The sequence below is a fragment of the Anopheles marshallii genome, chromosome 2 (genome assembly GCF_943734725.1).
Source record: "Anopheles marshallii chromosome 2, idAnoMarsDA_429_01, whole genome shotgun sequence".
Classification (NCBI taxonomy): Eukaryota; Metazoa; Arthropoda; class Insecta; order Diptera; family Culicidae; genus Anopheles; species Anopheles marshallii.
This window is the reverse complement of record NC_071326.1, coordinates 86351096-86490480: the sequence shown is the minus strand read 5'-3', so window position 1 is coordinate 86490480 and position 139385 is coordinate 86351096. Positions and strand designations below refer to the sequence as shown.

General features: G+C 45.6%; 20 protein-coding genes across 20 annotated transcripts; 10 read left to right on the top strand and 10 right to left on the bottom strand.

Moving 5' to 3' along the window:
- Positions 1–2326: 2326 nt before the first annotated feature.
- LOC128719733 (uncharacterized) lies at positions 2327–31843 on the bottom strand. Its single transcript, XM_053813363.1, has 6 exons — positions 31774–31843; positions 23444–23579; positions 13374–13516; positions 6608–6929; positions 4483–4597; positions 2327–2518 (listed from the first exon to the last, which is right to left on the bottom strand). The coding sequence occupies exons 1-6, from the start codon at positions 31841–31843 to the stop codon at positions 2327–2329; spliced, it is 978 nt and encodes a 325-aa protein (XP_053669338.1).
- A 49754-nt stretch (positions 31844–81597) lies between these two features.
- LOC128708052 (uncharacterized) lies at positions 81598–82640 on the top strand. Its single transcript, XM_053803009.1, has 2 exons — positions 81598–82393; positions 82456–82640. Exons 1-2 carry the CDS (start codon positions 81598–81600, stop codon positions 82638–82640), a joined length of 981 nt encoding a protein of 326 aa, XP_053658984.1.
- A 75-nt stretch (positions 82641–82715) lies between these two features.
- Positions 82716–84857, bottom strand: LOC128708960 (ATP-dependent DNA helicase Q1-like). Its single transcript, XM_053803942.1, has 3 exons — positions 84209–84857; positions 83443–84142; positions 82716–83373 (listed from the first exon to the last, which is right to left on the bottom strand). Exons 1-3 carry the CDS (start codon positions 84855–84857, stop codon positions 82716–82718), a joined length of 2007 nt encoding a protein of 668 aa, XP_053659917.1.
- An 811-nt stretch (positions 84858–85668) lies between these two features.
- LOC128708041 (zinc finger protein 568-like) lies at positions 85669–86939 on the top strand. The gene is made up of 3 exons (XM_053802998.1): positions 85669–85797; positions 85874–86673; positions 86735–86939. Exons 1-3 carry the CDS (start codon positions 85669–85671, stop codon positions 86937–86939), a joined length of 1134 nt encoding a protein of 377 aa, XP_053658973.1.
- Positions 86940–87132: 193 nt separating this feature from the next.
- On the bottom strand, positions 87133–87685 carry LOC128708365 (UPF0545 protein C22orf39 homolog). Its single transcript, XM_053803339.1, has 2 exons — positions 87605–87685; positions 87133–87528 (listed from the first exon to the last, which is right to left on the bottom strand). Exons 1-2 carry the CDS (start codon positions 87683–87685, stop codon positions 87133–87135), a joined length of 477 nt encoding a protein of 158 aa, XP_053659314.1.
- A 363-nt stretch (positions 87686–88048) lies between these two features.
- LOC128718762 (zinc finger protein 180-like) lies at positions 88049–89306 on the bottom strand. The gene is made up of 4 exons (XM_053812380.1): positions 89187–89306; positions 88849–89121; positions 88283–88797; positions 88049–88214 (listed from the first exon to the last, which is right to left on the bottom strand). Exons 1-4 carry the CDS (start codon positions 89304–89306, stop codon positions 88049–88051), a joined length of 1074 nt encoding a protein of 357 aa, XP_053668355.1.
- A 476-nt stretch (positions 89307–89782) lies between these two features.
- On the top strand, positions 89783–91877 carry LOC128709135 (uncharacterized). The gene is made up of 3 exons (XM_053804121.1): positions 89783–90071; positions 90152–90254; positions 90338–91877. Exons 1-3 carry the CDS (start codon positions 89783–89785, stop codon positions 91875–91877), a joined length of 1932 nt encoding a protein of 643 aa, XP_053660096.1.
- Positions 91878–92459: 582 nt separating this feature from the next.
- Positions 92460–94575, bottom strand: LOC128709136 (mitochondrial uncoupling protein 2-like). The gene is made up of 3 exons (XM_053804122.1): positions 94435–94575; positions 93108–93378; positions 92460–93043 (listed from the first exon to the last, which is right to left on the bottom strand). The coding sequence occupies exons 1-3, from the start codon at positions 94573–94575 to the stop codon at positions 92460–92462; spliced, it is 996 nt and encodes a 331-aa protein (XP_053660097.1).
- Positions 94576–98359: 3784 nt separating this feature from the next.
- On the bottom strand, positions 98360–101284 carry LOC128707418 (116 kDa U5 small nuclear ribonucleoprotein component). Its single transcript, XM_053802371.1, has one exon. The coding sequence runs from the start codon at positions 101282–101284 to the stop codon at positions 98360–98362; it is 2925 nt and encodes a 974-aa protein (XP_053658346.1).
- Positions 101285–101638: 354 nt separating this feature from the next.
- Positions 101639–103800, top strand: LOC128719615 (transcription initiation factor TFIID subunit 5). The gene is made up of 4 exons (XM_053813243.1): positions 101639–101701; positions 101776–102355; positions 102424–102760; positions 102825–103800. Exons 1-4 carry the CDS (start codon positions 101639–101641, stop codon positions 103798–103800), a joined length of 1956 nt encoding a protein of 651 aa, XP_053669218.1.
- Positions 103801–108448: 4648 nt separating this feature from the next.
- On the top strand, positions 108449–114330 carry LOC128710473 (titin homolog). Its single transcript, XM_053805528.1, has 6 exons — positions 108449–111139; positions 111191–111976; positions 112041–112182; positions 112251–112667; positions 112737–113010; positions 113925–114330. The coding sequence occupies exons 1-6, from the start codon at positions 108449–108451 to the stop codon at positions 114328–114330; spliced, it is 4716 nt and encodes a 1571-aa protein (XP_053661503.1).
- A 378-nt stretch (positions 114331–114708) lies between these two features.
- LOC128719124 (facilitated trehalose transporter Tret1-like) lies at positions 114709–116601 on the bottom strand. Its single transcript, XM_053812747.1, has 3 exons — positions 116560–116601; positions 115027–116226; positions 114709–114963 (listed from the first exon to the last, which is right to left on the bottom strand). The coding sequence occupies exons 1-3, from the start codon at positions 116599–116601 to the stop codon at positions 114709–114711; spliced, it is 1497 nt and encodes a 498-aa protein (XP_053668722.1).
- Positions 116602–119798: 3197 nt separating this feature from the next.
- Positions 119799–120924, top strand: LOC128710133 (pancreatic lipase-related protein 2-like). Its single transcript, XM_053805175.1, has 3 exons — positions 119799–119868; positions 119953–120127; positions 120198–120924. Exons 1-3 carry the CDS (start codon positions 119799–119801, stop codon positions 120922–120924), a joined length of 972 nt encoding a protein of 323 aa, XP_053661150.1.
- Positions 120925–121345: 421 nt separating this feature from the next.
- On the top strand, positions 121346–122447 carry LOC128707159 (pancreatic lipase-related protein 2-like). Its single transcript, XM_053802107.1, has 2 exons — positions 121346–121391; positions 121459–122447. The coding sequence occupies exons 1-2, from the start codon at positions 121346–121348 to the stop codon at positions 122445–122447; spliced, it is 1035 nt and encodes a 344-aa protein (XP_053658082.1).
- A 195-nt stretch (positions 122448–122642) lies between these two features.
- LOC128707161 (lipase member H-like) lies at positions 122643–123638 on the bottom strand. The gene has a single exon (XM_053802109.1). It carries the CDS (start codon positions 123636–123638, stop codon positions 122643–122645), a length of 996 nt encoding a protein of 331 aa, XP_053658084.1.
- Positions 123639–124981: 1343 nt separating this feature from the next.
- On the top strand, positions 124982–126240 carry LOC128718761 (phospholipase A1 VesT1.02-like). The gene is made up of 2 exons (XM_053812379.1): positions 124982–125021; positions 125114–126240. The coding sequence occupies exons 1-2, from the start codon at positions 124982–124984 to the stop codon at positions 126238–126240; spliced, it is 1167 nt and encodes a 388-aa protein (XP_053668354.1).
- Positions 126241–126678: 438 nt separating this feature from the next.
- LOC128718760 (lipase member H-like) lies at positions 126679–127695 on the bottom strand. The gene has a single exon (XM_053812378.1). It carries the CDS (start codon positions 127693–127695, stop codon positions 126679–126681), a length of 1017 nt encoding a protein of 338 aa, XP_053668353.1.
- A 436-nt stretch (positions 127696–128131) lies between these two features.
- On the bottom strand, positions 128132–129216 carry LOC128718758 (pancreatic triacylglycerol lipase-like). Its single transcript, XM_053812377.1, has 2 exons — positions 129162–129216; positions 128132–129096 (listed from the first exon to the last, which is right to left on the bottom strand). Exons 1-2 carry the CDS (start codon positions 129214–129216, stop codon positions 128132–128134), a joined length of 1020 nt encoding a protein of 339 aa, XP_053668352.1.
- Positions 129217–130140: 924 nt separating this feature from the next.
- Positions 130141–131230, top strand: LOC128718757 (pancreatic triacylglycerol lipase-like). The gene is made up of 2 exons (XM_053812376.1): positions 130141–130183; positions 130254–131230. The coding sequence occupies exons 1-2, from the start codon at positions 130141–130143 to the stop codon at positions 131228–131230; spliced, it is 1020 nt and encodes a 339-aa protein (XP_053668351.1).
- Positions 131231–131561: 331 nt separating this feature from the next.
- On the top strand, positions 131562–132584 carry LOC128710311 (pancreatic triacylglycerol lipase-like). The gene has a single exon (XM_053805362.1). The coding sequence runs from the start codon at positions 131562–131564 to the stop codon at positions 132582–132584; it is 1023 nt and encodes a 340-aa protein (XP_053661337.1).
- The last annotated feature ends 6801 nt before the right edge of the window (positions 132585–139385 follow it).

Sequence of the window (139385 nt, the reverse complement as noted above, 5' to 3'; positions counted from 1 at the left end):
TCGGGCGCGAGCTAAAATTGGAAATAATCCATGCGTTATGGGTAAAATATTGGGTTTTACCAGTACGGTTTTGTGTGTGCTATTTTTCTTCTGCTTTTCCATTTGCTTTTTTTTAACATCCCATTTGCTATCGCCCTTCACCTTTCCACTAATGCCCACCCCATTTATGGTGAAGTGCCACCACACGGTTGTGCTTTCAGTTGCATCGGCTGTGCAGCTGCACCGGGTATGCAGCATTGCACACGTTCGCTTTCATGTTTGTCATTATTTTAAATTGATTTACGGGGATCGGTCTTGTTGATATAATTACGCCATAATTGGAGAACACACGAACGATCGGACGGTGAACTGGATCGGTGAAGCGTTTACCCATTTTAAAATGCTGATTCAATGCTGACTGCACGCGGTGTAAGGAAGGTACACATAGCAAAAAAAGCTGCAAAATAGAGATAAAACAAAACCCGAGCGAGAAATACTCACATCGTCCGTCAGTTCCATGACTATCGGTTGGTTTTTTTTTTGTTTATTAATTTCTTTCACAACCTCACCGTTTGATGTATTTATGATTTATAGCGTTATTATCACAATCTCGTGCGGTTCGTTGCAGTTCACAGGTGAAAGGTGCGCATTTTGCGCATCTAATCACGTATCGCATTCGATTAAGGGTCGATTGATCGTGTGTAATACGGCGGAACGGAAACGAATGCGTGGAAAATGTATGTGCATTGCATACATTCAGGCTTATTAAACATTCTACCGCGTGGTTAAATAAAACAAGTTTGCCAAGTGGATTCGGCTGTTTCTGGTTTCATAGTGTACAGTTTTCTGATACTTTTATTCACTGTTTTGCGTGTTCTGTGTGTTCTACAATCGTATCGCTTGTTTCATGTTAATCATGTTAGTTTCCGTTTGTTTCCGTGCGACAGTTACAGTTCACTTTCCATCCCTCACTAGGCATTATTATCTCTTTACAAACACTTACCCTTCTATACAAACTCCCATTTGAATTCATTGCTCTCTTTCTCACTTCATTTTTCTTCATCCTATATCGCCACATTGGCTACATTTGCCCTATTCGAACCCTAACATCCCACGTTCAATACTTTATTTATATATATTTTGTTTGTTTTGTCAAGAATAAGTAGTAACAGATTGTTCGCCAGCAGAATAAACGATCGCACGTAACGTACGCTAAGCTTTAGGATAGCGGGGCTGTTTAGTTAAAGGTAAGAGGTGAAAGCGTCCGCAATGCTCTGGCAAAATGGCGATTCGAGTTCTATTTTAAATAGTTGTTTACGTTTTTTAAATTTCCTTTTCCTTTTTTCTGCTACTGAATCAATAGTGTTAGGATGGAGTGGTGGTGCGAAACTGAAAAAAACCATCGGATCGTTACCCAAACTTGGAGCTCGATCGATCAAATGATCATCTCATAGTTTGTTTTTCCCCCGTTTTCACTATTCAATTACTTTGTCAATTTGCTAATGGTTTTGAGCTTTGCCCCTTTAAGAGTTTTGTGCTCTACGCTGTCTGCTCTTGTATCATCTTCAATCGTAACTTTCCTTCGTGTTTTTTTTGAGAAGAAATGTCTTTAATAAAGGCAGTTTTACAAGGAATAATTAATTGATAACAATAGGTTAATAGGTCCTTTCTTTATCAGCTCCACAAGCCCCTTTTTCCCACGACCTGGTTTGTGATTTTCCTCTATTTGCTACTTAACCCATCTGTTTAAACTCAAAACTAAGCAAACACAACAAATGCAATGGTTTACATGGCTGCAAGCGGAGGAAAACGAGGACGCATTTTTTTTTGCTCCTGGTCACGGCACCAGTTGCGTGGCATTTTCCCCCCACTGCAAGAGAATTATATTTTGTTTTCCCGTGGTGTAGTAGAACAAGTTCACACCTATGCCACGCGCTTTCTCACCAGTGCATCCCATAGCACAATGTGGCGCTTTGTGTACTTTTGTGTTCTTGTTTCGTTCTCGTTCCCCCATTCTCGATTGAGTGTTTGCTGATTTACCATTTACCAACTAAAGTTTTCACTGTTTTGAGCGCTGTTACCGTTTTTTGATGCGTGTGCCTTTTAATCTCCTCCGTTTAGCCGCACATTCCACACCATTTACAGCCTTTTCAAGCGTGGCGATTAGCTGCGACCCGCCAGGATGGATGTGCAATCGGTGCATTTACCTGCCCATTATCTCGGGCCGCCGTTGATGTAGATGTTAATGTAGCATCTGGCCTGGACGCAACGGCCTATTTCCTTCTCGTCATCGAGATCGAGGTACCGGGTGCGATCGGGTACCGATCGACGTCGCTGTGGGTGGCGATTAAATAAACGTTCCCAGCCATTCGCCCGGGTACGGTTGTAGCATCCGCGCATTTGCAACCGCAAGCACCGTCACGATGGCGAGTGTGACCATATTTGATGAACTCCACCACACTAAACCGGACCGGGTGGCGCTTGAGCTGAAGTAATCCCGGCATTTGCCACTTTCCGGCGTGTAATCGACGCAGTGCATCTGTTTCCGGGAAGGGGATTTTTGTTAACCGCAGGAATAGCAGGACAGAGCGAGAGAGAGAGAGAGAGAGAGAGAGAGAGAGAGTGAGAGAAGAAACAAAAAAATCAATAGTGTTAGGGGTGATAAAGTGGGTTTTTCAATGGAGAGGAGAGCAATCGGAAGGTTAGAAGCGAGTACAACATGGTGTGTTGCCCAAAAATTTTTTGTCATCCACCCCGCAGAACCATTCCACCATTTTCTCTTCCCGTTTGTGGCCAACTTGTATTTTCCTTCTTTTTTGTATGGGAGGGCAATACATGTGCGAGTGCATCGAAACGGTGCATGTTTATTCTGGTTGCCACCAGTGCGGAAAAACACATTCGACAAAACCGTGGAACAGTTTTCATTGTCACCCAGTAAACGGGGGCAGCATAAATCATGGCCTACTCGTACCCTCCTTTCGGTGGTACACTTTACACTTCACTACCATTGCTGTCACCATGGAAGTAAGGACAGAAAGAGACAAACGTGTGGAAGAGTGATAGAAATAGAGGTTTGTTCTAGTTTTCAAACAGGGTGCTTTACCGATGCAATATGTATGAGCTCAACCGGCAGGGACACTATTTATGTTCCGAGCTGGAAAAACGGACGCCACTAGATAGGGTCCCGAAAACCGAAACCCTGACCCGGGCATTTTAAAGCGGGGTCCCATACCATTACAATGGGAATCCTGGTGCTCTCCCGCGCACACCGGCGATCGAAGGTTAAACGTTTGAATTGAGTGCATTATTTTCACGCACAACTGAGTGTGCAGTGGAACAGGACCCCACAGCATTGGTGCGGGTGGGCCGGGACATGTTTTATTCATCACGATCACCCTTGTTCGGTACCGTGGCGGTGTGATGGGCGTGATGACGAGACGTTGTGTTGACGGGTATTGTGTTGTAAAAAAAAAGTTTGTACAACGTTGTTTCATTCGTTCACAAAAGAGTAGCGGGAAAGCAACGTTCTGGCTAGCTTAAATGATTTGCTTCGGGATCACGGTTGTAATGCGTTTGGAGGTAATTCGGGCTACAAATTGGTTTAATTGGCCCCGTTACGCTGGGTGGCAAGGTATACATGATGAAATTTAGCAACTTGTTTATTGCTTTGTGGGCTGTTAGGTGTAGCCTGTGCCTTCAAATAACACAGTTTCATTTGAGAAGAATGATCGATGTTTTCTATTAAGCTTTTTCCACCCTCATGCGGTTTTTGTGTTAATGTAGTTGATTTCATTTTCAACTGATTAATTAAATAAAGTGTGTTTTCAGGGAAAAAATGGAAACTCATCCCGCTATTTATTAAAGGACAATGACAAGTACATTAAGAGGTTATTGTTGAAATATAATATTAAAAATGGATCTATTGATTCATTTTCCAAGATATATGAAAAATGCATTTAAATTTATTATTTATAATGAATTTCCACCCTCGAATTTCCAATGAAAATACGACCAATTTGCTAACAAATGCCATATCTTTACGCTCCGGACCCAAGTTCAAATGGTTGATGGCTTTGATGGTTGATCAAAGATTTCGAAACATTCATCACGTTGCCTTCCTGACAAAAGACTAAAGCACGCCTGATTGCATTTAACATCGCTACAATGTCTTTGTTAATAGAACAATTACCAGTCCCTAATTAGCTCCCACTTTGTCACATCATTGTCTATCCGATGAGCGTAGCTGAACCGTAAAGCGGACCGAATGGACCAACCGAACGATTGATGTTTGTTCTTCGGAACACAAACACACACACATAGACAAACGTTCACGCAACACCAAATAGAGACATCAATAAACAAAACCCGAACATCCCAAGAAAGGGGACACCTTCCCGGCCACACCATTCAAAGTCAACACCAAAACGCCGGGCCGGTAGTGACGGACTTACGGGTGTCCGCTCCTTACCGTACGACTTCTTCCGCTCGAGCACACACACTTACCCGCATCAGCGTGTTGGACATCTTGTCGAGGAATTTGCGCGTGAAAAGCGCCGTCTCGTCGCCGCAGGCATGCCGCACCGTAAACTCCGAGCACTGCATGTACTTCTGGAAGGCACTGTTGATGGGAGAGGAAGAAGATGGAAGCAACGCTTAGTAGTTGACGACTGGAATGGGAACACGCTGTACGATGGGATTCGAACGACTTAGCGCTCCGTGCCGTCTTAGGCCTTAAGAATGGAAGATAAATACACTCCATGCACATGTACGGGCACTAGTAGACCTTGTGCCGCTAGTGTAGCGTGTAATCGGTGTGAAATTGACGGGAAATGCATTCGATGCAATTGACGGGAAAGTGGCGATACCGTACGGACAGACATCTAGCGCTGAATGTCAGATGCTGCGAGAAGATAGGAAAAGACTATGACGATTCTCTGGCCCTGAGCTGGCAAGATGCTAAGAAGCTCCGCTTCGTGATGATGCCAATGGTTACATTTATGAGCCACCTTGCAGTGACATCAAATGAAGGTTGAATCTTAAACGTGGCTTAAGGCGTGGTAGAGATTCGGGCATGGCTTTAAATGAGGCGATAATTGCAAGCATTAAGCGCCGAGAGGTATGCAATCCGCATGGCAAATTTGTCTTTTATGTTTGAAAAAGGTCGAGTTTTGTGATTGAAATTGACTTCTTGTGTTAATCTCATTCAATTGTTCTGTAACTACTCGTTACTGTACTCATCGCAAAAAAAAGAACATTTAAAACCACACAAACCGATCAAGAACCGTACTATCGATCCGATGGTCATTTTGATGAGTTTCTAATTCCAACTGCCGGTCCAATGTAATGGGCACTAAATTTGACCAAGGGACAATGAAATGAAACAACGTTGGTTAGCCGATCAGTTCCACCGGTACACTTTTTTCGGGCAAGTTCAAATGAATCGCCGTTTACGGGTCATGACACTTAGGCTAAGGTCAACGGCAAGATACACAACAAAAAAATCTAATTTGTGCTCCGTTTTCATTCGTCCGACCATTGGCTGACATCATCTTTTGTTCGCCAAAGAGGGAAGAAACGGTACAATAAAACCCCAAACCGTTTTTGGCCACGATGTTTGTGTGTGTATCAGTTGGGGGAGCGAAATTGAATGGTCATTCGGGCAGGCTGACTTTTGCTGTCTCAGCTCGGACTCAGGATCAATTTCATTCGTCGCAAAAACAAACCACCCCAACCCAAAAGCCACAAGATGGTGTAGCCGATCCGGAAAATAGTGCACCGTCACAGTCACAACCACACCCGGGGCCGGTGCCCCGGTGTGAACTGTCAGCTTCGTGTGAAACAATAAATTTGATTGGCCTCGGACGTATGGGGGAAACCCCACTATCCGGCGCTAATGGTAGTTAGTTACTGTTTATGAAAGGGCAATCGTTCGCTGGCTTTTTATGTGATGCCGCCACCGAACCATCATCCATTGCTGCACGTTGGGATGTAATCGGTGGCAATGAAATTACGCGCTGTACGGTGTAGCTATTGGAATGATTTGTTGTTTGTTCTTGTGCGAAAAGGGAACGAGAGTTTGGGCGACATCTCTTACCGGAAATGCTTTCAGCTTTTGCAAAAAGATTGGTTTGTCCAGTAAATGTCGATTGTTTTTTGAAGCTAGACAATGATTTGAAGGTTTTAAAAAGATTGGATTCCAATGTCAAAGCTAAGATAGAATTGAGTGTCTTGATAAATTGTTAACATTGAAGGACATGATTAACTGATTAAACATCCAGAATTAAAAACATACATTAACATCATTTTGAATTCTGGTGACGTTTCGTGGAAAGTGTCAAAATGGTCAGAGAAACTAGTGCAGGAATTCAATGAAGCGTTCTGTACTGTTCACAGCTTGTTGAAAGAAACTAAGAATTTCATTTGAATTATAGAAATTCTGTTTTTTTAGTATTTCAAATGATAACAATTCGAAAAAGACAATTCTAATATCAAATAGACGATAAACAATTCTTAAAGTTCCCTTTATATGTCCGGTTGAAAAAGAAAGAAACGTACGATGTTTACAACCTGTCTCAACTTTCCCATCCGACATCCGACGGCATTCAAAGTTTATTCCACCAAAACTTACCAGCAAACCGTTTTAAGCCGTTCCTCCTCCGCATCCTCGATCGACTTGGTGCTGTTGGGATGGCTGCGGGCCGGATGCTCGTGCTGCTGTCTGTGATGGTGCTGATGCTGACTCATGTCACCGCTGTGGTATTGCCCGCCGCCGCTGCTCAGTACGGCGGCCGGATGTGTGGCCATTGTCGGATAGGCGGAGGATGCGACCGTCGTCGTGGTGGTGGTGGCGACCGTTTGGCCTATCTTCGCCATGGTGCTCTGGTACCGGGCCGCACACACCTCGTAGTCTTTTTTCACATGCCGCATGCACGGTGCATGTCTAAGAAAGTCTGTTGACGGGGAACGGGTGAAACGCCAGTGTCCAACGAAACCCACAGAAACCGCATCCGACAAAACGCCCCGGTAGACGATTGGGGCAACGAGAAAACGGAGAAAGGAAGCAAACAGATAAGGTTAGTTTTTTTTTTGCAAACCCTTTCCTGGCGTGCACTGTGAATGTCAATTCAATTTGGGCTCTCTTCCTTCGTTCGTTCACCGTTTAGCATCAATGTCGTTCAGGGTTCAGGGCTGTCGTTGACATTCGCCCGAATACGATCACCGATGCTAGTGGTGGAGAGAGCAGGAAGCTAGCTTAGAAAATGGAGACGGCACAAAATAAACGACACGGTTTTATGTCCATGACTAGTGATCAGATGGGAACGTGTAGAAAAGAATGGTATGAAATCATTGCAAGCGCTTGAATGAGGCAGATGACAAAAACGAAACAGCAAAACAACGTCTAAACAATATCCTAAATGAAAGCAGAAACTCTACCGATAGCTCATAATACCTTTGCCTGCGCCATGAAATGATACTGACCGGAAGGGCAACATTGTGATCGGAGAAGATGGAGCTTCTATTCATCCATCGCCCAAACGCCCAAACACCACGACTAAGAGCTCGTAATGTGGTTTCTTTGTAGCCACAATGGTTTTGGTTTGTGGGCAGCGTAGTGGGAGTAAATTACTCAATTATCGATAAGGGGTGGAAAATCTGGCCCGATTCTAGGAAGTGACTTGATTAGCCGTGTTAAACATGATAGGGTTTGGTCTATAATGAAGTTTCACCTACATAGATTAAACTGAGGCATTGTTCTTGGCCTGTAGAAGCTTTACATTCTAAAATAAACACGACTCAATGATAGTTTAAAGAGCACAGGAATAAATCCAAATGACTTTAACACTTTTTACAATAATCCTCAAGAATAATGAGCTGTAATTTTCACAACACGAGAGTAATATAGTTGCGAATATGTTATATCAGCGTTCCATGTTTATGGGTCATGTTATACCACGTCAAATATCACTCCCGCCTTCGTAAGCTCTCTTACACGATAATAAAGTAAACAACGTGCTTGAGATTAATTTCCCCTCTTGAACAAGATTCGTCTGCAGAAGTTGCAGCCCAACCCAACCATTATCGCGCTATGAAGTAAATTCAACCACAACTAACAAGGGCTGAAATTTGCCGAAGCTCTGCTCACTCTCTACGCTCAGAAACCACCAGAAGTATATTCGCTATTAGGTGTTTGGTTTCTACCAAAACGCAAAACCCCAAGCGCAGCAATCGCCACTAATTAGCAGCGAACAAGGCAGTGCTTTTCCACCGCCAGACAAATAATGAATTATCCGCCAGAGGAACATCCTTTTTCTTGCTCCTCTTTAGAGCTTCTTTGGAGCGGCTTATAATTAAATGGGATAATTCGCTTTCTCCCCACCCTCGGACCGGTTATTGGATACTGGAATGTGCACTTATACTTCCGAAATGTTCATGTGTGCGATTTGTCACACATGGCCCCGGAAGGACGCCAAAGTACTGACTTCCGCAATGCGCAATCCGGCCAAAACATTGCGTACACCGCGATGCTGAGATTGTCGATGAGTGTCGTTCCTGTTGGCATTCTCATTAACGAATCAAGCGTTTTTTTCGCTCTCTCTCTTTCTTTTCCTTCTCATCACACACTCCTCAACGGCAGATCATTAGCCGACTTGACCCGGTGAATTGTAAGCCGGAACACGCTGCACGCACGAGGCAAGGTATGGAGGAAGCGAAAAATTAGCTACAACCATCAACAAAACAACAGGCACAATCTCGCACACCGTTTAGCTCAATTTTCAACTTGCAACTTTTGCTCATTCAACTTGACTGCTAATTGACGATTTGCCGCTGATTTTTCCCCGCAAGCGTGAGAAAGTGCGCAACGTTGTGGTGGGAAAACTTTTCCTACCTTTGCCATCATTGACGTGCGCCCAATCACGAACCAAATGAGATGGAAATGGTAAACTTTGCTACGACTTTTGGATAAAACAGAACCAAGCGAACGAAGAAAAAACAACTCCCATCCGAGGTTAAGACACGACGAGGTTTACCGGATATAGTGTGAGAAATCATTAAAATGCGGCCAGCTTTCTTCACAAGTTTGTTTTGAATAGTCGAATGGGGAAACATCGGGAGCAAGTTTATTCCTTTTCGCATCAATGCAAAACATTGGCTGGGAGGCATAATGTTTTAATGGTTAATTCTTTTATTCGCGCAACGTTATGCACCACCTGGAGCGTGATTTGCAGGCATGGTTTGATTTACGTTTAATGTTGCTGTAATGTTCTCGTGGTAGTTGAATCGAGCGAGTTTTTTTTCGATCACGTATTTTAATTTCTCGAGCGAATTTGGTATTTTAAAAATATTTTTTTGGCAGTGCTGTGTTTCGAGATTTTTGTGATCGATTTTCAGGATCATTTAGAGATCGTTTTCCACATGTGTTGCAATTTTGCTTCAAATGATATAATTCCCTTTACAAAGGAGTCGATGTTGTCACGTCTGTCTCATTTTGTACATGGGAATGCATACTTTCAGGCGCTTTTATTAGTTAGTGACCAGTGACTCCCACTACTCAGTGACCGGTCAGAATCGATTAAAATCTCCTTGGGTTGTTACGAAGGGAAGAATTCTGTCCATGTAACCCTTTGTTAGCTTTCGGTGAAAAAGAAATCTATTTTTTATTTAAATTTTGCACAATGCATACATTATGACAGCCAATTTTAAAAGCTTAACCTTCAATATTGTAATACAGCATTTTAAAGCTCTCCACCGAGTGGTACCGAGCAATAGTGAGGAAAGTACATTACCTCCGACATAAGTAAGCTCATATCGCTATTGGTAACATCCCATATCATTAAGCTTATAACCATGATTGAAGCACGGATTAGACAGAACTACATCAGCAGTCCCAAATATGCCCTAATCGCATAATACCAACACGTACGCCGCAGATCAGTACATTACGGAATTTGTGTTTTTGTGGGTCTTTATCTGCTTCTGTGATTCAACCAAGCTAACGAACCGCGACGTGTCTGAGAAACGAATACTAGCTGGCCCCGCAGCGAATACCGGTGAGCACGGTTGCCGTCATTGGACAAAGATGGACGATACCAATACGAGTCAAAACACAATCCATTATAGGACGAATGTCCTGCAGAACGCGGGTGTGAAAAACGTCCAAATCTTTCGTGATGGATGCAGAAGAATACCATCACCGTGTGGCGACCACCACGTCATACGGTTTGCCTACATTTAGGCGCTGTACCGCACAAAAGCGAAACGGAAATAGAATATGTGGCGCACGTACGCTCGTTCGGACAGCACACGTTGATCGCAGCGCATTGATGCACACATACGATCGATGTGCGGTGGAAAGCTGACAGTTTGAAAGATTGGTATCATATTATTGGTTCGATGCATATAAATCCAGTTTAAAGGTGCCGACGTAAATCGGATTGCAGGATTGGTACCGTGTGCTACTTAGCCTGGTAACTTTCCCCGGTGAGTGGGAACGATGGAGTACGAAAAAGCTTTCCCTCGTTTCGCTCTTTTTTCCTTCTTCTTCATATCCTTCTTCTAGTTGCATCCTGCACTGTATGATACCTTCCGACTTTGGACAACATTGGTCATCGTTAGAGATGCATCTCCCGGGCGCCTTCCTTCTCATCCGCACACTCTCACACAAAGCAGCATTCATTTTGAAGTCACCGTCGTTTTGATGCATGAGCGGACGTGTGATATTGGGTACGTGACACTGCTCCAAATGGAGGATATCATCAGTCAGGGGAAAATTGATAAGATTTCCTTCCAACCAAGGTTCGCACGTCGACAGGCGCTTTGTTGTGTTCTGTCCACGAAACTGTCCGGGCACTGATTCCCGTAACCGACCGGTGCATTGCATAGAAGTATCTTTGTACCAACGGCACGTTCACATGGCCGGTAGCGAGCATCCTTTTGAAGGTGCCCCCGAGTGCGCCAACGAAACGGTCTTGCACTTTCAGACGCATGGTTATTGTGCTTTTAGCTATCCATTGTCCTCGGCTTGCTCGGCATAGGTGCCACATCTACGTGAGTGACTGACTGACTGACTGACTGTCTGGACCGCACGATTATAGGCGTCGAAGGAATGCTTTCCATCACCAATACCACTACAAGACACGTCGAACAGGAAGTGACAGCAGGCAATGGGAAAAGCCAAGAAATGGAATAACACTCAGCACGGGAGCTTATTGATAAGGCATAGCATCCGTTTGATGTTACAGCTTATCCAGAGTATTATATTACTCTACCAGTAGTAGGTGAGATAAAATGCATCGAGTTCCTTTGGGTGCCAAGGCATCTTCTGCGTCACGGTGACAAAAAAAGGTTTTCAAAATTGATTTCATTTCTTCGCTACAGTATGCACTTTCTTCTATTTCATGTGCTTTCAAAGTAATGTTGACATGCTAGATTGATAATGATGTATGTGCTAGCCGCAAGAGAATAAAAGACCATGCGCCTCCATGTGACCGTTGGTCGCGTACAAGGAGATCGTTTTTTCCCGTTATAAATAGCATGATCGTTATAAATAGCATGCATTTTTCAAAACTATTTTAGGATTTAAAGTAAAATTTCTTACTTTAAAATAATGTTGCGATTTGTAAACTACAACAAAAGCGGACACTTTCCTTTCTGTCCTTAGTGGCATGTTACTTTTCTTATAGCTCTTATGTTTGTTTGCTGTACCACGGATAAATCCCACCAGGTAATGCGTCTAAAATCGCCTTCCAAACTTTACTGCTAACTAGCGGTGAAACCAAATAACAGGCGTGAAGAAAGCGTAACTCATTTACTGACTGGCGTACACTAGCTTTCCCGCACAGACTGTGGCTAAACGTTAGCTAAACGGTTGAGTTGGGTCGATGATGAACCCCAGCTCATCGAGAACCCGTCCAATGGCCGATGGTAGACGGTGGCTTGCAACGGTGCTTGCTAACACTTTCTAGCCCGGCAATTTGTTGATGGCAAGTAAAACTTTTCTCGTTAAGCCAAACACCGAGCTTTGGCGATTCTCTTGGTGCATTCAATGGACACACACACATACACTCCGATAAAAGAGCAACAGTGCAGCACGGGCCGGAAGCTCCGGGAAGGGAAATAGTTTTGTGGTTTTAGAAGCATTACCGGCAACAAGCCATTGAGAAGGTAATTTTCATCTCGCCCCACAATTACTTCCCATGATTGGTTCGCGATGGTGTTGATGATGGTCACCGCGTGGGCAAGGGTAGTTGCGTTTAAGCCACTTGAATATGAAAACAGCTCAATTACAGCTAATTAAGATACAACAGCTAACCAGCCAAACAAATACAAAAGCAGCAACAAAAAACCCACACGAAATGCTGGGCTGGGGAAAAGATTCTTCCGTCAGCGTACGAGCGCTCACATTCGGGCGCTGTAATCCTGAGGGCTAATTTTATGTCCCGAGAAGAACCCACGGAAGATGGCAGGAAAAAAACGGGGGAAAGCTCGTTTTTTTTTGTTAGTTCTGTTTGCTTCAATGGTTCACGCGAACACGGCAGAGAGATGGTAAATGTGATACGCAGCAGAGCAAAAAGCAGAACGAGCGGTAAAGTTTTACCCGGAGGATAATCAGCGTAATTTCCGCTGGCCAACTGCTAACCGTGGCGAGTGGTGGCTACGACGACCGTTTGATTGTTCAGCACTACGATGAGAGGCTGTTAATGATCACCTTACCATCTCGATAGGCACTGATTGCCGGTGGAATTATCGGTGGATGGGTTATTTTTTTGTCGCAAATGAACTGTATCTCGGGCCACCGACTGGTGGTCACAATAGGTGGCCATTTTTTGCCTAGTGTCATAAGTGCTAAGTGGAATGAATGATTGCGTTTGCCTGGGAGATGATTATAATTTTAACACTTTCGGTCTTGAACATTAAGATTGGATGCTGGTTCATTAAAATAAATTATCTAACGAATCACAATTAACAAAACTATAAAAAGCTCCTACAATAGCGCCTAAAGGTATGCAATATCCATTACAAAACTGTCAGTTCTAAACTCTTTTTTATTCTGCAGCTTGATAAATACTACTTAACAAAACAAGGGGTTCGTTCTACATGTCTGTACGACACTGTTTTAATTACACTCCTCCAACTTGCGCGTCACTGGTACGACAAATTATCTGCCGAGCGTATGGTATCGGAAAACGTGTGATCAAAAAATCCAACAATAGCCTGTAACGATGGCACACCTTCATATCCACGCACGGGTTACGTGCTGACGCAGAGACTAACCGCTAGACAAACTATCGCACAAAACGAAACAAACCCCCCGGAATGGGCATGGGCAGCAAAGAAAGAACGAACGGAACAGAGAGATGAAACACATTGATATAATTATTACAATACGTACGTGCCTTCCTGATATGGGCCTTCCTCGCAGAGCTCGTGTATCACTTCATTAGTGCCGTGGTAGAGTTTGTTGAAGTGGTCCCGCTGATGAATATTCATGCAGCGTCGGGTGTAGCTTCGTATACAGTGCAGTCCTTTGTGAAGATCGCTGCAATGGTACGGAAAAGGGCGAACGAGAGCTATCACCAATGTGTCCAGTACTTATCACTGTGATTTAGATGATTGTATGATGCAGCAGCCGATGATAAAAGGTTTGTATGATCCGGCAGAGTACACTGATTTTAAATAAGTTTATCGATATTGTTTATCATCCATCATTAGTTGATCAAACAAACCAACGTTCTCTTCGCAAGCAGCTCTAGGCGTTTGTTGCTTTTCCTGTTACAAACAATCTCCCTTGTAATAACTTATCATGAAAACAATACCTCTATTTCCTTACCACCATAAACACTTTTACGATCGTCACTGTAAATGGCAATCCTTCGCCCAAACCCCAAACTTGCTTGGTTTGCTAATGCTCTAATGAAGCGCAGAGTTTTTGGCAACATCAGCCACCCTAGAGAGTGGGTCAAAACGAGCGGCTAAACGCTTTTTATTCCACCCGTTTACCGTCAGCATTGACAAAGGATACGGTCGTGCGTGTCCTCATTCGGTGTCCTCTACGTAACGACAAACTAGGTTGGTTCGTTCGTCGTCATGGTTCGCAGCGCTGTCTGTGTGGCGCTGGGTCGACAGCACACGCGGATGTGGATGCTGTAGCGCAGACAGCGAGTCGTCGGCTTGATTGAATTGATTTACTGTATAATGAGCGTCGGCTAGCCATGATGTCGCCATCGAGCCGGGTGCCTGGCGCCAGTGTATGCTTTGGGTTTATTGGGAAGCGGGCCTGGCAGAGCAAAAGAATAACACATTTCCACATCGCTGATGGTAAGTAGCAACTTGGCGGAGATTGTGTAGATGGCAAAAGTTGCTCGTGTTTCTGCCGAGTGGGGCAGCCAAAACAGAGTGAGATTGGAAGTCAAACAACATGAGAGCAGTACGAGCGTAGGTTAAAGGTCCTTCAGAATTTGCCGTGAGTAGGTTGGGGTGGTGGAAATGAAGCTAATCTTTCTGTGGTTTTGTGTCTTACGTAATGGTTATTTTTAACTTTTACTTTCTTGCAGACAATGCATTATTGATTTTCCTTCCTTTGCATATGAATAGTAAGCTGAAATGGAGGGTACAGCGCTTTTGGCAATGTCTTTAAAGTGTTAAACTGTGTTAGTATATAGGACTTTTATAGCAAAATAAGGTAATAAAAGTCGAATAAACTCAACTCAATGGAGTAAATAGCGTTTACTCTTCATTTCATCGCAAGTTAATGTAAAAATGTTTTGCGAATTGCATACTTTTAGGAAACATTTTCACTCGTAAACATTTTTACGCTTATGTTATGCATTATAACTGTCAAACATGTGGTTCAACGATCAAACATCAGTTTGTGTACTTGTTGCCCGCGTTTTGTTTCGGGGTGACGGATATCACAAATCGTTCCCTCTGATAATCCTGGAAGAACCTCTTAAACGTTGAGATATGACTAAGAGTTATCGACCATGATTGGCTTAAGTCTTATATAGAAGATCTTGATCTTCTCAAGGAAGCAACGACCTTGAGCCTGATTGAAACCCGAGTAGAAGTAGAAGAAAATGACAGGAAAATCTATTAGTCTTTATGTAGCATGTGCCGACTTCATCAAGCGCAGTGAACCAAACACGTTAAGCTGTAAGTTGATACAGTATCTTTAAAATATTCCACTAAACGGTCTATTAACAACATAAAAACCAGCTTCAAACTGCACATTTGTGGGTGTGATGCATTTGGAGAGGATGTCGTTCAGCACCAAACCTAATCATCTTTCCCCTTTCAAACATCCATTCAAAAATCCCTCCATAATACGCACCATTCATCTTGATTACGGGGTACGCGTAAAATGGCACGACACGTAGGAATAGAAAAGCGTTGCAAAAAACCAAACACCCCACGCTGGCACCATTCATTAAAACGTTGAGCTGTCGGCAAGGGCTTAAATGTACGCACCACATCAAACCTATCATCGCCAGCTGTAACATTACACATTGTAACATTGCACTTGCGTGTAACGCACCCTCGAGTGGTGTACGTTTGTAAACAATTATTGATTCACACGCAGCTAATTATGTCGCGCACACACACACGCGTACAGGGTTGGCATCCTTAAACCCCACCGTATAAAATTTGTTCCAATTTGAAGCAAATTTTACAGTTCATGATCTGATAACGAGCCATAAAAATGAACATATCATACGGGGTGGCCCGTCACCACCCTTCGTTCGCTGTTCCGGTTCCGGAATGATGTGTTTATACGGTTGTTATTCATTAGGCGGATACGGTGGGGGCCAAACTGGCACACACACACACATATTCTACGCGATAAAACATCACCTCCCACAACTTGGAACGCGTGGAAAGGTGAATAAAATGGCATGCCATAAAAGGGCTGGCGGGACAGCACTCACTGGAAGGAAGGTACTGAAAATGATGGTGTAATTTGTCTCAACATATCTTCTTCTGACATTTCCGGATGATGCTGGCCCGTGTGCGAGCGAGCCGTATGGAGCTGGCGATGGGGGAGAAACACGTCTGTACACATTTCGTACATTTGGCATGGTAATCATTTCGTTGGGCATAACCCCTTTTTCGGCGTATTGGAGGGATGTGGTGACTTTGTGATTACTGGCATCCTTCGTACTTTCGCCTTATCAGCAGGGAAAGGCAGCAAACACGGTAACGAAACGGTACCGGCCTCTGTTTTACGGGCATTTCGTTCACATAATTGCCATCCCACTTCCGGTTCCTGCCGGTTTCGGACGCTGGACAAGCAACTGTGATGGGGATGAGAGGGGCTGAAGGGAGGCTCAAAGGAAATGGGGTAAATTACTCCCTTTAAATTGAGTTAATTTCATTAGGAAAATTTCATAAATTGAATCACCGACCCCCATTCCGTTGTGCCGTTTGCATTCATTTTGATACACAACCACAGTGGCAATGAGTTTGCTGCCACCAGCCACAGTGAGGTTAGATGCTTGTTACGCTGCTTTCGCACACTGTGCTAACGCTTGAAGTAGGCTTAGAAACTTCACTTCACCCGACACGTGCAGCCAGTTGGTTTGCTTGGATTTTTTTGTTTGTTTGAGTTAGAGTTCGAGCAACTTTTCAAAAAAAAAATGCTTCCCCACGTGTGTGTGTGTGTGTGTTTTTAGAGCCCTCTTCGTGTCCGAAGGGAAGGCAACAGACTCGCAAGCCATTGCGCGACTGTCATTATTCATGCCGCACGTCGCACATGTGTGTCCGCAGGGGGAATGTCAACCAAGCTGCGGCCACCGTCATACTTTTCAATGGGCTACTGCCTGTCCCACCCCTTCCCCGGGCATTGTTTCAGGCACCTCCCAGTCTGGAATTCTGGTCGGAGTCGAAATTATGCCATCAACGCCGTGTGTTTCGAAGACAAACGCATCCGTGGAGGATACGCGCTGGAGAACGATGTGGCACGTACACGGAACACTGGGCAGGAGGTGCGTGTTGTTGCTCCGATCCCGGGTACGCTGTTTTCGTCGGGTCGGATTTTTCGGCTAGCACTGACACCGAAAAGACACACTGACCGAATGACTGACGGGATTCGCAAAGCAGCCAGACGTAGTGAGATAATTTAAACAAAAAAACAACGAAAAAGACACACAGATCTATTTCAGAACTGCTTTTCGAAAACAGTGCTCCTGATAAAAGGCACAAACAGTACGATGAAACAAAGCGAATCGGAACTAAAACAGCTCCCACACGCGTACCTTTTTGCCAAGTTAACCCGTGTGTGGTTGTGCACGCTTGTGGATGCCGTCGAATTTAAAACGGTGCAGGAGCAGCTTTTGTCATAAATTTTAATTACGTACCACATGTGCGAATGTACCATCCATTCCTTTGTCGGTATAGTTTGTGCCAACCGTTGCGTATGTGTGTGGCGCGTTCGTAATTTGTTTAAGCCGTTGTTTTATCCTCAACTCAAAGATATTTTCACTGAACATCACATTGAGAACATCCTAATTTGAATTTTCAATATCTTTTTAATCATTTCATTTGATCATCTTGAGGTCACTTTTCAAGTATTTACTACGGAGAATTCAAAAGCAATACTTTGCACGGCGGATTGCATAACACTAGGCGTTGATAATATTTCTAGGCAATATTATGTTATTGTACACAATTTTGTAATTATTATAACATGTTTGCTTTACTATTTTAACACTTATCAAGCATTATTATACCTAGAGTGTTCTTGTGGGCATATCCAACATTTGAATGAAAGAAATAATGCACTAAAGAAATGCAAACATACAAACTTCTTTACGATCAGTCATTGCACTCAGAGGTGCAAAACAGAATTAACATCTAGTCTAGTTCTAACTGTCATTAAAATTAAGCAACACAAAACAACTACAGCCCTCGGTAGCGCTTCTCTGTCTCGTATCTAGGGGAATAAGACACCATACGTGTTGTACGTGAGTTTGATTTGTGGAAGATTTCGTAGGTGGCAAAAAGTTTCCGTTTTCGCAAAACGAGTTAATTAGGGACTTGTGCCGAAAGGATTGTGCAAGAAGTACTAACAAAGTTGCTTTGTTCGTTAGCAAACAAGACGTGGCGGGTAGCGTTTATGAGAAGAGGAATTGTTTACCATACGAATAGCAGGGTGCATCAATTAATTTGGCTCCAAAATAGAAAATACAATGGGCTTACAATACTTATTTCCTAGTATCTTTAACGTCTGTGTAACAAATTCTTGCACTTTCATTCTCGAGATTAACCGAATTCAAAACCGAACAGTTTTCCGATTGAAATGTTACAAATCAATTTAAATTTTACATGTCTTCGTGAGAAATACCCAACGAAAGCTAGATAACATTCGTTCGAAACGCCGTTCCTACCTGCATTCCCCATCCACCGTCTGGGCCGAATCTGTTTCCATTTTCTAGAAAAGAACTAAGCTTCTCGCTCCTCGTCTAGATTGTGCGAAGGAAGCAACTATTCGAGTGTGTAATTGAGTGTTTGTTTGTGGGACCGTGTTCAGTTTCTCGCCCCTGTTTCATCCCTCTCATGGATAGTTATCGAACTTCCCGGCTCGAAACTTCCTTGCAAGTGTGAAGGACCGACGATAGCACGCCTAACCTTCACCCCTTACTCTTGCTCCCTTGCCTAAGAACTTGCGAAAAAGGGTTGTGAAAGATTAATCCTTCGTTTTTCTTTGCAATCCTTTATACTGACCTATGTATGGGCGTCTCTTTCTCTCGCCCACATACTTCATTCATTCACTGCTCGTCCTTCAGCAGTGTGCATTCAAGTCCGGGGCGACGTGTGACATGAATGAATCCGATAAACGGACGATCTCCTACGACGTCTCACACACGGAATTGAGGTTCTGACACATTTGCCTTGCTGACATTGGTCGTACGATGACATCGTTCGACTCCCACCGGACATGGTCAGGGGGGGTAGGGTTGTTCCTACGAACAACTTTACAATATACATACATACTCGTTACCATCCCGAGAAGTAACAGCAGCACTTTGTGCTCCGGGAAGTTCATTCCGAAGAACAGCTTCTAGAGAACGGCTTCCAGCTTTATCTGCAATCCCTTTTCTCCATTTCCGGTCACTTTGTTACGATAACAACTGTATCCTTTCCCAGACGCACACGCACACACACACATGGTACGGTCCATGGTCCGGTGTATTTGCTTAAGTCGATTTGCTTTTCCCCCTATTGCTGCATAATCGTCACTCGAGTGGGGTTGACCGGAACGTCTACGGATTCGGGGCCACGGTGACACGGCACGAACCCAGGTCAGCTTTTAGGTATTTACTAAGTACATCTGTTTGTTGCCACTGTTTGGGGGTGGATTTGAAGCGAGCTTTACGAGCAACTTACTGGCTCACACTTCCAGTGGGACCGCAAAGTCTAGGGACACCGTCACGCCAGCGCTCGTGCTGGCGTTCGTTTGTCGAAGCATACCAGGTTCGGTTGGTGCACTGGACACGTGAGAACATAAACGAGACCAGAATGCGAGTGTCCCCACCGGTCCACCCAGATAAAAACCTCCGCCTTTGATCCGTACCGTTCGATGGAAAGGTGGTTTTGCTGGTTCATTTATATTTCATCTGATTTGATATGTGAACTTTTTGGCAGATGACTAAGCCCCGGCGTGCGTAAAAGTGTGTTCCACTGTCCAGTGGATGGACAGCTGAAGTTGTACCCTGTTGTAGTGCCCAGCTGGGGGCCCCTCGGTGGACAGATGCACGCTACTGTCGTGTCTTTGCACGGCATCCTCAAGCCAGTGCTCTTGGCAAATGGGTTTCGAGCTTGGTTCGTATCCGTGCGTCACCCGACGTACAGCCGGCCTGCGAGGGAAATAAGTTCCTCCACTGAACCGTTCGAGTAATGTTTATTTATGTTGAAATACATGTTTTATTTGTGCCGAGCAAATAGCAATAGTTTCGTTGTAACGACTGCACCGCGCGAGGCACGGTCGAACGTTGTACTTCGGGGCTGAACCTCGATGGTAAAGATTGCACCCGTACCACACGGCGAGTAAATGGGGCAAGGAAATGTTTTTGCTTTCCTTTCCCTTTTACCCGCAACGGCCGGTGGGTTCTCGTGGCAGAACTCACTCGGAAAGGAAATTGCTACGTTTAGCCAAACCTAAAACGATGTCCAGGCGGGATAGAAGTTTCGAGCCATTGCATTGAATTTCCAGCCGCCTGTACCCGGGAAGCACCAACTGTGCTGGTCGTATGGGTTTGAATTATTTGCAATATCCTTCCACCGGGAAGGGTCGAGGAACGGGATATGCATTTTCTTATTGAATTTTTTCGGTACAACCCGGCTTTGGGTACCACGGCGCACGGGGGTTCGATGGCAGATGCAAGATTCTTGAATTCTGCTTCCCACCGTACAGGTTTCTCGATAGGATGTGGTGCGTAAGCTAAACGGGCGTCGGTGTTATTGAATGCAACATTCATGTGAAGTCGATTGGAAGAGCAAGCTGAAATCTATTAAACTCCCTTTCTCATGTCGATATTGCATCGGAATGATAAGGTTAATGAAAACATACTCCAGGGTGTTGATGTATGCTGAACTATATTTTTAATATCGGACACGAAGAATGCCACAAGTGAAATCCAATTCGCCCAGATTATGATTGCGTTTAACATATTGACTTTGGAAATATTTCCAGTAGACTAAAAAATACCTTTCAGTGATGGGTTGTAGTGATTTTCGAAAGAATAGGGGTTTTTTTTCGAGAGAAAATTCATTTATCCCGAATGAGAGACATTCCGATTAAGGGAAAAGATAATAAAACAAGTTTAAGATTCTTTCAACCGTCGCTAAACCAAGGCACAATTCTATCGAATAAACCTAAACTGAGTGAATGTATTTTACAATGCCTATAAAAGTCCACGATTTTATGAGTAGAATATGAGATCAGCATAAAAATTGACAAGAAATAAACAAAGAGACGTTTTTTTCTGCTAACTGATAAAACGCCTGATGGTATGCAATTTGTATGCTTCGGTACACTGTTTAGAAAGTTTGATATCGTTTAAGTCAAAATTTATCATTTATGTGCTGCTACTGCTCTTCGGTTAATTTAAAAGTTTTCAAGTTCTTGTCTTTTTATAAAAAATGCTTCATTTAATGTAAGATGCGAACAATACAAATATGTAAGTGCAACCACATTTGTGATGCTTGAAATAAATGAAAAAAAAACAGCTTATATTCTAGCTTTTATTCTGTAAAATGACTGCTAATAACTGTCTGCTAATACAACAACATCTGCTGTAACAACAAAACGTTAAGCTTTGCAGGATAAATTCATGTAGAAAAATAGCCTACTGTGTACAACCATACAAATAGAAACGAACTTTGATCGAATCCAGCTGTAAATCTATCTAATTTACCACATCACTACTTGTCGATGATTAGGTTTCTTTGAATAGAATGTTGGTGTCAAAAATTACAGGGTAAATTTTGACATTAAACCCACCATTTCCACCGCAAACTTTTCCCATCGCATACCGAATAGCTCATTTCACAGCCACCCTGGGACGAGTGGCCGTAGTGCCGAGATCGTTCTCCGTGGTGCGATTGACAGACGGCGTCGTCTTCGGCACCATCATCACCGTGATTCTCGTTCTGCAGCTACTTTCCAACGTGTCGATGGTAAATTCCACCGGGTTTGATACGCTTGCCCTACGCCGGCAAGAGGTTGATACCTGAAAGGTGGTTTCGAATCACTTCGTGCAGGATGCACACACTTGTCAACCTTTTGCAATCTAAACCACTTCTCGGGGAGTATATTTGGAGAATGTGCTGCGCTGTTTCATATAAACAGATTCCATGCAGCTAGAATTCGAATTTGCTCCGAGTCCTTTCATGCCGCTCGCCGAATCTTCGGGCACTCGCCCTCCCCCGGGCCCGCCGGAAATGTGTTAAAACGTTAAATTAGAAAAGTTTCTCACTTCTAATTATTCGCCCGGTTCGAGTCTCGAATATTATCACGACACTTTCCCGGAACGGTGTAGAATAGTTGCCCTACAGTGTGTCTGAGTGTGGGTGTGGGTTGTGAATGGACTCGACGACAACCCGAAAATAGTTTGACGCTTTCCGTTTCGAGTCCCGGCCGCCGGATTTGACTTTCCCGCGTGCCTGCGTTAGCCTTTGTTTGCTCCATCCGGTCAACCGGACGTATGGCGGTGGATACGGTTTCGTACAGCCCAACCCGATCGTTTTGTTGTTCCGGCGGTTGTTTTGAGGTTTCCCTCTACATGCACGGCACGGGCAGTCACTTTGGCCGAAGTTTCGCAGCTGTTTCCGGTGTGGTGCGATGGGAGCGATGGTGCGGCGTGTGTCTGTGCACGCAGCACACAACAGCATGTAGCATGTGGTCCGACCGAACTTCAACTGCATCCGACCGGATCGTTCTGTGGTTTTTGGGTCGAAAGGGCTACCAGACCCCGACAATCCCACCCGTGTCCGGTGGGATGGTGGACACGAGTACGAGTGCCCCTATTAGTGTTAAAGATGGTGGCATGGGTTAATAATTCGCCCGACGGTTGCAGACGGTTAGCAGCCGGTGAACGTTTTACCAAACGAGGTGAATAATAAAACCAGTGCCGGGCAGTGTGTGTGGCGTGACATGAATGCATCTAGTTCTTGCTAGCTATCCTCAGCTAGATAGGGTTCACCTTCAGCAGCGCTGTAAGCGAAATCAGATTGACCTATCGTAGCTGTTTGGTGAAATATGTTCCTTTGCTGCATATCCGATTGCCTACTTTCAGGCGTTTTACTTTTAATGAACACTCTTTTCACACCTTGATCTCATGGAAGAGCCGTAATGATCGATCAATAAATTGGTGCGACAAGTTTCAAGTCAGTACCTTTTGAAGCCTGATTTTCAGCAGTTCGTTTCTTATTTCGTTCAGTACCATTTAAGCGCTATATCAATCTCAACGTAATCCTCCTGCTACAGTCAATTTATCTATCCATTCCGGTTAGCAATGGAGCGTAAAAGTGATTACTGTGCATCAGTGACTAAAGGTTAATAAGAAGGAAACCAGGAAAAAAACCCCAATGCATTGATTGTCCATCAAGCGACGACGATGATGGCGACGGTTACGGAGGTCTCTTGTGTGTAAGTCCACCTTTGCCGAAACTCGAGTGTGAAATCCATACGCCGGATCGTGCAAAATCTCGTACATGGACTGTACGTACGTGAGGGTACGTGATTACGGTTGCCGGCTAAAATTGACCGACGACACGACCAACACGAACCGGGTCGACCAGTTTCGGGGGTGCCGCTTGGGATAAAGTTTAGCCTTCCCATCGTTTGCGCAACCGAGAAAGCCAAAACGATGCTGCTAGATTCAATGAATATATTGCGGAAGATGATGCCGGTGCGATGATGAGGCACACCGTACCACGTAACAGCCAGGGGTGGATGGGGTTTACTCACGGGCAAAGTTTATCCAGCTCCTCTTTCTTGGTCACGAACGACAGCTCCGATGTGGCAGACAGGACCTGCAGGGGTCTCGTGCACTGTACCAGCTCCTCCTGTCCACAGTCCTCCGTAATGACCTGTCGTACGAGCGCTGCAAGAACATGAGAGAAATTTGAAAAAATATATTTATATCTACAGACAGTCGGAGTGAGGAACGTGCACCGATGCAACGGATGCACCGAAAATGGACGTGCGTGGGATAAGCGAAACGGGGATCGCTCCGTTTGTGTGAGGCACCAGCATGAGGGCGATTAGGACAATTTCAATCATGATACGATGGTGCTACCACGCTGCCATTCTGCGCAAAAGGCCATTCCCTCTTTTTCTGCACAGGAAAGCTACAAAACTGATGACCTCAGAAAGAAACCAGTTCCCCTTGGATGGAACTAACAAGGGGTGCACTTGCGGGACGATACATGTGGACGCTTTTTGCACTGGCCCAAGCAACCTCCCTGGACCAGTCTTTTAATGCTCGGTCGAGCTCGAACGTGCGACATGCCGAGGCAGTGACTGTCCCTGGTGGCGATTCCGATCAACCGTTAACATTGATAGGTTAATCGTCCGGTGGCTTAGTAAGCGAATTTGGTTCATTTTTGCGGTGCATCCTTTTGTACGCTTTGGATTACGTTGGACGCTGTGGATTAAGGATGTCGATCGCCTCGAGTGTACGCTCGAGTGTTGCTGGAGGATTTTAATCTCATGACTCTGGATATCCCATTTAATAAGCTGCGAGATAGTGGGCAGCGGTTGGCACATTGAGTAAGGACTCTTCCGATTGTGTCCTCTTGGTGTTTGTTCAACGTATCATGCATGTCCCGGCCCAATTGTTTAAAATATATTGCTTCTGACACGCCAAATAAGGTGTTCCTTTACATAACTAATAAACTGTTTCAGCTTTGAAAAAGGGAGCTACTACCAGTTTATGTTATGATACCTTTAATAACCTAAGCGTTGCAACTCCTCCCACCGCAAGGGAATCGATTGCAGGTCAGTGAGCTGAGGTTCACAACCCACAACTTGCTTCGCTCAAGCATGAGAAAACTGCAAATTTACTACACCACTCCACAGCGACTAATCTCTTCAATTATTTAGCTACGCCATTTCAATCAATCTATTCCGGAGCACTCATCCCATCGTAGCCCTAGTCGGGATGGGGTGATGGGGTGCAGGCAAGAAGTACATCTCAATTAAGTCCATCTCAAACATGGTGTCCAGCCCGCCCGTTTCCCTGCCCTTGTTGGTGGAGAAAAGTGGAGACGCATTGATGGAAAGATATTTCAGGAGCTATTTCCTAACCGTAGGGAGCTGCTGAAGACGATCCAACATTCTGCCATACGGTTCTAGTAGGTTAACTTTGAAGGCTCCCACTGCCATCGCTCAGCTCCGTGCTGAGCGTTATGGGCCATAATAATTATCGTCCCAAAATCCATGCTTTGCACAACGCTTTCGACCCGTTTCACTGAGTAGGTAATTGATTTCAAACTAAAATTTAATACTCGCCTGGATTTAGACCATTACGTTTGCCGGTGAGAGTTTTTGCATGCTCACACACACACGCACACGTGATAAATGCTTATCGAGCAGTGATGGGATCGCTTGAAAGGGGTAGCGTTAAAAGCCTGGGGCGACCACGGGTCGATGGAGGTGCCTCTGGTGCTTCACGATGCAAAAGATGATATTCAAACGCGATTATGCAGCGGAAACAAAATTTCGATCCATTTTAGATTGCTTCGGGTGCGTGCATTAGCCGATAAGCGATCTGCGGCAGATTGGTTGTTTTTGTTATTGGCGGTCCGTTGCGAAAGCGAGCCGGAAAGACAATTGAAAATTTTATAGGTAATTTTAAAGGTTCGTAAATGACCATTGATTTAAACGATTGATACAACATATTATCATTGCTAGCTGTAATATATGCTTGATGTGATTCGCATCTACAAAGCGATTTATTTCCGGTTAATGTTTTCAGCTGATTTGATCTTGTTTTGATATGGACAAATGGATCAAACAGTGAGGGATATGATATGCCATTGATATAAAAAAGAAATAAAGGGCTTGATTTAAGCTATTGTGATCGTTTACAAATGTGTTATGTACAATGTACACAAATGTGTGTAAATCAAATATTGAAATATCAATGCGCCTGAAATTATGCAATCTCCATTGCAAAAAGGTAGTTTTTAATACAATTGCTCAAAGGATATACGATTGGGCGTGATTTATAACGAACTTAGAAGTGTATTCTTTTGGTTTAAATACATAAAACAATTTAAATCGTACTGTGTTATTTGTTATGTCAAAGCACAGGTAAGTTTCGTTCAGCTTGGAATGCATTCAACTAGTGTCTCATTAGCCGTGTTGCTGAGCTAGCCCTAGAGTGGCTTCACGGAATGTGCTGGTGTTTCTAGCTTCCCATAATCGAGGTGGGAAAACACGTACGTACGTCAAGCCGTTAAAGTTCCGCCCAAGCCCTGAAGCGCTTCGTTCCAATCAACCGTACCGTACCACCTTGGAGAGACCATCCGGACACTGCACAGACCCATACGCGACCAAACTGCCGATGATGGGAAATAAATTAATTTATTTAATTATGTATTCATTTTTCGTGCACGCGTGCATTCGTTCGCCGGATCGATTCCTCTAGTTTTCCGGCTATGATCGAAGCCTTACCGCGAATGGCTTGCTGGTAAGCTCACTAAGCGGACACATCCGGTGCGCATCCGTGTCGGTAGGCCGAACATTGTTGTCACGGTGCAACTAATTACCGCGGAAGATTATGAACTCGAAGGCTGCGTTGCAGCAATGCCGTACCCGTACCCGTCGCCGATTCGAGTGGTTTGCGTGATGAGCATGTTGCACGCGTATAAAATGAAGTATAGTACACCATCACCACGTCTGGTATTTTTCACTTTTATGCACAATGCAGCTAGGCTGTGCCCGGTCAGTGGCTTGTGCTAGGTAAGAGATTTTAATTACAACTACTCGCAGCCTCATTCATGCCCATATCTTTCGGCGTACTTGACGCACAAAACCGCCGACTTCTGCACATAAATTGTCCACGGTTAGGGTTTTTAGACCGAACGATCGGGGGAACGGTTGCCAATCACACTGATAAGTAGATACGTTTGAAAGAGGTTTACTGGGAACGATGGAGGATGGACTGGAAAATACAGCACAATCATTGTTACGTCACTTGTTGGAATGCTTAATACGGTAGAATTGGTCGAACAGTACAAACACTAATTCCCTAGCAACAGTAGCCACATTTTAGTGAGCAGATGAACTTTGGCCAGAATAAGTTATGCTGGCCGGAAAAGCACCCAAACGAGCTTAGTTGGGGCAATGCGCTTTGGTGCGGTTATTATGAAATTTCACGAATCATAAATCTCATACAGCAGCATGCATTTGTTCAGAAGCTTAAAAGGGCTAAATTGGATGCAAATAAATTCCCAGGAAAGTGTTTTACGGGGCAGTGTTCGAAAAAACCCATCATTATCAATGTGCTCAAAACATCAAATGACATTGGCTCTTTATTTCATAATTCGCCTAAAAAAGAAAAAAATTAGTTATGAGTTTGTATTTCTAATAAAAAGGCTCTAATAAAAGGGTCTTTAAAATTTTTCATTAAAACTGTAAATAGTATTTACGACGACTTTAAGTCAGCTGTTGAAATACAAAACAAAAGCTCTAAAACTTAATAGAATAAATTTCAACCAAACCAAGTAAAAAGAAAGTAATAAAACAAACATCAGAAACAACAAATAACATAAACCTGAAAACAAAATTGCGATAAAAAAGGAAAAACTTAAAAAAGTCAATCTCATGGACGAGTGGAACAAGATGCAAAATGCAACACAATCAAACAACCTCTTCATCGCTTCGAGAAATCAAAAGCACGCTCTAATGAAGCATACAAAACCAAAATCAACATTGCCTAATCAAGTAAGTAAACCACTGACTTGTTTCTTGTGTTTATGTTCAATCTATTAACTACTTCTGGTTTATTCTCTCTTTGTTTGCGCACTTCACATCGCCATCATCATCATCATCAACAGTAGATGAGATTGCAAACTATCTGTTGGTTTCTATTTTTTCCGTCCCGTGTCGTGTCTTTTTTTGCACATTTATTGGTCCGTCTGCGCTCCGCTTGTAGTTAAATTAAGCTAGTGAGTGTGCCGGGGTATGATCGATTCACTGCGACTTCCTCTCTATGTTGCCTCAAAAAAGGGAACGAGAAGTTGCACAGTACCTGTTTCCATTTATCTGTGTGCGTTTTTTTTCTTTGTTGCCTTCCTGCTCCAGCCGGTCCCAGCCAGGATGGACTGTTCGAGGTCGGGTGAATTTTAATTAAATGTGCTGCGCCGAGAGTTCTTTTTATTTGCGTTCCTGTCGGACTGTCGGGTTCGCACCGCTGCTAGTGCTGTTTATAGTTATATTTCGGTGCGGTGTTTTTACGCTCCACCTCCCATTCGTGAAGGGGGTAGGTTTATACAGGGGGAAAATATTGCAATCACAATTGCAGCACACTGTATAAGGATGCACTTTAGCAGCACGCTCACGTAGTAGTTTGTGGGTGATCGGTTGGTTGGTTGGCTGTTCGGTTTCGATTCGCCATTTGTCTTCCGACCGATTCTGGACCCGGGATAACGGATGAGGGCACCTTCGTGTCGGCCATAATTGTCCGCAACTATTCACCAACCGGCTGGTCCACCTACCGCCTCGGGCCTCTGTTAGTCCCACCGGACATCCTCAGTCCCACGGGTCACAGGGACGCATAGTGTAGGGTCTTTTGTTTTAAAATTTTATTTGATTATTTAACAACAGATGAAATCGTTAATGAATAACGAGCCCGACAACATAGGCGAGCACGCACAGCAGCACGGATGACGGAGCGGACAAAAGGGAACATTGCAAGGGACAGTGAAATATTCCTCACGACCCACAACTTCCTACCCGCCATTACGTACAGCTTGTTGCCATTTTATGCTTCATTCGTTTCGCTCATGTCGATTGTGCTTTATAGTACGCGGGTAAACCAGAACCAGTGGGGACAGCGGATGATTTTCCAATCGTGTGCAAGATGCATTGGAGTACGGAGGCGACCCAAACATTCAGTAAAGGATCGTGCTCATCGCGTTTAATCGGTTTGCGAACAAACGGTCAGGTGGGACGGGATGGGTTCAGTTCGAGTTTCGATTGAAGCCTTTAAAAAAGGGACATAATAAGGGTAAATGATGTGAAGCATGTTGCGGATACCGATGTGGGTCATTTTCACCGAGCTCCTTGGGGAAGATTACGGTGGCGCATGTTGTCACCATTATGGAAGAGTGCGAACGTGTCCCAGGACAACCATATTTAAGTACATGCTGGCAGATCAATACGATGTGAAGTATTGTTTGCACTGGAGTATTGTGCTTTAAATTACCATCTTTCGTAAAGTTACTTTAATTAAACATATATTTAGAAATTTAATACATGCAATACAATTGTTTAAATAATATTGATATTTCTTTTAATTTATTCCGAATTTGTCAATCGAACGCATTAACAAGGGAGAAATTACATCATTAAACCTGAACCGAATGGAAAAATCCATCTAACATCTTACAGAGTAATTGAAGGTACGAGTTGCACTCAGAACAGAGTCTCTACGCCCAACTACTGCGCGATTTGTAGGTAACGGAGAAGTGAATTCCATAACAGTAGAACATAATTCTACTAGATGTTGCCCAAGGCCGGATCCTGTTCGCATAATAAAGGAATGACCAAGGATCTCGCCTGTTAGTTCCTAGTACAGCTGGTCGAAGTCATTTGCGTATCGACCAAAAAGATCGATACGATCTATATGGATCTGGTAATACTGGTAATAGCTATGAGTTCTTGCTGATAAGACCATCAATGAGGTTCTAGAAGGTAATATCTTGGTAAAGACGAATAACTAATTCCCTGAATGACAGAGACTTGATTCAAAAGTACCTGGAAGTACCTGGAAATAAGCATTAGCATTTGGAGATCGAAGACATCAAAGCATATCATCTTCTTCTGGATGTAACGATCTAGTGGGCAGTGCTTGAAATAACTGGTCCGCTAGGCTTAGTTTAACAAAAATAACCAGATAGTAAGTTCTTGTTACAGACAAACGGTATGATCTGGTTTTACAGGGATAGCAAACGTGTGTCATCACTTGTATAACATCGAGTAAAGTTGGAATAAGCGCATTCGAAACAAGCAGGGCTCACCGCAAACACAAGCAAACAAGCAAAATGAAAAACCCTCTCATCAATTTTCACAAATCTTACTTCCATTCTCCAAACTCTCGCTGAACCTCTGCTATCACTCCATGTTTTGAAGCGAGCACATTGAACAAAAAAAAAACTCCACATGAAATTCGATTTCGATTCGATACGACATTTCCAACCAGTTCCGCGTATCGATTCCTGTTTCATCCGATACGCGAAAATTGAAACACGCAGGACATTGTGGCAATTGCGTGTAAGTATGATTGCTTTATGCAACGACCCAATGCACACCAAAGGTGCCGCACAATTTTCACGAGACACACGGCCGTCGGTTTCGTTTTAATTGATTTTGTTAACAACAATTCCGTCCGCTGGGTAGCACCGTCCGCGGCAAGTGCTCGCGATCGGCTGATGAGCGTGTGGCCACAGGTCTAAATGGAAACTTTGGGAGTGCCCGTTCGCCCCGTTCCCACCTTCCGGGGCCAGTTCATCCGATTTGCAATGCGCGTGTGGCCGGCAGGACAAAAACCCGCACGGCTGTGTTTCATCCGCATTGGTTACTCGAAGGGGGGAGGGGGGTTGGGGGGGAAGTTCGTTAAGCAGCCCAAAAACCCACCCCGTTAGTATATTAGCTTTGGCGATGCGGTCTGCTTTAGTGTTGCGATCGAGTGTTGGTTTTTCGTTAGCAGAACCATGGTCGAACCCTTTGGTCGCTTTCATCATGTACTGCTCCCGTTCCCTGGCATGCGTCTGACCGTAGTCAACAGGGGCAGGAGCTTAACTGACCTAAGGTTGGACGTGTTTTTCGTGCTCCTTTTTTTTGCCCCGGCCCGTGCCACGAAATACCCGGGACATGTAAATAAATGTAATTTGCCGAAATCGGCCCCCGGGGAGATGAGATAAGCGGGAACTGCGGATATCGGAAGCACACACTCCGAAACGAGCAGATGCCCCTGCACCGGGCGCATCCGTGTTCAATGCACGGATAATGGTGCACACAGTTGCGATTCACCCACGAGCGAGCAAACGCGATGAAAAATGAGAAGAAAAACACTAGCGGCACCACTTAAAGGATACGTTTTGGGTTGGAAAAGCGTTACACTGCCGGCACGGAACATCGATAGAACGTGGCGACCCCAGTACTAGCGTGTGGGGATGCATTTTGCTTGCGTTTACACTTCTTGCTCGGTGCCTTCGATTGCACATTGTGCGGTTGTGACTAGGGAAGCTTTCTTTTGGCGTGTCTTACCACGACACCCCGTTGAGTATCTTTCACAATTTCCGTGATACGTTCGAGTAGCTACCAGGAGGGCTGTGAGCAAAACGGGTGGTCCATGTGAGTCATCCACACCAGGGGAATCATTAACCAGCTAGATGGAATCGCATGTCTATGGTAACTCTACTACCGACTAGATCAGTTCCATGATGTTGAAAAAGGATCTGCAAAGGACATTATGGAAATCATCATTTATGAACCTCCTTCAGGGATTGCATCTTCCTGACTGATGTCGTATTCACAAAATGGAGATACGAATGATGGCTTATTTGTCTCTTCAAGGACATTAGGGGATTTCCTTTATTTATCCTTTGTATTTCGATCGCGTCGTGGTCAAATTCTATTCAAATAAAACTCACTTCATTGTTAAGTGTTCAAGTGTTCAAGTGTTTGTTAGCTCAACATGGTTTTACACACTACCATGTAATTTTGTTACAATCGATGTAATATAGGCACAGGTTCGATGCGCCTCAAAGTATGCAATTTGTGGTTTATTTTGAATGTTTTGGGTTTAGTCCTTTCCCGGACAGGAAAACTGGTATTCAACTTATGGTAATTTTATGTGAACTATTGGGTACCTTTGTGTGTTCCTTACACTATTTACCACGAGTAGAACTCCTTTTTTCTCTGTTTTATTAATTAGAATAAAAGGTTTATTGCAACAACAACAGTAACTAGAAAAGTCAAGCTGAAGGAATCCCACGCTTTAAAACCCACACACATGTGCGAATAATATCCATCTGCGGCCCGTAAGCTTATGTGGAAGTACTTACCTGCCATAGTGACGAGCACCAGATGAAAGACACTGCCGTTGCTAATATTCACGCTCCGCCTAATCCTCATCCTGTGTGATGAATCGTTCGTCTCGGTTTCAGCCTTGGGTGGATTTTCCCGCCTCACTTCCACGTGCTCGGTAGCTGTGGATTTTTGTTTTTCCCCCACGTTTAGTGCAAAATTTAATTCCCGCTTTGTTGCCGCTTCGTTAGCGTTCTCGGTCAATCTTTGACGCTTTGTCGCTGGATGAGGAACTGGGTGGATGGAGGACGGGTAGCGGTGGATGGGTAAGAGATTGGTTCACACTTACACCACCGTTTGACCCCGTACGTGTGGTACATACATGTGCCTTAAAAATAAAAGGGATAATATCACCTCTTTCTCTGCTGATGCCCTTCGCACGTTCTCATGCACGAACGCCTTCGGTCGTCCTTTTTTTCTGCCTTTTGACGAGGGAAGAAACTTTTCGTAGCGTCTACTTGCGTTGAGGTTTTTCGGTTGTCCTCGTCACCGCTTGCAGCATATTGTCGCCGGTCGTGTTTGCCGTGGCCCGAACGTCGCCTCCTTTTGCGGTTTTTGGGTTGGCGCAGGGTGGTTTATTTTTCCGGTGCCCTTTTTTCCGGTCCTCTTTGCTAACTCGGCCGAAAGGAAGTATATTTTCAACGCATGGGCGGGGGCCGATGTGTCTGTGGGATGGAGGAATTTTCGGGGTATTTGCTTTTGATGCCCGCTTTCCCAGGAGGTGGTTCGTCCGGCGTGGGGAATCGGATGGATGGAGCAGAAAAGAAATGGGGGAAAAAAACTCAACTATCCAAGCACTGCCGCGGGATGTTTATTGTTTGTTGACGCCTTGTAACCTGTTGAGTTGAGAAAGGGAGAAAAAAAAACATGGTCAAGGTGGAAATTTTTGCTTGATTTATGCACGGAAAAGGAAGGCTCTTATGGGGTGCGTGGACAGTTGAGCGTTTTATTTGCTTTCGGCTTTTATTCACGGTAGCTCTTTTCTCAGCACTGCATTCGTTTTGCAATGGTGTAACTATTCCTCCAACGTGGCAGTAAATAAGGGAAACTTTTTCTTTCCCCCGGACGTTCCGTGCATAATGAAACGTTTAACAACATTTGACAGCTTTGATAAGCATTTGGACGATAAATTGAACATCCTTCCTGGCCATAAGGTCAGACGCCACACCTTGACAACTCTTTCGGACCTGGCTTTACTTGTTGCCCTCCGGCACAAGATGATGGTAGAAGATAATTGAAATGACAAAGTTAACAACGCTTTGATGTTGTAGTCGTTACAGTACGGCACGCTTTTCCTTTCTGCCGTAACGCACAACGCGGAAGGGCCGGACAGTGAAATGCGAAAGTCCAACAAAACGATGACACTTGTAATAAACGGTGGCACATAAACATTGGGGTGATCATTTGCGTTCCTGTGTGTTTTTTTTTTTTCGTTTGCTTTTATTTTTCTTGTCCTTCCGTGAAAGTTTTTCTTCGGCATCGAGTGGGGAAAGTAACGCAGTTTTTCGTGTCCTTATTTTGCCTCCGGGAACTTCAAGCATCTTCAATTTATTCCCTTTGGCCGCCACCTTCTTCTGGTTCCGTTCGTTTCGTACTTCATAATGCATTTCATATTGCTTTTCCAAGGCATTCGTTTTTCACTTCTTGTGGGCGATACCAGCACCCAACCACAACTTTGACCCGGTGAACCGCGTTACGCACCGCGGTCGGTTTGTCCAACTGTGGGCGAAAAGTTTTCTTATAAATTTCGCGCAATGAAATATCGTAAATCATCGGGACAGACTGGGTGCGTCGGTACACGGTCACTAACCTCGCTGAGGGGAGGGTTCCTCTTTTGAAAAGGCGGTGGAGAATTTCAAATATAAGAAAAACTCCCTTGATTGACAATTTATAAGTCATGTGAGTCGCTTTTTTCATTCAAAATACAACTCTTGCATGTGGAAATAAGCAAGAAGCATTTTTGAACAAAACTTCATTTGAAATGCGCAATAGGCGATGTTTTCCTTATAAAAATTAAAAAAAAAAACTTCCGTTGAATAGCGTGAAACTTAATTATTTTGTACTGCAAATTGCATACATTCTTTTGTCTCGGCAAATCGTGAGCTATGCAATCCGCATGACAAAGTTACTTTTTTATAACGAAAGTAGTATTTCGCCACACTATATTGTACATTTTATTAAAAACTTACTGTGATTTGGTTTCCAAAAACTCATCTAAAGGTCTTAAAATCATAATCGTCTTGTTGAATGATGTTACAGGCACTTTTTGTATTTCATTAAATACGCAGAAAACTGACTTGATAAGAGCTTTTCTGCGAGGTAAGTGAAAACACGAGCCCCTCTAATTATTTCGTGTGTGTGTGTGTGTGTTGAACAATATCAATTTTGGGCCGTATGGCTTGTAGTTATCAATGCTTTATTTTGTGGCAACATAATTCATCCGATCATGCGTTGAAACATTCGGACACGCCGGACCTTTGCACCTCGTCCATTATCAACCTGCTGCGTTCATCACCTCAGCTTCACAATTAATCACCCGAGCTGGGTCCAGCCGGTCAGGCCATCCTGATTTTTGAACACACATCCGGCCTTTCTATCAGTGGATGGTAACAAACCGATCGGTTTAAACCAGTATTGTCTCAAGTTGACCTGTTTGGGGCTTGTATGGTAAACCATCGCCGGGTGATGAGTCGTTACAGGACGGTAGAAGTTGCTAGAAAATACCACAACAAATCGCATTTATTTTTATTCGAATATTCGTCATGGAATATTCCCGGCGCTTTCGATTTAAGTCCATCTGTACCTTTGAACCTATACTTGCGAAGCATGACGGTGGCGTTTAGCATGTGGTTTTTCGGAGGTTTCGGAGGTCGAGGTCCAACGCATCCAGGGGCGATAACGCCACAGCGATGGTGCGAGTTTCGGTGCTGGGTTGCGGTCGGCTAATGAGTGGTTGTCAAAAATAAAACTAAACTATTATGCTTAAATGACAACATTTAACTAAAAACTTTTCCTTTCCATTATCAACTGAGAACGAGCTGTGGCGCTAGGTTCTACCCATCGTTTCCGTGTTGCGCTCTTCACGGTTTGGAAATTTAAACGCAACTCGTCCTCAAAACTTTCCCAGTTAATGAAGGGAATCGAAGAAGTTTCCACCATCCGAACCTTCCCAAACTAGCATTCATCCTTCGTAATGTCCAAGTTGTACGCCTCAATGGCTTTCGTGGAGGGCTTGTGCCGTGCAGCGAAGGAACAACGTGCGGTGTGTAGGATTTACGGGAGGCAAGCAAAGCGAACCTTCATTAAGCCTTCTCAACTCCGGTTTAATATATCCGTTTTGTCAATACGGCTATTCTTTTGCGCATCGGAAAGCATCGATAGCGCCGGTTGTACTACCTTCCAGTTCTGCCTCTGCTACACCCTGCTGGACGAACTATTGAAGATTGCCATGGTAGAAAAAGAAATCCAACCAGATAACGTCGTTTAGCTGCTGAGGAAGTTGTGGAAAACAATACCGAAAACTTTCCCATCGTACACGGTGGAGTTCTTTTTGACGACCCTATCGAATCCCCCACCGCATCGTCCCACGCGAATACCCATGGCGAGCGGCCAACCCGGGGGTGAACTTTTTGATAAACAGTGTACTGATTTAATTTTATTCATAATAAATTGAAAACTTAGACATGGACTAGCTGTAATTCTTGAGTCATGTCCTTCGCTTGGAGTGCTTTCCTGGGAGCACGGAAGTCGGAGTTGCAAAAGTCGATAGTGAAGGCTGCTTCGCTTTTCCTGAGTAACTGATACTTGCACTATTGTTAAACGGAGAAGTTCACTTAAGTCACCTTCTGAGATTACGGTTATGCTAATGTCAGCGGTAGTTGAATGAAGTGCTGAATGTTTTGCATTGAAAATTGTTTATTAGTGAACATCGGAAAGGATAGTTGGCGATCAAGATTCATGGCTAACAAACTCTTTACTAAGGCAAGCAGTTGATCAGTTGATACAAAAAGTGAAATAGTGTATTGAACACTAGATAGAAGAAATAACCAAAATGGTGTAATAGAAACAGCTGTAGCTATAGCAATAGCCGTCTTTATCATCAAAGGAACACTGCTTCTCAGAAAACAGGTAGTTCGGAACTTCTATCTCAACGCAGTTTATTTTCCGTTCTTTTAATGTGCATCTTTGGCCGTGTACTGAGATTGAAATGCGTAGAAGCGAGGCAGCAATTTTCTATGAAGTAGTAGCAGTAGTGTAAAAGAAATAGTGGAAAACGGAATTGATCGTAATTCTTGTAAAAAGATAACTGCTTTTCACATCCACTCAACACATTTGCTTAGTTTGTGTCCCAATAGCCTCGTTCGTCAATTGAGGCCCTGGCTTAATGTGAAAACGATGAAGGAGAAAACCTATTCCATTAATTTTCTTCGCAGTTTCTTTCAGCTCTCACTTTTCTTGTGATGCTACAAGTGCATTTTAAAAATCTCTTAACTCTCATCAAAAACACTCGGATGCCGTTCTGCGATCCCATTTTAAAAGACAACGCCCACTGAAGATCGTAGTGGATGCAGTTTTCTCCGTAGTTCCATTCCCCCGGGTTCATTTCAAACCCATGAATGATGCCACCATATCGCGTTATTAATATCGCAAGTTTAGCAGCTCAATGGCGATCGGTGTAAAGCAAAGCAATTAAAATCTTCACCTCATCTTCCTGGAGATGCGGTACAGAACTCGTGTGTACGATACCTTCCCTGCATTCGAAAGTTTCCTGCGGCATTCGTTGCATCAGCAGTTCAAAGCTCCCGGATGCTATGGTAGCCTTCCGATTCGAGCTCGGGGTTTTGGAGTTTCAGGTTCATTGTCTTTCAACCGCACCATCTCCAGTTCCGGGCACGGTTTTGCGTTTGGCATGGAGAACAGCTATAAGAGCAGCGCCGTGTCTTGGCGATTCCCACCGGAACGATACGGCGTCTCGAGAGGTTGCCTTCGCGGATCGTAAAGTTTCAATGTTTCGTGGTAGTTTTCGGTAAAGTTTGCGGTTATTTTGACACCGTACCTTAGTGGTTAGCAGCGTTCAAAAGGGGAATGTTCTACTGGGGGTTTACAGTCTACAGACAACAAACCACGTGCGGTGGGACGAAAGAATTATGGAGTGGTTAAACAACGAAATAGACTCATCTTGTGGTGTAAACGAGAAAGCGCCGGATATAGTTTGAAGGCAAAAGTTTGGCATTTTGCTTTCGATTCTTACTTAAACGTAATTGTTTAGGTGGTAGGTCTTAAAAAGATTCATAAAGTAAGGGTTTTAGAGCTTTAGACATACAAATGTTTGAACAGTTAAAAGTATATTTCCTTAACGTCAAGCACAATGGTTCGTCCACTTATTATTTAGAACTCTGAAATAGCTTACAGTCGGTTGAGTTTATGGTTGGTTGGTTGAGTTTATTTTAGTTGCTACCGCAACAGTTGGGTTGCACTCCCAACCAACGAGGTTGTTATTTTTAATGAATAAGGCCTACTACGCTTGATATTTTTTCTTTTTCGCTACTACGGCCTACTACGCTTGATATTTTTTCTTTTTCGATTGTACTTTACAGAACAAAAATCTAGATAAAATCGTATGACATGTGTTAGGTTATTTTCTTGATGGTTAGGACACATTTAGCCTAAAAGTCGTTTACATTAGAACAGGTTATATACATTTAGGTCTAAAGATTTGCAATTTATTTTGCAAATTATAATTGACCACTCATATGCTGAAAGGTTTTTTGAATAAATTATCTCATCGCACGACCGCGGGAATAGGAAATTAGTGTAGCATTTGGAACAGTGTCAAGTAACTCGGCAAAAGATATCCATCCCGGGTCATCGCCTGTTTTCAATGTTACATTATTATCATTATCGCAAGATTACCCTTTGCGTGGGTCTCATATTTCATCCCCATCAATTTAGTTGACCAACCTTTATCGGTTTAACAACTTTTCTCTCCTCCCAATGGAAAAAAGGGAAACCCCATCTTGTGTTTTTCTTTCCTTCCCATTCCAATTATTACTTTCCACTTTGCCCACGGTCATCCGGCCGTAATGTAAAAGTGTGTAACTCATTTGCTAATTTCGCTGCCCAGTTCCACAGCTGGCTTGGTGTTCAATTTAAAAGGGGCCGAGTAAGGGTACATTCTGTGGCATTCTTATTGGCGTACTTTTTTGCGTTTGGGTTGGCATCACAATACGTTTTTGTCGAGTTTTAATTTTCCGTTGTGAATTTCTTTTCCAATTTTGCTCATTTTCCACCATCGAGCTCAAGTTGATGTTCGAGGGGGGAGACAAAAAACCCGAAATCCACGAGCTCCATTTCATTTTTCTCCATGTGGAAAATCTTGGTCCTTCCTTAACAAACCGCCCCTCCACCCACCCGTTCATCCACGATCTGTACAACTTCATTTCGTCCTTCCGACCGAGATAAAGATACTTTCCACCATTTCACAGATGGCAGTTGGAAGGTACCATCGTGTAGGGCGGTATGGGAATACCACCGAGCAGAAAAAAAGGGCCATGAGATAATGCGAAGAGAAAGGCAAATAAAGTTATAATTTAATTCCCGCAACTGGACAAGAGTGGCCCGATGTTCCGTTCCAGCAACCGGGGGAATATTCTTATGATTACTCTTCTAACCATCCATTACGGGATTGGCATCGGATTATTCGACACCGTGCACGATTGCGATCGTAGACTATGTAAGAATTTTTGCACGATTTACAATTCATCAGCTAGATCGGCGAAAAGCAGCAGCGCAGAAGCTGTGCTGCAAGCTGTACTATCAGATTTATTCGTTCGCCTTTCTCTCGCTTCTCAAACTAAACTTCTACTGTTGAATTTTAGTAGTGAAAATTAGTTTTCAGCGCAAGAAAAAGTAACACGGCAGGCTAATGTAAGTGTTTCTGAAGGTAGGTAAGAAGGGCGAAAAAGAAAGACGCGAAGTATAATCATTTTACAATTCCTTCCTTCTGCATCGCGATACGATATTTTCTTAGCACCTTCATGCCACCTACTCGACTGCATGCTTTTCCGATTGCGGGAGCATGATTATAATTTAATAATATTATTTTAATGTTAGTTTTAATTTTCAATTTTCACACTCTGCTTCGGATGTTCGGGTGAAAAGAAACAGCTGTGTCTCCCACGAGAATACCACAGGGCGGAAAAACGAAACCCACAAGTCAGCCAATCGTTTCCCTTTTCGATGCTTTCGATGCGATACCGACCATTACCGGTTGCTGGTGGAGGAGAAAAATCCCGGTTAAGAAAGAGCAGCGCACCGGATGAATAAAACACACCATATTGAGCTTGTCAGACGATAAGAAGACCGAGGAATGTATCAAACGAAACGCAAAGAACTTGTGCGAGCCGGTTACGGGTTGAAAGTAAGTGCATTCTTGACACTTTTCCGTGCCGAAGTTAAGCACACCGAGTGAAACTGTTCTGCAGCCGTCGTGAAGTGTAGCGTACTGGCGGGACTAATTAGGAGAAAAGTATTGTAATAAAAATTTTTCACTACCAAGGCAGTCCGTCGTGGATTGCTGGGATGAGAAAGGTTTGTGCTGCTAGTGTTTCCAACCTTCTCGAGAATGAATGTGACGTTCAAGATTTCTTCGTACAGAGGACAACAGAAATGCAAAACATTACTATGGTGGCAATCGCTCATCAAGTGGTGCTGCTGTAAAACCATCTGCGAGATTTAATTAGTGTTAAGCGGTGTTATAATGCAGCTCCAAACTGAATATTAAACCTCAACGGATGCAAAACCTTTCGATGGCTATTTATGCAAAACATTGCTGTAACTAACTGAACAGTCTTGCAGTCTAGGTTCGCAAAATATCGCAGCATACAAAACGCCCAAAGGTATGCAATAAAATGCTCCATCACACATCTCTTTGAAAAGGTGACTAACAGAGACGCTGCCAGTAAGATCACAGCCAAATTCGTTCATTATTCCATCTCTAGATTTAGGATATGACAAGTGAATTGCCACACGAAAGCCTAGAAGTAAAAAAATAAAACGAACAACAAATCATAGCGCAGCGAAGGTATGATTAATGCACAATTTATGGCAAACGAACAACGCAATATTCATTCGTTTCGTATTTTAATTTCAACCACCAGCCAAAAGCATGCAAAATTTTCCACCACATTGCACCGGCAACCGCGTACGGTAAGGCATGGCGGGCAAACGCGGGATAAATGGAAACTGTTCAATTAAACATTTTTCATCGATCCATCTCGTGGCTTTTCGTGTACTCGGATCCGTACGGTACTAGCCAGTGGACAGTAATTGGAACAATCATACCAAGGGGACAAGGTTAAGCATGTTGTAAAGCAACCTCCAACACTGGAGGTGAATGTTATCATCGGTTTTATCTGTTCCTCTCTTCAGGAATGCACGCTTTTTGACTTTCTGATCGAATCGTTGGCAAAAATAAAAATAAAGCGCAACACAGCGTACCACCCCGACGCGGTGGGAGAACGATCGTTCCTTGTGAACGGTCTGGTTGGGCTTGGGTGGGCAAACGGATCCACCAAAAAGCAGCCACCCTCACACCGGTGGGACTGTTTTTGGTGGCTTTGCTGGTGCGTGGGCGCACGTTGCCGAATGAAGCAATTAATATTCATTCTGATAAATGAATTCGTAAACGAGGCGTCCGCGTTTTTGCTCCAGTGTTCAACATCGTGGCACCGAGAAGGGGAACGGGAAAGAAATGGGAGGGAGGGAAGGGGGAGTTTATACTACAGGAAGGTTCATTGCAACCTGCCTTTCATGTGGAAAACCCTCAATCAGACCAACAACAACGTTCAGTAATTATTGTGACGTTAGGCAATGTTGTGAATCAGCCAGTGCAAGGGATGCATCATTCGCACAGCACTGACATTAACCTCGACGCCGGCACTGAACGTTGAATTGAAAATGTTTAATGTAGCGAAAAGGTACGCCAAACGGGTTGTCTACAACTTGCGGTGTACGCTTGTGTGCTCTCTCACAAATCGAAACGGAGCAGAACAATCAACCATTTAAAAAAAACGCCTGCATGTATGCAAGCGGCATGTTTTATGCCACTTTTTTTAACAGAAAAGCCCTATTCCCCGTAAATCGTCTGAAATTAATGATTGTACTCGCGCACATGTACATCTTCTTACGTGCTATTGAAACGTAATGTTTCACCGTAGGAAAACCAATTGCAAAGTACATCGATTGATGGGAACCGCACAAAACCTTTTCAGTAAGAATCCTTTTCAACCATGGAAAGGGCTTATGCTCCTAGAACGCTAATTGAAACTGATGCAAAGTAATTTTTGAGCTGATAAGTATCGCATTAAACACAACACTAACAGAAGGTTTTTTTTCAAACAGCTTTATTTCAATTGTATTACATTCATGACACGCGAATGTCACATTCACATCTGTTTGTCATATTTTTGTTTGGAAATATAGCTCACTCTACACATGTTTGTATGGTTCGAAAAGCTTTTTCGGAAGGTTTCATTCAAAGTGGTTTTTTTTTAGTAGTGTGATGATGCGATTTTTGAATCGGCAAGCATCCCCTTCGGCAACGCTTATGGTGAACTTCTGGTCAATTGGATCGGTTATCCACTGTATGGACTTTCCACCGAATGCTCGCTCCTTGAGCACGGTGGAAGTAAAAATCAATTCACCAGTCCATTTGAACAGGCGAAGACCACGTGACCAACTGTAAAATATCGTTCCAAGCGCTACCAAGAAATGCACTTCTGGGGAAGATTTGCTCACCCGGTAAGGCAAGCATACGTGTTGTCTGAGTCGATAATCTGCCCAAATTCGATCCAATCGTTCCCCGTACATTCATACGGTGTTGTAAAAATCGCTTGCACATAGGTTACGCCAGCTGTACGAAGGGAGGATTTTTTTCTTTCCTTCAAACAGCATGGCACGGTTTTCCAGCTTGTTTGCATTGCAATTGACGCTGTGCACCCAAGTTGACTGTAATGCACAGAACAAGACAAAGGAGATAAGACAAAAAGATAACCGAACCTTCCGGTGTACCATCCGGAAAGGTAGCATTTTCTGCAAAGTGCCTCAACCAGGAAGGATAATAGTGTATAACAGCTTGTGTTATACGCTGGCCCGTTGCATATGGAGATTGGAAAATCATGCTAAATGTCTCTTGCCTTCATGGCGTCAATTTTCACCTTTTCTGTTTGGTTGGGTGTGTGGAAAACCCCCACCCATCTGGCACACCGCTTCCGAAACAATTCTGCTAGCTGCGGATGACTGGCAGCCCCGAAAGGATGCTCCAGTCACGACTCATGCTGGCGCAGAAAGAAATGCTGGCACTGTGCTTTTTTTTTGTTTGTGCGCAACAACAACAAAAAACAAAACAACATGAAAGCCGGGTGGAAAAAGCTAGTGAGCTTTCACTCCGGACTGCCATGATGGTGTCTCATCTTGTTTGCGAAACGATCTCCCGTCGGTCTCAGTGGATGCTGGGGATGCATTCGCTTGCATTTTTCCCGCGGGGTGTGCAAATCACTCTGGGCCAGGCTTTTAGATAATTCACTTTGCCTTTATTGCTTTGGATGCGTCTTGCAGTTTGCAGGCGCAGTGCATTTCACGCGCACACATATTAGATGATGCACGGTGAGCTCAACACTTTGCCGGGCAGCAGGAAAGATGCACCGCGCCATGGGCAAAAGTCTGATTCAATTAAATCTCCTGCTGTCCTGGCCGCTGTTTTGGTGACCAGAAACGAACATTGCGCATAGTTGACACACGGAAAAATCGACAGCCCGTGTTGACTGCATTCGCGAGCAAGTGTTTGGTGTGTCAATAGAGCGAAACGTATGCAGACCGGTACGGTAAATTGGTAGCTAAACAATCTCGAAATCGAAATAAAAGCGCCCAGCCCAAATCTTTTGAGCTAGTTGCAAATCGGTATTTTTTTGTTGTCTTTTTTTTTGTGCCAGCCACTAGCCATTTTACCATTCGGATGGTGGTGGTTTAATTAAATGCAAACGGAACGTGTGATTCAATGCACTGTTCGGTCACAGTTTTGAAGGGAAAGCACGTGCACTGCTTCAAATTGGTACCCACAAACAGTTCGGCAGATGACACAGTGCCCCCGGCTCCCCGGTTGTCGTCGGACATTTTCCAAACACTCCGCAGTCGTGTCGTACAGATCTTTACTTAATTGATCGCCGTCAGACGTCGTGTCGCGGTGGTGTCTTTCGAGCTTCACAAGTCACCAAACTTTCGCGCACCCACCGAAAGGATGGAAATGGAAAAAGGGAAACTTTTCAACTCTTTCTCACTGCGGGAACGAACGCTCGGCAAATCGACACCAATTTTCCAATTGAAGTTCTTGTCACCCGCAACCCAGTGCCTGAAGCGTTTGTCACGAGCCCCACAGAGCACAGCATGAAGGCATCAAGCTTGCAATTTTTGGTCATTATTTGAAGTGGAAGCTGTGGGGCTGCCGCGCAGGTTGTGTGACGGTGGGCGAGTTGTGTGACAGGTGCGGATATTTTAGTAATTAGCCAAATTAAGGTAAAATAATCAAACGCTACACAAAGTCACAGAACGTTGGTGGAACGAATGTGCGGAGATGTGTAAGTTTATTTAATGAGGGACGGGGTGTTCTTTTTTCCTTTGTTTACCACGCGGAATTGGGTTGTTTGCAATGTTTCAATTGCGATCGATACGGTTTGACGTGTATAAATAATAGTTTGTTTACAAAAAATCGTGACTTTCGCGTTGGAATTGTTGTTCTAACAATTTATTCAATTAGAACCTTGGCCGGTTAGTTTGAGTTAACAGAGAACTACGTTAAAATACGCCATTTGCACATATTAAATCAATATTATAACAAAATATGCAGTTCATAACATTTGACATTTGAAGTAACAACACTGAATAAATATACTACAAATTATATTTAGGCATGATATTTGGTAAGGATTGGAAACGAAAGTAATTTTTCAATAGCACTTTACTAACAATATCATAAGAGGCGAATTGAAAAAAAAACTCTTTATATAAAGTTGAAGTAAAATTTTTAATAAATAAACATTTTTAATTATTATTACACAAATTTGATTGCAAAAAAAAAAACAAAATAAATTTGACACTAAATTCTTGGTTAATATGAACATCTCATGTACAGATAGCGTATAAAGCAAGTGTATATTTCTGCACTGTTCGCATTCCCAAAGCGCAATGCCGCCGATTTCCATAACTAGTTTCTTGCAAACGGGGGCACCTCAGAACAGCATTCATGGAGTACTTTATCTTTACATCAAACCTTAAACCTTTCGATCATTCACCCGAAAACAAAACCACCTTCACGTAGTGTCAGTGATCGCTTCACCCAACTCAAGGCCGTCGGGGACGCATTACATGTTGCCCAGCTCTTGTACGTACCTGCACCAAACGTGACCGCAGCTAGCGAGAAGGAACCGGTCCGTAGGTAATGGACATCAGCAACACGATCAACGCGCACGATCGATAGCTAAACGATGCGATGGACTAATTTTCTTAACCACGAACTACTTAAGAAATGTTCCCCCCGGGAGTGAAGCGCTGCGTTTACACCGGGAAGCAATGTAGCCGTACGTCACAGTCGGTTGCACACGGGCACAACAAGAAAATCGCACAAACACACGAGCTGACCCACCGGACACCGGTCGCAAATGATAATCACTTCCTTACGGAACCTTTTTCGTGAGCTTGTTTGCCCCTTTTCGGGAAAGATCCTACACCACCGATAGCGGAATCAGTTCGGTATGGTATGGTCTGAGGATAATGTCCTTACATGCGAAACGGGAATCTACACCGATGGGGTATTTCCGGGCTTTGGTCCCGCAGTTGCCAGTGCGAGTTCCCCACCGTGCGCTTAATTACGTTCGGCACTAGTTGTTGCACGAATTTATTGCGGTTTAATGGTCAAAACGTCCAATTAAGGATATTGCTGCAACCGTGCGCCACTAACTTCGTCTTTGGCGGTTAAATAGGTGCACTGGGTCGTGGATAAATTATCGCCACTGGCAGGTGCCCCAACAAACACGTGCACTGCTCCTTCACGAATTCGTCAAACAATTTACTCACGAGGCTTTGAATTGGCGGAATGCGGCAAACAAAAACCGAAACAAACTGAAAGAACGTGCAACGCCAAGCGCTTCCTGCGCTGCGTAACGGTTGCTTCGATTCAAACTCCTCGCTCACTTTGAACACGTGCACGCGGTACGGTTTTCCCGCCAAACGAAAAAGCGAACGAATCCTGCTGGCAAAGCGCCCACTCTGCTACGACGGTGCTTCGACCGTGAACTCAACGCAAGTTTCTTTGCCTGTTTTCCAACTCAACAGCTGCTCGCGCGAGAGCTCTGAAAACGACTAAACACTGCTCGCCGTTCAATCTTCACCGGAACCGAACGCCAGCGCCAGCCGGACCCGTTCGTATCAGTTCCAGCGCAGACCGCGCCATGGTTCGGATGCATTGTTTTGGTTGTTCGCTCGTGTTTCGTGACATCGTGGCATCCACAGCGATCTCAGTAGCCGTCGGGTACAGCAGTCGTCGGCTGACAGCATCCTTGCGCTGGTTCGGGCTATGAGTTCGGGTTCGGGAAATGGTTTCGGTGCTGGTCGGAAAACTGCAACGTGTTTCCCACGGAAACCCCATCATCCTTCCCCACTTTGTGGGAAGCGTGCGGTAAGCCCCGTGATGGTTGTCTGAAATTGTCACACTGTTGTTCCGGGTGGTGTTTTACCGGGAATGGATCTCGCTGTCAATTTCGCTCATCGTCAGATTTGTGCAATCCTCCTGACACCGCCGCTTCCACCACAAGCCTACAAAACGGTTTCGAGGATGGTTTTGATTATCCATGTAGCAGCCGTCTGGTGGGTGTAATAGTTTCCGATACCGGTCTGTTGTATCTTAAAGGTGGCACTCGGTTACAAGCAGTGAATTTTAAAAGGGAGTTTAATTGATTGGAACCACCGGTGAAGAATCGTATTCGTTAGGAATTATTGCTAACTTTAAATTAATTGCCTCTTGTTTTAAGTTTCAAAGCTTTTGAACATTGCAGTGCTGTGGTTATTTTTAGTTTTAATTATTTGTTTATCTCTAGAGGTAGCCCGGTGGCATGATGGTAGCGTAGCCGGTCTTCACACGAACGTACCGGACCAACATCCCAACCGGACCAATCCCCCGTACGCAGGACTCACTATCCTGCTAAGAGACAAAAAAAGTCACAGAAAGCCAGAAATGACTGGTTCTAATCCTCTTGAGGTTATTTATTTATCTTCGAATTTAATATTGTATATATAAAGGTTATTTATTTATTTAAAAAATTTACAACGGCTCTTTCCCGGTTTTATCAGTCATATTTTGACTGCGAAGAGTACAAATTCCTCAAGGCATTTACTCCTTGTCTGCTGGCATGCTCGGTTGTCGCTTGAAAGGTTCGCAAGATATTATTGTTAATTCCCTATTATTTATAAGTAATTAGTATTATCAACATTTAAATAGTTTCATAGGAAATTCACTCGATGTAGTGCCATCATAGTCGCTTTTTTTTGTACAGCCTCTCGTTCTATCTTAGCGTCTATCCCGCTAAAACTACGCTTCCGGGATGGGGGATAAGACTTCAAGTTGCAGTAGTCTTCCGTGTTTTGTACTACTGCTGACCAGTAAATCCGCCACAACATTTCCATTTATTTTGTATACATTTTTGATAACTACCCCAGTTATCAGTTAGGGAAGCGCTGGAGCCAAAAATAACACAAATAAACGGACACTGCGGCACATCTGACGGTTCCGCTCTGACAGCGGATCCGAATACACAGATTAGAGCGTAGATTATTAATCGTCGGATTTTGATTAAAATTGATTAAACTGTCCAGCACGCTTTAATCGCAGCCGCTGGTTAAAGACGGTTTTGGGTGATGTTTGCAACCGTCACATTCATGCTTCGAGAACACGTGCCCACTAGGTCAGTTGCTTCCCCCGCGCAAGGAAGTCACACTTGACGTCACTGGCCTTGGGAGCCGCGTGTTATTTTTTTTTTTTTTTAGCCGGAGCACATAAAGTTTCACTGATCCGCGCCCTTGCCGTAAACGAAAGCGCAACAGGGATTTGTGCTTTGCCGGTTCGGTAAGCCTGCTTATTGGTGGCAGTTATGAGGTGTCGTACCCGGGACAGTGCTCATAATTACCGCGTGAGGTGAGAAGGTCTGTCAATGGTTTAATCTTTTTCGGCGTTTGAAACATTCAATTTGTGTTGGGTAAATTAAATTACGTGTAACAACATTAGGCGCTTTCATTTGAATGCCGAATGCTCTTTCGCGACCCGGACATGGTGCCAATGTAAGGGGATGAAAAGTTAGTTTTGGCAGGTTAATTAACTTATGGCTGTTGAATTGTGGATCCCCAAGGAACAGACTTGGGACTACAATCAATCTTTGTCCTGTTTTCTGCTTCGTGCCAACAGCCGATATTAATTTGGTGCAGTTTGAAAAATGGCGGTTGCAAAATGGGTAGAAATTTAATTAAGACAAGTTAAAATTCTTTGTTTGCAAAGTAAATCTGACAGGCGTACGATTGAAATTAAAAGGTAATTTAATTCTTTTTAACAACACACAGTTGCATGAGTGACAGCATGTTAAAAAAAACTCGAAAAAATGTTATTTTCTAAGAATAAAGAAGGAAATAAAAAGGAGAAAAAATAAATAAAAGGAGAAATGAAGTCTTAGAATTCGGGAATGTCTGTTGTAAATTTCAACCCAAAATTCCGACAAATAACGAACTTAAAGTCGAAGGAGTTAAAGCGTCGTCATACACAAACAGAAACTTCATCGAGTACACATTAGCGAATTTAAATACACGTAATTATATATGTTCATGCAATACAAGTATTCTTCTCTCTAATTTATCACTAATCTGCGACAAACTATACACTCTACCCCTTAAAGCGTAATCTTTAATTGGGATTAATTAAAACACGTAAGACAGCGTGGCAATGCTAGCAATTGGCTGCTTTCCTATAACGCCAAGTGTGCTCATCACGGTAGCATTTGCTCTGCACCATCCAAAGCTTAATTCGTTGCTGTCTTTTCAAAAACAAGAATGCTCGCTAGACATTGTAGTATCGTGGCAAACCGTCCCGCAGCAAGATGCAGTACAGTGGCACAACATAAACTCCTCCCGTGAGTCATCCCGGTGCTCCATCTTTCACTTTTTTTACCACCGCGGCCAACAAGCGAAAAGCCTGGCGTAATGTTTGGATCATTATGAACACCGTCGAGACCGAAGCGAAAACATGCATCCATAAACCGGTCCGCCGTGCACTGTGAAGCGGCGGCTTTTCATCACACATATGTGGTTCACTCACAGACCAGGTGCACCGGGAGAATGCAAACCCACAAAAAATTCACGGAGCACACCAGAAGTGTTAAAGAGCCTGTGGCTTGGAGCAGCCGTGTTCGCACGCGCGTAGTGGCAAAGGCAAAGCAGGGCCGTAGCGGGCCAGAACCCGCGGAAACGAACTCGCATGAAACTTCGTTATACAATTTTAATAAATTTTATTTCGTTTCTTATTCATATGCATTAAATTTATTTTTGCATGCGCTTGCCCGCTCACGTCACCGCACGGGAACCGTCGGTGCAGCATCGACACACCTTGCATCTCGCCCGACGGTGAGATAGTGTTCGGTGTCGAACTTTTCGGTGGTCATGATTTTTAATACGCTTTAATTAACTTCACTCTTAATTCATTCGCACAAACAACCGAATGTGTTGCGCCGTTCCCATCCGCTCCCGGACCCGAAGCGAGCGGGTTTAATGGTCGTCCGGATAAATTATGCTCACACCGGTGGTTGGGTGGTGACTCCCAAACGTGGGGTTGCAGCCACTTTTAACCTCTCGGAAAGCAATTTATTTCAATCTCGCAAGCCATGGGAAAATGAGCTCGAACTGCGACGGAGAAGTTGGTGTGCTACTGGCATTGCCTACTGCTCAGGCGCTACAAATTCAATCATCGAGCTGTGGTCATCGCACCACACCCTTACCCAGTTGAAGCTCCTGAGCAGAACTTTGTTCCAGTTGTGAGATCGGACTAAAGTAATTCAAGGTGGCGTTCAGATCGTGGGCATCTTTCGTGATGCTCACAATGATCTGTATTCGACCTCTGTGATCTGTATATCCATATTCATATGACGCGGACACTATGCATAACGACCAGCTAGTGTCACATCCCACACGATAGTTGTCTGATTAGCAAAAACTCTAACGGATATCTCAAATGGAAAAAAAAAAACTTCACATAATTTCTCGCTCTGCCTAATTGACAATCGAACCTGTCAAAGCGAGAAAGAAGGTGGCGGAGGGTTTCGGTTTGAATTATCCGTTAGAGTTTCGCAATTGACACGAGTGCTTGATCGTGTTTGACGTGAATGCAGTATGATAATGAACTGCGCTGCACCAGTGACACAGTTTTGGCAGACAATGAAGCCAACGCGCGATGGATGACGATGTAAACCGTGAAAGCACAATTGAATCAAACGAAATGATAGCATTTCATACTGATTTTTCTGAATGTGTTTTTGTCATTTGCATAATTTATATGATTAAAGGAACGAGACAGACGAGTAACAGTTGTTGGCGAACGCATGAATATGCGAAGCAATGTATGTGATGCATAGTGCATAGTTTAACCTTCTCTGCTTCATCTAATAAAACTCGAGCAGAAAACCTTTCTCACCCAAACCCAACGGCGGCGTGTCAATTCCGTTCGACTGTGAGTTTTAATTAACGACTTCAAAGCCCTAACTTAAGACGATCGCACTTTCCGGAAACCTTGCTTTGGCTGTTGCTGAAAGACAAACTATCCATCAAACACTTCGCCCTCAGACAGAGGCCTTTTGCGTTCGCTTCGCCCTTCGATGTGTAGATTTTGATGTTAATTGAAATCAATTGAATTTTAAATTACGCATAACCGTGCGGTACACGCTAATACGGCAGACGAGTTGCGTCACTCCGCTATTTGCGCGACATTAGTGGAGTGGAGGCGTCAATTATAATTCCCGCGCGGTTTATGCCGTCGGATAAAAGAAGCGCATAGGAAATGTATTTGGGTTACGTCGAGCTGTTGCTCCGCCGCGATAAGAAAGTGGTTCAGATGCGTGTCTTGTTTCGGTGGCTGTGGCATTTGGTTGAATATGGGCACAACATTTGCAAAGGCGACTTAAGCTAGCAACAGTGTGAGGCTGCTGGGAAATTTATGCGACACGACACCTGCTCTAATTGTTTCCGGTGCCCATTATGGTGGTTTAATTATGATTTAATCGTTTTCAATCAGTTATGAGTAACACTGGATCTGACAACGGGACGACAAACGGGTCGCTTTAAGCTGATGAAAACAGACCTCAAAAACGTATGTTGTCAAACAAGAAAGTATTGTGATGTAAATTGCACACTAAATGGGGCATTGACTTTTTTTAAATTTCATAAAAAGGCTTATTAACTTCTTCCACAAAATTATTAGTCACAGTTTTAACACAACCAATACACTGCAAAGGCCAATTCGAAGAATATTTCGGTTTTGGACATCGTCCAACCAGTAATGCCAGGAATGCATTTTCCCGAGAAATTATGACATTTAGCTATTCTCCACGTGTTTGCACGTTATGTCGACTATTTTATTAATGGTATGAGCGTCTTCCAAAATAAGGTCAAACCAGGCAGTTCCAGCAAACGGGATTATCCTTCCATCACTTGGAGCAGCTTGCCACGGGTTACTCGTGCAACCTTCCGAACAATAAAAAATGCACCGAAACAATTGAACGACACTGTCCCACCGGCGTAATCCGGACGGACATCCGACCTGTCGCCCAGACATTCAAGACAGCAACGACGCCGTCCGTCATGAGCGTATCGTAAATTAATAACATAAACTCAGCACAAATGCACATTACGGCCTCATTCATGGGACCATTCTTTACTGGGCTTAAAAACCGCATGAAACTGAATGCGCTACTAGCGCCACTGGCAAATGCCGGGCTGGAACGATGTCCGACGAACCGGGTTGAATACCAAAAACATTTCGTTCCCCAGTGTGCACGATCTGGCTTGGGTTCGATGCTGACCATCTGAGCACTGATCAGCACGATGATGTGATGGTGTGCCATTGTGACGCATCATTCGGACCGTGGAAAAGGTTTTCACCAAACGCTTTGGACGGACCCGCTGCAGAGGGGAAACAAGAGAACACACCGTTCGTGATGAGTGATGAGTGGATCAAACCCTTCTGCACATAGCCTACAGGATGCCGTTATGGGTCGTGCGCTTTACAGTAATCTTCCACTGAATGGCATTTTGCCAAACGTATCGTCACACGTCTGTCCTCGTCGCTAAAATTACGCCTGCGTTCGCTCAGCGCCCGAACAGCGAATAGCAGCAGCGCCCGGTTTAAAATATTCATCCCATTTAGATGGCAGTTTCATCATTCCCTGGCCAGCGGACTGGGTTTCTATTGTGTGATGGAAGAATCGGTTCTTTTTTCGCTTACTTCTAATCGGCCTCGAACGCGTTCCCTTTATGTTGCAGGACCGGACATTCATCCTTCCGGCCAACGGAACACGCTCTGACAGCGGGATGATGCACCATTTATCCTTTTCCACCGAGTACAACGTCGAATGGACACTCACAATACTGCACCTGTAATGCCACAGATTCCGGTCGCGGTGTATACAAAGAGGGTGCACGAGATGTTTTATGCGACAAGTGGATAGGATCCTGCATTTGGAAGGGTTTTTTTTTGTAAAACTGCTACGCAGTAGAATTGTGACGAAGCCCAAAAGCCCCAAAGACAAAGAAGTTATCTTAATGATGTTCATTTTATTTATCGTTTTTATTTAGAAACCTTTAGGCAACAAAGACTGATAGTCGAACAAAATTGAATTAAAATACTTTTGGTATGCAATTTGCATACCTCCAGGGGCGTTACTTACTCTTGAGTTGTCTGCTTAAATTTTAATCAAATAGAAAAATCATGTATATTGAAGCTACACAAAATAGACGATCATGTAAAAATATCACAATCAATGTTATATATATAATTATAGTACATATACTTGACCATTCTACAAAGCAAAGATTTGTCACATTCTTTCAACATGTTAGTGTATGAGGGTTTTTAGAAAAATTCTATTCATTCCTTATTTGTACAATCTTTAATTTCAGGCAATATGACCAAACAGTGCTTAAAAAACATAAAGAAATTAAATGTATTAAGTTGTACAATCCCCAAACCCTAGTCAATATATTTTCCATTAAAAAGCTTTTGACGAGTGTTTTTAAACTGAACAAAAAATCTTTATCGTTAGCTCTTTAAAATCGTTAAAACTTGAAAAGTGAGAACATTTGCATACTTTTAGGCTCTTTAAATCGAAGAACCAGACAGGTAATATTCTATCGTTGGCAGTTGAATTGCTTAACTTATCCAAAAATGGTGTACATAATCTACACAAATATGCTATTGTTAGAACGTACAATTTAAAGCACACATTATTTAGAAAACAACTGTTACGCATGGTTCGCACCTCTCACAGCTACGCAGCTGCTGCTGCCATTCACAATAGTTTGTTTCAACATGTCATGACCATAACCTCAACAACAAGCGGCATTGGCGTCGCTACAAAATAACAGCACGGATCCGGATAAGGCAATCACTTGAGGATGCAGCAGCAGCAGCAAAAAAAGGAAAAGACACGGAAACTGCCAGTCACTAAAATGTTTCCACATGCAAAATGTTGCAGTAGGCAAACCCTCCCTCCTCCGGAATGGGTATTGCCGGTGGAAATGTATGTGATGTTCCACGCGAGAAGTTGCTCGTAATAGTGAACGGCAGCGTCGAAAAAAGCCTTCGCTAAAGAGGGGAAAAAAACCAACAAACTGGAGTAAAAAGTGTGCAGCTCCTTTTGCCAAGGTTTCGACCATCTTTGCAGCATCCTATCCTACCGGGATAGAATTGCTGGCAGCCAACTACAAAGTTATGAATTCAATCAATTTTATTCGACTGGAAGACATGACTTCCAGCTCGGCAGTCGCTTCGCGCCAGTTTCGTACCGGGGGCCAGGCAAAACGTTAGGTTTGAACTTTAGATTTTCTTTCCACCCCATTCAATCTCCCATCCAATCCGGCGATGGAAGAGTTGCTAACGATCTTTGGATCGTTGGAATCCGATCGGTTCCGGTTTTCCCTGCACATCCGTATCAGCTAAGACATCCCTTCCAAACGGTGGAAGCAAATCTGAATATCTCACCAGACACCGACGAGGAAATCGTCCGCGAACTCGAACCCCGTTATCATCCCTCATTCGCGGCCTGCTTTATGCAGCGTTTTTTGTTCACCTCTAATCGAGAGCTTCCAACCCTGCTCTCGGAAGGCTAGACGCGAACGATACAAACATCTTGCATCCTTTTAGGGATGGGTTCGTCTTGAGGTTAGCCTCTGTTCGAGGAACTCTAACGCGCCCGGTCTCTAAACCAAACTCTGGATCGAACCGACAACAACGGTTCCCGATTCATCATGTTTCCAATCTGTAGCTTACTCTTTCGCTCGCTCTTGGCTGGCACAACTTTGGCACAAGCTAATAAATCATCAACATTTTTATTGAAAATTTATGCCTTTCTTCTTTTTCCTGGTTGTATGTTGTCTGTAGTTTAGAGATGCGAATAAACTTTTGAGAATTTTTATTTCCATCGTCCGAGTTTGGAATGGTTTGGTGTGCTCGGGTTGATTTGATTGGATGTGCGTACTTTAAAGCGACATTTAAATGCTTGTACTTCGCAGTACGTTGAACAACTATTCAATTTAAATTTGTATGTGTGGCCTAATGAAAAAAACGGACATAGCGTTAACATATTTTGCGGAAATATACACTGTAAATATCCGTTTATTTTTTCGGCTTCTTTTGACCTGATTGAATCCCATCAAAAGCATATGATCACACAATATTACGCTCCACAATATTACGCTTAGAGCTTGAATATATGCAATTCGATTCATTATACAAAGAATGAGACATTAATGAAGAATCTCAAAATCGGAATTCAACCATTCTATTTTTTGGGCCAGGTCGGTTAGGGAATGAAGTAAGAATTTCGATTAGGAAGAAGCAAGAATTGCCTATTTTTAGGTGTTGTATACTAATAATTTAATCAAGTATTTACAAACACTGTTTGCAGTAAGCCTTGAAGTTAAATGGGGACATTTAACAGCTTATAGCATACTTTCGGGCGTCTTATGTTAGACATGAAGTGATAACTGTAAGCTAAATAGATTAGACGAATTTGAACAAACTCACATCTAATTGACCTTGAATGGGCGTACTTCACACGAATAAACTTGTCCTTATCTGTCCTGTCCTTTACGCTTTCGTATCCATCACCAATTCCAGTTAAAACGGTGCTTAAAGGTTGTCTGGAAGCACAACATAGCACGAACCCTAGTATGAACCGCAAAAACTGCATCCACTGCATGCCTGTATTGTTCATCTGGTACCCTTTTAGTTATCCATCTTTTTCAACTCTTCTGACATGTGCCAACGGGCTAAAGATCCGACTGGGACGGATTTAACACCACACACTTGTCGAACGAACCGAACAGTGGACCTGAAACACATCTAGAAAAACCATTGCCAACTGCGATGGTTTTTTGTGTTTTTTTTTTCACTGCGTTTACGTTCATTCGTCCGCTTGACAGAACGAGCGAATGAAGATGGCGAGCTAGGTGTCGAACGTCGTCCCTTCAAAGCGGATGTAAGCGCGTGTATGGATAGATTCAACACCTCACACGGTCGTGAAATTCAATTCCATCCCTGTAAGCCATGCAGCGAGCAAGGCAGCATGTGTGTAACCACGGAGAAACATAAATTCTAAATAAATTTGTTGACAATCGAACATCTGTATTCGAAGAGACAGCGTAGTGTGCCATGCTTGTTGTTTTCGTTGCGACCTCAAAGCATGGTGTGGGAGGGAAAAAGTCAGTCCAGACCAACCACCAACGCTGTCGATTGGATCAGTTGCGACGCCGATAAAGCTACCCAGCAGGCAGGAAAAGCCACCCCATGGCGGGGACAGGACCGCCAACAGCGGCAGCAAAACCAACACAGACTGTCGAAGGAGAGAGATAAATTTATGGCCTTGGGCTATTTCAGCTTCAATCTAAACTTCGCTGCTCCGACATCGCTTCAGTCCGTGCGTACGGAAGTGCGAAGTTCAGGATTTTGTTGCTCCCTCCTAGCTCTAGCAGGGAACAAGGGCAATGGGTGTTTTGTTTTGTTTCATAAATTTTGGGCAGGATTGTGGTGAAAATGACGATTTGAAATATGTCTGATCGAACCCGGTCCCGGTGACGCACGTCCGAGTGGTGTCCTTTTTTTTGCACGGAATAAAACGATAAAATGGCTGTTATGATGTTTTTTTTGTCTCTCTGTTGTGTTTGCTTTTCAGCAATACATTTCCCGAGTAGGTCAGGTGTGGGAGTGATTCACTGAAACATAAATATTATAAACCAAACGGGATTGTGCAATCGCACTGATAGGTTCTACGGTGATCACTTTAATGGTATCAATTTTCGTTTGAAAATGGTCACACACAAGTGGAGCCCGTTTCAGGGCATAATTCAATTTGTTTGGGCTTATTGCGCAGTGTTTATGTTTCTGTTCCAATGCGATTAGATGGCTATTTAGGAAAGGCAGGATTTACCATTACCCATCATACCCAATCTGCTTTGGACCCATAAAGGATATCTATTCTTGTGACGTTCTTTTCAATAATATATCCATCTTGTCCAATTCTGTTAACGGGAGTTATCAGCAGTCAATACGATATATTGATTGTGTTACAAGGTATTTGGATGGGTTGGTTGGCAGTGAAGACTTTTGAAGTAATACTTCCGCTTGTTCTGACAGCCACCCAAACTGATTTCTTCACGTAAAATGAGTACAAATTTTACCGTCTGAAAGCGCCGAAAAGTATGCAATCTTTAGTATTCTAAGTTGTATTTTAGGGCAATCGTGGTATTTTAAGGATTCCATGATCGATAATCTTGATCGTTATGTGAATGAAATATTAAACTTGATAATTCGACAATAAAACGCTTTTAAATAACTAGCAACTGAATGTGAATGGGAAATTATTTATTATTGATGTTCCTTCCCTTTTTAATTTGATCACCATCTGTTCCATAACTCGGCCGAACAAAGAAAGCTCATATTTGAACATTATCAAGCCGGCTCCGTTATGAACTGATTTCCCCGGCAAGTTTTTTCTTCCTTTCAAATCAATCAAATCAAATCGAGCAAAAGCAGGAACAGAATTCGATACGTTCCACCAAATGCACATATGCACACACACACACATGCTCAAAATAAAGCAAATCAAAACAATCGACTTATCCCACCATTCCCGGCCAATCCCGTCCGATCAAATATTCCAGTGCAAATCGGTGACGGTTGGAAAAATTTACATTTTCCATTTGCACATCGTTACGTCCCGGTGCGCCGGCTGTCTGGCAGGCTGTACTACCCATTTCTGGAAAAGAGAAGAAATATTGTGCACCTCCTGGAAAGTGCTAGGCAAAACTAGGTGTAAATGGCGTACTTCTCTCCCGCAGGCAGCCGATTTTTACTTCACCGTGGCGTTAAATTTGCTCCACATTTGGACGAGCTTTTGGAATTTCGTGTAGGTTTCGCGATGCAGTGCAGTTTACTATTTTTCTATCACCTCGTTGGGATAGGAATGCAAGGTAAGGTTTATTATAGGTGATGAGGAAGATTGAAATTTGGGCCATGTGTTACCTCCTTTATGGGAGCATAAACCTTTTGTGGAAGCGTCACTCTCATCTCCAGAAATATTAGTTTTGTTTGATTCTTAAGATTTATTTAAACAAAGGAATACCAAACACAGAACTGACAGCCATTCGACGTATATTTAGTTATTTATTTAGTTTAGTTTAGATCTACAGCATTATTATGTACATCGTGTCATTACAATTGCATAGTTTTAGGCGTTTTATCAACGTGCCAAGACAGATAGAGAGAAAACAGTTATTCACTCTGGAATAATGACGGAAAAAACCTTCTTGTACAGCATTATTAGATGCTATTCTATTGCTTAAAAACTGTGTGATAAAAGTTAACCAACTTCAAACACCATCTGCGCTCATGGTGGTTTAATAAAATTATCCAACGATACAAACCGAAGGCTTCCACTCGGACAGGGTCCCCTTTGACTGCACTACACGAGGCCAAATGTGGCAGCAACTTCTCGCAAAGCCATGACGCAGTAATGAAAATATTTTCCCAGTGCGCTGCAGAAAAGAATGCCGTCTAAACTGCAGCCGGAACGGACAAACGCAAACGATGGTCGAGCGTCAACATGATAACAGAACGAGCTTTGCAACGAATATTTATTGCGTTGCAGTTATGTGGCGGGTAACAAAAATTCAATGACCTTTTCTGTGTTGTTTTATTTGCATGTTTGTATGTAGAATGAGTAGCACAAGAGATTTGAAACGAGCAAAAAAAAAAACAAATATCTAACATTCAACAAATATCGCTAATAGACAAAACTTTCGTGTGACTAACGAAAAAGAATTGATAAATTGCGCACGAAAGGAATTTGTTTTCGTTATCTCATATTAGAATCAATTATATGCTGTTGGATCTATAAAGCCCTACGTTTAGCTTGGTCAATTTTCCCTATTCATCAATGTATGTAATTTAATCTCACAATAAATCACCAAACGAAGGAATATAAAATAGCACATCGTGTTTATTGCAATATTGGTGGCAATCGACCATGTTTTGGATCATATCACATTATTGTTAAAAGACATGATTACGGTGCAATATCAATGCGATTAAGTAAACTGATTCTGATTTTATTTGGCACCACCGTTCGATCACTGGCCTGACTTCTAGCCTCCCTTTTGACACACAAACAATGAGCAGCGCCGTACAGCTTTAGCCAACGAGACCAATTTGTGGTGGCGCGTGATACGATATATCTTCTTTCCACCTCATCTAACCGCCGCTTCACCCATCAGATGGCCACTTTTTTTTCTGTATCCCCTTCACGAAAACTCAACGTACGCCCCCGAATGTTGAAGAGGATGACAACGGCCACACAATACCTTGGCCATTTTCACCATTTTCATCAGACGCGAACACGAACGCACATCGCACATTCGTACCGGCAACACACGGTGGCCACCCATAAACTTTTATCGAGCCGATAATACAATCGTGTTGAACACCATCAATAGCATTCGATTGGACCCTGGTTCAGTCCGCTTCGCACCATCGAAAGAGCACTCTCGATTGCGATCTATTTTATTTTTATTTTATTTCATTTATATGGTAATAAAATTAATAGAATTTTCTTTATTTTCGCATGCTCAGCCCGGTCACGGAATTGCTTTTCCGGGTTTGTTCGCTGCTGTTAAGCGGCGAACTGGTGCTGCTTTTTTGGGGTGAGCATATCCGAAGTCACTTGCTTTGTTGCAGGTGAAACAACAGCATTCGGCCAAAAGGAAGTTGCTTCCGTTGCGTCTTAACGAACGAAACGGCGTTGTGAAGTTGGGGCGTCATTTGTATTAATTCGAAAAGGAACGCTTTTAACAAAAAACACGATACAATAGTTGAACTGATCAAAGAACGAATGCTCACGTGAAGGGAACTAGTTTCTCACCGAGGGAGTACATTCTTCTCTCGCTATAACTACTTTTCATGTCGTGATATAAATAACATCACTTAGCAATTTGCATCGTTACTCGGAGTAATAGAAGACTGCATGCTTCCATCAGTAAAATAATGAGAATGATGATGGAAAGTGTATAAAATTCATCATCCATTGATGTACAAGCTTCCTGCAGTTTACCAGCTGTGAGCATCAGTACGATGGCTTAACCCGTCTCGACGGCAACGAGATGAGATTTTATGATGCTGTTGCCTGCCAACATTGTTTAAGTCCTTCGCCCTAACCCGGACTACAAAGAACCAAGCGAGACAGAAATACTAAGCTGATACAATATTGTTTCATTTTTCTTATCAAACTATTAAAAAAAGTTAAATAAATAGTATAACTCAAGTTAAACAGTTGAAAAAACAGTTTAAAAAGCAATCGGGTGGTTTAAACAGCACAGCACAAACAATCGTGTCGAGCGTATTGCATACTGTACGGCGTATAGCAACGGCCTAAATTAATTTGCCGCATTGAGGTTTCGCCAAGCGGAAAATTAGAACAATTATATTTAATCAAATGCACCCAGAACACTCAGCCAATCAAATTACTAAACAGATTTATGTTGATTTAAACTTTCCGCGCCCAAAGCACACCCATAAACCCCCGAGTACATTGCAACAAACGACAAGAAAGTTGACTTCCGCCTTCAAGCTTCATTGCACGCTTTTCTTTCCTGCAAAACCCGCTCCCATCACAACCGGATGGCTAGCCTTTAGCCGAGCGATTTTCCCCCGGCACCGGGATAAAGTGCCATGAAGGTGCGAAACCCGCGAAGAAAACATCGTTATGGGAAGAAAATAAATTCATTACACTTCCTGCCGAGCACCATGTTCCGGTTTTGGTGTGTACGCGGGTGCCAGTAAACACAATCCTTCTACCTTCACGTTCGTTGTTTGAAAATATGACACAACAACAGTCTATCACCCGTCCATTCCGGCGCACTTCGGTGACGGGACGGGCACGGTACGTGTGAAATTGAAAATTGAAAGACACTGACGGGAACAACGACGGTACGCTCGGCGGGTGGTGGTTTTGAGGTTGGGAAATAAATTTGTTAACACAATAGATGATGCAGCGCACACGTCACGGAAAATCGTATGAAATCATTTTCCAACCAAGCGCGATAGAGGTTAGCACCACCGGATCGTTCATCTTTAGACGTTTACTGGTGCAGAAAGGGATGAACGTGTTGTGGCAACGTGTCGGTGTGAACGATCACAAATGGTTGTGGGGATTGGCTCCAGGTGCGTTGGGTGATGTTTTCCAATAAGGACAACTGGTTCAATTCCAAATGAGAAAATGTTCATGCTTGGTGAACAGTTGTAAGCCATTATTGTCACGTGTAAATGGACGAATTGAAATAATTGTGTGGAAAGTTTGGATAATTGTAGAAGTACTAAATCATCCGTTTATAAGCAATTTGGTTAGTTAATATAAATATATTAAAACAAGTTCAGATATTCTTCCGTAATCTTTCTCATACGTTGAGAGTCGTTCATTCTCATTAAACTGCTTTAAGCTTAACGACACTCAACACACAAAGAGAGTCCTCGATGACAACTCCTTACGAAAGAACGGATAAATTATGCTCGCCTCGATTCGTCTTTGACTCGTTCACAGCAGACCGCACACGAGCTGCTCGCTGTCGGCTGATTATGGAGCCCCGTCGAATGGACGTTAAAATTAAGACAAATCAACCGGATAAAATAAGTAGGCCGTGTAGTGTCACCCACTGTCCCGGGGAGATCACACCGTGCCCGCCGGGTGTCAAGAGAAGCCGCCCGGCACAAAACCCCGAACCTGAAATGGATACGAATGACTTACGGTGAAAATGAAGGCAAACAACCGAACCGTGACGGCTGCGAGGCACGTACACCGAGAGTTCCGGTTGATAAATGGCTTCAAATCTCACCGGTCGTCACGAAGCAGGAGGCGTCAAACGCTAGAGGTACCCACTTCAGGTCAGGACTTCTATGCGGCCCCCTCGTAAGAGACACGGTCTCTGGTGAAGGACGAAGATTATAGCCCTAGCGGCTTCTGCTCTCCATTCGTTGGCAAACGGTTTAACCTTTCTTTTACTTCTTTTGGGGTTACGGGTGAGCTGACATTGAATGTGACCGAGAACGAGAGGGAGAACGAGGGAGAGCGGGAATGGTGAGGGCTCTGACCACAAACTGGCCCAGACTTTGAACTTTCGGTTTCGTTTGCAACACGCAAAAGGTGCTTGTCACCTTATGCTTTAAATTGTTACCTTTAAATCGGAACCAGATCCTTGTGGTCGTAATAGAAGTAAAATGGGAGGCGCCATTTCATGACCTCCTATTATTGATTTATTCAGTTTGAAGAACGTGTGCTTTTCTTGTTGCTGGAACAGGCAATTTATACAGGCAATATTTAGTTATAAATAGGTTACAGTAGAATTTACTTAATTAGATTAAGGAAAGTATTATTGCCGTGTACAGCCTGCGTAGAGAATGTAATGGTTCCAACGTCTGTACTGAACATACGGCAATGGAAACCAACAGAACCCAACCCGGAGGGTGCTAAACTGATGTCGTTGTTAATAGCTTAAAATAAGTGCAACACATTCCGACCCGATTGTCCAAACATTCCGCATTACCTTTACCGGTCACGAACTGCTGTAACAAAAGCAATGAATGCAATTCGTGGTTTGGCGGGGCCTTTTTTCTCCTCCCCTGTTCGCATCTCCCAACCGGGGGTCTGGAGCCTTACCAGTTACCGAACGTAATGCTGCGAGAGTGGACCGTTCCGGAGGGAGGGATAATAAATCGCCCCTAAGGAGTCACACCCGCAGCACAAGGGGGTACTTGCAGCAAGACACTCATCCGGCTTCCCGGAAGTAACAGTTCCAGAAGCAACAATACCTTGACTTATGTGCGAATAAGAATCCGTTTCCGTGTGTGTGTGTGTGATTGTACTAACAAAATATAGAACACAATTCCGGGACCCGGTTTTTATTATCCCTTTTCTGTCTCCATGCAATGTGAGTAATGGAGTGGTCCCTGGTACACGGTCTGAATTCGCAAACCGAAACCACCAGTCGGCAACGAACAAATGCCGAGCAGAGAGCACACACTGAGCGCCCTTTCTCTAGGGCCAGTATCAATGGAATCTGTTAAATCGTTCGCTTAAATTAACCCAGAAAGGCACAGTCGGCTAAATAGGTGATTCCAGGCTAAATGGATAAGACACCAGAAGACGTGCATAACCCGTCGCGGGAAGAGCCGGAAGGGCGAAGCGGTACAACCTCTTGTACAACCGCAAAAACCAGTGGACAGTAAAAATCCTCTTTGCCAGAAATTAGACGCTCCCGTACTTAGTGCAGGCGATACGTGATGCGTGCTCGCAATGCTGAAAATCACAACACCATGCCATCACGAGCGCTACGAGTATCAGGCCTACGGTGCAGCTGCTCGAACCGGTACGGCGCATCACGAAGTCATTCGCCATCGTTTCGTGGAAAACAAAGAACACTGATTCCATGGCATGCTTTGGCAAAGCGACCATCAACAGCCATCAATGACGCATGGGAGGATGCTTTGTTGGGGGTTGTTGGAGGATACCAACATTCGTCATTACGCAGTAGAAGCATGTGACGCTGCGCTAAAACATCCGCATTGGCAAGATCCCCACATCGTCGACCAGGAGACGCGCGTACCGAGCAGGTCGTGAGAAGTTGTTCCAAAATTCTATGATTGCCCTTTTAGGGTGTGTGCTGCTCCGTTTGAAGATTGTATGGTCTGTTCCCTTTGTGCGATTACTGGTTGCCATTTCGACTGTCGGTACGCTGGGGTCTCTGGTGCCGAATTTACTTCCGCAAGCACGTCAAAGCCTACACCAGCGGTTCCAGCGTGCGCCATGTTGGAAAACGGTTTTGGTGTAAGGATATTTGCCGCGTGATTGGAATGTAATGACTGTGACTGTGACGACAATCCCTTATCCGTTCGGCCTACGGGGACTGCTTGAACAGACCCGAATAGTTTGTAGGCACTTCGCTACACCTTGGGGCTACAGTCGGGGTGCCTCCACCAAGGCTAATGACAATCCATTTGGGAACGGCACTATCAATCACGATTCACCTCAACCCCACCATCGTAGACTGGAAAGTCGTGCTCCGTATGGATAAAACGATGGGCCCCGTATTCGTATTCGTATCCATCCCGAGATCCCTTGTTCGTTATCATTCTCCAGGGCGGGGAAGGTAAATCCCTTCGGAAGCGAACGAGGTCGGAGGTCGAAGTTCCCTGTCTGGCCGGAATTATTGGTCGATGGGTTTTTGATTTTTATTGACTGAAAGAACTTCCATTCCTCCGATGGAATGACAATAATGCTAAAAGAATTTTCCCCCATCCTTGTTTGTCTTAAGGAATGCCCCATAGAGATAGCAGCATAAAAGAAAACACAAACACTTCATAATTCCCCACCTACCGTCAGCCAAAGCACGGTCACAAGACAATGGGCAGCAACTTAGCTTCCGGCGCGGGTTGATGTTTTGTATGATTTATGGCCCGGGCAGCGTCTTTAGTACGTCCGTGTGCCATGGACTTTACGCTTCGGAGGAGACAAATCCATCACGAATAAGGCGACCGTGGGCCGGAGCTCGTGTCTTGATGTAATGCGAAGAACGGCACTTTATTGCAACGCCATCCTACGTTCATTTGCGTCCGAGCTTCTGCTTCCGGCAATGTGTTTGTGTGTGTGTCGAGGGGGGGATTTTTTAATTTTTAAATCCCTGATGCTGCTGGCGTTTGGTGGAATGCGTAATCAACTTACACACCGACCGGGTAAGCGATGGATAGCGTGGAAGTGTACCATGACTTTCCGGTTCACAGAGTGCTGAGAAAAGGTTGACGGATGAATTACTCCTACTATTGCTTCTATTACATTAAGGAAAGTGTCCGGCCATGATCATGAGCTACATTAATCTTATTTTTCAATATGTTGTTGGCTAAGACTTCCGATTTGGGGAGGTTTATTGGGATATGAATTTAATTTCTATCAACACTGGTTACTGATTTAATGCCCAGCTCAAAGCAACGTACACACGGTCAGTAGCTTCAGTAGATAGATGAAGTAGAAGAAAGAAAACGCAAGACAAAACTCCTGAAAGTATGCAATAATTTCCATTGTGTTCGCGATACACAGCCAAAGGTATCTCAGCTTTTTTGCTGAGTTTTAAAGAAATCTTAAGTTACGATAATAAATAATAATAATAATAAATTAATAATAAATAATAATAAATTTACATTTAAATTTTTTATCTATATTTTTTCTCAATATCATCATAATTTTAAGTACAGCTATTAAAAAGAATATTTTTTTAAAGGATTTGCATACTTTCAGGCGTTAATTTCAAAAAGTTTTTAGAATTAAATTGCATAAAAAATTACATGTAATTGATTATTATTTAAGATGTTAGATGTATTCCAAAAAACTCTCCAACTGCATCTATAAATTGTTTAAATTCTCAAAATTACTAATAATATGAAGCAGATCCTCATAGTCATTCTTCTGTTGAAGCTTTGTGCATCGTTTAATGCCGAATTCGAAATGTGCGCATCCAGCCCAATAAATGTACAATTGAACTAAATTTATCCACACCACAGCAGACAACCACTGCTTGCAGTTTCATTTTTATAGCTAGCCATCCATCTTACGGGCCTACTGCTTGCCTCAAGTTCCAACAAGTATGCTACTCTAAATCCTCAATTACCACCTTCGAACGCCGCTCGGTGAGGCGTTCGTGCAATGAGCCATAAATCCCAGCCGGCACACTATCAGTGCCGCAATCGTATGCCAATGTGCCATTAATTATCCTCCAGAAATCACTCACCAGGTCCAACGCTCGTGGCACAAACCCCGAACGGGGTACGATTTTGATACACCATTCGTTTGTAGCTTTTGGCTTCTTTGCCACACCGTGAAAGTCAAATGAAGTGTACACCCCCGGGACACCGGTTCCATTTCAATGGTTAATGAAAACGATGATTTAATTGGTTCGTCCGGAGGTTTTGTGCTCCAAAAGGAAGAAAAAGCCCCAAACCTAACTGATAAATGGTTTATGGTCCATCGTCACTCAAAGCAAATCCATCGGAACACCTGACCAAAACCCAAACTCACTTTCGATGGGCCTTCACTAGCTAGGGTCTCGCAAGTTTGGGCGGGTGTAGAATTAATGCGAAAATAAATGCTTAATGGTAGGCAAGTTTTGAAGAATGGTACCTTCGGTGAGTTTGCTGGTTTTGTTTTCATTAACGTTCGGTTTGCCTTCCATCATTTAAGCCCGGATGACGCTGGAGCTCCAAATGGGTATCGTAATCATGCTCCACCTGAACCATCGGTAGTTCCAGCACCCGCTGTAAGGAAACAGCGTTTCAAGCAAGAACACATCTTACCGGCCATGGTGGGGAAAATCGATGAAAATCAAGTTGAGTAGCCGTGAGGTGAAAAAAAGCGAAGGTAGCAAAATAGGAAAATACATTTCGGTGCATTTTCATAATAATAAAATTTTACGACCAATTCGGGAGTTTTCGGCTCGCAGTTAGTGCGCAACGGGGAAAACTACCCGTGCATGCTAACTGCATGCACCCTTGTTTGGTGAATTTCCGGTGCATGATGCGTCGTCCGTTCATCCTACGGCTAATCACCGAAATTGGTTGCCATTTTCACTCCACCAGATGATACTGGTGGTGGAAGTTCCAGCGTGTAGTGGTGTTGGTTTTGGGTTTGTAGTAAAGTTTCTTCGCTGGTGACGATGCGAATGAAAGTAAAGATCGTTCCGAAGGCTGCAATAGGGTAAAAGTTGATACAAGTTTAAAGAGCTCATAATAACCAACCTAAGGGAAGTCCCACCAACGATGAAAATATGCCTTACATGTATGAATCACAAATAACTTCGACTGCAATTAGTTGTCAGCTTACGTTAGTAACTTAACCATGAACCTAATAAAAGGAAAGTTACAGAGAAAAACCATATGGAGAAAACTCACTAAGGCAAGGATAGATGGCGTTGCATCTCCACAACTTTACTACAACCATTGACATCCTGCCAATGCCATCAGATAAGATTGCATTTTGTCCACCAGCTCTGCCACCGACTCGGACCCGGACTCGCGTTTGTTTGCCGTGGTTGGCATTATCCGACGATTAAGTACTATTTCCATCCCCTATCGTGACTGTGCTCTCTAGCAAGCGATCTCTATGCTTAGCTTGTTTCTCTTCCATTCAACTCTGATGGCCGGGTGGGCGTGAAATAATCTCCTTCCTTCGAACAGAAACCTACAGCAAGAATGCTCCAGGAATCACACCAAGAGCGGCGAAACGCTAAGCCAAAACTAAAGGAAAACAATGGAAAAAGATGCAGCTTTTCGTGTGAGTGGGTGTTCATTTTCCCCTTTTTTATTTTCATCTCACTGTCCTTTTTCCGCCAGCTCCGCTTAAACGGTTTTCCTACAAGTCGACGGAGTGGCTGTTTACTTGGCGCTTTCAACACACCATTTCCATGCCGGCCCGAAGGGAATATGACTTTCAACTCTAGTTTAGTTTCATTAAAATGTAGCTTTTGCTGTTCTAACGGTCGTTTGTTTATGCTGCACCGTGGTAAACCTTCCGGGCCATCGCCGGCATATTGCTACTTGTAGTGCGCAGCTAGTGCGGTGGAACTACTCCGGCACCTGTAGGGAACGACTCCAGAAACACGAAACGGGTGTCTATAAAATTTGCCCCGGGAATGAGTTCTAAATATCAATGGTGTGCTGAGGGGGTCCGTGCGAAACCGTTCCATTGCATTATGGCCAGTAAAATGAAGAGCAATAAATGTCAAATTAAACTTAAACCAACCATTGTGCCATGCCACCAGCCAGACAAATTTTTATGCCAGCTTTGTGGATGACTTTCGTTGACAGTTTGTTAAAGGATTTATGGAATGTGAGTAGTTTAGCAATTTTATTGGCAAAAGTTTGTGTGCTTAGAGCCTAAACACAGCGAAGAGGCCGCGAGTTTGTTAGCATGAGGTTAATTATCAAAACATTTTCCCAAGTTTACTGGCTTTTATTAATGAAAGTTTCTGATTAATTATTATTTGTTACAAACAGTAGTTTTTTATCTGATAAATGTGTTGCGTTGGGGCGGCCCGGTGGCATGATGGTAGCGGCGCCGGTCTTCACACGAACGGACCGAACCAAAATCCCATCCGGGCCAATCCCCCGTAGCAAGGACTGACTATCCGGCTACGTGGTAAAATAAGTCGATACGGCCAGGCCGTTCTAACGAAAAAAAAAAAAAAAAAAAAAAAATGTGTTGCGTTGGAAATTGACATTGTAAAATAGTTTTATAGTATTCACACCCAATCTCACAGGTGCCAACACTGTACCTATTCAATAAGAGCGATTGTGTAGAGGCGTAAAGCGAAAACAATCAACATGTGCTTTAATGCGCTCTTGATCGATCGTGTACATCAGAACAATCGGGACTGGGTTTTTTTCAACGCTGTAAAGCTGTTGGTGAACCAACCTTCATTTAGCAACAATTGTTTCACTGCAAATGGGTCATGCACATCCGATTTGGTACTGCGGGGGATGATGATGATGCATTGCGCAACAGTAGGTTAACAGCAAATGCAAGTTTAAACAGCTGCTTTGCTTTAATTCCAACCATTCTGGTGTGTGATGAAGATAAAGACCGTGTTCCATTCGGACGGTACGGTATTAAATAACTTTGAGAGCTTCAGGGCTCTCCAATACGAATGTAAAAAACATTACATTCTCAGTCCGTTGCTAGCATCCTTGCAACAGTATTCACAAAATAGACACATGTTAGTCGTGTGTATAATTACTAAAAATGTTCTCTATTACATCAGCCTCAATCACTACAGCAAGATTCCTGTCTGAAAAAGAATCCTAACACTGCGTACTGCATTGCCCACGGCATAGAGACTAACTCGCCTAAATGTAGGCAATTTTTTTGCATTTGTGCACACAATATAATGTAGATCGCCTAAAGGTAGGCAATACAGTGTTATTATATTCTTAAGTCGTTCGTAACGTCAAGGATGAGTAGACAGACAGCAGCAGATGGCCCTCGAGGTGTCCATCTTTTGTAGTCACGGATTAGTGCAGTATATCTTGTTGATTTTCTATTGTTTTTCCAAGTATACGGTTTAGACACATTCTTGGAAATCGTTTCAAAGAAAGAAACATTGCATTTTAACATGAGCTTGTTATCTTCACTCACTTTTTCAAGAGCTTCTTATCATTAAGTACTCTTCTTATAATTCTTCTTATTATTCGTATCACCTGTATCCGCCCTGAATATAGGTAACCCATTTTCATTAAAAGCAATTCTTAAAATTCCATGCAACTACTAACCTATTACCAGGATACCCGATTTATAGATCCAATGTCCAAGGCATAAAAAGCCACCGCACAGCGCAGTTCTTTTTGACTAACGTCCGTAAACTCGACGGAGCAAAAAACTATGTCGGTTTTGTGTTTGCATTTTTGGCATACAGTAGTTCCACAAAGGTCCCCCGTAGCAGTTCATCACGCACCCGGTATAAACCTCGGTAGCCTCGGTTGTCTGCGAACGGATATGCACACTAAATAACAGTTTCCACTCACGTGTGGCCATAACCTAGCCCACAAAAACGTGCTACTACTGTTACTACTACCACTTTTACACGGTTCTTCCCGCTTCGTGTACCGGAGTAGGTAAGATTTACCAAAAAGAAAAGGTGGTTTCATGCTACATTCCACAGCACCGTAGGTACTTATTCGATCTTTCACGCGTGTGCACCACCGGCACACGGTGAGGTTCGTGGTAGGTGAACATGCTAAACCCAAATAGACAAAGGAATTCGCTCATAAACGCATTCACCCTACGGTTTGTGCCCTTTTAAACTCTTCAACCCTCCCAGAAGGTATTGGTTTCTGCTTTCGTTCACAGTGCTTCAAGTGTTTTATGCTTCTTTCTCCACCATTTTCTTCACCGATAGCGTACCGTTCGATGCACCTAGCGTGAGCCATTTTACAGACCACAATACACGTGCACGAACAAAGGGACACGACGTTGGGGGAGGGAGGGGAAGCAGAAAAAAAAACAAACCACGCTTCCAATTCGCTTTTGTTGCATCTACGCACACGTCGGCACACATTCGCGTGCGCGTGGTATGCGGTGATGAAACGTTTGCTTTGCGTTCTCAGATTCTATTTTTGGGACCGTTGCACTGTGCCAAAGGTGCGCTGGGCTAAAGTTGGGCCAGTCATGCGAGCATACAACGCGCGTAGAGCAAACATGGAGCATCGGCCATTTTCTCCTCAGCGGTGGTTCTATATACTTACTTGAGCGTTAAATACACCCAATCGCACATCGACAAACGGGTCCGGTCGGGTAAGGATATGCATGTGTGTGTGTGTATGGGTGAAAGCTTGAGAAGAATTCGCATTTTACCTTCCAGTATCAGCGTTTATTACGTTTAAAGTATGTCCGGTATTCCACAGAAAAATCATCAGCTGACGGCGAGCTTTTCGTCATTGAAAAACGGTTCATGCTTTTTCCTTCTCATCTTTCCGCGTGTTATTGCATTTTTCATGCAGCATTTTGAGGGAATCAAAAGCATCCCAAATGGTGAAGAAAATATCGAATATAAAGTAATCACAAAACATTTATTGGCAAAATTAAAACAATCAATGCAGAGCAAAAGCTACCGTTGGTGGTGATGAACGCTTTTAATTGCATACCTTGCAGGCTGAACAAACAATAAACCCTACGGCACGGTCACACACAAAACAAAAAACACATCAAAATCCCCTTTCCAGCTCACATTATCCGTAGAAGAAGTTAAGGCTAAATCGCTTGATCCCTCTTATGTCGACACTACCGCAGCTTGTTGAGTGTGAGAAGCGTCCCGTGCCTTAGATTCACGCTACAACGATAAACGCTAATAATAGGTTGTACTATCATAATGCTGACACTTTCCGGCCCCTTGCTTTCACGATCTCTGCTCACCAGTGAACAACCGAGAAAAAAAGCATGAGAAGGCTCGGTTTGAATGAAAAAAAAACACACAAAAATGGTGGATGATAAAAAGCTTGAGATGAGCCTCGGTATGATTTAAATCCATTTTTGCATCCATCCATTCTACAGTTAAGTGACGGGTGCTCCATTCTGGACTCTTTTTTTTCGCTCTTGTTCTCTCCCTTATTCTCTCTCCCTCTATCTCTCTCTCTCTGTCTTGTTTTAATGATCCCCAGTGAAAACACACGAGGACATCTTTACGGTCCACTTTCGCACTAACAAAGGGACCGCTTAACACGCTTACAGTGAAGGAAAAAACACCACCGACAACAAAAAACAGCCTACCGGCACCAGTCGGTGGCAGTTAGTGAGATGGTGAAGAAAATGGCGCCGAAAAGCGTCGGGTTGGACGTGTGGTTTTTCTCATCGCCCAACCATGAGCACGGCCCATGAGCGTGATGCCACAGCTGTCACACCAAAGGAACGGAGGGTGCTGGCATGGCTACTAGGATCGGATAAATTTGCTTCCGTACTAAAATGCGTTAATCCTCTTACAAAGGTAAGATTGCCATTATGGCGCGACGCACGGTTGGGAACCGTGGCACACACGATAGGGTTGCCGGGTACGCTTACCGTACGCTTTTGACACTTTCGAGCATTCTGGTCAACGATCCATCCTTCCTTTTGCGCTGTGTCCAGAAAAGGGCCACATGGTGGCGTTGTGTTTGCGCTTTTCCGTCCCCTTGCACCATTCCATTCGTCCGCCAGAGCTGTGGTTTAGCGCAATTTCAGGGCCAGCCGGTGCAGCTTAAAAGGATTTTATCCTTCACTGGTTGGATTTCGGCTCGTACTGACTCGTCGGACGAGTGTTTTTTTTTTGTCCATAAGAAAGCTTCAGCTTCTGTCGCGATCTTTAGGAATCTTTCTGTACGTGTGTGTGTGTGAGTATAAGTGCGTATTGTTTTCACAGCAGGAATAGCAGATGGCCATACTGCATTTTCAGCGTCCGAAAAATGCATCTCGTAGGAAGCGAATGCTGGGTACTTGTTAAGCTCTTGAAGCCTACCTTCGAAATTAAAACTGAGCAAAAAGAGCTTGTTTATAACAAGATTCTGTCTAGCTGCTTAACTTACAGTGGGTCTAACATATGTTGGGTGGTAGGAATTTTTAGAAAACTTCCATCGAGTGCTAGTGCTTTCCCTATTTAGCGCTCTTTTCCACTGTGGCAACAAAAATAAGTCTGGGGAAGACTAGTGTGGTTTATAGAGACGCCATAGAGATCTCATGTAGTCGGTCTCAAGGAATGTGGTAGTACTGGGCGCCCCATTACTCCCCTCACAAAGATCCCCTCCTATCGATCTAAATTCTAAGACGACAGACGCCTGGCGCGCGTCTATGCGTATCCCCAACACCAACTGACCCATGCTGTGGGACTTGCCGGAATGTATGCTTGGATGGAGAAAAAAAATAGGCACATTACTTGTGGGATAAACCCTATATTGTAAGTTATCAATTTTCATTTAAGAATTTGACCACCAAATCTAATACAAAGTTTAAAATCCTACCCTAGAATAAATTTTCAATTAAAAGCGATGTTGTTCGAAATGAAAAGATATGCGGCCAGATATAATTGCATACCTGTAGGCGTAAAAAGTAATTAAAAATCCTGGTTGAATTAATATACATTAAACATGCGCCAGTGTAATTGATATAAATTTCACATTCAAGAATGTCACATACACACGCTTTTGAATGATGTTAGCCACCCTGCCCGTATCAACAATCTTCAAATGAAGTGACAAATCAGGTGGGTACATATCCAATCATTCAAACCAGTTCCTGTTCGTTGTCTTAGTACTCACATCGAATGTTAATGTCATGATGAGCCATAATATCTCCCCCAGCCAGCAACTCATGCTGCTCAGTATTGCAGAACGGAAAGACACACCGCACACGTCTGTCATGCATCATCACCGACCTTCTCCTACTGGCAAGCATCGGGAACACCGAATCTTGATACGCCGTACGCCGGAAACAACGTCTTCGGTGCTAATTAGTACGATCACGCACACCCATACACGGCAAGCTAATTCGCGTCTTCCGCTACCCATTTCCGGTTGATATTAACATACATACACACTTCCAGCCTTGTCTGCTTGCTGCGCTTGGTGTGACCTTCCTCCGTCTCGGATGAAAAGTGAAAACTCGTTTTTCACATCGCCATTTATGAGGCACCACCGTTACGGGATACTGTTCCAATACCCCGGCCGGAGTACATTCTCGTCAAGGTTCCTTGCTCTAAAAGCAACGTGAAAACCTTTTTCCGCCTCTTCCAGAACACAGGGTGCAATAGAACACCTTTAAGAAATGTGCCAAGATGGAGCCGGGAGTGAAACCCCCGTTGGCCCGTTTGTTTGCCTCACTTCCGGGTAATGTCGGTCGGGGTAGAGGACAAAACATGACAGCTAGTTCTCGTGCGTTCAAAAAAGGCTTGAAAGGGTTCGCACGCGGTAAGCGAAGAAGGAGCTGATTAAGCGCTCAATACCTTTGGCGCCAGGATGCTGCACGGGGCAATGGGTGTTCCTCCTGCGCAACAGAACGACCGAGCAGGTCTGGCATGGATCATCATGAAAGCACGAAAGCGAGCAATTGCCGGTTGTATGACGCTGAAAGGATGACACGAAAAGAACAGCCATCTCGCCAACGCGACACTTGCCATAGCACCCCCGGCGTACCGGGGCGCCGGGTGAACGTTAAAGCAATTTCACCCCGCCACCATGGTGGCTTTCCGGCCTGCAGGGTTTGACAGTTCCCGGTGCCGAAATACAGCGAACGCTGCTAAATTGCGATACAGACTCTCAACTTTGCTCCCGATGTTCCGCCGTGGACCTGCATCTTCAACATGCTCACTCGCTTGGGAGGAAGTTCGCCGGCTGTGCCACGGAAAGAACTTCATTCACTGACCTCCTTGGGGCCGCTCGTCGACGGTGTAATGACGATAATGAAGAGATGAAAGCGTACACCCCTACCGTACACCGGCATGCTCTCGTTTTACTTGCCCAAAAACTGGAAGAAACAGAACACGAACCAAGAGGTAGAACCGAAACGGAGGACACTATACCGATGCACTACCCGCTCGCTGGATCGGTGCATTTCCGTGCACAACATTGGAGCCTTCCCTGCAACTGCTGCCAGCTCCTGAAACGTGATGATTATAATGCTTGCCAACCTCCCGGAGGGGAAACTTTTCTGGTGAACATTCTATGCCACCGAAAGATCAACGGCATGCCGGAAAGTCTACCACACACCCACACACACACACATACAGCCATCGCCACGGACGGGTCTATCCACGGGCGCCACTTGACGTACCGGAGTTGTGATGCAATTTTTGGTGCCACATTATCTCCGGGCCGCTCTCAGGGGAGGGGAACGTTTGCCCGAGCCCACTGCCGGGAGCTGTCGATAGTAAATGAGCAAAAATTGATTTGTGCCTCGTTGTGCAAACCCCTCCGGGAGATGGGAAATGAACTGCAACGCTTGACGCTTGACACTATGCGCCGGGACGTCTACAAGCTGATAGTAGGAAGCCACCGGCAGGGTTGAAGCGTTTCAGTGCAAGGTTTTAATAACAGTTTCAGTGACAGCCTTTGCAGCCTTTTAATAAACTTGTCAACTTGTTCGCATTGAAAAATGTTGTTTAGTAAAAAAAAAACACTAGGGCCGGTTTTTGGTGGCTGAGCCCTGCTCAGCCATCAAGGACATCCTTAACAACGTCGCACCAGATTTGCTATCAGGATATCCAATTTACAGACATACACGCTCCAAAACCTCCCATGTCATCATTTGCCACATCCGGGTGAAGATTTTCAAAAGACACTAAACATTGTTTTCCTTCTCGGCCAAAAATTTAATTCCCGCGTGCAATCACAATTTCCCCAAAGGCCACCAGCGCGCCAAGCGACGGTTTGGCTCCTCGTCCGCTCGTCAGCGTTCTGCGCGCGGGTTTTTCCACGCAAGAAATGAAACATTTTAAACATTATAAATGTAATCCCACGGGTAGTATAAGTTTTATGTGAAAACGCTGTTAACCATCGCCTCGGTTCGGTGGTGGCCCTTCGCTGACAACGGCGCGTGTGATGCACTGCACATTAGCGTTATGATCGTGGGGAAGAGCATCTAGCGAAGCAACCTAAAAAAAAAACAATCCTCACGACGACGAAAAACCATTCGCCATTCCGAATGCTGCGTACCGTATGACCCTTCCCCGTGACAACGTGCCAGGCCAGGCTTGTCACTGGGAAACAATCAGTGTGACCCACCGTCCCATTAAAACCGGAAGGTACCATGCTGCGGGCTCGCCTGCAAACGGGGCACACTTATTACGACACGTGGGTCGTTCCGTCACAACCGAAACCAGATGCCTTACGGCTTGACGGGCATTAGAAAGTGTCAAACTTTTGCAATAAGCATGTTCCTTTCGCGCGATGCTTTCAGGTACTGGCACAATTTTTTTTTTTGTTCACAACCTTACTTGAAATTGAAGGGACTTGTGCGAGTGTTTCTGGTGTGAAATGAGAAAATAAATATTTCCTTTGATGTTCAGCGCCATTAGTAAGTCAAACTCATTCCGGGACGAAGCATACCGACAGACAGCGTGCGAAGTTTAGATGTATTTGCTGTTGTTGTTGGACGTACTTGTTACCGTTAGTGTGTATCTTGAAGTTGAAGAATTCAACCTAGAATTCACAATGATTACATTTCAAAAATGTATACACTATCGAGTAAATATAATTATTCATATTTAGACACATGTGAGGAGATATTTAATAATGGTAGAAAAATCACTACTCACAGCTATGTGATCCAACTACTAAAACTACTACTACTGTGGTATAAGTGATACAGATAGGAGTTTCCTTCGATTCTTATATCAAATTATTGGAATTGCAAGCAATTTTCTCCCAAAATCTCTATTGCTGTTGAGGTTTTATAGCCAAGTTCTCCTATATATTCTTTATATTTAGTAGAAATTACCTCCTCTATCTCAGGATCTCTGACTATTTAGGTGCGGCCATGAATATATACCTTTTAACTCGTTGGTTGTCAGCTTCTGAGACTATTCTTTAACAAGTTCGATCACATTTCTCTCATTACCCTATGCAATCAAGGATTTTCCCAGAGATGCAATCACTTCTACCACTGATACCTTTTGTTCCAATCCTTCGAAAAGACTTTCAGCTACAACCTCAGCTTATAGCTGCCATAGCTTCTTCCTTGATCCTAGTCGCAAGATCTAAGCCAGACATGATTAATAGTTCTCAGGCTTAATTTATTGTCAAAGTGGTCCTTCCAGAACTCTCCCCAGAAGGGGAAGATGACGTGTACTGCATAACCTCTAAATAAAACGAGACACAAGCACACAGCCTGAGGTCTGCCCTACTGTTTTAGTTGCAACATGATCACAAAGTTAGTAATCCCCCACTATAAACGGTACTGATGAAGGTATTAACGCTGTAACGCTTCCAAGCGTTACTTTAAGCTTAAGAAGCATTACTGTGAGCTTTTTACCATTTTTATACGCAAACCGGCTTTTATGAAGTAGATTTATAAAACAAAAATTAACAAGTTTTAAACTTAAAGCAATTTTCGTAATTATCAATTTTCGTAAAATTGTCGTTAAACAAATTCAAATCCAACAATTGTAACGAAAGGACAAAGCCTCAGATGGCAACGAAATTACCATATAGAGACTGTTTCTGGCATCATTCAGCGAGGTATTCGACTTCAAGCACCAAACGAACCATGTTCTAATTAAACTTCTCACAACGATTAAAGCTATAAGTACAACCAGCTTCCCCTTCGGGACGATTATCATGCAAAACACCCATAAATGTGACCGGCAAAGGATTTTGCCTTAATGACGTTCGCACCTGTTGACCCAACTGTGCCCAGGCGTGTGCTGGCACAACAGACGTCGGGCAGCAGATGCTCGATCGGTCTCTAACGCCCTTTGGGATCAATTATAGACGGACACACGGTGACCACTCAGTCATGGTCAATCCTACCCCGTTCGGTGTGCCACCCTTTGGTATAATTTCATTGTATTCTTCACATTCACATTGTGAGCCAAACGGTTTGCTTTTATTTTAGAGTAAACACACTCTTTACTACTCTTACCACATCCAACCAACCAACTGTCCTGGTTTGTGTACTAGCCCACACACACACATGCACTAAAAGCACAGCCGCGATGATTTTTATGTGTCATCACTTGTTGACACGTTTTCCTGCACTTGTCGCTGCTGCGGCTCATCCTGATGGCAGAGGAATTTTTAATTCGAAATCACCAAAAAAAAAAAAAACCAGAGGGACAAACATCGGTATGAGATTGTGGTGTTTTTAAAAACGGAATATCCCTCGATATCCTATCGAGGGAAGTAGGCTTATTCGGCAGTGCGCTGAGTGATGAGAGGGAACTGCAATCGGCAGTTGGAGGGTCCATGTTTACCCAATGGAAATATTTGTCAACGTCAACGTGCCATCGAAAATGACAGCCTTCATTCACATCACTTCCGCAGTACAGTACAGTCCGTTACGGGGCATTCGGTCACTCGATTATGCTGGGGAAGATTTCTTTTTGTTTGTTGGCAGTGGACAAAAGGTAGTGTAGCGTGACCGTGACGAATGGCAAACATTGGAAATGCATAACACTTTATGTTGTAGATTAAAATTGAAGTTAAAGTTCGCGAGGAAGTTGGGACTATATAGAACTTGTAAAGTGCCAGTACTCACATGAAGGCTTTATGAAAGGACAGAGGAGAAGCTGCTACAATGACGAGCTCCAATAGCTGTACGGCCAACTTACTGACGTACAGTGGATTAGACTCGCCAGGCTCCGGTGGGCTGGTCACGTCATGAGAATGACACCGGACGACCCAACCCGAAAAGTCCTTTTAGCTCATCCACATGGACAGAGAAGGCATGGCAGGCACAAATTGAAATGGAGTGATGGCGTTGATGCGTCCTTCATTAAGGGCGGGATAATGGTTTGGCAGACAAAGGCGCCCGACCTTGAGCGGTTTAGAGGATTCTTGTTGCAATCCACGATAAGAAAGTAAGTAAAGCTCACGACGAGTTTTGCTCCAAAACATATCCATCATAAGGCTCCATGATGATCAGTAAGTCCTTTCGCGAGGGCTTTTAATACTCGCATACCTTCCGGTTGGAACTTTAAGCCTTTTTTGTAAGTTGGAGTCTAAATCAGTTACTTCCAAAGATAACTTTTATATTCTCGTCCAGCTAGTGTTGTCCTGATAGCACACAGTAGTTATCACAGCTGATTTCCAACCAATTGTAATGATCTTCCCATCTGACATTTGCTGACCACTATCGGAGGGATAAATCGGTTGTTACTATTCAAACAAAACTCTGGGCTCTATCCATCTTCCCATCGATCTTCCCACAAAAGACCTGACATCCCGAGGAGCTGGTTATGCAAATTGAAGCTCGCCCAATTTGTGGGAATCATCCGTATCTTCAAATTACCCTTTCCTGCCCATCAACATTCCACTGCGCAAAGAGAGGAGACAAAGTATTATCATTCCAAAAACCAAAAACACAAAGCACCAAGCCAAACCAAGGAAGGAAAGTAGTTTGTACAAACAGCAAATCGACTAACGAATTGACTCGGACCAACGTTCCCCGGTGACAGGCGCTCCCTTCCGATGTGTGTGCGCTAAATTGTGTGTCGAAAGTGTCAACCCGGTTCGGGTTTAGTCTTCGGCAAACGGCATGCAGTTGGAAAACAATTTGCCAATTCCCGTTGACCGGCCAGTGGACCGGTAACCGGTGTACGGCCATTGGACATACTTATGGCTCAGCGCCCCAGGGGAACAACTGACACGACGTGCGACGAGACATGGCTACCCTTTGGTGATAGTGGCCATAATCCCTTGGCCCTTTCCATGCACCACGGATTTTTTTTGCGTACGAGAAACTCCCCTAGCTTTGTTCCGCACCGTAGAAAGGAATTTCGCTCGGAAAAATGGTACCGTTCAGTGGAGTTTATTCTCATTCTTTAATACGGATCCATTCCCGGCTACAATCAAATCATGTGTCTGTGTGTTTTGCACCCGTGCCGGTTGTCTGACTTTCGTGTGTGGTACCAAAAATGTCTTGCACAGAATGTGCCTCCGTTTACCTTTTCGGGTTCCTCTTTTGTGTTGCCTCTGCTAGACTGGGTGCCGACGGGGAGAGTAGCTGTGTGGCATCCCTCTGTCATCCCAGTGCATCCTTGCAACCATATGCATACGGCTGCCCTTTAGCATCAGCGTTCCTTCGGACAGGTTTATCGAATTTAAAACGTCAGTTTCACTTATGCTCTGAGCCTGGTTGCTACCAGGGGCCCGGTGAAGTGGAAACGCCGAGTCGGTTCCGATGCTAAACGCCCTTGGAGGGCCAGAAAAAGTCAGCTTTTGGGACCTTATGCATGGGATGATGCACTGGAGGACATTTTCGGCATTCGGTTACTCAACTTTGCTACCGGCTGGCAACATTTTCACGGCATGTTCCAAGTTGGGATAAAATTTTCATTTTCCTTCCCGTTTGGTGCTATTCCTCGGGAGATTTGATTGGTAGAGTTTGTGCACGTCGTAACGGGAATTATAGTAATTGATGTACTAACGTACGGGAAGGTGGCATTTGTGAGTTTGCAAACGCTTTCCATCAGTGAGTTGTGCTTTAAACGTCGAATAAAGTGAGTGGAATTCGTAAAAAAGTGTTACCAGAACGACGAATGTGGACTGAGATGACTCTGATGTTTTAAGCCATGCCGTCGTTGTCCGGATCCTCGTCTTTGGACACTTGTGACATTGAAATGAAAAATATTTTTCCTAACTTTTCGAACCTGATTCATTCGTGATTTTCAGAGTGCTTAAACTATCGATCATTCTACTAATGGCCTAAAACATATCCACTTGGAGGCATCACTAACGCCATGTCACGCAGCCATAAAGATGAATCAATTAAAGCAGGAACACGAACATGACACACGACACCGAAATAACATCGTTTGCATATTGGTTTGATTGTTAGACGTGTCACCAAATAGTAGAAAACCGACCAAAAACACCAAAAAAAAGCAATCTAAAAAAAACGGTCGTGCTAAACTGAAGTGTACCTGACGCTGGTACGAAATTCAATTTATCTTCAATTTTAATTGATTTCATATTTTTTAAAGCTAAAGCCACATCCATTATTTTGCATTAAATCCTAACAACTGTGCAGCTTAGAGTGTGAAATGGATTAACATTTCCAATTGGATAGCTTAGGTGGTGTTGGTAGAGTATAGACCAGCGCTGTATGCGATTAGTATCTTCAACACGGAAGCTGTCAATGATTCATAACGCAACCCGACCTCATCCATTCTTTCCGAACCAATGTTGTATCCATGGCGACGCCACATTGCTTTGGTCGGCGCACTAGTATGACGGGCGGAAGTCCATTGTTTGACACGCGGCCTGTTGTACTAATTTGACAAACTAATCCAACTGGCTTTGAAGACTGTCAAACGTACAGTGCACCACATGCAAATTGGTACATAATAGCAAGGGATGTTTTATTTTATTTTATTTTATTTATCAAACCACCGTAAACCACTGTACGTCAAATGAGATTAGTTCTTGAAAGCGGTGAGCTGATTATTCTTTGCGGACCGAGCTGCTCCTGCAGAATCCATTCTGCCACACGGTCCGTCGGTGATAATCAGACTCACATGTTCAAACTTTAATTTAATCATGTAGCGGAACAACCTTTTTTGCTGTTCGCCTGTCACTCTGCATGGCGATGGAAGATTAAATGCATTGAGTAAATTGCATCATTACATACATTAGCGAACAATGGATATTTTTGGAATGGTGATTCCGGGATTGAAATTGGGATGGAAAAACTTACAACCTTGGTCATAAAAGCGCACTTTAATCGCCCGTTATGCCCACAATACTGCCCGTACCGTGCTGGGGTCATTTCGGTGGCCCATTAATTAGAAATGATTATAAATTTGTCAACACCAACACACCAGTAATTGCGTTGGAAGGTTGCTTCTTTCCAACAGGACATGATCTATTGCCAGTGGTAATAACGAGTTCAACCAAGTTAAACCTTTTCTACTATTTCCATTTTGCTGGCACTTGGTGTGTTTCGGGCATCGGAATTGGAATACATAAGGCATCGATTGGTTTTATCTGCCACCGTGAGCGTACAGAGAATGAAGCAATAAAAACGTGAACGTTTCATTTTAAAATTGGTATAATTACCTTTACACGTACGCGTTCTCCAACTGTTACCATCTGGATAAGTCAATTGTGATGGACTCCTCCGCAGTTTCTTCCTCACACGCGTGCCCGGAAAGCCATCCAGGATTGCACCGGATGCACAAATGTAGTGGCATAAATTTGAATACTCACACCAAACGAACGCGCTGGAGCTGATAACTGCAGCAATAACGATGATTACCTGGCTGCTTCCAGAGAGGAGAATTTCCATCACGAAGCACTAAAAAGGCGGATCGGTTAAAGGGTTTCATAGCTGCAATCAATGTTCCGTTAAAACAACACTCATCTACCGCCGGAAGTGTAAGCACGTTGAGTGGATTTGGTTGATTTGTGAATATAAATATCTTTCTGCAGAATGTTATATGATACCTTCAGAGATATTCTTTATTTATACGTTTATAATGTCTCTTTTGGAATATATCAAATGATTGCTTTTGTTCCCGCTACTAGAACAAATGTAATAAACAACACTCCTAACAATGTGACTGCGTGAAAAATACACCATAAATCAAAAAAATATGTACGTGATGTTAAATTTGATAACTACATTGAACGTGTGCAATAAAATAAAAGGAAATACAAATATTTTGGAATTAAATTAAAACAGCACCTGTCTATATTGCTTTCAACAAGTACCACAAAACAGCCAGAACAAAAACAAAATGAAAAGTCATCTCCAAAAAGCCATTTCAGCTATTGGTTAACACATATTTTGCAGCCTTTCTTTGGATTTTTTTGCGTGTCTCTACCATCAGTCAACAGTCAATTTTATACCGAAAGGATGTGTGGCCATGGACAACGGCAAATAATTGAACAAATCAAATACAAATTACACTGCGTGCCCATTATGCGTTGACGGTCGGTGATGATGGACTTGGTAGACCATTTTAAAATGGTTAATTAAACATTAATTCAATTGGGTGAGAAAATTGTAACCTTGTGCTGGGTAAACGAAATGGTACCACGCTGTGTGCAACTGAAATGAACAACGGCAATAGCATAAGTAATGTTCGGGATGATAAATGTGGTTTAGTACGTTCATTACTCTAATGCAAATCAATCTTTATTCTGCATAATACATGAAGCAAAACAATTTAGGTACAAAAAAGCGTACAAAACAGAAAAAAGCTGCTAAAGCTGTACTGCCGGGACAGGCAAAATAATGATATTGAAACTACTTTTTGAGTGAAGGTAAATGGTGACTACAACTCACACCGATAAAATTTACTTGGAAATGAGCGCAATAGTACTTCGTATACTTGCAACAAACAAAAACATCAAATCGATCGTACGCCCAATTATAGCGCTCATTTCAAAATGATTGAGGATTTAATTTAGGGCTAGTTTCACGCGCAGCAATCCTTCCACGGGCGCATGGGTTGACGACTGAATTCATTGTATTAGTTTTATTTATTAAACTTTACACCTTTTTTTGTACTTAAGGTAAGTTAAATTTATGGATTGTTTTCAAACGAATTAAAAAAATATTTTCTTTGATATACCCATTTCCATGACCGTGAATTATCCCGCAATGCCACACGGAGAAACTTCAAAACAGATTTCTTCCCGGTATAAACAACAACAATCAACGCCTTTCCACCGCACAGCGATGGCTAATTTGCGCGATATTTCATCCAAAAAATCCGCCCGTCCCACGATTAATGTGGCCATCCACCCCAACCCAGGCACACCACCCACCGGGTCCGGTGGTTCGCACGACAGTGGTGAGTACAAACCCATCTTCTTCAACGAAATATCGCAAATAATGCGTGGCTACGGTGATTGTGAGAAGCCGCACCGTGAATCGGTCCTGCTGGTTGAGAAGATAGTGCTACAGCAGCTACGCGGAATCATGCAGGAAGCGATCGACCATGCCATGTCGCGCCCAAACTCGCCCACCCTTTCCCGGCGTGACTTTGAGTACATTATGCGCAAGAATCAAATACGCGTGGCACGGTTGCAGAAACATTTTCGCGATGTGGCACTGATGAAGAAACGGCTGAAGGATCTGTGCGGCGGACGCTATTCGCATCTGAATCTGGGTGCCTGTCCCGAAACGTCGGATGATGATTCTGACCGGGAAGCGCCGGAAAAGTACGACGAGGAGAAGGTGCGTCGTCTCTTTCGAGCGGACCGCATATCACAGATCCTATCTGGTAGACAGTACGACGAGTACATAGCGGCCCGTCGGGCTTCCTTCATGCACCGAAACACGGAAGTGATGAAAAGCAAGATGAGACTGTGGCTAAACATTCCGGAGGACGTGAACATAACGCAAAGCTGTTTGGTTACGTTGGCCTATCTAGCGCATGAAACCATCGCGGTGCTAGTGGACCTGTGTATACTGTCACGGTTAAACAGCTCCAACAGAACCGTTGATCCGTACAGTCGAGTTACTCCTTCCGGTGAGTAGGATAGAACAATAATTTACTGTAACATTTGCTCAGTTTTGGTTCGGTTTCCACAGGTAAATCGTACAACATGCTGCACACCTGTCCGGAGGTGTCGCAGGGCCGTGGGTTGGATGGCGTGAAGCCCATCACGCCACAGGAAATCACCGAAGCTATGCGAAGACACCGACAGATGGCCATGCGTAACTCGGGTCGTTATAGAAATGCGCTTAATTTTAAACCTCCCTATCTGGCAATGTAAAAACATACGCGTGACACTGCGGGATTGTCGATGATAATTCAAACTTAAAATAAATGTATATTTCCTTTTCAAACATTAATCTCCATCTAGCTCGATCACTTCTACATCATCTTGGATAACTATGTCATCAGGAGACAGTTCACTCGCAGGAGGTGAAATGTCCGTTTCGTCTTCGGTGCTATCGGTCGAGCTCATAAACCGTGTACTCCGGCGTTTAACAGCGCTTCCATTCGTCTGTACAGCAACCGGCCGTTTCTTCGCTTTACTAGTCGATGACTTAGTGTGTCCATTTGTCCGGTCTGCGTCAGGTACGAGCGGAAATAACTTACCATATCGGAACTTCAGTGTATTGTTCGAAACTCGCGCTGATCCTCGCTTGATGTAACTAAGCGTTGCGTACGGTGTAAATACGAACGATTCCTTCAGGTAACCGTTCACGATGAGGTACGCCACGATCTGTTCCGCTATCGTACGATCAATGAGCGGAGCTGGATCCGTTAGCCGAAGATGGGCCTGTCCTTTGTGCATCCAAGCGTCGACTAGCTTTAGACCGGTTACGTTCATCTGCTCCATGTCGGCTTTCTCGATAATACGGTACAACTGCTGAACGTACGGAGCGATTTCCTTTTGCGGACGAACCAAATCGGTGTTCACACATCGATCGCACATGGCGTTACAATTTTCGGCGCCCCATACTTCTGAAAAGTATTGCGCAATGATCTTTCTTCGACATCTGAAACGAGAGAAGGATGCAAATCGATTAGGATTGATTGGATTATAATAACACTTTTTCGACGCTTACTCGTTGGTAGTGATGCAATATTTCACCAATGCATACGCATTCTTCAGTCCGGTATGTTCGGAAAAAGTCATCGTTGTGATGCGAAACATGTCTACAAAGTTGTACAACAGTATGCAATCCGCTGGTCCTCCATCCCGCCCGGCACGGCCGCTTTCCTGGTAGAAGTTTTCCATACTTTTGCTCAGCGTGTGGTGTATCACAAACCGTACATTGCCCTTATTGATCCCCATACCGAATGCGACCGTTGCAACGACCACCTGCAAATCTTCGTTGTACCAGAGCTTGTGTATTTTGGTCCTGTCCGCTGAGTCCAGATTCGCATGATACGGTCCCGCCTTCAATCCACGCGACATTAACGCTGTGCTAATGTCAACTGCATCCTTCATCGAGTACGTGTAGATGATACCGGACTGGTTCCGAAACCGGGAAACGAGTAGATTTGTGATCAGATCGTACTGTTCCTGCTTACTGGCAGGTTTCGCCAATACGTGATAGTAAAGATTTGGTCTATTGAATGACGCCACAAACAGTAACGAGTCCGGGATGTTAAGCATCGTCTGCACATCGCTGATGACTTTCGTGGTGGCTGTCGCAGTAACCCCTAGCAAGGGAGACTTGGGAAACATCTCCTTAAGCACATTGAGAAATTTGTAATCGGGCCGGAAGTCATGACCCCACTGAGAACAACAGTGTACTTCATCTGAAAAAGAGGTGCAGAGATGCATTACTAAAGTATACAAAATCCATTCAATGTTGCTTCACTTACCTATAGCGAAGCGATCCAAATGCCCGTTATTGTAACACTTCTGCAATGCAGTCATGAAACGTTTACTCTTGGACAACCGTTCCGGTGTTACGTACAGTAGCTTTAGGGTCGGCTTACGCTTCTCGCTGAGTTCCCTGTGTATCTGATTAATGTCATTCTTATCGATGGTGCTACAGAGCAATTTGGCTTTGATTTTCAACCGATCTAATGACCACACTTGATCTTCCATGAGTGAAATAAGCGGTGAAATGACCACCGTCAGACCATCGCTTAGCAAGGCAGGTAACTGAAAGCACAAACTTTTGCCTGCACCGGTTGGAGCGAGAAACAAAACATCGTGGCCGGACATGAGAGCATTAATCGTTGCCAGCTGCTTGGGTCGGTATTCTTTCACAGAAAACACGGTAGAGAGAAGTTGCCTTGCTTTGGCGGACCATGGGAACTCTTCCCCATCCCAACTGCTTCCCGTGTGCTGGATTAATCTTCGCTGCTTCCGAAGGTCCTGTATTTGCTCGTGGAGATCTAGAAGATGTGCCTTTTGCGACTTGAGCCGGGATAACTTGTTTTCAATTACTTCTAGCTTATCCGAGATTTGTTTCTCATGCATACTCAGCTCTTCATCATCCAAGGAGCTTAACTGTTCATTCATTGTAGCACGGAATCTATTTTCGATTGATCACTTAAAATTGTATACAAATAACAACATAAACTACAAAGCACACGCTTTTATCTTATTTTTTTACCACAGAACATTACTTCTGCTCAGCACACCATACAGCGAAAGAACGCGGCGTTCACTGATGTGACATTTCTGCCAGAGCGTGTTCAGCGAGCTTGTGCGTCCTTCAACTGAACTGAGATAAAATATTTATTCAACGTACTCTTTGGCAAACAGAAAACTATAATGAAAGTTTGGAAAAAATAGGATCAAACCCCGAAACAGATCGTGGAGAACCGGAATATCCCGTACAATCAAAATACAGGAGGCTCCCTAGATAAGCGGTTTTTGGAAATTTGACAGCTGAGTCAGTTTAGCTCAAAATCTAGGCAAAAAAGTGAAAAACTGAGCTAATATAGCTTCCTTTGTCATATAAAATATTTTTTTGTAGTTTATTTTAATGTATTCTATCAAAATGAAGCCTGGTTTGCTGAATAAATTAAGTACAGAGAAGGAAGTCAACTATCTAACTTTGAAGTATAACCGATTTTACTCCCGGATCCAACTTACGCGGAAATTCGAGATACGCGGATATTTCCCGGGTTATAGCCGTCCGCTATCAAAGCGTATCTCGGGTACTGCTTGCACGGCACAAAAATGTGTTTATTTTTTTCAAATTATGGCACATGTCAAACAAGAAACGTCAGCCAGTAATCAATTTGCTGTCAAACTTTTGTGCACGAAGGTAAACAATACATCCGATCAAACAACAAGCTGACCAACGAAAAGTATCACCAACCAAATGGGCTGCATGGAAAGAGTTTGTCGTCTCTGTTTGCAGGAAGAGTTGGAAAATAGCCACGGCGTACTGGTTCCCTTGGCCGAAAACAGTAAGATAGTGAGCATTATACGGGAAACAACCACGATTGATGTACGTCCAGACGGGGAAGCACACGGGGATGACGATCGCAGCACATAATCTATCCTTGTACGCTATTTATTTGTAGGTTTACGTAGACGACAGATCACAGTATTATTTGTGTGTGGAATGCAAAGAGGCTCTTCTAAAGTGCTTTGACTTTCGCGAACGTTGCATAATTAACGATGCAATATTTAGGCGGAAATTCTCGAAAAATTCGAATGCAACGGAAGAGACACTCTTTATGCCCGTCGACACGGTCATCGTGGAAGGCAGGGACGGTGTGGAAAAGGATGAAAATTCCGAAGACGAAGAACCGTTTATGCAGGAGTTTTTGGTTGAAACGATCGACACGAATGACGATTGTGATGCGTACGAACCACTGAAGGAGGAAATGCTGACGGCGGATTTTTCCGATAGTGAAGAATTGTCCAAGAAGAAGAAGAGCGTGCGAAGGAAACGGGGCCGCAAACAAACGGCTGAGGTCGACAAGGCAAACAACAAGCTGCCCTGCGCCCAGTGTGGGAAAATGATTGCACGCAACAACATCAATCAGCATCAGCTCACGCATGATCCCGATCGGCCGAAGGTGTTTTGTTCGTATTGTGGCAAAGCGTTCAAGGATCCCCGCCGAATGCAGATGCACATCAACAGTAATCACACGCTGGAGAAGAAGTATCCGTGCGAAATATGTGGGAAGGTTTATCTTCGGCCGACTTCGCTCAAGGATCACAAGCTGGCGAAGCACAGCGATGACAAGCGGTACGAGTGTTCCGACTGTGGAATGGCGTTCACCAGCTGGGCACAACGGTGGCACCATTTCAAGAAAGAGCACACAACGGCCAAACCATTCGCCTGTACCTACTGTGATTGGGCGTTTAAGTTCAAGTACGTTGGTATGAACATCATGTTTGAAGTCATTCTATTTTCAACGCTTTATTTACTCTAGGTGTGATCTGACCTTGCACATCCGAAAGCACACCGGGGAAAAGCCTTTCAAGTGTGACATCTGTGGAAAAGCGTTCAATAAAAGCTACAACGTAGTGATACACAAGAAATCGCATCGCAATCTCCTACCGGTTGAGCAAGGAATGGGAACAGCAGATGGAACGTTGATACCGCAAACCGTTGTCAAAACGGACAATGTAGTTTAAGCGATGTAAGCACACCGTATTTAACCGCAAGTATGTAAGTTATTATTTTATCCCGAACAAAATCTTTTAAATATTATGAAATACATATATTTTTTCAACCATGAAACAGACGACTGTCGCAATTGGAGAAGGATGCTTAAAAGCTGTGAGCTGTGTTTTTACGTTAACCATGTTGGTGGTGGTATTTTGTGGGTCACATTATAGCGCAGGAAGAAGTCTCCGAATCCGGCGTTGGCGAACCTTCACGTCGTTCTTTGGCCTTCAAGGCTAAAAACGAATTTTCGTATTCCTTTTGCATATGTTCCGGCAGTGGTTTGGACCAATCGTCCGGGGGAGTCTGTCGCTTCGTCCACACGTTATTGCTGTAATGGGCACGCATTCGTTCTTCGCGGCGCTTCTGTTCGCTTTGTATTAGCTCCAGTGCACTTTTGGTATCCGTTGTGTTCTTCTCAAACCGTACACAATTATCGAAATCTCGCTTCCACTGATTGCAGTCGATCGATTCGCCGTGTATGAAGTATTGATTGAACCGGGCCTTGATGCTCGTACAGTCTTCGTACTCTTCATTATATAAGTAACACGGTCGGATCTGGTGTGGAGAAACCGGCAACAACAGAAGCGTTTAGATGGAAAATTCTTTTCTACGAAAATGGTAGCGAACTTACCGACCACAGGTTTTTCAACACTTGCTCGTCCTCGGCTGTTTTTGGTTTGATGGCAGTGGCGGCTTCATACATTGTAGACATGCTAAGTTGCGCACCGTGCAGTTACAACATTGATTCATTCAACCACTTTTGTTTATGTGCTCTGACAACAGAGGCCCTCCAACGTGGGCTACATTCACGCTCGGCGCTGTCTGTTTATATCATGTAGGATTGAACATTTTTCAAAGCACACACACACACAGCCCGTACAAGAATGCCGAGTTTGTTTATTTCTTGTTTCTCTATTTCTTAAAAGAAAATTTGCAAAAGATGGGATTTCAACCCACTTTTTAGCGATAAAATACGTGACCCCAACTAGTAAACTAAACGAGATAATTCCTAATACCGCCCTGTCAAAGATTACCTAGGGTCGGGAAATCGGGTTCTCTGCTGAGTTTACAGTTGCTATGTTTTTGTTTTATCTTTACTTGGAACAGGCTTGCTCTCATCGTTCCTATGAGATTTCTTGTGAATGACCACGTTGTAGCTTTTGTTGAACTTTTTACCGCATATATCACAGGAAAACGGCTTCTCCCCGGTGTGCGTTCGAACGTGCAGCGTGAAGTCACTCCTATGTTTAAAGGGGACATACATTAATGCATGTTATTATTTAATCGTAATAACAATCAACTCACGTACTTTAGTTTGAATGCTTTGTCGCAATATTGACAGGAAAATGGCTTCGCTACCGTATGTGCCGTAATGTAATGGTAGGTCTTCTTAGAAAAATTGGTAAATTTCATACCGCACTCATCACACTCGAACCGTTTCACCTCCGAATGCTTCGCATAGATATGTTCCCGTAGCGAATTAGGTCGAAAGTATATCTTATCACACTCCTTGCACTCATACTTCCGCTCGAACGTATGGTGGCTGTTAATGTGCACCTTTAACAGATTCGAATCCTTGTACTTCTTTCCACAGTGCGAACAGCACAGCTGCGGTGGTTTGGGGTTGTGCGTTTCCAGGTGCTTCCTCATGTTGCTTCTACGAATCATCTTTCCACACTGTTCACACGGTAGATAACGGTTCGAAGTAGACGCACAAAAGGTGGGCTTGGGTTTAACGTTATTTTTCTGATTAGCTTTGTTAGCTAATCTACTAGCTTTTTCCACAGCTTTGGATTCAGCGCGTGTTCTGGCATGCTTTTTGGGCTCCTCCTTTACTTCTGTCCTTCCTTTCCTCAATCCAACTTTTGCTAATACATCTTTTTGGACAACTTTTTGTTCGTTTTCAAGCATTGGAGACTCATCATGGTTAAATTTTAGTTCATCATCAGCTTCTTCTATTATCACCACTTGTATGTTCTCGGCAAATTCGTCTTTAATACCAACTATTCCAACGCATTTGTCGCTCTCCAATGTGGCTAGAAATACCTCATTGTTCTGCAAACATGTTTCCCGAAACTGATCATACTGCAACAGCAATTGACGACACTCTTCACATAAAACAACGGATGCCATTTGACTTGGAAAGGCCTAAAACACGAAAAAAGGCATGTTACATGCATCTTTCGACACACACTTCGCGTCCATGATCTTACCTCGAGCGATGTTAAATTAAATATAGTCGTTAACAGTGGGTCATCTTTTTTCAGTTCGATAAAGTGCGGCTCTTTCTCTGCTAAACACAAACGGCAAATGTTTTCACAATAAATCGTCATTTTTATAGGGATGCACATTAACAATTAACAACAACCAACATTCAGCGAGATGCGCTGCAATGTGTTTTGTTTACGGTGCAAAGAAAAAAATGTTTTCAGCGAACTTGACAGGTTGGGATATAGAAGAAGGGCTACTTTGGATCATGATAAATGAGGAAAATCGAAGCATTTGTTGTATTCCTAGCCTTTTATCCTTTTAATTGTAAAAACGATTGTTATCAACAAAATGATGTATTAGTAAAATTATTCACAAATCCAACATCACATTTGAATATATTCGATGTAAATCAAGGGAATTTTTGGCGCGCTTTTTGGCATGACAGTTTTAACGATACGTAAACAACTTGATCCAAACAGAAGCTCACGCGATCCGTTCATGTGTACCGTACCAGTTGCTGTAAGCGCTATTTAAACACGGAAGAATACATAAAGTTAACAGTTTTGTACCAATAAATTGTACCCTAGTTGCTCACAAGATGATTGAGCATGAGAATAATCGCGCACAAATGGTGAAGATGCGCATGCTACGCGAGTACAACATTAAGGTGATCGACAAGTGGTTATCCGAATGTGTGTCCTTCTGTCTGGCGGAAAATCCGAAAATATCCAACGAAGGCCTGTTCCAGTTTGCGTTCAGTCAGTGGCTGTTGGCTGATTTGAATGAGGTTGGCATCGCAGTGCTGCCTCCGGGGATGGACGTGAAAGTGGAACAACACACAATGAACGGATCGTTCCCGGTTCAGATGCAGTATTTGATTGATATCTGTTAGTTGTAAAACGTTTACACGCATGGTTGTGTCGTTCCATGTAAAAGTGAATAATTGTCTCTCTCTTTTTACTTCTAGCTGAACCTGCATATGACCAATGGCGAGCTTTATACAACAAAAAGCTGGATGAGGCCGATGATGAGGTGCTGATGAGAAAAAATCAGGCACCCAACGTAAAGAAGTAAGAATGTTTTAGTGACTCCCTAGGGCAGACTTGTACTCGGTCGAATGCATTTTATTTTCTTTCGTTTATTACATTTTCAGACGAAGAATGTTGAAACTCGAACTGACGGACGGGAAGCAAACGGTACTAGCGATGGAACACAGCCCAATCAATTGCTTAAACACAAAGCTAACGCCCGGCTTGAAACTGCTCCTAACCGGACCGATGCGATGCGTGAACAAAGTAATCTTTCTCGAGCCACGGAACGTTCGTGTGCTCGGTGGAGAGGTGGACGTGTTGCTGATAACAAATGCGTACGAAAATGTGCTACTTCGTGTGTTGAACAAACCGGCTAACCCCAATCCAAAGTTGGATTACGAAGAAATCGAAGTATCGGATGCTAGAAATCGTCCAAATCACAGAACAATCCAATCCATCCCAATGCCACAGAATACAGCCTGTCCGGAGCGGAAAGGAAATCAAAGGAAATCACCCGCCGTGGCCGAGGATGACGATGATTCTTTGCTGATGGGAATCGATTTGGATGTGATTGAAGCAACTCAGCCAAAACCGGACCAAGTACCGACAGTCAGCACACTGATGGACGATGATGATATGGATGACATTGTGCAGCTGGTGGATGTTCGCAATGAACCGGAAATTATGCATCAACAGGTATCCTCCACCAAACATTCACAATCATCTCCATTTGGGAGAGAAATTACTACTGCGCCTATTCGCAAGGCGTCTAAGCCAACGTTCGATGGACTAATTGAGGATGATATCGATATGATGAACTCTTTGGAGAATGAAATCCGCAATGAGATGAGAACGTACGAAACGCGCCCAGCACCTGATGAGAAGCCGAATGAAATAGATCCACCAAAGGCAAAAAAATCTAGATCGTCTGATGAGTATCGAGCTGCACAGCAAGATGAGACACCAAAGGACTCACTCATAGCACGACAACCGACAGCTTCATGCAATAGTTACTCATCCAGCGTTGGAAAGGAACACCCAGAACCACAACCTTCTACCAGTAAAAAGTTTAACCAGTTTAACACTTCGAATCTGTTCGAGGACAGTATGGACTGCACGGAAGAGGTAGGGTTTGCTGGCGAACCAACCATGTTCAAAATACTTTCGCCCAACTATAAGTATCGAATCGACGGCACAAGTTTAGTAACAGTCGAGCAAATAATGTCACTGCCGGAAGCGTACCGCGTCGACACTAGTTTCGTGGTGTACTGTGAAGTGGAGAGCGTCCCTGAACAACCCCGTATTCGCAAAGAACAATGGCACCTCAGCATCGAGCTAACGGATCACTCGAATGTGTGTCTGCCGGTTCGGTTGCACGATAGCGTCATCAGCAAAATGGCACGGCACAATGCAGCTGAATTGATGCGAATGCGCAAAACGGATCGTGAAGGTGTGATGAAGCTGCTCGAATCGATATTGCAGGATTTTAAGGAACTGTTGCAGGAGATCAAATGTTTCTGGCGGATAGTTTACCAAGCCGATCGCGAGTCTTCCGAGCCACCGGTGGTGATGGAAACGTACGAAATGAACGAACAACGGGGAGCAATTTTACTGGATAAGATTATTCAGGAGAACTGTAGTCAATTAAGAAAAATGTTATAGAATTTGTTAATTCGTTGGATATGATGGAAACACATTCCGGACACTGAAACACGACAAAAGTGCATCGTCTTCTCATGTGGTAAAGAAAAGAACCAAACACCATGGAACCCAAGGATTGATCGACTTGAAAGGTAAGAGCATGTTTGTTCCTTCTTTGTGGTTTATTAATGTTTAAAATTAAGACGTGACATACATTTTTCCTTCGCACATACACATACACATACATACTTATTATCACATTCGTAAAAGAAAAGCAAAAGCTCAAGTGGAAATGTGGAACGGGAGGGCTCACATGGAAACTGCACTGTTCCGCACTGCGTCAATTTTTTGCATATCGATCGACACTATCCGGTCGATCCGTTTCCATTCCCTTGATCCTGTTGCCCTGACTCGGTCACACTTGGTCGCAGTCATACCGCGTTGTAAAACGTAATTTTATCCATGTTGTATAAAATAGCTACATATCAGCAACACTTCGTTTGCGCTAGATACAATCCGGAAGCGTGTACGCGTGAGCCAATGAGCGAAAGGACCTGGTGACGGGCGCATCTAGCGCCCGGACCGCTCATCTGTGAGTTCGCTTTAGCTTCGGTTAAAGATGACCAGTTTCAGCTGCTCGTAACTGATCCACATGACCACATTCCACGAGACGAGCCGTGCGAACGACGGTACAAAGCCTTTGTAGAATGCCGCAACACCCTCCTTAGCGCCCATCCGGATGGCACAGTCCAATGCTCCACGGTACTGTCCGCGGGGCGAGTTCATGTAGCGCGTCTTCACCACATCCACCGGCGAGGCGACGATTGTTGCGGCCAGTCCCGCTACAACCGCGGCCGAAAAGTGACACCGGATGTCGTTGGGCATGTGTGCGTACAGCAGGAGACAGTCCTTCACCACGTCGTAACAGACAATCTCCGCCACGTTGACGATCGCATTACGACCCACGTTCGGCATTGCACCCTTCCACAGCCCGCGCATTCCTTCCTCCCGGTGTATCGTCCGGTATGCTTCCAGTGTGGAAGCGTACCGACGCCCGGTGGACGAGCGTGTGGCCGCTTGAAACCGCACCTTAACGACATCTGTCGGTTGTGCGATCATGACTGCGGCCCCTCCTGTCGTTAGACCGGCTAAGATTCGAGTTCCAATCTGAAGACCCGCTTCATTTTCTACAAATTCAAAATGTTTTCGTTAGTAATTCGTAATCGATAGTACTTCTTCTGCGAAGATTACCTTTAAGCAGGGAACCGTAGAACGTTTTCACGGTATCGTATAACCCTAGGCGGATGGAGCAGAAACACAGCTGACGCTGCAGACCAGCGGACAGTCCATTATACAGTGTCCGGAAGCCTTCCTGTCTGGTGATGGTTGTGAGCGTACCCACCAGGCCACGGTACTGCACGTGCTGGGTCGCCGGCACGGGTGTCGGGTTGAGCTTTAGCGAGGCGGATGTGTTGATGGCAGGAGCCATGGCGACTGTTCTAACCGGCTGTTCGCCTTGAATCTAAAATTGTGAGAAAAGGAAACAAATCTAATCATTCCATATACGCGCTGTCGGAAGTTATTACGCCGGGCAAATTGCCGTTAGTAACGTTGGAAAATTCAATTCAATGATCTGTGGACAATGATGGTCAGATGGCAGTAATTCGAAAAACGCTCCTATTAAATCTATCATCAGTCTTTCATCATACGATTGAGATAAAAACAACCCGCGGTTCGTCATTCACGACAAAAGATCAGCTGCCTTGAAATAGAGTGATGATCTCTAACAGCTAGCATCTTTATATCTGGTTGAACTCAGAAACGACAAAGAAAGTGTCGCTTCATTTCAAGAGCAAAGCACAGAAGGGATTTTTTTTTATTTTTGTACATAATCAAAGTTAACAGTGCCAAGTTTTCCAAACGGAATAAGTTCCAAAAGAAACTCTTAAATTTCTTTTCAAATCGAGCACTGTTCCGTAACCTGTCCCTTTGCGTTGCATAACCCGTTAGAGAGTTACCGCTCGGCTAGGTGAAGGACAATCGCATCAACGCGTATCCGCTTAGTACAAAGTCCTACGACCACGGCAGGGTTGCCCTACTTCCTACTGCTGATGCTGGGCTAGCGCGTCGCCTCCGCGTGAAGCATAGATCGATGGAAGGTTTGAACTTTGTACCGGCGAACCGATTCCACCGGTTTACACAGCGCACCATCGAGACGATCGAGCTTCGAGGGCACGAGCGAATGCTGCTCGTTGAACCGTTAAACCGTCATCACTCGTCGGAACCAACGAGTTGTTGTTGCTTGATGGATGCGAATGGTAGGGTTTACTCGATCGGACGCATTCATCCGCATCGGCGGCCGCCAAGACACCTGTCGCGGCTGATGTGTTGAAGGTGCCGTAAAGCAATCGCTCACACGCACGATGCACACTTTTGTTGGAACGGGTACGAAATAGGAAGTAAACTTTTACCTACTACCCAGCAGCAGATGATGTGAGCAGACAGAAAACGAGGAACATTCTGCAGCAACCTCGGCAACTGCGTACATATACGTGCAACCTTTTTGAATCTTCCTTACCTGTAGCCGCACTTTGGCCGTGTCCAGCGGGAAGGTGATGAAGTCTGCAAAACAGGCAGCCGTTCCAGCTGTGAGCAGCTTTACCGGCACGGATGCCGTCAGCTCCGTCGTCTTTGCTGAGGTTTGTCGTTGAAAGCTCATTTTGTGGGTGTGTGTGTGTGTGTGTTTTTATTCGTCTAGCTTGATGTTTATTCTTAGCAGAATATGTCCTAAAAGGAGAAGGAACAAAAAAAAAGCACACTTTGCATTATTAGCCCGATTAGCACGATCGTAATTAATTGTTTTGTTTTGCAGAAAGTGATAATGTGACGAATTCTTCATGTGTGCGTGCTTTGCTGGAACGATTGTCTGTCGTAACTGACCATCGCCATTGGTCATCGCATTGGTAAGGAAGAAGGGTCAGATGCGTGAAATCGGCAATGCGTAGTCGAACAGTCGATCTCACTCGTCTGATTCTGGCCCGAATCAACGAAAACAAAAATAGCCTTGACAACAGCGGCGCATCAAGGCGAGTTAAAGCCCGACAGAGGGGCGCGTTAAACCCGCGACACCATATCACGATCGTGTCCGCCATCGCCAATTAATGCGTCGTTCACATCGCGGGTCAGCTGATAAAACAAAAACCGGTGTCTTGGTGTCTTTTGTTGCCTGGCGGGGGGCTCGTCCAAGCGACAAAGTCTACACCAGCCAATCGCATAGCTCGGTATGAGGAGGTTTGTGTTTTTTTTTTTGTCTCGGCGCACGAATAAAGCCATTGTCAGTACAATTAGGCAGGAAGGGTGCTCATGTAGAACAGTAGTTACTGGTAACTGATTCACTTGAACTTGTTTGAAGATTGGCTGAAACTATCTTACCAAGGATCCAGTTTAGCGACTGAACTTAACCGGACGTCGTGGAATTAACTAAAATATTTAAGTTATTCTCTAGCTTGTATGAGCTTGGTACCGTTTCAACGACCACTACCGCGTCCTTGACGTTCACTATGGCAGACTGGTTCGTTGCGTACAGTTCTTCTTCATTACACACTTATCTGGGCAACGATTACAACGATACCATCGTTTATGATCTTCGATCTACGACTGTGGCCCTTTTGGGCGATTATCTACAGCCATAACTTTGAAGATAGTAACAAAAAACGACCAAATATTTATTGCCTTTTCGGTATCTCATGGGAAGTATTTTTTGCAATTGCAAAATCAGAACATTTGTCACAGAACTGTAACAAGCCTTTCGTTTTTTTTTTTACTAAATGCACAATTTTACAGACACTGCACAAAAGCGACGTCTTCAAAAACACTTTACCACACAATGTCCTCGGTTCAATTTGTCTAACCTCTCGTGCGCCTTTCTAAACGACACACCGGCCAATGCTTATGAAACACGCTTAACGATATGAACACACAAAACCACCAAACTTACACAACGGATGTCCTCCGGAGCAGCTGAACTTGGTGGCCAAAATTTGAAAACACCACACCGGTTGCACAATTTTTGTTTTACAACCAACTCCGATCCACCACACGATTGTTTGTTTTAAAAATTCATTTAAAACTCGATCACTCCTGATGGTATGATCGATGTTCACTTCCGGGTTGGATCACTGAAATTCCACTCCAAATGTAGTGTAATAAACGCTTCAACCACGCCGGACCGGAAAGGAGTCTCTGCTTAGTGAAGGAGCAGCACACGGTCACGCTTGCAGTCCGTGCGTGCTGGAGCGGACAAACTGATACAGTACGGCTGAAACCGCGTAACGGTGTCATATAAATAGGCTCGAGATCGGGTCGCGTCGAAACACGCCATCGCACGACCACGAATCGAACCTTGCGGGCGGGAACGAACCGGTGGTCAGTGCTATGGCACAGACACGCGCGCACGATGGTGGAAACGCGTCGTTCGGTCCCGCGCGGTTCGGTTCGGTTTCGTTTGGCCCCCTTTTTGGGGGAAGGTGGTGGTAAAGCCTGCTTTCGGGGGTTGCTGTGTTAGGGGTGGGAAAAGCGCGAAGGTAGTTACACAGATCAGTAGGCCGAGTGGTCATCTTGCTGGTCATCTGTTGCTATCGTCCAGTCAATGGTTCGATAAGACGAACGATGATGCTAAGGGGTGTCGTCTCGTCAACAGAAATATACAATGAACTCATTGCGTGCTAGTGCCGCTAGTTCCGACCGGACACTATTGTGAAGAATTGGCATTATAACATCCATGATAGCTGTTGCCAGAAGCAGAAATAATGTTGTTTGATAAATGATTCATCAGCAACCGTTATCGGTGAGGTAAATTGGGAAAACAAATGAAAGCGAAGCGACTTGGCAACTGGTTTGGCACATTTCGGCAGTTCGTCGGCAACACCTCACTGCGATAGACGCTAATAAACGTGTTTATGTCGAACATGCTTCAAGCACCGGTCAAAGGCGAGACGTTCACGCTAACCGATTGTTCAAATATTATTCGCATCGTTATGATCCAGAGCACGATCGTGCGAGTTCTTTTCATAGCCCGGACATTTACCGAAACCATGGCGGCGCCTATTTTTTCCCCCAAATGCCTGTTTGTGCGAACTCGCTAGATATGGTCGCTAAAAGAGTGGATGCGAAATTAGTGCCATTGAAGTTGACTTTGACGCGTGGCGTCGTATCTTTGCGTAAAGGAAGGCACATAAGGGACCCGAGTACGCGCGGATAATGCTATCTTGTCTTATTGTGTGATTGTATCTTCTCCGCGCGGAATCGTAAAATTGATCGTAAAAACAAAGTAGCAAACAGGCGCAGTAATCTTTCGCAACACGAATCGAAAACAGCAACAATAACAACAACAAAAATGGCATTTAAAATCTCAACGGTCATCACGAGTGTGCCGGACACGCAGTCATCCCTTGATATGGCTTGCTTTGTATTCCGTGCATCCCCAAAAATGCCTCCCCAGCGAGAGATGGTCCATCCAAACGGGCCTTCTTCCGATTACGATTTTGCGCTGCGGACCCAGAACGAACCGCTTATCTCAGGGCGCGCTAAATAGAAAGCAGCAGGGCAGCAGGTTGAAAAGGGTGTGTCCCATGGCGCGCGTGAACCAATCAGACGCTCGCGCTTGTTTTGATAGTCCAAATTTCGGAACGCGAAGGGAAAACATTGGGCTAGGCAACAAGCTGCTGCTTGCCGGTGAAGTTCGGGTTTGACTTTGAAAACAAATCACGCCACCGGTCGACCAGTATCGGCATTGTGGGGGTGCGTGATCATCAATCAACGGTGCCCCGTTGGATGGTTTCGGGCTAACCGGTATCAATGAATGATCGAACGATCGTCCGTCCAGTCGGGACGGTCGGGGGGAGTGTTTTAAAATTTTCGCGAAGGTCAAATGTATTGCGCGAGCTGAAGAAGCAACAATCCCTTGAGCATCATTAAAAGGGGGTGTGTATTGTGTGGCTTTTTATTACCATCAGGTGGGGTAATGTAGGGGGAAGGGACAGGGAAGACAAACTTAGTGACGTCGATTGTTGTACACCCGTTCCGCTGTGTACCATTAGCCGAATTTAGCGTCCGCTCTTCAGTGGATCGTTTGCGTAAACCCGCACAATTGAGGGATGATTTGGCAAGAATGGACAGACGTAAATCTGTTTGTTTACAATGAATGTTGAGTGTTTAAGCAAAAAACTAAATACAAAGGAGTATCTTGAAAGAAGCAATAAAAAACTATCACCTATAAACTCAATTGTTGACAATGGGCTGCTTTGAAGATAATGGAGTGTGTTAGCGATGGCTGGGTATTTCTGAATCTCCACCGTCCGAAAACCACCATTCGGTTCAGTAATTTTGTGTCATCAATGTGATTTTCCGACAAGCATCATACATAACTTTCTCCAATTACGAACACATATACTTATTTATTGTTGTTTCTTGCTACAGAGAACCATAATCGGTGAGAAATCGCTTTAAATGGGATAGTTCAACAGCACATCCTGGCGTGCCAACTCGAGCAGCATGGGGTCGTCGAAGAATTTGTTGATCGACACATCCTCCGACAGACCTTTCCGACGGCGCGTCTTCATCATGAACTCACGCGCCAAATGTGTGGCCGGCTGTGGTTCCAACGGTCGAATGATAATGCTCTTGTCCAGCGGATCGCCCGGCACAATCTGCCAGTGGTGAAACACGGACAGACAGAACGCTTGGCCTTGCGTGTGCGTGCGCAGATCCGTCTCGAACCCGAACGAATCGATCGCCGGCAGGAAGGCTTTGATAATGTACAGCGGTGATCCCGGTACCGGTGCGTCTTGTGTAACGTGACCACGGCGCCTTGCCAGTACGGTGTACACGGATGAAACGCAATCGGCTGGTGCTTGCACTTCCACGAACAGATAAGGTTCCATCAGGCGTGGTGTTGCCATCAGGAAAGCGGAGTACGCGACTCGCCTTGCGGTTGGAATGATTTGTCCACCACCGCGGTGCAGTGGTTCGGGGGCAATGACCGCATCCAAGATCTTGAACTTGACGTTTCGAATTGGTTCCTCACAAAGTGGACCTTCGCGGGTACCCCACTGGAATCCTTGCACGATCGAATCCTTCACCGTGCCTAGCAACGTTTTGTCCACCTCGAACGGAAGCGTATCGTCCACGAGAATGTTCGGTCCGGTGGAGTCAGGCCCGAATGCCCAGATCGATCGAGCGGCCAGCAAATCCCACTGATAGTTAACCTGGAAGAATTCGCCCAACTTTTTTTTGTTCCAACCGATCGATACCGTCTCATTCTCGATGTCTTCGGCGAGTCCTTTCTCTAGCGGTTCCGCAATCATCGTTATCTTGTTCTTCTTGTTGGGAGTTTCGGCGAAACATTTAAGCGAACTCGTTTCGACCACACTCTCGCAGAATGCTACCACTGGATCCGCTACCTTAATGTCGATCTCGGAGTACATCTTGCGCAGATCGTGCATCACACAATCAAGATACAGCTCACCAGTGCCAAGAATAACGTGCTCGCCGGACTCTTCCACGCGTGTCGACAGCAATGGGTAGGATTTGTTAAGCTTTCGCAAACCGTCCAACATTTTGGGCAATTCCGACGGATTTACCGGCTCCACCGCAATTTTAATGACACTCTGTGTGTTAAACTTGAGCGGTCGGAAAATGAACACATCCTCCGTCATCTGCACATCGGTAATGGTGGCCGTCTTCACGATACACTGATCGATACCTTCGATCAGCACCCAATTACCCGCCGGGACACGGTTCAGCTCGATTTTGTACCGAGCCTCATAGATCCAAAGCCGACCGACCTGCAGCACGCGACTATCTTCCTCATCTTGCAGCGTATAATTCTCGCCGAGCACTCGCACCTCCTGCCCAGCGTGCAGTGTTCCACTCATGACGCGCGCCAACACTTGGAAGAACGTACAATCTTCCGTTGGGTACATCTTCGAGCTGTGCACCATCAACTGTGCGTTTGCGTCGCACTGCAGCATATCCTGATAGATTCCACTCTCGCGCACCCCCGTGTAAATATGGTCCACCTTGACCTGCGCGTTTTCCAACGGGGATCGGATGTGTTCCACGCACATCTGCACAAATCCACAAAAATCGCCCACAAATCGATTGCATACGGTCCGAAGTAAGGGACGGATGTTGCACTTCATCTCCTCGCTCGAAACCGGTATCTGCAGCTCGGCAAGCGTATCGACCAGCGTCGTGTCCACATCTCCGACGACCTGAGCAAACAGTTTGTACAGGGGTTCCAGCACAAACTCTACGAAACTCCTCTGCGCGGATGTGTGCGCCGGCTTGCGCGTGAATTTCCGTGTCTTCGGTTGGAAGTACATATCGCCCCACAGACGCTTGGCAAATTCTTCCACATTAACGCCATCGTATGTGTCCGCGTAGAGTCGGGCGAATGATTTTAGCGTGAAGCAAACTCCGTACAGTGAGCTGGCAAAGCATACGTTACCCAACACGGGCGAAACGGGTTTCACGGTGGAATCCCCATGAAGCGTTAGCAATCCGTTGATTTCGTCTACAATGTGCTGCAATTTGAAGTACGCGTCCTGCGGCGGCAGCTTCAGCTCCAGGATCAACCGATCGATCTTGTTGATGCAAAGCGTAAAGGACAGCCTTTCCTGTATCGCATGCTTCAGTAGTCGCTCCGTATTAAGCATGACGCCTTCGGCAGCATCCACGAACAATACTACACCATCGCAGAGCCGCATGGATGCGGTTACTTCGTCGGAAAAGTTTACGTGTCCCGGCGTATCGAACGTGTTCAACAGGAAGCTCTTCCCCTTCACATCCTGCAGTACAAGCGTCATCGGAGTCGCTTTGATGCTAACGCCCCGTTCCTGCTCGGTAAACAGCGTGTCCGTATAGCGAAGGTTACGTTCCTCCATGCTGCGCAGCTGCGGATGAGTCTGCCGCACCAGACAGTCCACGAACGTGGTCTTTCCATGATGAAGATGCCCTATCAAAGCCACATTCCGGATGAGTGTCGGCGTGTCCATTAGATCCGAAAGAAACTCCATCTTGTACGTAGTTTCCGGCAGTTCCTGCGCTTTCAGCTGAAACTTCATGCGCTTCACCGGCTCAATCAAGGGTTTGTCCAAGGGTTGGGCGTCTTCCTCCTGCACGATCGTTTCTACCTCCTCACCGTACACCTCCAGTGAGGTGGGATAGTACCGTTTGTCCTCGTGCAGGACCACCGCTTTGGAGGATCGTTTTTCTTCCTCCTCCGGTTCTGGTTCATCGTCCATCATCTCCTCCTCCTCGTCGTCTTGCTGATCTGCTTGACCGTAGATGCTTTGGTCGTCGTCATCGTCGCTCTCCAGATCCGGCCCAATATAGTTGCCAAACTCGTCGTACGATGCTGTATCCATGATTTGCGAGTAAATCACCCTTAACTTATCCTCGAACCTCTGCCAAAACAATAAAAAAGCTCGTTTATTTAAGCAAAAATGCACTTTAGTTTTCACTCACAACAAAACACGCGCACTGCCGGTCAGGAGTTTTTTTTCTAATCGAAACGCTTCACACAATTTGTTTGGCATTGAAGCGTTTCAAGCGGGATGCACAGTGGTGGGCAAGTTTCAAGCACACCTGAAATGTCAAAAGCCTCTTTTTGACAGACCACAAATCGGACGCCGAATTTTGTTTAGTTTTCTGGCGAAATAGATCTGGCTCGCGAAGTAGTAAGTTTTACAGTACAAAACGGTAGATTTCTTGTGTCCATCATGGCGCAAAGCAAAACCGAACTGATGGCGGTGCTGGCCGTGATGAGGAAGTACAACCTGAAGGTATGTAGCAGACAGTGGAACCAACTGCACGGGCCCTGTAATGCGAATGTTGTTTGTTTTCCGTCAAATGCTAGGGCACGGAGGAGCTGCTAAAGAAAGAAGCTGGTTTGGCCGATATACCCGAGAATGTGGCCGGTGAAGCGGAGGTGAACAGTGTGCTGGCGGCGTACAAAAGCGAAGGTGATCCGGACATATACGAAAACTCCTTCATGGAGTTGCGCAAGTTCGTCGAGGAATCGCTGGACATTTACAAACACGAGCTGGCGCTTATACTGTACCCCGTGCTGGTCCACATGTACATCGAGCTGGTGTATAATAACCACGAGGTACAAGCGAAGAAGCTAATTACACAGTTTGGTCCGGAACAGGAGTATTACTACCAGGATGAGCTGGCCAAGCTAGCGATGGTGACGAAGCGGGATGAGATGAGCGGAAACGACATTACGGATACGTTCAAATCGAACGCATTTACCATTCGTATATCCCGAGACACGCTGTCCTTGTTGAAGCGCCATTTGCACGAGAAGAAAGCCTCAGTTATACTGAACATCGTGAACGAGCACATGTATTTCGATTTGTACGAGGGCGTTGCACGGAATAAGGCTCAGTGTGATGCAACGAGCGGTGCAATGACGGGGGAAGCGAAGCGGCAAGGTAAGCCACATGTTGTTGGATAATTCTTCAAGTTCAAAAAGTTAACATGTTCGTCATCCCCCTCGTAGATAATAAAATCAAGGTGTACTATGGACTGCTAAAAGAACCGGACGTACAGACGCTGGTAGCGGCACCGCCAGAAGAGGACGACGATATGGATCCGGATGCACCGGACAAACCGAAGAAGAAAAAGCCAAAGAAAGATCCACTGTTTTCGAAAAAATCCAAATCCGACCCGAATGCCCCGCCGCTCGATCGTATTCCACTGCCCAAGTTGAAGGATGTGGACAAGATGGAAAAAATCAAAGCGCTTCGGGAATCGACAAAGCGTGTCAATCTTGGTCCGGAACTACTGCCCTCGATTTGTATGTACACACTGTTGAATGCGAATCACACCGTTACATGGTAATTTTAGCTGCCAAAGGGAGAGTTATCCGAGGGGGTTTTAATGCCATTCTTGCCATTGCAGCGCTGATTTCTGCGAAGATTCGAGCCTCCTGTCGGTGGGGTTCACTGATTCCTCGATCAAGGTGTGGTCAATGACACCGGTGAAGCTGCGAGAAATGAAGAGTGCCGAACATTTGAAAGAAATAGATCGCGACGCAGAGGATGTCCTGATACGCATGCTGGACGATCGGAAAGCGGAAACGTGTCGTACGCTGCTCGGACACAGCGGACCGGTTTACCGCACTTCGTTCTCACCAGATCGGACAATGCTACTGTCCTGTTCGGAGGATTGCACTATACGGCTGTGGTCACTACACACCTGGACGTGCGTTGTCGTGTACAAGGGCCATCAGTATCCGGTGTGGGATGTTCGATTTTCACCACACGGGCACTACTTCGTGAGCTGTTCGCACGATCGGACGGCTCGGCTGTGGGCCACGGATTCCTATCAACCGTTGCGCGTATTTGCCGGCCACTTGTCGGACGTGGATGTTTGCATTTTTCATCCGAACAGTAACTACGTAGCGACCGGTTCAAGCGATCGTACCGTACGCTTGTGGGATGTGTGCGTAGGCAATCATCATCGGTTGCTGACGGGACATAAGGCACCGATCTACTCGCTAGCATTTTCAATGTGCGGACGATATCTTGCATCCGGGTCGGCCGATAATCGCGTGCTGATTTGGGATCTTGCCCACGGCCATTTGATTGCGGCACTGACCGGGCATACGGCTGCCATTCACTCGATGTGCTTTAGCCGCGATGGAACGATTCTGGGCACGGGTGGTCTCGATTGTGCACTGAAGCTGTGGGATTTTACCAAGCTGGTAGACGACATTAGCGGCGAGAACGTAAACGTATCGCACAATCCCGATGTGCGTGATGGAGAACCGTATCTGTTGCGCACATTCCCGACCAAACAATCACCCTTCCTGACGTTGCATTTTACGCGCCGAAACTTACTGCTTGGCGTCGGCATGTACGACCACGGCGTATAAAAGATGGTAGGATAAAATACATACCAGGAGAGACATTCGCATTTTAAAAGCATTTCAGTTTGCAACATTTATAATAAATAAGTCGATCGGAATCACTTTCTTCAAACCATACTGACTGCCGCTCTGATGACATGTAGGGTAGTACCTTTTCAAGTCACCATAAATCAGTTTCTCGCTTTAGATGCATAGTATCGTTGCTGTGGTACACAAACCGTAAAGTCAAGGGCACCGTCAAACTCAAGGTTCGGCTAATGTGTGAGCAAATGCGACAAGAAATCCCATAGGAGACCGTCCCCAGTCTACAGTTTTTTTTCTTCGTGATTGACGCAGTTTACCCACACAAGCCATGCGTCTCCACTGCCCAACTATACTGAGGTCCTCCCACGCGAATGTAACATACGAAGATCGGCAATTCCTTGAGACATTCCTCGATTACCACAACAGTTTAAATTGTACATCTATGTTTTCCTAATAAGAATAATCTTATTTCCTCGTTCGTCAATGTATTATTCATGTGAAATGGGGTTGTTGTGTGTTTAGATTAGCAGGAGAGCAATCTGTGGAAACCCTGTGAGATATATCGGTCATAAACTTTGGTACGCAAGAGATCTCGGGTGCGTTTACTCTCGCAACACTCGCAGTCCGGAAAGTGGTTCATAGCTCTCCCAGTTTTTCCCGAAACGAAACGCAAGATATTCTAGTGCCCGTTTGCTTCGCCCGGCTGCGAACCGCACGGACGAGGTTCGTTCTCAGTCCCAGCTGAACCACCGTTACGGAATTACCGTTTGCGCAGTGTCGATAGTTAATCCACGTGAAAGTGAACCAAAAGAGAGAAAAAGAGAGTTTAGATCTAGTATTAGATCCGCAGTGCTATTACAGTCAGTTAAATAAGTTGAAAGTGTACAAGCAAGGAATAAATTCTACCCAACAGTAAAAGTAGGTGATATACGGCACTTGGAACAGAACTGCAAGCCGGAGTACCGGTGGAAGCAGTGAGATATAAGGGCGTAATACTTTAAGTTTAGTATTTTTCTCCAACAATTTCCCAAAGTGTCGGCAATCGTACAAAGTAAAGATAGATTGCAAACTGTTGCAAGAGCAACCAACAAGTAATGGGAGACAGTGTGCACCAACGGGACAAACTTTTGCTACATCCCCCTCCGGGGTTACATAATGCTGCAGATCGTGTGCTGCTGAACCATGCGGTCCGTATGATCGAGTTTTCGGTGCGATATTGATTTATGGCCGTGTTTGTGCCGATGATCGGCACTACGGAAAGCTTCCCATCGTAACGTTTGAGGTGGAATGCTGTATGTTGTAAACCGTAAACCATATGCTGATGATCGTACGAGAGGATATTTTTCAAAGACTTCCGCCGACAATATTGCATTTGGGCGGCAGTTTTCATCGGTTTCCCCTTTTTGTGATTTGTATCCCTAATGGTAAATAGTTGCCCGAACCGATCGAATTGACCATATACTACATTCAATCAATCGCATTTTCTAACATAAATTCACGGCTTTTTGCTTTTAATGGCAACTAGCACGGATTTGGAACAGTGCGTTCACTGGTCGGTGGAAACACACGTACCCGACCGAGCGCCCGTACCGTGGAAAGCGTAGTGGGGAAAAAGATAATAATAGCATTTTTGTTGAAACTGTGAAAATTTTGTCGTATGAGAGCCCCCGTCTACGGCTAGAGTCACGTTTGCTCTCACTCTGTCCCGCTTGTTTGGCGTTTCTTGCCGGCAGTTTGTTTGTCTTGCTCCTTAATCGGACTGTTTTAGGTACTGCCGGTTCTTCGGCACCGAACTTCGGCTACTTCGCCGCGCACTGCTGTCCCCTGCCTTGGGTGGCATTTACGGGCTAGGTTCGTGACATTATCACGCGTATGGAGCATCACCAGCGTTAGCAGACACAAATGTCCACCAAGATCGCCAACACACCAAAGGCTGACCCTTTCGGGATCGTATGCAGCGTGCCTTAACAACCGGTCAGTCATAAAACGGTTGCGAGACGCTCGTCCACTGTGTTGTGATTTAACTCGGGTTTGCTGACTGGATGGTACAGCTGGATACCGAAATGGAAACCACACCGGCCACACGTTGTTGTTTATAATTAGTGACGAAATAAAGTGTGCGATTATTGCCACCATTTTCGGGTGCGACAATGCTGGCTTCGCTGGTGTGCGATGCGAACATATACGCCTAGGCCGGACAGATTCCCGTCTAAAAATATAGAGCAGAAACATACGTACAACACTTCTTCGCACTAAAACTTCTTCGGCTGTCTGATCTGATGTTTGTTTTCTTGTGTGTCTCCTTAAACTCTCAACTGTGTCGTGCCACAAACACAAACACACACACACACAAACCCGGAATGTTTGATGGGACCATTTTCCTTCCTTTTGACACAAGAACACGGGAGATATGCTTGATTCTTGTTCTGTTCTTTTTGCTTACGCACGTTTGTTGTACAGATGCCATTGGTTGAAAGTGAGTCAGGCTAATCTAGCTTGACAAATACGACACGAATAGCAGACAATAAGGGTATCTGAACAATAAACAGGTAATGGAAAACACTATTTGTTCTTGCTCCAGCAAGAATGTTAAGTGAAAATAATGGTTTCCTTGTTACCTGATAGAACCTTATTCATTCTCTGGTGCCTTTTGACGTAAGATACATGCCTACTTATCTGACGCTACAAACGCATCGTGATGCTGGCTTATTGCAGGAGTCCCCTAAACCACTCACGGTCGTCGAGGCCGTCGTCCGCCAATCCAATTCTCCAGCCATTCTGGTCTCCTTTGTCCATGTGGTTGACTTAAGCGAGATCACAATAATCAATCGGACCTTAAGGTACAACCGTTCGCATGCTACGATGTAATAATGTTACGTGTCGAGCACATGCACAAATGCGATGCAGACACGATCATAGCGCATCTTGCTGTCAAAGCGGACGCCTGGTTGTTTATGGTTTTGCTTTACCATCTGCAATCGCTTGATGAATGTTCGGTTTTGTATTTATTTTTTATTACGCCAAGCTGCTGCAAAAAACTTGCTTGCTTGTGCACCGATCTAGTACGATCTTCCATTTTATGTGCTAAATCTCATTCAGTTCTAGCACAGTACCAAGAATATCATTCGTGTGGATAACAATTTCATAAATTAGCTTCCTCCGAGAGACATTTGGCCAAAACAAAAAACCTTGGCAATGGTTCAATGCAACAACCATCAAGGCACAATATTTTGTTGTCAGGTTTGTTTTTTCCACCTGCCCACCCCAAATGAGTGTGAATGAATGTATTTTCCACCTCTTCGAAAGCGTCCAAATTGCAACATCAAGCTTGTACGAGCTGTTCGCGTGTTGCCTGTCCTTTGCAGCTGATGACATTGAATATCGTTCCGTTGCAAACGTTACGGCACCGAACGGCCCTTTTCCGTTACGGTATGTGTGTGTGTGTGTGTTGAAAATTTTGTCATCAAAACGCTTCTCTGATGCCAAAAAGAAGGAAGAAAAATGGGGGGGTAACAAAAAAAAAACTTTGAACGCAATAACAAAATGTCCTCCCGAATGAAAACATTGTTGAAACAAAAAAAACGATGATCACACATCCGAACAAACACACAAAATTGAAAACAAAAATCGGCGCGCGATCTGTTTAAAAATACGCCCCAGGTCAATGGCTCGCGCGACTTCTAAATGGCGGACACACCACCAGCTGATGAGGGCGGAAAATGGTTATTGCGTGAAAAATGTTTGTACAAAACCGTGACATTGTACCGAGAGACTCGGCAGAGTTTGCGGGGGAAAGTCGCTTCGGGGGGGGGGGGGGGGGTGCTTGTTTTTTTGTTCGGTTCCGCCATACGAACTCATCGATCAGGAACGCCAAACTGACATACGGGGTTAGTGTGTTTGCGTCGGGGTTTTAGAGACATTTCTCCCAAAACCAAAGCAAAAAAGAAACCCCCACGTCACCTTACACTGTCCCGTGTGCTTAGACATTGAGCATTACCTTTGTACGCGTAAATATAGCCTCCGTTGCATACGCTTTTCATCACCGACTTGTGTATATAACCAAAACGTCCTAAACGTTGCCTACGATCGGTCTACTTTTTATCGCAACTTAATCACCATCGCATTTTGAACGCCATTATGTATGCCAGACGATAGCGAATTATTAATGCGGTAAACAGCCCCAAAACCTGCCACAGCTCGCGGTTCGTTCGCTCAGTCAAGTGTTGTGTTTGGTTCGGCGACGACCACAGTCCCACATAGTGCTTTTAAAGGTTTGTTCTGGTTTGCAATCCGTCCCACCTTCCATACGTGTGTGTATGTAGTGTTGGGGAGTTTGCTCGATTTTGCACCAAACCATACACATTAAGAACTAATTTTAGATTCTCACTGCTTCGTAAGCATATGCGATCGTTTTGCGAGCAGGAAAGCATGGGCCGAAATTCGAGATTCGGAAATGATGCTGGGTCGGGGTTTGAGAAGTTGAGGGATTTTTCAGGTCTAATTACGCTTCTTGCATTTGAGCACACATTTCTGCCCATTGGCATGACACGTACTTGCACGCATTAATGTTGGTCTCTCTCTGCTGCAGCAAACACCCACCACATCAACCCTTATCGAGGCAACAGCAGCGATGGCGAAGAAGGGGAAGGCTAAAAATGGGGCGGCCACTGGTGAAGGAGAACAAGTGACTGCTCCAGCTGCAGCGACCACCAACGTCCCAGCAGCTGATCCAGTGCGACCGGCACCGGTCAAAGAGGTGAAGCTTGAGGTGAAGCCCGCACCGGAGAAAAATGCCAACCCACCGAAGCAGGCTAACGCAGGCGGTGCCGTGCAGAACGGTTCCGAAGGAGAAACTGGCGAGATGCGACGGAAGCGAAGCCGTCGTGGCCGCAAGAAGAAGTCGGATGATGCGTCCGATGACCAGTCCAAGGACAAGGCACCCTCGACGGTGACGGCGAGAAAAAATCTGCGCAAAAAGCGCAGCAAGCTGATGCGAACGCTGGAGCAGCTGGAGGCTAATCCAGCCCAGGCCGCGCCGGAAGGTAAACCGACACAGACCCCCGAAGATATCCGCAAGAAGATACAGATCATTGAAAGTTTGCTGCAGCATCTGCAGGCACAGACGCAGGAGGAGAAGAAAAAGATGGAGTCGCTCAGGAGCGGCAAAGCTGAACCGCAGGAACCGGCGAAGAACGAGCAACAGCAGGCTCCGAAGGTGTCGGAACCGGCTCCAAAGAATTTAACCACCGAAAAGGCACGCAAGGAGGGAGAAGTGAAAAAGCTGGCCAATGAGAAGGTCGAAATCCAGAACGAAGCAAAGCGGCTGGCACAGGAGAAAGCTCGCAAAGAGCAGGAAATGAAGCGGCTAATCGAGGAAAAGGCGAAAAAGGACGCAGAAGCTAAGCAGCTGCTGGAGGAGAAGGCGGCACGCGAAGCGGAACTGGTCAAGCTGACCCAGGCGAAGGCACGCGTAGAAAAGGTCGAACAGAAGATCAATGAAATTGATCAGAAGGTCCAGCAGCGCAAGGAAGCGGATGAGCCGAAGGTTGCGCCTGGTAGTCCGAAGCAATCAGGCAAGAAGGAACAGGCACGCACGCGCAAGGACTCGGAATCGAACAAGAAAAAGGAAGCAGAAGAGAAGGTCAAGAAGGAGGCAGAAGAAAAGGCCAAGAAGGAAGCGGAAGAAAAGGCAAAGAAAGAAGCGGCTGAAAATGCAAAGAAGGAAGCCGAGGAAAAGGCAAAGAAGGAGGCGGCTGAAAAGGCAAAGAAGGAAGCCGAAGAAAAGGCCAAGAAGGAAGCGGAAGAAAAGGCCAAGAAGGAGGCGGCTGAGAAGGCGAAGAAGGAGGCAGAAGAAAAGGCCAAGAAGGAGGCGGCTGAAAAGGCGAAGAAGGAAGCGGCTGAGAAGGCAAAGAAGGAAGCGGAAGAAAAGGCCAAGAAGGAGGCGGCTGAGAAGGCGAAGAAGGAAGCAGAAGAAAAGGCAAAGAAGGAAGCGGCCGAGAAGGCGAAGAAGGAAGCGGAAGAAAAGGCGAAGAAGGAGGCGGCTGAAAAGGCGAAGAAGGAGGCGGAAGAAAAGGCGAAGAAGGAAGCGGCTGAGAAGGCGAAGAAGGAAGCGGAAGAAAAGGCCAAGAAGGAGGCGGCTGAGAAGGCGAAGAAGGAAGCCGAGGAAAAGGCCAAGAAGGAGGCGGCTGAAAAGGCAAAGAAGGAAGCGGAGGAAAAGGCCAAGAAGGAGGCGGCTGAAAAGGCAAAGAAGGAAGCGGAAGAAAAGGCTAAGAAGGAGGCGGCTGAGAAGGCGAAGAAGGAGGCGGAAGAAAAGGCAAAACTGGAGGCGGCAGATAAGGCGAAAAAACTAGCAGAAGAGGAAGCCAAACGGAAAACGAACGGTGAAGCCACGAAACAGTCGAACGGAGCTGCTCCAACAACCCCCCCAACGCAAGAAAAACCGGCCACCTCGAAGCAGGATGCTAAGAACAGTAAGAAAAACAACAAACGGACACCCAAAAACAGTGTATCGGAGGATGAGAAAAGCACAGCCAAGGTAACCGGTCCAAAAAACGGGCAAAGCGGCGATTTTGCCTCCTCTGCTGAACCCGTCACGGTAGCAAAATCGCAGGAAAGCCAATCAGCACCCGTGCCCATCCCGAAGACCCCCGAAGTTGCACCTGCCTCACCGAAATCCTCCCCGAAACCTGGCAATGGAAAACCGGCCGTTCCGGCGAACGGTAAGCCACAGACGCCGCAAGCCAAACCCCAGGAAAAGTCACCTCCGCAACCCAAGACTGCAGCGCGAACCTCACCCCCGAAGACCACGGCCAAGGCTCCGTCTCCACCGAAAGCGGCACCTGCTGCTGCACGAGCGCCACCGAAACCTAGCACACCACCTGCCTCAAAGAAACCGGAACCTCCGCCAAAGCCCGAATTCCTCAAGCGGAAGTCGCCCTCGGTTGAGAAGGAAAAGATTGTCGCTGCCAAGGTCGCACCAGCAGCCACTGCACCGCAACAGGTACCTCCACAGGCCCCGGCAGCTACTCCCTCCCCCAGCTCAGTACCCGCACCATCCACCCCTGCTCCCGTTCCTGCCCCTGCCACAGTACCAGCACCTGCTTCACCTGCACCCGCCGAACCAGCAGAAGGTGCCGCACGCCTAACCGAGGAAGCCCTCAATGGAGCGAAGAAACCTGCCACCGCTGGTGCCGCTGCGGCCAGCAAATCGAAACCGGCGCCGCCGAAGAAACCGGAGGTGCCGCCCAAACCGGACGTCCACAACAAGAGTGCCGCCAAAATGAAGACACCCATCAAGCAGCCGGGTGGCAAGACCTCCACGGTAACGATGAACAGCGAACCCGTTCAGAATAAACATTTGACAACAATTCAGTCTGATTCCAGGTCGCCGGCAGTGGAGCTAAGTAGAACGGAAGCATTTAAGAAAAACATGGACATTATATCGACCATCGCGGACGTGCTGCTGTCCCATTCGCGGTCGAAGAAGAACCGGGGAGCCGGAGCATCATCGGACGCTGGCGCTAGTAGCCAACCCACTACTAACAGCTCCACCAATCCACCTTCTTCCACTAGCACTAGTCTCGATTCATCATCTCCCTCATCAGCATCACTCTTATCATCCCTCTTCCCTTCGCTATCGCAATCATCCGGCCCCGCTGCTAGCACCTCCCGCAAAGCTTCTTCCCCGCCAGCGGACGCACCGAAACCCAAGTCAAAGCTAGATCTGGAACGCATCCTGCGCATACTGCAAGCCTCCCAGCCCCCATCTCGTTCGGGCGGCCCTGAACCGGGCGTGCTGGCAGCATCCTCGTCACCGTCGGGACCGGAACCATCTACATCAGCCGCGCTACCGGTCCCAGAGCTGCCACCGGGCACGGATACCGACGAGCATCCGCTCGGGTCGTTTCTAACCAAAGATGCCATTCGTATGTTGATGCCTACCTTGCAGGAGGTGAACGTGAAGTTTAACGTTGAAAAGCAACTGCAAGCCCTCAATGCTACCGCGGCAATGGCTAAGATACTACCGAAAACGCTGCCACCCGGCACGGACACAACCGAGGAGGATGAGCTGGAGGAGGATCTGCTCGACGAAGAGACGGAAGATACGATCGAGTACAAGTTTACACCGCGCCCGGTATTCATCGCAACAATCTGTCAGGTAGGGTGCGATAAACGTCATCCCGGTAGGTTGTGTTCGTAAATGAGTCTCGCTTTTCTGGCAGGTATGCAAGAACCCGTTGAAGAGTTTCTTCCACTGCGAACGCTGTGCGATGGTATCGTACTGTGGCGAAGAACACCGCCGCTTGGATCAACCGTCCCATCGAGATCTTTGCGCGGTGCTGTGTGAAATCGCAGCTAACAGAGGTACTCCAGGCGGATCACTTTCACTCCAGCGGTCTATCGCACTAATGTACCTGTTTCTACTCATTCAGGAGGACACATTTACCAGCTGGCAAGGAAGCTTAACGTCGCGGAGTATCGCAATCTGCGCGTGCACACGCTCAACCAGATCGAGCTGTCGCTGAAGCGGTGCATGCAAGCCTTCGAGCGCGAGATTGTACTGTTTCCACGCATCTGCCTCGCACCAGACTGTCGCGAATGGAGACAGGAGCTGCTGGCGGAGTGTACCGATTGCCGGCAGGTTTCGTACTGTGTCGCAAATCCCACGCACCTGCAAGCTTCGCATCGCCGCTGGTGCAAGGCGTACCTGCTCTTTCAGAAGTTGATCCTACGACAGCGCATACTCGGGCGCATCGAACCAGTGCTTCCGACACGCATCCTCACGAAATCGACTCCCTTGCCCGCCAACACAGACGAAGCGTTCAAGCAGTTGTACAAAAACTCGACTGGTAAGCGCTCACTCGCTCTCCGCATCCCCGGTGCGTGCTTTGCTAATGTTGGTACCATTTCTCGCGCAGTACCCCGGGATGAATGTGTGTACGCCGTACTGTCACAGATAGCGACCGCTCCACTGTCGGCACTGTATGCGTTCCAGCAGACGGGCCTACCGTTCGGTAACACATTCACGATCCATCTCGTTGGGGCCGAGCTACAGTTCGAGGGCGACACACTGGACAAGTGGGAAGCGTTCTTCCTTCACCTCGTACCGGAGGTCGCCGTACTGCGAGTGGTTTTCGTCGGGCCGGAACTGAACGTCGAGAATCTGCCGATCGACGTCATCAGTCGCATCAGGTAAGGCTCACGTTTGGGCAATGATTGTTCCTTTTATTTTGGAGTTGCACGGAAGGATGTTTTTTTCCCGTTGTTGAATTGTTTAATGTGACTCATCAAAAGATTTCCCAAAGATACAGATCACCGCCATTAGCTACGAACGATCTTACTAAAGTAGATCCAACTGGCTCATCGTTTATCTGTCGTATCTAATCTTTGTGACATGATTTCTTTCCATGATCGGTTTTGCTAGCTGACCTTGCGTTACGATCAAGATCCTCCTCACTATACGGACAACTGGATCATAAGATAGAAATCGTTCTAATGTGTCGTTTGATGTTTTAACCTTTAGGCAAACAGTTCGTTTTTCTTTATTCTCTTTTATGTCGTTTATATTTAAACAAATTGTTGAGTGTTTTTTGTCGTTTTTTATTTGTTTTTTGATTAATTTTTGACGTGGTTTTATGAGGAGGCGACAATTTTTGGATAATTTTTGTATCACCGACTAATCCTAACCCTCAAATTAATACGATCGTAAAGCCTGTGACTCCTCATTGCGAAAGGTTTATTTTCGAAGGAAAACGGCACGGAAATGTCAAATGTAGGACACTTAAGCCAACTGGTTCCAACTGTTGGAAAAAAACATAACTGAAGATCATCTACGAAGTTCCAGATACATTCCAGTTGCATTTGTATATCCTACGCAAATACGACGCTAATCTTAAACGCCCTTGTTCTAGAATGCGTGAGTATGGCTGAGATTTTCTGGTAGCGCGTGACACAATAGCAAGGTAAGGATTGATAACCACCAACCGTTGCTTCCATGTTGAAAAATGCGTAAGGTAAGTGTGGCGAGTATAACTGCTGAAGAAGTAAAGCAATGCAGCGCCGCTAATATACGGACCATCCTCGCTTCTCTTTGCTCTCCCAAACAGAATGTGCCGCACCTGTCGTATGAAATGCCGTGTGGTAGCGTTCGATTTCCAATGTCGCACGATGTACCACGATTATCGGCACAGCTCCAGGTACCAGCGACCGAACCTTATCTGCTTCTTCAACCCGGGCCTTCACCGTACCACGGGCTTTGCTGGTTTGGATAGCTGGCCGACAACGATCCATGCCGCGACCGAGGCAGGCTGTCCAATGTTGGTGACGGCGTACACCGAGCTTGAGTCGCCGCTCGATCTGGAACGACTGCAGCGTGAGTCGACGCGCACCCTTCAGATCGTGCAGCCACCTTCGGTAAACCCATTCGCTTCGAAGCGTCCCGATCGCAACTTCATCTCGGACGATACTGCGCCGATGATCTTCAAGAACTACTACTACTTTGTGGTGAAATAGCGGACCAGAAGCCTGGAAAGCTTCCGACACATATGGTTCAGCGTTTTTTTTTCTCCCCCCACCCCATCACGTCCAACACGTTCGATATAATGTTCATGTTTCAACTTTCGTTTTTCACCTTTGAATGCTTTTAATTTCTTCCACTCACATTTGGGCATTTGGGCATTTCCGGTGTCGCAAAATCGCCCAAGTAAGTTTCCTTACGCGTACGCTTTCAAAACTGTCACATCAAGCACCCCACACTGCTCGACCACAGGGCAGGGTGGTAGCATCCTTTTCAATACGATGTGCAATAAATAATGTGTATCAGTGAGTTAATTCAGCGCAAGGCTCCGTTTACAGGCTAAAAGAAAGAAATATTTACATTACGCTACCACCTTACAGCTTTGTATCGATCGACTTTGAGTGATGGTGACGCGCTATTTCGTCGGCAGCACTGAAGACGGGATTGTCATGGCTCGCTTTGTCACTGCCCAGTTCCTGCTGGTGGCAAGGCTGTGGCCGTCGTTCGAACAGCTTCTGGATGCTTTCCAGCTCACGGCCCTTTGTCTCCGGTACGCACGTAATGACAAACACCACACCAAGTGCACACAGCACACTGTACATGAGGAACGTCCCGGATGTGGTGATCAGCTGTAAGAGAAGAATGCGACATGCTAAGTAAAGATCGCGACGGGTCAGATCAAGTTCTCTTACATCTTCCAACGGATGGTACGTCTTGATGACGGTGAACATCATGGCCAGGTTGAACGATCCCGCTAGCGAGCTGAGTAAACTGCGCTGTGCCGTTGGGAAAAGTTCGCCCATCAACAGGAACGGTATGCTGCCGAACCCGATCGAGAAGCCGATCATGAACACGATCAGACTGATCACCGGCAGATATCCGAAGCAGGTGTTACCGATCGAGTTGAGATGGAAGGCGGCACCCATCGAGGCCATCGCAATGCACATGATCAGTCCGGACATGATGAGCAGCGGCTTACGGCCGGCACGATCCACCACGAACAGAGCGGCCCCGTTGCTCAGCACCTGCACCGTACCCACGATGATCGTCGCCAGATGACTGTCCATCGATGAGCCGGCCGCGTGGAAGATCTCCACCGTAAAGAACACCACCGCATCGATGCCACTGAGTTGTTGGATGGACAGCAGCACCAGTCCAATGCCGAGTGGGATAAGAATTTCCCTCCGAAGTAGCGCTTCCTTCGAGAACGGTTTGGGCGTCGAAGGGGACGTTTGCTTGTCCTTGTGCTCCACCGCTACAGTACTCGCCCTCGGATCGATCGAGAATCCCTGCAGATGGAGCCACTTCGCCGAATAGTGGGCTTTCTCGTACTGCTTCCTTGTCTTCAGCCACACGGGGCTCTGCGGGAAGCAGGCAACGGCTAGGAACAGACAGCACGCCATTCCACAGCAGATCCACGCCAGCAGCCGCCAGTGGAAGAACTTCCCCATGATGTACATCACCAGAATTCCGAACGACATGGCTAACGCTGGCAGTGAGCCGATCACACCCCGTATCTTCGGATCACTGCACTCGCTGACGTACACCTGGGCAGCGGGCAGCGACAGCCCAGCACCGAATCCCGAAAGCATCCGTGCCACGAACAGTACGCGCCAATCGTCGGCCGTCGCGATCAGTACCCAGGAGGCGGCCCACAGTGGGGAAGCTATCAGCACGGTGTACTTGCGCCCGATCCGGTGCATCAGCGGGAACGCTACCAAGCTGCCGAAAAACGCCCCAAACGGTGGGATGGAACTGACCCACGATGCGATAGTTTTGCTCGGCAGTAATCCGGGGGCGGTTGCGTGCATGGACGGCACGGCCGGTGCCGAATAACCCCGGACGAGTCCAATGCAGTAGTACGACAGTGACACCGACAGCGAGAGGAGCGTCTAGATTGGAAGTATGAAAGGGCGAATTAAGATTAGTACAGCTTGAAGGAATGCTCCCGTAATGTGGAGCCGGAAGCTTCATAAAGGCATCGTTTGTTCGACTCGCGTTCCATCACGTGCTGCTCAAGGTTAAGATGCTCAACCCGTTTCCAACCTCGTTCCCGGGCACTACGGGCATTTGTAGTCAACCGTCAGGTTTGAGTTGCTCGCTGATCTACAGAATGCATTGTCCAATATCGCTTATTGCAACTTCATACTAGCCCAGATCGTTTTGGCTATTCCGACGAAAAGTTTGGAGGTGTGATTTCTAACCTTTAAATTGTGCTTTCTCACCTGTTTAAGAGCGGCCATGGGAGTAGTTTTTTCGTCCGCCATATTTACGTCCCCACAGAGTTGCGCACTTCTTCAGCTTCAATCTTTCGTATCACTGATCACTGATCACCGTATGCAAAGCACCCGCTTCTATGTGTGCTGACCGTCTCCAAACTTTCAACGCACAACGTTCATCACAAAACCCTGCGCCTATCAAGTCGAACCAAGCTGCTTCACAATAGACCGTGCTACGGCGCGTCGTTCGTAGCCTTCACTCAGTGTTTGCCAAAAATTAACCACCCAAAAACCGTGCGCTCCGTTACGCGATCGTGTTCGTTGTTAACCGGCTGAATGGGGACCTGCCCGATGCACGATCGATACAACACGTTAAAAAAAAGTGGTCAGATCACTTTGTTGTCGCAAGTACGTTGAGGAATAGAGGGGATTTTGTGTTTTTAATGAAGTGATGCGCGTTGCTCTACGATACTCCAAAACCACCGCACGTCGCGACAGCCAATCCTTGCTGGGCAGGTCGGTTGGGAAGCTATCGCGGGGAACCTCTACAACGGTCAACCATTGCCGGTGAACTGACCGGCCGATGAGTTCGGTACAACGGCTACAGCTTCGGCACGCGCGAAATCTTTGCGAGCGTAAGGTCTCCAGTCGCGCGATCCGATGATGTGTGCTGCCGTAGCTATTCGCGATCATTGTATTTATCTATCCCCCCAATCGGGGGTAGGGAGTTAATCCGAAACACTCTGTTTGCTTTTATGATCACCCAGAACCACCACCGTTTAGTGGTTGATCCTTTTGAGGAGGTCGAACTGTTGTGTACTGGAGATCACTAGTGATAACTATTTAAGTTTAAAATATTTGACGTTTCTTTTAGGCTCTTTGACTTTTCGGGTCTCTTTCAGAAATTTCAAAAGATAGTTCTATAATTAACAATCGAATTTAAGTCTTGTAACAACTGTTACTGTTACAAATATTGACTATTAAATTAAAATAAACTTACCAAGGAGGAGGGGACTGTACTTTTGATACGAGCATCATGCATCGATCGATCCTCATCTGAGTTGAGATCTCGCTGTCAGGTGGATGATCTGTAACGTAATCCAAGCCGAAATGGAATGAAGATATTTACGAAACAATTCTAATATGTAAACCACTGCAACGCGAATACTTTTCCCCCACCATTCGCAAGTAGCATGTGGTGTCCACTAATGGGATCCACTTGTCCCACCGCGCCACAACAATGCACCTACAATGAAGCGTCAGTGCCGGGAGTCGGCCCGGTATGTTAGCAAATTAAAATCACATGTGCCCTCTCGCACGTAGAACTCAGCTTCCCCGGTGCGGTACGAACGCGAATGCGCCAAGCTGCAATTTACGATGCATTACCGCTAATGAAACGCATGCCTGCGAACTCCACGCCTGTAAGTGTATCATTGGCGGGCGCATTTTTATTTTCCCCGTTCCGTATCCGTTTGCGGCCGTAAGTCGCGCGGTAACGATTTGCTTGATTGACGAATCTGCATGCATCAGATGGGTTTACTTGCGCTATCACGCTGCTTAAGTGCTCTTTAGCGTACCGCTTATATCGGCCACAGTGCTGGGGGTCATCCCGAACTCCGAAACGCCCCCACCGATTAGAAGTGTCTTAATGAAGCTAACGAAGAGCTGACGGTGGCACACGAACTTCACGGGGCAATGCAAATGAAATGCGGGTCAAGTTCCTATTTTTATTTCGTTATTTAATAGTTGGGGTGTTTAGAGTGAATTGTACGCGGCAGCTACTGTCGCACGGGGGGAAGCTTCCTGTTTGCATTACGAAATGGCATGCTGTGCATCGGTTAGTGAATGCTTGCAGTGGGCAGGTAGCTAGAATTGTTTGCCGTTAACCGTTGTGATGCGTCCGCATGATGTCGCCGTCGCTGACTTCCGATACGATCGTACGCTGACATTCGTCACGTGTACGCATATCTCGCTCGCGCTGTTACAATCCCCGACGCGGAAAAGAATGCTTATCGTCTGTGTGGCTGAACACACAGTAACAACTTCACCCATTCCAATCATACCAGGAACATGAAACTTTGAACACACACAAAAAAAAAACGCCATGATCCCGAGAGCGATTTATCTGCGAAGTTGCGAACGGTTAGCGCTTTTACACTGAAAGCAACCCCCCGCGTAAAGCTACCTTGATCGCTGGCCAAAAAACTCTCGATGGCCTAAGGGAAAGGTAAATTTCGCCAAATCTTTACCAGCGCCAGACAGCCAATATACACACAGTCGGGAGAAGAAAGTGCGTCCGGAGGAAGCCGTCGCCGAAATGTCGGCCCTGGCGTGAAAGCGAAACATTGGGTGGCTTTTGGTTTCTTTCGACGACATGATCGTGGAGTTCCGACACAGAAACAACCGCACAGTAACAGACGGCCCGTTGGTGCGGCGTGTTGTGATTTTGTGACACTAGCACCATTTCTGGTAGTATCAACGGTCAGGGTGATAACATTACTAAACCCTTCGTTGTACTTCGAGTGCAAATGCAGCAATTGCAGTTCGGTGATTGGTGCTGAATATCTGGAGCTTTAAGCACACGTGAGCGTGGGTGAGTTCAATCCCGCAATTGTAATCCCGCCGGTGAAATTGTGTCATTTTTGTGATTTTCACTCCGTGCGCGGGATGACAGTTGTTGACAGATCAATCATCATATTACGAACCGTTTTTATTACGGCTGCATCGAGTGTTAATTTGTTGTTGACTTACATAAAGAAACTGCAAGTGATAGCCGTGTGCGATCGACCGATCGATTACACCATCTGCAAACGTAATGTTGATCAAGTAATTGACTCTTTGGAGTAAGCAAAAAGATGTGTCAAAAGGAAGAATTTATACCATCTTTTGATCACTGTATGGCCACATTTACCACGTTTTTCAGGCAGAATTTAAGGAAGAAATTTGGGCTTCTACTACAGCGGCAACACCTCCCGCCGCGCATAAGTGCAGTGAAGTGAGGCAATCCCGATACCCTTCAGTTTAACCGTTTCACTTCTTTCACAGTACCGACAACCAGCAACCAGTTCGGTGCATTTTTAAGTACAAAGCCAATCATTCTGCAGCAACGAGTGCGCCCTCCTGCTGGTGCGCTAACATCAGACCATAAAACGCACTGCATCGTACCGTGACTACACCAGTCGGTGATACGCGACGTTCCAGCGCTAGTATTAACACACGTTCGTTAAAACTTTTAACTTACCAAAATGGTACAAAGTCGTTGGAAGTTCCTCACTCTACTGGTATTGATTGGTGGATTCGTTCTTCACGCAGAAGGTAAACATAACCTACTTGCAGCCATAAGTGATGCGCCTGTTCCGAAACGTTGGTACTGATCAGTTTTGGGGCTTTCTTTCGCAGCCGGTGACAGTGACCTCAATGAGGTGCGCATTGGATTCGGTACGTCGTTCAGTGCGCGGCGCGATGTACGGTTTCATCTTTACACACCGCTAAACCGTGCGGACGCCCATGTGTTCTCGATCGACACGGTGGACACGCTGATGCGTTCGTTCTACAACGCTAGCCATCCGGTCCGGTTAGTGGTGCAAAGGTGTTCGAGATTGCGCAAAACCAATGTCTAATCCAATATCTTCCTACTCGTACAGAATAATTATCCACGGATGGTTTAACAATGCTACCTCGTTGGTGATACAGGGCATAAAGGATGCGTACCTAGATGTGGACAGTTACAACGTGATCGGTGTCGATTGGGGTGTTGGTGCGAGTGAATCGTATTTCCGTGCCGCACAGTACACGATCGCTGTCGGTTTGGTGGTAGCGGATCTGGTCAATCAGCTCGTACGCTCGCACATGACGGACGTGGGCAGACTCTACCTGGTAGGCCACAGCCTGGGTGCGCACATTGCGGGTAATGCGGGCCACTCGCTCAAAACGCAACACCTGCCGGTGATCTACGGGCTGGATCCGGCGTCGATAAACTTCTTCCAGGACGAGCCGGACTCGCGGCTCAGCCCCGACGATGCCGCATACGTGGAAGTCATCCACACCAACACACAGTTCTCCGGATATCCGGCACCGCTCGGGCATGCGGATTTCTACATGAACTACGGCCGCAAGCAACCGGGCTGCAAAACGGACGTCTGCAGCCATGGACGCTCGACCGAGTACTTCATCGAATCGCTGGCGCACACAACGAAAGGGTTCTGGGGCGTCCGGTGTGCCGATTACAACGAGATCCGGCAGCGGACCTGCTACAACATCAAGCAGCAAACGTTGATGGGTGGTGAATTTTGGCAGAAAAACGCTACCGTCGGCGTGTACACGGTCGAAACGCTGGCCGAGCCACCGTACGCGATGGGTTACGTTCACTGAGCCAAATGGTTGCGAGCGTTGGTTGGTTTAATCAATCTTGTGTCACCTTGCGTTACGACAATAGAGTTACGGGGGCCCTAAAATAAAGCAAACACAGAATGATAATGCAGTAATCTCGGCTTATCGAGTGTACTTACCGGATGAACAGCGGCAGACAATTGATGACGCGACGTTAAAACCTTGCCAGCAATCCTCCACCCATAGTCCAGGGCCACTCGGTAGACTCGGGCCAGACTTTGCACGCTATTGAGTGTGATGTCACAGCTGGGCATCTTATCGAACAGGCAATTCGGAAGTGATTGGAACTCTATTTTTCGGGTGCTTTCTGATAATGATACTCGTCTTATCGATGCTATAAAAAGCCAAGCCAGTAGCAATGTGCAACTGTTAGTTGATTGCTGTGGCCTCGAGGTGGTGCAAAATGCGTGTTCTCTTGGTGTTGTTGAGTGTGCTGTGCGTGGAGTTAGGTAACTGGTGTCACTGCTTTCTATCGCGAGCCAAACAGCTAATATCATTTTCTCCCTTTCGTATCAGCTTGCGCCGGTTCACTGTTCCCGGGGGACAATGACAAACACGAGTGGCACGTAGCGGCGGATGAAAATGGCAACATGAGACTGGTGTCGTACACCGTACCGTACCAGCTGGAGGGTGAAAGGCCGAGAAAAGACTTTGTCCCGGAGCGGGATACACGCTTTCTGCTGTACACGGCCGCCAACCCGGAGGTGCCACATGTCCTTCGCAACGGTGATTCGGACTCGATCGTGAACTCGCCCTTCAATCCAAACAATCCGACCCGCATGATCATTCACGGGTGGCTTGGTACGCAAAACTCCGAGATCAATCGCTTGACGCGCTCGGCACTGTTCTTCACCGGCAACTACAACATCATCTACGTGGACTGGAGCGTCGGATCGGTGGACGAGTTCTACCCGAACTCGCGACAGTTGGTGTACGCTGTGGCGGCGGCTGCGTCCAACATCCTCGACTACCTGGCGCGATACTTCCAGATCAACAAGCGCGACGTCGTGGTTGTTGGCCACAGTTTGGGTGCCCACGTCGCCGGTAACGTTGGCAAGTGGCAGTCGGGTGCGATCGGTACCATCATCGGGTTGGATCCCGCCCTGCCGTTCTTCGCCGGCAATGCGCCCGACCGTATTATGGCATCCGATGCGGATTACGTGGAGATCATACACACAAACGGTGGTGTGCTCGGTTTTATGGATCCGATTGGCGATGCCGACTTCTATCCCAACTTCGGGCGTGTGCAGCCGGGCTGTGGTGCCGACGTTGGTGGCAGCTGTGCCCATGCCAGAGCCGTACACTTTTACGTGGAATCGATACTCTCGCGGCACGGTTTCGTTGGACAGCAGTGCCAAACGTTCCAGAACATACGCGACGGTATTTGCGCACAAACTGGCCTCACATCGCGCATGGGCGGTGAGCCCCCGAATGTGGACGGTGCTCCAACGGGGATCTTTTTCCTGCAGACGGCCAACAGCTTCCCGTTTGCGGTGGGTTGCTAGCTAGCGCAGCCGGCTTGTACTAATGAAGCCTTAATTAGGAGCAGCCTGTATTGTAAATGAAGCTGTTGTTTTGTTAGTCCGTAAGAAAATGGTTGTACATTTCCCTCCCTTTATCGACATAAAGCCCATCATCCACCATGTATGACTGATAATGGCCCTTTCGTGCCGTACCGCTAACGATCGTCTCGTCGTCGTTTATTTACCGATCGTCAGATAAAACAAACCGCTCATCTTCGCTTTGTAGCTATCGTTCAGATCGCCACCCATGACCGCTTGTGCACCGTCGCACTTATTACTGACCGCGCCCGCTACACACTGCCGCCCCACGTACAGTGGCTCCGCCCCACTTGTGCCCAGCGAGCGACGGAAGTACTCTACCGCTTTTTCATGACTGCAGGTGCTGGTCAGACAGCCGGGTTGCGATTGTCCACCGTTGGGATAGAAATCGGCCTGCCCAAGTGCGTCGCGGTGCCCCAGCAGACCTTTGTTGGTGTGTATGACCTCCACGTACGCCGCATCGAACGCATCGACCCGTTCCGATGGTTGATCCCGCCCGAACAGGGGTCCGGCCGGATCGAGCGCGATCACGGCCGCCAGTTTGGGCTCGGCCTGGAAATGTTTCCCCGCCAGGCCCGCGATGTGTGCCCCCAGGCTGTGGCCAATGATGACAATCTGGGATGGATGCTGTCCCGCCTGCAACAGTACGCCTATCTGTTTCGCTATCGCAGCGCCAACCGCAGCCACGCGCAATCGTGCCGCTGGATAGACTATCGTGGAAGAACCAGCGGACCAGTCGATGCCGATAACATTGTACGCACCTTTCGCCACATACGCTCGCGAAAGTCCACGTACCGCGTCCGACTTCCAGTCGCTGAGCCAGCCGTGTACGAGAATGCGTGTAGGATTGCGGGGATCAAACGTAGAATTCTGCAACGCGGACAGATCGTTAAACTTCAGCTCCGTCCGCTCTTCTGGGTTGGTTTTTTCCGTCCATAGCAAGAAACGTGTGGCCGATTCTGCATCGAAACGTTTGGCGCTTTCGAGTTGTTTTAGGCGCTCCAGTTCTTCCACGGTCAAGCACTCCAACTCGCCGGTATCCTTCGGAACTGCAACGCTCCCGGCGCTACACTGAGACACAGCCGAAACTGCACTGGCAAGCAGCAACGTTAGCAGTGCGATCAACGCGTTCATGATGAGTTTGCCGTACTGCGGTGCTAGAGGGCTTTTTAAAGTCTTTCCGACGCTTACCCTTCCGAGCCTTGATTTGAGCAGTGCTTGAAAAAAGCGCATCGCGGATTGCTGTACTTGTCGAACCAATTATCTCAAGTGGTGATACTACATTTCCGTGTTCTAAATCGGGGCTGGTTTTGAAGTGGTCTCGTTAATCGAATTTGTTGCATGTTTTGATGCCGAACGATGGCAAGGAGTGTTAGATAAGAGCTAAGCTTCTTTATCAGTTCGTATTTATACGATGTTTGTAAGATATTAAACGATGGCACGTGTTGCTCCACACACAAACGTAAACACATTTGTTTTGAATTTGAGGGAATGCAAGTTCCCATTGAAACTGGAATTTAACAGTTTAATCTATACAACTCCATTATTCTGGTAGCTGCTAGACATAAGCTCCAGACATTAAGCTTTAGCAACAGCTCATAGTAGCATGCGTACAGATTTCAAGCTTAGCAAATGACGCCCGTGGCAAATCACGAATCTGTAGCTCTTGGACATTATTGAGATAAGCATGCTCGCATGGACTTTAGATGGATGTCGGATGGACTAGGCAATTCGCTTAAAACCAATCGTACGATTAGCGAGATACGACTTAGACGACACGCATGCCAATTCCTTATCACTCCCTCCCCCCGTGAGCCGGTAAAGACTGCGACTAGTCTCACAGTAGCTCGCATTTACGCCGCGATAAGATCACCCATGTATGCACATTGCCTTCCTTCTAGATCATTTCGCATCCCTTCAATTAGCAGTTAAGATGCGCGAGATGCGTGGGAAAATCATAATTTCTGGAGTGACATCATATAAACATGCAGGAAAGTTTTTAAAGCTTTTTTTTAGCTTTAAAACAAGGACAATAACTTACACAAATTGAAGGTCTTAAGCAATTGTTAAACCATTTAATAGCTGTGTTCATTTGCATTAATTTGGCCGTCAGACTGTCCCCGATAGATTTTTCGATAAATACAAGATTTTCTTCCCTTATTAGAGCCCATTGGAAATGTTTGAAGTAAAATGTTTCAGTTCTTTTTTTCCTTTTGAATTTGTTGTAATCTTGATCGGACTATCGGACCACCCTGTGAACTTGAATGCGATTTATTGACCTCCCCCCGAAAATAACTCCAATTCTTCATCGTACAGATTAGATTAGTACGTTTAGGGTTGGTGTAGTGCTTTTGTTCCAAAATACATCTATCGTTAATCTTGGTATACCGTAAAACGATTCGGATCGCCACGGCTTCGTATAAAAAACGAACCCGAAAGCCGTTGCCCTTTAGTCAGTGGGAAAGTACCAGCCCAAGATGAAGCTTTTCGCATTGCTGATCTTCTGTGTGGCGGCTGGTAAGTACGACGTAGATGCGTTTGAAACGTTGGAAGCCACAAACTCCATTGGAATAGTGCACTGATCTGTTATATCGTTTCCCTTACTACAGCCACTGCTCTTCCTCTGGAGGAAGACGTGCGCGGCAAGGAACATATGCCGATGCCATACGAGGAGGTTGGCGAGGAACATATGCCGATGCCTTACGAGGAGGTCGGCGAGGAACATATGCCCTACGAGGAGGAAGGTCTGGAGCACATCCCGAACGAGGAAGAGGGCTTCGAGCAGAACTGGCAGCTAGTGCCCGACGGTGACGGTCGTCTGCATCTCGTGAACACCGATCCCTTCAACCTGGGCAGCCAGGATGAGCTGGCGCCTTTGTTCAATCCTGATGCCGATACCATCTTCACGCTGTTCACTCGCAACAACCGCAACAGTGGACATCGCATCACGCCCGGCAATGCTGGCACACTCGGCCCGCACTGGAACGGTGGCCGCCAGACCCGTTTCATTATCCACGGTTGGAACAACAACGGCGGATCGGAGGTTAACGTGGCGATCCGCAATGCGTACCTCGATCGGGCTGATGTCAACGTGATCGTTGTTGACTGGGGCGGCGGTGCACAGAACCCGAACTACGTGACGTCCCGTAACCACATCAACGGTGTTGGTGCGGCCACGGCTCGTTTTATCGACTTCTTGAACCAGAGCGGCGGCATGTCGTTCAACAATGTCTACGTCACTGGACACAGTCTCGGTGGTCATACGGCCGGTATTGTTGGCAAGCGTGTGACCCGCGGCCGTCTGAACACGGTGGTCGCCTTGGACCCTGCCCTGCCGCTGTTCTCCATCAACGATCCCGGTAACCGTGTGGCGTCCGGAGATGCCAACTACGTTGAGGTTATTCACACGAACGGAGGTCTGCTCGGTTTCGATCTGCCCATCGGTCAGGCGGATTTCTACCCCAACGGAGGTCGCACCCAGCCGGGTTGTGGAGTTGATCTGGCAGGTACCTGTGCGCATAGCCGTGCTCACCAATTCTTCGCTGAATCGGTACGTCCAGCGCAGAGTGGCTTCAACTCTGTCCGTTGCGCGAACTACGATCAGATCCTGAACAATAACTGCGTGTCGTCGGGTGCTAACGCACGTATGGGTGGAGAGCCTTCCAACGTCGGTCGTGGGGTGAATGGAGTATATTTCCTCACCACCAATGCCCAGAGTCCGTTTGCACGAGGTTAAGAAGTGATATTAGAATCCAATAAAGTCGAACATTTTTCATTAATCGTAATTTTTAACTTATTTACTGTATATTACATTGGTTGCACTACTCAGTTGTTTCTCTTCATTGAAGAGATTATCCTAAACGGACATGTTCGTATCGAGATCTTACCTCATGATTCTTAGGAAATTCGATTTTCATGTACTCAATAGAACTAGCTTTATCGGTTTTTACAGCATTGAATATAGCAGAGGTCAGAGGAGGTATGTGGTCTTTCTGCTTGTAAGAAATATATTTTAAGTAAACCATTTTATAAAATATTTCGACAACTCTTGGAAATGTTGTTGAGCATTGTGCAACCACATTACACATTGGAACAGAAAGAACTTCCTTGATGTACTTTTTCCCAAAATATATCTTATTTTATTCACGATCCCATCGAATCGGAGCGTCCATGTCTAGCCTCTGGCAAACGGTGCCGCATCGTTCGTGGTAAGGAAGTAAACTCCAGTAACACCCCGTCCATAGTTCGATGGTTCGCCGCCCATGATGGCATCTGCTCCGCTCGGTGTACAGTTTCCTTCCACCACTTCCTGTATACCGGCGCAACGCGTCGCACGGAACGGTACCGAGGTGGTGATCGACTCCGCATAGAAGGCTGGCGCACGTCCATGTGCACAACCACCGCCAATATCGGTGCCACAGCCCGGTTGCGATCGTCCCCCATTCGGTGTGAAGGTGGCCTGTCCCATGGGTGTACTGCTGCCCAACAAACCTCCGTTGGTCATGATCATCTCCACATACCGCCCATCGGCTGGTGAAACGGCATCCGGTTGACCAAGGGAAAACAGTGGGCCGGCCGGATCGAGCGCAATCACGGTGTTTACATGCCCATTCTGTCCCTTCCCAGCATTGCCGGCAACGTGCGCACCCAGACTGAACCCGATCACGTACGTATTATCCACAGAAGCACCGGCAGCAACGAGCTGGTCGATGAAGGACGCCAGCGCTGCACCGGCCGGCCCGACAGCGTTACGGGCGGCAATGTAGTTCGGGTTGACGGCACCGGCACTCCAATCAACGCTGATCACATTGAAGTCTCCGATGCTGAGATACCGGTCTCGGATGTTCGTGTTCATGCCATCGTTTCCGTTGCTGTTCCACCCGTGAATGGTGAAACGCGTTGGGTGGGCCGGGTTGAAGTTGGAGGCGGCAATAGAACCGGGATTCCCAAACTCCAGCACCTGCGGTGCTGTCGGGTTCGAGCGAGTAAACAGGCGGAAGATCAAATCCTGCTCCGGATTGAAATTCGGAGCGATCGAGGATGCATCATCGGGCAGATTGTACGGATTGGTGTTGACAAGGTGTAGTCTTCCATCACTGTCCGGCACCAGATGCCAGTTTGTGTGCTCCACCGGTAGGGAAGCGACGAGCAGAAGCTGTGTTGCTAACAGTACAACTGTTCGCCGGACCATTTTTGCTCAATCTGGTGTGGGTTACCACTGCATGGTGGTCTAAGTGGGTTAACCTATTTTATAACCTATATCTTAGAGGGGGGTCAAGATATGACCAATATCTCGAGAGATTATACAAACGAAGATAAACCTGGTTGTTGGGAATTTCCAACCGATCTTGCTGACGTCAGGATGATGGTTCAAATATACTTCAAAATTTGACAAGAGCTTATAAGTGACTGTGACCACGGAAGCTATGCCTAGAACCTAGCTGCTACAACTATTAGTAAAACAGATAAGAATTGAACAGCATTGAAGCTTTCGATGCATTAGCTTACAAATACAACTTTGAAACAATTGAAACTCACAAAAATGAACTACGCCATACATACTTATACTAACTTTGCAGTCTTTTGTTTATTGTACAGGATACATCAGTTGACGTAGGACTCAGGTGTTAGCCTTGTGCAAATGGCGTGTTACCGTTGGTGGACACCACGAACATACCGTTCACACCGCGGCCCTGATTCGATGGTTCACCGCCCATATTCGCAGTGCCCGTATTGGTACACTGTCCGGCCACAATCTCACCATGGCTAGCGCAACGTGTCGAACGGAATCCGATGGTCGTTGACACCGATTCCGCGTACAGTTCGTGAGCTCGCGAATGGGCACAGTTGCCCGAGACGTCAATACCACAGCCAGGTTGGCTGCGGCCTCCGTTCGGATAGAAGTTAGCGTCCGACAGTGGCAGATCGAAACCCAGCAGACCAGCGTTAGTGAAGATCGATTCCGTGTACTGAGCATCCTGCGGTGCCATAACATCCGAATCGCCCAGGGAGAAAAGTGGGCCCGCCGGATCCAAACCAATGATCGTGTTCAACTGACCGTTCTGCATTTTACCGGCATTGCCAGCAGCATGTGCACCCAAGCTATGGCCGATCAGGTAGATGTTGTTACGCGACGTACCCGTTGCCGAAATCAGTGTATTGACCATGCGCGAAATTATGTCTCCTACCGATGCAACTCGGTTACGGGCGGCAATGTAGTTGACCGTCTGGGCACCTGCTCCCCAATCGACGGCGATCACGTTGAACTCTCCCACGCCGAGATAGTTCTGGCGGATGTTGGCATGCAAACCGGACGTTTCACCTCCGTTCCATCCGTGGATGGTGAAACGGGTTGGGTGCGAAGCGACGAAGTTGGAGTTTTGCACCGAAGCCGGGTTGTTCCATTCCAGCACCTGACCGTGGGCAGGGTTGCGACGCGTAAAGAGACGGAAAATTACGTCTGTCTCGGGGTTGAAGAGGGGCTCCACAACGTTGTCATTCTCCGGGATGTCGTAGGGATTGGTGTTGATCAGCCGCAAGCGTCCCGACTCGTCAGGAACCAGCTTCCAGCTGTCCGCGGTTGAGGCGTACGCTGAAAGGACCGTTGTACGTTAGCAAAATGCAATCAAGCATCGCAACCAAAGTGCGTTGCGTTACCTCCGAAGAGCTGTACAGCCAGCAGAACGCTAATAACAATCACACCCTTTGCCATAGCCCTTGCACCTGACCGTTACACAGATCAAACTAAATCAGCTAATCGATCGCACCTTTTATACCGATTTCCTATAACTTATCGCACAGTTTAACAGTCACTAGCGTAGCGCTAATCGATAATCTAGAAGTACGTCACGTTTGATACGATTTTCGATATAGTACGTCAAACGGCGAAGATGAACGTTTGTTACGTTTTAACATTGAACTGACCCCCTGTGGTATGAGAGGAAGGATTGGTTCTTATCGTACGAGTACGGTTCGGACCGCATGCGTGAGGTTTACAATCTATATCACGTGTCGCGAATGTTTACAGATTTGTGGAATTGAATCTTAACAAAGAATACTAATCATAGACATTTTGCCACCTAGCAAACACCCCATCATGTCGTATCGGCTGCTAATTGTGTTCTGAAGCAAGTTTCTATAAACATCCTTTGCGTTGTTCGTATAAGTCAACGCTGTTGATAGGAGCAACATACGCACCAGCCCTCGAATTTCCCACAATAAAACAATAAACACCTGCCTCCAGGTGCTTATCGAATATCCGCAAGTATCGCGCGACCGACGTGTCGTTCCATGACGACAAATCGAAGAAGGCTGCGATTTTGTGTTTTTTTTTATAGCTGGTGAGGAACAGCAACAACAGCAGTAGTACTGCACCAATTGTCCGTCCAATCAAATATCTCCGCTTCCAAATTCACAGTTCAATGTGGCATACGTTTAGACTCCACGACGGTTCAATAATCAGGGCAGCTGGCAGATAAGGGGCCCGATTTGCGTCGAATAGGACCTTCACAGTGGTGTTAATCCAACGGTGCCTAGGGTGCTATAAAACCACCTTCCTAAACTACGGATTGCTGTCAGTCAGATTAAACAGTCGACATCTGCTACCTGGTAGTGGCTACAAGCAGAAGTGTTCGAAATGTACAGCACAGTTCTACTACTGCTCGGACTTGTGGTCGCTGGTAAGTACAGAGCGGGAGTGTTGTAGAAGATGATGCATCAGTCTACCCATCCTTCCACATCCATCCACAGGTCATTCAGCTTCCCTGTCCGCCGGTCCTGCTGCGAACCAATGGATGCTAATTCCGGACGGTAACGGACGGTTACATCTGGCCAACCTGAACCCGTACAACATCGACGAGACCGTACCGGAGCCTCACTTCACCGCTGCTACTGACACGATCTTCCGGCTGTACACTCGCAGCAACCGCAACGCGCCACAGGTCGTGCAGTTGAACGATGCCGGTTCCCTGACGGCATCTAACTTCAACACAGCACATCCGACCCGCTTCATCATTCACGGATGGAACAACGACGGGTTCTCGGAGGTGAACATGATGCTGAAGGATGCCTGGTTGGACCGCGGAGACTTTAACGTGTTCACCGTCGACTGGGGAGTTGGTGCACAGACCATTAACTATCCGTTCGCTCGGGCACGTGTGTCCGCCGTCGGCAACGTAGTGTCTACGTTCATCAACTTCGTGCAGGCCAACACGGGTATCAGCTTCGCTAGTATCAGCATTGCGGGACACAGTCTCGGAGCGCACGCCGCAGGCAATGCTGGATTTTTCCAGTTCGGTCGCCTGAATACCATCTTCGGTATGGACCCGGCCTTGCCACTGTTCTCCCTGGACAGCAACGATCGATTGACGCTGAATGATGCGCAGTACGTTGAGTCGATTCACACCAATGCCGGTCTGCTTGGGTTCGATTTGCCGCTTGGGCAGGCCTCTTTCTACCCGAACGGAGGACGCACCCAGCCTGGATGTGGCGTTGACATTGCTGGCGCTTGTGCGCACGGCCGTGCTTATGAGTTCCTGGCCGAATCGATCGTGACCGGTGGGTTCAGCTCGGTCCGTTGTGGTTCATATGATGAGATTCTTAGCGGAAACTGTTCTGTGCAGGGCCCGAACCGTCCGATGGGTGGTGAGCCGTCCAACTTTGGCACCGGAACTGAGGGTGTCTTCACGCTCACTACTCGTGCCGCGGCCCCGTTCTCACTTGGATAAAAATTCCCCCTACTTAGTGTACGTGTGATTTTAAAAATAAATTTGGCTTATATTTAAGCTCCAATAATTACCACCGTTTGACGTCAGTGCCAGATTTTTTAATGACTCGCTGTCGCTATCTCCTATATATGCGATATGTGTTTTATGGCTTTATTCCTGCGCAGTAGCAGTGTACCTTCTGGAAAAGAGTAGTCATTAAGGATTAGATAGCAGCCGCTATCATTGTTTGACGCCGTATCTTAATCGATCGATAAGACCCCCAAGAATGTCCTATTCTTTTGACCCTTAAAAGTGTCCGGCGGGGGTCCGGACCAGTTTAGTCGTCGCAAACATGAAAGCAGCTTCGGTGGTACTCAGTATTTTCGGGCTAGTTGCCTTAGCCAGCGCTGCCCCTCTCGAGAGCAACCCATGGGCTTTGATCCCGGACGGCAATGGCAGACTGCATCTGATTAACGTCAACCCGTATGATGTGCCCCAAGGAGACAATGAGGTCGAGCCCATGTTTGACCCCGAGACGGACGTGGTGTTCCGTCTGTACACTCGTCGCAACCCGGTCCATCCGCAAGTGATCCAGTGGAACAACCAGGGATCGGTGTCCGGCAGTAACTTCAATCCGGCGCATCCAACGCGCTTCCTGATCCACGGTTTCCTGGAGGGTGAGGATGCCAGTTTGCACTGGAGCATCAAGGATCACTTCATCCGCATCGGTGAGTTCAACATCGTGAACGTGGACTGGGGTGCAGGATCGCAGACTATCAACTACATTGCCGCACGTAACCGTGTCGGAGCTGTCGGTGAAATAATCTCGCGCATGATCAACACCATCGTTGCCGCCACTGGAGCGTCCCGTGATAACATTAACCTGATCGGACATAGTTTGGGTGCGCACGTTGCATCAAACGCTGGAAAGAACCAGAACGGTCAGCTAGGTACCATCATCGGCTTAGATCCGGCCGGTCCACTGTTCTCTGCCGGCCAGGCCGATATCTTCGGCGCTAATGATGCTCAGTATACGGAAGCTATCTACACGAATGCTGGATTGCTTGGATTCGATCAGCCATTGGCGCACGCTAACTTCTACCCGAATGGAGGTCGCTCGCAGCCAGGTTGCATTCTGGATATTGCTGGAATCTGTGCGCATAACCGTGTGAACGATTTCTACGCCGAGTCGGTATCGTCGTCTGTTGGCTTCCGGTCGGTACGCTGTACCAACCACGGCGAGATCCTTTCGGGAGGTTGTACCTCCAGCGGTCCGAATGCCAACATGGGTGGCGAACCGTCCAACCGTGGACGTGATGTTTCGGGTGTTTACCATTTGAACACCAACTCCAACTCGCCATTCGCGCAGGGTTAAGAGTAGGCATTTTAATGTGAATAAATTTGCTAATGCATTTTGTAAATAGTATCTCAACAAAGGACGTAACAGTTTCAGAAAGAAGGTACAATCAATCACGAAATAAGTAAAAACAAAATAATAAACTCAAAATACTCTAACCTGATCATGCCGCTCTTGTTTGTCGGTTGATTGAAGGTGATGATGGTATGGATTTGAGGGACTTTGAAACCTGAAAGATTCTTTCGTCTCTCTTGTTTCAGCATGATTCATAAAAGCACTTTTCCAACACAAATTCAGCAAGCGATTAAAAATCTGACTATCAAGAACGATATATTTCGTTCATTTTCACACGAATTTCTTCAATCTTTTGCGTAACTAATATTGCATAGATTTAGGCGCTATTGCAAGAAAGTTTTACCGCCGTTGTATTTTGCAAGCAAGCCGCAGAACAGTGAAAATGGTTGATGACCAAACGGCGAACATTCGTTGCGTGTTTTTTATATCAGTTACTACTATGATTATCACTCATACAGCATCGTTTGACCGAAATCTCAAATATTTAGAGTTTTCACAGGCACAGCATTTAGAAATTTGGATAAAAATATAATCATATGTTTTCCTTCTGTGTCAATACGAAACCTGTTACGCATGTATGTATTGCTGTAGTTATTATACATTTCATGAAAATCCTATAACAGGCCTCTAGAATACATATGAATGGCTTTTCCTGCTATGAAACATAGCTCTAGGAAGGATTGAGTAAAATAATCAGCATGAGAAGAATGATTCGGTTTCATATTTACTCGTCTATTACCCTTGACCATGTTTCGCTTCTTTTTTACTCAATGTCCAAAATGACAGCTGCGTGTTTGAAGTTTACATTCATTCTGTTTAGGCAATTCATTCGCCACATTCATTTGAATTCGAAACGCGAAGCAGAGTGGACGTGCGTGCGTAGATCTCGCGCTCAGTACAACAGCGGCCGTAAACAGTTGAAACGCACACGGAGTGACGGAGTGAATGATTAAATGTGAATATAATTGTGCATCAAACAATATAACGCTTCGCATTTAACGTGTTAATGTAAATTAATGCGAAATGAATATTGTTTTAAAGTGTGATATTTGCTAGAATAAGTGTCACAGCCTGATTATTAAAATTTACCGGGGATAAACGATCAGATCAACTGTGATGCAAACAAGAGTGCCGGTTCCTCCTGTGGCGTCGTATTCGGTCGTCAAATCTTCCATTAGCACCGGTGTTGCCGGTGTCGGTGTCTAACCATTTCATGCTTACCCTGTATGTGCTCTTTTCCGGGTGTTGGCGCGCACAGGACATTTTAAAACAGCGGAAGGAAGGAAACGTTTCCGTCACATTTTGCCCGCAACTGGCAACTATCTCTTTCTGTTTCTGCACACCTCCTGTTCGTTAGGTGTGTGCGTGTGCGCGGGAGAAATCCAGGATCCCCATTCCCGCGTTCTTCCCCGCGTAAGCATAAGCAGCAATACGGGGCGGGAGTTGGATAAAATGCGGCCCACCCTCTGTCCCGATACCCACTTCCACTGTGTCGTAAAAGAGCATTGGGCGGTGTGGGAGGGAACAGTAGGCATTTACACACGGTGGAAAAAAATCGATATCAAGTTTGCAAAACTTTAGGACGGTTTGGCTACAGTTATCTCCCTCTTTCTTTCTCCATCCTTGTTGTTTGCGTGGCAACCTTTCTCATCAACATTTCACGACAGCGTGCGTTTCTTACCATCAAAAGCAACCTACATATATGTAGGCGATGTTGCACTCAAGAGGCCGAAGAATGCGTTCTCCTCCTTGCATTGGGGACTTTTTTTTTGTGCTATCAGCCTACTTGATGGTTTGTGAATTGTTTTGTGTTTTTTTTTGTGCATAGTTGAATATCAACCAAAGAAAAGACCACAACACAATCGGGCGATTAGAAAAATGCTTCTGTTTGGCGCGTCGCTGTGCAGTTGTATGTTTTTGTCGCCGTCTGCTTTTTAACCGTTTTATGGTGTATTAAATGATGCGCGCTATATTGATGTTTCGCTCGGACGAGAAGAGAAGAAGGAATGATGGTGGAAAACGTGCCCCAAAGCACAGGATCAAGTTTTATAAAAGCTTTAAAGTGTGTGTGACAGAAAAGAAAACTTGAATTTAGACATTTTTGATAGTAAAAAAAGCCTCTTGCTTGCTACCACCAATAAATTATTCAATTATTACTCGTTAGTCCATTCATGGATCTTCCTCTTAAAAATAGGACAATTTTCAACAAGTTAGGAGCATCGAGACAATTTTAGACAATGTTTAGAAAATCATTGATTGATGTAGAATATTTGTAGATTATATAAAGCCTACTAAACAAGCTTCTTGATCAAGTAAATTCCGATGCAGCTTGACCTTCGATTAGGCTTGCGACATTAGTAATTCACAGCCAACAGCTAACGATCGTAATAACAGTATGTCTCGCCAGTAAGCCGCACACCTTCCGAACATCATTTTACATTTCCCCGTTAATTAACTCTAATCGAATCTAATGAGAAGTAAGTTCGGTCTAGCATCATCGGCTTCCTTTCCAAAGCTTCGTGGCTTATGCTCGAAGTCTGCGCTCCATTCGAGTAGATAAATTGTACGCTCCATTCTTCTATGGGTAATTAGTGCTTATGACACGCCGGAAGCACGGCCCCGAACAAAAGCGACAAAACCGCAGCATAATTTCCTTCCAAAGTTCCCTTCTCTTCCAGCAAAAACCTGGAACCGTTTTGGAAGGAAAACTTTTTTACAAAGGCATAATTCTACCTTTTTAAAGCGAACCAACGGAACGTTGTTCCTTTGAAGATGATGAAACCATTCGCGGGGATAAGTTGTTACGATAACAAACACAAAGACACGCAGGAAGAGTAGCTCCGACAAAGAAAGCAGGGGAAGTTATACTTCAAATTTTGGCATCCCTGCCAAAGCAGCAGATGGTGTTTCCGTTCTCGGACGTGCTCCAAAACGTTCGTCCTTTCGCACCAGGCACTACCACATGGACTTTACCATGGAAACCGATACAACGTAGCAACGCTCCACATACTAGCTGCCACCCTCACGCAAACAAATGCGGTACAGGGGTTTTTTTTTTATACCGCACACAGCGGCACTCGAACTACATCGCTGCTTGGGCTGCTGTGTTGGAGCCAGAATGGCTGGGACGGTTGGGTTGCTTTCTATTTCCTTTTTTTTTTCTTTCTATTTGCACAAACGAAGGACGAACGGATCAGAACGAATCCTGCGCCCCAATCCGGACGCACGGATGCCGTCATCGGGATAAAGCTGTTGCGTCTGTATTGGTGTGGCCTTCGATCTTTGTAGTAGCAAGGATTTTCTGGCGGCCCAACGTAAACCAAGCTAGGGGCTGAACATAAACATAGCATTACTCACCCAAAACCCATCGGCTTCGGGCAGCAGCAAGTGAGAGAGGTAGCATGATGGTCGAAGGTGCGAGTTGAAACGAGCGAGCAAAACATTCATCTGCGGTTGCTTTTGTGGAGCACGGTGTGCGGGGGTTCGGTTAGGAGACAAAGGAAAACCGGGAAAAGAGCTGGTAGTCTCCTTTCGGCCCGACAACGGCAGCAGTGGTGAGTCATAAATTAAACTCGCAATAACTCGTCTTCTGTTTCTTTCTTTTTTCCCGTCGCAGGACTCTTTCGGTGTTTCGGTGAAGGATTTTCCCATTCCGTGGAGTGGCTAGGAAAGGAAACTGGACACATTGGAGTCCCTTGATCTTGTTTTTGTGTGTGTCGTTCTCTGCCAGAGCATCTGAGTTATTGGTTGTGTTGTGGAGAATATTTACATTGAGTGAAAATAATTTTCGATTGTTTGCTGAAAGTAAAGTGTCCGACAGTTGCACGTCGACTTGGAGCCGGGTTTGTGTGCGTATGTTTGCGGAAAATCAATAGAGGGTGAGAGAAGTGTTAATTAAGCTTACAGTGGAAAGAATGTTCTGCCGATGAATACCCCAATCGAATAAAGTGTGCATACGAATACGGTGTCTCTGTACAAGCTGTCGTGAAAATTCAATCTGTTTCAGTGTTTGTGTGTGTGTGTGTGTGCGTGTGGAAGAAAATATTGAGGAAATAGTGCCTCACGCATATTTTGGATAGTGTTTATCTTCGCAAAAAGTGTGTACACACTGTAAAAAAAGTGCAAATTTAAGGATTAATCCAGAAAAAAACCGCCGCACAGTGAAGAAGAAAAGAGTGGATTTCATTCAACGCATTACGAGCCACCGAAGCTTTGCCATTCCGTATCTCGTTCAGGTGAGTACAGAGCAGAAAACCATAGCAACGGCATCGCCAATGATTGACGTTTTGTACCATTTGTTTCCAACACTGTCTGCTTTTGCTTCACACGGGAACTTTCTTTCCGCCTCATTTTACGTTGGATTTACCTTTTCTTCACCAAACAATTGCATTGCAATTATTTCATCTCCCAAACTGACCGTCTCCTCAGATATGGGAATGAATAACGCTAAGAAGGCGCAGGGAAAACAACAAGAATGGAAAGGAAAACCCTCGAATTTGTGTTTCTCAATGAGCACACAGCTACCAATTGAATGGTAATAATCGCTCCGGTGTTATTGGTGCGCCCCGGATGATCGACCCATACAGTGCGTATCAAATCCGTTTCCGGCATTTCGTGTTTTGGCAAAACAAAATCGGAGCGGCATTAAGGTTCACAATTGTATCTCGCATTGTGCCGTGCTCGGGTCGAGAGCAGCGAGAACCTTTGTTTTTTTTGCCTACAAGAGGTTACTTTTCTTTTCGTTTTTCCCGTTGGCCGTGTTTCCCTCCGATATAATAGTCGTCGTAATGTGGGCAAAGATAATTTGCGCAACTCATTAAACACACATTACTTTGCGCGGAGAGATACAGGGTGTTTGCCGGTTGCAATGCTAAACCTTGCGGAACAAATACCCCAGGGCATGTTTTTCCGGCTCCGAATCTGCCGAGGTACACACACAAAATGGAAATCAATTTCGCACCAGATGGCAAACCCTGGCCCGACCTGGTATACAGTGCAAAGAGCCTACTCCGAACTAGAGTTCCGAGCAGAGGCTGACAGAAACAATTCAAATTCGAAGTAGCAACATTATTTCTTTGCCTCGCCCTCGTGTCTGACGCTTATCGTTTGTTTATTTTCGGTGTTGTTACCTTCGTTTCTTTGGGACCCAAAATCCTACCGGGTTTATTACATCTTTATTTGTACAGCCAACAGTTTCAGGCCAATCGTCCAAGTTATGTCCAAGCCCTTATAACAAGAACACACCCATCATCACCATCGATTGGAGTAGAATGGAATTGCCAAAGGAAATGGAAAAATATTGGCATACTTTTATATCTTTCGCCCTGCCGAGAGCAAACGAGCAAAAATGGGAAGTTTTGTTGCGGAAAAAGGAAAAAAGGTGAACTACTGTGTGTTGGCTGTCATCAACAGGGATGCCACCGGTTTTTTGGGTTCTGACGCAAATTCATCGAAATTAGGTTATTGGAGTTGGGTTAGAGGAAATATACAATAACACACAGACGGCCATGGGTAGTGCACCTAATTTAAGGGAAACTTTTCTTGATTGGCAATCATTTGGGTTGCTGGAGGTGCGCTTATTTGGGTTAGGTTTGAAAATGGAATTATTTCTCTGTCCCATTTGGCAATGTGTCAGAAATTCGGCTCCGTTGCGTAACAAACTGAGCAAATAGTTGAAGTACCGGTATAAATGGGCGTTTTCTTTCGGTGCGTAATAGATAGGAATGCATTTTAATTGCAGGATGCTGTTACCGGTTTGCCGTTCCTCTGTAAGTGTCAATTAAATTCACCAGTGACGCTTAAACCTGCATTATTGGGTTGCATTTCCAGAAGGGACGCCATGTTACTTTTAGCTCCGCCGTAAGTTTCTTACCTTTTCTATCATTTTTTACTACCTTTTCACAGTGAGTAATAATTAGTTTTCCTTTTGTTAAACCCCACCCGCCTCCCCCCTCCTCCCCCCTTCCCCACTTTTCTCTACCAGGAAAGTCCTAATGTGCTAGAAAGTGGCATGGAGTTGGAGGCTCTTGGATGTTAAAATGTAAACGAAAAGAAGCGTCCGCCGGCAGAAAGCAGAAAGCAAACGAACGTTATCGCCCATCAGGGGAAAATAATACGGTAAAAACATACGCTCATATTCCTGCCGTTCGTCTGCGAAAACATTAAAACAATCTTTATCACGCACCGGAAAGAAACTGGTTCTGGAAGAATTCTCCCGATGGAAAAGCGTGTAAGCGAACAAAAGAAAAAAGGAAAGTTGAAGCTCGCTGAAGGTCTTTGGGGAAGAACCCGGAACAAGGTGTAGGTAATGGGCCAAAGAAGCACGAGAGTTTAACCAGCAAACCAGTTAAAGCCCTAAAAGTACTAAGAAAGCTTCAACCAGCCTAGAAGTTAGCGATTTGCTTTCTGCCGCTGGCCACACGCGCCTTGAAAGGAGTTTAAGAGATGGGCACATTTTTTGTTCCTTCTTGCCGCGTGTTTTTTTCCGGTGCGTTTGTTTTGATCGGTCTTGTAATCGGTTCTTGGGCACCGTTCTAGACGAAAAAAAGTGTACAAAACGCTTCATCATATGCCAGCTCCCCGAGCGGTTGTTTGTTTGCCTTTTGCAATAATCTAATACCTTAATCAGACGCTTCGCTTCTCCCTAGCTTTTTTTTGTTGTACATTTAATTTTAATTTCCCTATCTATGCTGTGCTCCCATTCCGTTGGGGAGCAGCACTGCTTTGAAGGCCAACCGAACAACA

Bases quoted from the DNA above. Each gene is read 5' to 3' on its own strand.
- LOC128719733 (XM_053813363.1), bottom strand. From the start codon at position 31,843: ATGAGGATTAGGCGGAGCGTGAATATTAGCAACGGCAGTGTCTTTCAT. The intron at 13,517-23,443 runs GTGAGTAAACCC...GTACCATTGCAG, and splicing joins GAGCTGGATAAACTTTGCCC to CGATCTTCACAAAGGACTGC. The intron at 6,930-13,373 runs GCACGTACGTAT...CCCCGTCAACAG, and splicing joins GGAAGGCCCATATCAGGAAG to ACTTTCTTAGACATGCACCG.
- LOC128708052 (XM_053803009.1), top strand. From the start codon at position 81,598: ATGGCTAATTTGCGCGATATTTCATCCAAAAAATCCGCCCGTCCCACG. The intron at 82,394-82,455 runs GTGAGTAGGATA...CGGTTTCCACAG, and splicing joins CAGTCGAGTTACTCCTTCCG to GTAAATCGTACAACATGCTG.
- LOC128708960 (XM_053803942.1), bottom strand. From the start codon at position 84,857: ATGAATGAACAGTTAAGCTCCTTGGATGATGAAGAGCTGAGTATGCAT. The intron at 84,143-84,208 runs GTAAGTGAAGCA...CCTCTTTTTCAG, and splicing joins TTTGGATCGCTTCGCTATAG to ATGAAGTACACTGTTGTTCT. The intron at 83,374-83,442 runs GTAAGCGTCGAA...CTCTCGTTTCAG, and splicing joins TATTGCATCACTACCAACGA to ATGTCGAAGAAAGATCATTG.
- LOC128708041 (XM_053802998.1), top strand. From the start codon at position 85,669: ATGGGCTGCATGGAAAGAGTTTGTCGTCTCTGTTTGCAGGAAGAGTTG. The intron at 85,798-85,873 runs GTACGTCCAGAC...ATTTATTTGTAG, and splicing joins GGGAAACAACCACGATTGAT to GTTTACGTAGACGACAGATC. The intron at 86,674-86,734 runs GTACGTTGGTAT...TATTTACTCTAG, and splicing joins GATTGGGCGTTTAAGTTCAA to GTGTGATCTGACCTTGCACA.
- LOC128708365 (XM_053803339.1), bottom strand. From the start codon at position 87,685: ATGTCTACAATGTATGAAGCCGCCACTGCCATCAAACCAAAAACAGCC. The intron at 87,529-87,604 runs GTAAGTTCGCTA...TCTCCACACCAG, and splicing joins TGTTGAAAAACCTGTGGTCG to ATCCGACCGTGTTACTTATA.
- LOC128718762 (XM_053812380.1), bottom strand. From the start codon at position 89,306: ATGACGATTTATTGTGAAAACATTTGCCGTTTGTGTTTAGCAGAGAAA. The intron at 89,122-89,186 runs GTAAGATCATGG...TTCGTGTTTTAG, and splicing joins TTAATTTAACATCGCTCGAG to GCCTTTCCAAGTCAAATGGC. The intron at 88,215-88,282 runs GTACGTGAGTTG...CTTTAAACATAG, and splicing joins GACAAAGCATTCAAACTAAA to GAGTGACTTCACGCTGCACG.
- LOC128709135 (XM_053804121.1), top strand. From the start codon at position 89,783: ATGATTGAGCATGAGAATAATCGCGCACAAATGGTGAAGATGCGCATG. The intron at 90,072-90,151 runs GTTAGTTGTAAA...TTTTACTTCTAG, and splicing joins GCAGTATTTGATTGATATCT to CTGAACCTGCATATGACCAA. The intron at 90,255-90,337 runs GTAAGAATGTTT...TTACATTTTCAG, and splicing joins CAGGCACCCAACGTAAAGAA to ACGAAGAATGTTGAAACTCG.
- LOC128709136 (XM_053804122.1), bottom strand. From the start codon at position 94,575: ATGAGCTTTCAACGACAAACCTCAGCAAAGACGACGGAGCTGACGGCA. The intron at 93,379-94,434 runs GTAAGGAAGATT...TCACAATTTTAG, and splicing joins CGGCCAAAGTGCGGCTACAG to ATTCAAGGCGAACAGCCGGT. The intron at 93,044-93,107 runs GTAATCTTCGCA...TTGAATTTGTAG, and splicing joins CTACGGTTCCCTGCTTAAAG to AAAATGAAGCGGGTCTTCAG.
- LOC128707418 (XM_053802371.1), bottom strand. From the start codon at position 101,284: ATGGATACAGCATCGTACGACGAGTTTGGCAACTATATTGGGCCGGAT.
- LOC128719615 (XM_053813243.1), top strand. From the start codon at position 101,639: ATGGCGCAAAGCAAAACCGAACTGATGGCGGTGCTGGCCGTGATGAGG. The intron at 102,356-102,423 runs GTAAGCCACATG...TCCCCCTCGTAG, and splicing joins GGGGGAAGCGAAGCGGCAAG to ATAATAAAATCAAGGTGTAC. The intron at 102,761-102,824 runs GTAATTTTAGCT...TTGCCATTGCAG, and splicing joins GCGAATCACACCGTTACATG to CGCTGATTTCTGCGAAGATT.
- LOC128710473 (XM_053805528.1), top strand. From the start codon at position 108,449: ATGGCGAAGAAGGGGAAGGCTAAAAATGGGGCGGCCACTGGTGAAGGA. The intron at 112,183-112,250 runs GTACTCCAGGCG...CTACTCATTCAG, and splicing joins TGAAATCGCAGCTAACAGAG to GAGGACACATTTACCAGCTG. The intron at 112,668-112,736 runs GTAAGCGCTCAC...TTTCTCGCGCAG, and splicing joins GTTGTACAAAAACTCGACTG to TACCCCGGGATGAATGTGTG.
- LOC128719124 (XM_053812747.1), bottom strand. From the start codon at position 116,601: ATGGCGGACGAAAAAACTACTCCCATGGCCGCTCTTAAACAG. The intron at 116,227-116,559 runs GTGAGAAAGCAC...CTTCCAATCTAG, and splicing joins CCATGGCCGCTCTTAAACAG to ACGCTCCTCTCGCTGTCGGT. The intron at 114,964-115,026 runs GTAAGAGAACTT...CTTCTCTTACAG, and splicing joins CGTACCATCCGTTGGAAGAT to CTGATCACCACATCCGGGAC.
- LOC128710133 (XM_053805175.1), top strand. From the start codon at position 119,799: ATGGTACAAAGTCGTTGGAAGTTCCTCACTCTACTGGTATTGATTGGT. The intron at 119,869-119,952 runs GTAAACATAACC...TTTCTTTCGCAG, and splicing joins ATTCGTTCTTCACGCAGAAG to CCGGTGACAGTGACCTCAAT. The intron at 120,128-120,197 runs GTTAGTGGTGCA...CTACTCGTACAG, and splicing joins AACGCTAGCCATCCGGTCCG to AATAATTATCCACGGATGGT.
- LOC128707159 (XM_053802107.1), top strand. From the start codon at position 121,346: ATGCGTGTTCTCTTGGTGTTGTTGAGTGTGCTGTGCGTGGAGTTAG. The intron at 121,392-121,458 runs GTAACTGGTGTC...CTTTCGTATCAG, and splicing joins TGTGCTGTGCGTGGAGTTAG to CTTGCGCCGGTTCACTGTTC.
- LOC128707161 (XM_053802109.1), bottom strand. From the start codon at position 123,638: ATGAACGCGTTGATCGCACTGCTAACGTTGCTGCTTGCCAGTGCAGTT.
- LOC128718761 (XM_053812379.1), top strand. From the start codon at position 124,982: ATGAAGCTTTTCGCATTGCTGATCTTCTGTGTGGCGGCTG. The intron at 125,022-125,113 runs GTAAGTACGACG...CCCTTACTACAG, and splicing joins GATCTTCTGTGTGGCGGCTG to CCACTGCTCTTCCTCTGGAG.
- LOC128718760 (XM_053812378.1), bottom strand. From the start codon at position 127,695: ATGGTCCGGCGAACAGTTGTACTGTTAGCAACACAGCTTCTGCTCGTC.
- LOC128718758 (XM_053812377.1), bottom strand. From the start codon at position 129,216: ATGGCAAAGGGTGTGATTGTTATTAGCGTTCTGCTGGCTGTACAGCTC. The intron at 129,097-129,161 runs GTAACGCAACGC...CGGTCCTTTCAG, and splicing joins GGCTGTACAGCTCTTCGGAG to CGTACGCCTCAACCGCGGAC.
- LOC128718757 (XM_053812376.1), top strand. From the start codon at position 130,141: ATGTACAGCACAGTTCTACTACTGCTCGGACTTGTGGTCGCTG. The intron at 130,184-130,253 runs GTAAGTACAGAG...ATCCATCCACAG, and splicing joins GCTCGGACTTGTGGTCGCTG to GTCATTCAGCTTCCCTGTCC.
- LOC128710311 (XM_053805362.1), top strand. From the start codon at position 131,562: ATGAAAGCAGCTTCGGTGGTACTCAGTATTTTCGGGCTAGTTGCCTTA.